The following is a 144,179-nucleotide window of genomic DNA, read 5'->3' as shown; positions in this document are numbered from 1 at the left end:
TTCATATCTCAGTAAAAATATAACGTACAGAAGCGGGAATTGAACCATTTTGCAGGGAAACAAATTGAGTAACATGAACTTGTTTCCTGAATGATTGGACCACAAGTTTACCTTCATTCAGAACGGATCAAAAAGTACTTCAGAACACACACAAGAATGCTCTTAAATTTATGACTGGCGTCTGTTTTCACAGTGAGAGTAGGAGAGAGGAGGAGGTGTCGGGTGTGTTTATGTTGAGATGAGAGAGAGAGGAGAGACAGATAAAACATAGGAAAGGCAACCATTGTTATTCAGAGTCCTTATCAACCAATTCTTGTTGATTCGCCTTTTGGTCGTGTCAGAGGGTACAGTCTTCTCATTAGAATGTTTATGTGTTAATCCATTTGATTGTGAACAAAGACAATTCTACCCAGGCTCGACCAAAGAGGTCTGAGGGTCGTTGTTGATTCACCCCTTTATCTCCTAAAGGGTGGTTTCTTGAAGTGTCCAAGGGCTTGATAGTCCACTGGGAAATGTTACTTTTGTCACCTTTATGACTTTGAGTGTAAAACCACTGAGAAGGTTCCAGGATGTCTGGTAAACATCCTCCCCGGTGTTAATCCAAAGGTCCATTAGTTGGAAAGGAATGCATTTAGAGTTAACACTCACCGATAAATGGTTATCAGTTTTGCCACACTAGTGAGGTCCACCTCTGTCCTCGCTACATATGTAAATCTAAATGTTAAATGTTACAGTGCAGATTAGCTTTGCTCGGTTAGCCTATGTATTGTGTCATTTGTGTTGTATTTGACACTTGTAGTGTTGTGAAGCATATGACAGATAAACTCAAACTTGTTCTCCCGCAAATACGACATAAATGACACAATACATAGGCTAACCCAGCAAAGCTTATAGTGGGTTAACGTTAGCTAGCTTTACATGTTAACATTGGATAGCATGTTAGAAAACGTGCGAGTTTGAAAACAAACTTAGGGAGTTCTGATGCTGTTGCTTTGCTCACGTCTTAATACTCATTTGTAAATGATTACTTAATGAACATCACTAAAAGGGAATATTTGCTAATTGAGTTCATCATTACTAAATCATCCCTTTACACGAGTTCCCCATTACTTCCATGACTTGTGCCCCCCCAAGCAAATTGACGTCGCAATACTCATTTTTAATTGGCCGCAAATCAATCAATGTATGAAGTAACTGTGAGTTAACATCCCTTAATTGATGATCTATTAACTGTAAACTAATGGCGTAAAGTCACAGTGACTTCATAATTTCTTAATGGTGAGCAACAGGAATTCATGATACATCCTGCATTAATTCATGCATTAAATCATCATGAGTCATGCATTAGTCAAGCATTACTTCAGCATTACTTTAGTATATAAATTGCACCCTTAATGTAAAGTGTTACCGAGTTTTTTTTGTGTTTAGGATAAACATAAGCTGTCATTGCAAGCAAGGATTCAGATCTTCTTATAAAGATGGAGGAGAAAATAGAACTGACTTTATTGACAAAAGCACTTCATGTTCCTTGTGAGTTATTAAACTTGGTTTTCCTTTTTTCTGCTTTTGCAAAAACAAAAAGTGTTCTGAGAAACCTAAAATGATCCTCCATCTTTTAGCATTTAAATATTTTACTGACTTAACATGACTTGAGTTTTTTGACACAACACAAAGCCTGAAGCACGAACCAAACCTGCTCCGTCACTAAACTGCACGCACAGGAAGACGCTATATGCAAACAGCAAAGGCCTCTGGGTAATCCATTAGGAAGTGGTCACTAAGTTCAATATCCTCCATTACAAATGCTCCCCACAGCCACTATTGAAATGTGTGCTAACAGATGACCTCTGACCCCTGCTGGGAGGTAAAGACCCGACACAGTGTTTGTAATTTGGTGCTGCAGGACACATAAAGCTTCTTTTGTTGGTCTCAGCTGCTTTATCTGTCTGTTTCCAATCACACTTTATGACCCTGAGCTGACATGAACACACTCCCTCACCAAGTTCACTGCCTTCATGAAACACATTCATTCTGCTGCTTTGATTAGAATCAAGGAAGACATTTCCTTGATTCCTGTTGGCCTGAAATCATTCGATTTGAATCATTATGACAGAATCTGATGCTGTTGGTTTTTGTAGATGTGCTGATTTTGATTCAAAGCATGAAGCTGCAGAATTTAGACTCAGGCTTTTTGGTATCTACTAACATGCATCTGTCTCTGCAGTGTTGTAACACAGTTTACTTTTCATGTCGTCTTTTTCTACGATCGGTTTTTAATCATCTGATCAGCTGCAGCGCCCGATCACTCACCTGAAGTGGTGTCTTCTGGCTGCCTGAGCAGAAATACGAGCATTTTAACTGCATTTACCAATAGAGCCACACTGTAACTAAACAGTACGAATCATAAGAGCATTTTTTCATTGAAAACCACTCGAGTCTCTATCAGCTCACCATTATTGATGACACTGTAGATGTTTGTGAAGACACCAAATAAAGGGGAAGATGGTGTAAAGTTCTGTGAACGTTCTTCTCCTCAGGTGAGACATCAATCAGCTGTTTATTCAGGGTGAATATTTTACTCATATGTGACCAATAACAGGTCCAAACACTATTATTGCATTCTGTTTCAGCTCTTGATCTGCTGCTGCATTAACCACTGAAGTTATTATTATGTGTAATATAAAAGCTGTTAAAGTGAAATCACTTGGAGAAGCTGAACTGTCAAACCCACTTGAGCCTCATTGGAAACAGAAACGAGATGCTGCTGTAGAAACTCAATTGAGCTGTTAAATAAATTTACATCAGTAACAAACTGAAACAATCAACAATTGGTTAATGTGAAGAGGCTGAAGAAAACATCTCCTGTGTGCTGCAGATATTACAGCAGGGAATGGCTCATAATAACATGTGGGCACATGAACAACGAGCTGTCATTGTATGTTTACAGTTCTAATGTAAAAATATATCACAGAGATCTCACTAAAGACACTTCTGTTTAAGCTGCCGACACAAACATGTTAACCCTTCAGACGTAAGAATCACAATATATATCTGCAGGAGAAGCAGAGGACATAGAAACAAACTTTTTTCCTCAACTCAAAACAGATATCACACACTTATTATTATGAATCACTATTATTTATGTCCATTATCAAAGGACTAACTCAGTGTAAAGAGATTGGACTGACAGCAGCAGAGCAGTCGATGACACACTGTGTATGTGAACACTGTGACGCTACGAGCTGCAGCTGTTCAGCGAGGCAGAGTTCACGCTCTGCTCAGGCAGGCTGTGTGTCTCTCCTGTGAGCTGCCTCTCTCTCCTCTCTCCTCCTCTTACTGTTACTCAAACAGTGTTTGAGAACAGGCCGCCGGAAATGATGCACCTGTTCTGGATTCTCAGCCGTACATTGTAATAACAGAGGACAACTTCAGACAGATAGATTTGACCTTTAAAAAGTGAGAAAACATTTAATGTGGAGGATCACAACTTTAGCCAACAAGGATATCTCTCATTAGATGGGACATAAAGCACTTTATGACTCATGATATCTGAGGTAGATAATCTCTGGGAGGCAGCTGAGTGACAGAGATATCTCACAGCTCTCACACTAACAGGCTGTGTCGACCTTTCAGCAATGGTTGCTGCACACTCAGCACAAAACAGACGGCCTTCAGGAGGTGAGGGAGGCTCCTGGTTTACCTGCAGTGTCCTGGCCTGCAGTGATGCAGCACTAACTTAGAGAACACAACACAGTGTTTGTATGTGATGTGCTGACGCTCTCCCTCTGCAGCGTCTCTGAGCTGATACAAACTGATCCTCACAACTTTCCATTATCTACAGAGCAGAGAGGAGGAAATACTGGATATTAAATCTGTGCTCAGATAAAGTCAGACTGTTTGTATAACCATCTCCTCAGCTGTTAATCACTGTCTGTTCTGCTAGTGTGTGTCTCATGATTTTACACACATTCATGATAGTATTGATACGATTTTAGGGCCGTCAGCCTTCAGAGATGTTTTTAGTACCAGTTATATATTAATAAGAAACAGAAATTAAACATAATTCTGCATTTTTCTTCTTCCACATTGTAATTACATGATTGAGAAATCAGTGATTTAGCTCTGTTCTTCACTCACAAAGAACATTTTGTCATTGTTTGCGTTGTGCGCTTGTAGCCAGATTATACTGACAACCATTAAGGTATATTATAACCTTTTTCTCAGCAAGTGCCATTAATTCCATGTAGTGCGACTATTCCTTTGTGTATAACCTATTTTTTATAGGTTTAAAATGTATGTAAAACTTACAAACTAAATAGTGCATTTAAAGAAATCTGTCACCTGTTAGATACTGTGAAAGAAAAAAAAACAGCTATATAATGTATTGTTAAAGTCAGTTAACTGTAAAATACTGTGAAAGTGTTCAAGAAACTGGTTCATACTGTATTTTTCTTTAACAGTACAAAACTGTACATTTTACAGTAACATAATGGCAACCATGCTGCCAGCTGTTTGCTGTTTCTTTACAGGAAAACTTTTAACAGAGAAACCCAAACCATGATCTTTGTCATCAACATAACGAAGTCTTTGTGACGCTTACAGAGAAACAAACTGCCACTTTGTTACAACATGAAGCACATGTCAGTTATTGTTACTGAAACTGGGAAATGTTTTTAACAAGGTTTATTTTGAAAGTCTGACCACATGTTGTTTATTTGTTGCTGACATGACTGATTCACTAAGAACCAGCTGTGGCTGATTTATTACTGCAGGTTTGATTGAGGAGCCAAAAGTGATGCTTGCTTGGTCTCTACATGATCATATAAACTGAGCAAACTGCTGTTTGTGACGAGTTGGGAGTGAGAACGTGTTGCTTCAGCTGTTATACAGCGATCCACCAGAAAGGTGGGAAATAAATGGTAGTCATACTTTTCTTCTGTCAGCCCAAATGACAGGCTGGTGAGTGAATGTGAAAGCATGATTCATGTGATCATGGCTGCTCAGAGCTGACACTCAGTGAAGAGAGTGTGATGTTCTGACAGCTGTACCAGACAGGACATATCAGGGAGTGAAACACTGAATATCTAAGGGAGTCATTTACACTAAATCACCATCTTTAAAAGAAACCTGTCAACATCAGCTTGTTATGGAACAAATGGAGGCCGAGCACAATCAAAGGAGGGCTCGACCCCCCCTGAGGGTTCAGCTCCATGTCAGTCAGGGTCAATCTGCTATAAAGGAAATGTCAGGGTTTGGCATGAAGACAGGCAGGTCCATGCTGCTCCAGATTCTTACCAACGCTGAGAGTCAGCCCATCCAATCCACAATGAGATCCCTCTGGAGTCTGAACTCTGCAGTTCTCCTCAGCTGAGCCTGTAATTGACTTTAGTCAGAGGAAGAGGGTGGTCCATGTCAGCTCCAAAGCTGCTGGGAGATGGAGGAAGGCAGAAGGGCAGCTTGAAGCCTGAGACAGTGGAGGAAAACGCCTGTGAGGCATCACAGGATGAGCTGTTGATAGTTGTAGCTCTCTGTTTCATCACTCGTGTTTTTATTCTGCTGTTTCACACTTTGTGATCAACACTCTGTAAAGCTAGAAGGTTGTGAAACATAAGTAGTTCTTATATGAACTGTACAAATAAGAATAATAGAAACAGCAGTAGCATTTATAGTGGTGTTAAAGTGGTCTAATAAGTAAGTACTTAATTATTAATATTGAAGCATTTCAGCACATGAACACACTGACAGCACCGAAGCTTCAGTATCTGAACAAAGACACAAAATTCTGCTCTTTGTCATGACATGTAAAGTGTCTTTTTAGGTAGTTTGAACAAACAACCAAAGCTTTCATTGTCTGATAACGAGGACAGTTTGCAGAGCTTGTAGTTCATTACAGCTACAGGCCTGGTAACAGCATCATGTGAGAGAGAAGCTGCAGCAGATAGAAAAGCTGTGTTCTCCTCCTCGCTGTTAACAGTCACTGCGGTTTTCAATCGTCTCTACATCCAACTGTTCCATCACAGGCCTGCTTCAAACACTACACTCTCCAGAGGTCACATCTCGTCCCTTTGCCTCCTCCTGTCGTTCTCTATTGAACACTCAGTGATGGACACACTGGTGACTGACAGGCCAGTGGGAAAATGTCTTTGAGAAGACGGCCGGCTGAATGTGGAGCACTCGTTCTGCGTTTTGCTCCGTGTTGCTCGTCCCGGTTATTTCTTTAACTGTTGACCTTGTGAAAATTGCTGGCTGCTCCCCGGGGCCTCGGTGCTCCGGGTCACAGCAGACTGCATGTCATCCTCTGAAAGCTGATTCTCAATGGATGCTACATTAAGTGCTGCTGGTACTCTGCAGAGTGCTCACTACAGGGACCTGAGATCAGTGAGTGCTTCATCGGGCTGTGCTTATACGCATCAGACGAGGAAATGAGGCAGTTTGGCTCGAGTGAGCCACAGAGGTTTCTGTTCTGACACTGAGAGACAGAAAACACTTTCACAGAGCAGCTCAGGATCTTCATCACACTTTGCTGTAGAGATGCTGTCAGAATGATGCTTCATATTCTGTCAGCTTTTACATCCACTTAAGCTTTTGTTCCAGTTTGATAAAGTAGCATCTAAAGTGACTTTTAAACTTTTATTTTTCACCACGTCTCATCTCCAGAACCCTGCACCGCTTGTTTCTGCCCGTAACCCCCAGAGGAAGGTTTACAGGCAGAGATGAGTTGATGTCATAACGGAGGAGGAAACTATCTAAAACAGAGAGATTGTGATCGGCTGGATTATAAATAAGCCCGTCTGTGAGGGAGCCTCCAAGATGGTGGAGGAAAAGCGATCTGCAGAGAAATACACTTATGTCAGCGGCTTGTTGTTGTCCCTGTCATAATGAGAGCAGAGCAGATAGCATCAGAGAAAGGTTGGTGCAGAAAGAGGCTCATCTCTCTATTTTCTCTCATCCTTTATTACTAATGGCTGCCTTTGATACACAATGAAACAAATTACTCACTACTTGAAAACCATTCTGAATAATTCAGTGATATATTCATCCTACAAGGATCACTGGTACTTTCAGTAAGTTCAGTGTTCAGTCTCAGAGGGAACATGAATGAGCCACAGATATTTGGAGTTAACCCTTTAAACTCTGCAACAGAAACGGTCTGCTAATACAGATACTGATATTTTTGCTCGTTGTGGTGTCATTTCTTTGAGTATTTTCAAATGATTCGTATCTCTAATCTCTGTGCAATCTAAAGGCTTTGTTAGTTTGTGTGAATGCTGTAAGCTTTCTCAGCCCTTCAGGGCATTTTACATTAGTGTGTATTGCGTGGAATGTTCAGACTCAGAGTGAATGATGTCATCGTCAGAGTGGAGAGGCTGTTGAAAATATCTTGGACACCTTCTTGAAAAATTGCTTCTGAGCCACAATTTTCACTCCACATACATAATTAAGGCATCAAATCGTAGGTATTATTGTGCTGCTTGTGTTAGATGGGTTATCAAAGCAAAAGAATGTAGATGCCTAACTGAAACAGAAACTTGACCAACTGCTCCATCTACTCCAATGTTAAATGTTGGCAGAAATTTCTGGAGGACACCAAATGTGAGCACTTCTATATTTCGCTGAATCCTCTGGCTGCCTGGATCAGCAGAAGGTAGCAGAGGATGGATGAAGCTCCTGTGTCACTGTTTTACTCTCTGTGGGAACTCTTTGTGTTTGGACCTGACTGTCGCTCAGAGACTCGTTTCACCTCTCTGCTGTTTGAGCTTTTATTGGTGAAAGTGTGGAAACAGTCAGATACATGTGGAGTGCTTTGGCTGTGTGTAGAAACCACATGTGAAAGTATTAAAACTATTCTCAAAGGAATGACAGCCTCATCAGTGTCTGCTGCCTCTGGGCCTCCATGTGTCCCATAACACCACACACATGAACTACAGCAACACATGATGAATGTTGTTCAACCACCAAGAGACCATTGTATTCCTCTGACTCCTTCATTTTGCTGTTGAGGTCATTGTTTATGTTGAATTGTTTCATAGGTGGCTGTATTCAATGTTTTTTACACCTCTTTGTCAGTGTCAGTGAGATTGAACATTATAAATATGAGATGATGGAATATTAGTCAGATCTGTGATATTTAATGACAGAACTTCTTCTGTATTTGTCTTCATGTCTTCATGTCGACAGCTCGTTCAAACCTTTGTCTTGTTGCTCATAAACATTCAGCACAGAGGCTCCATGCAGAGCATCAGGTCAGCAGCATTGTGTCGTATTACAGACATTCATCTCACAGAAGATGATGTATTGATCTCTGGTGCTCCACAGGTGGATCATGAAGAACTAAACCTCAACACAGACACATTTAGCCTGTTAGCATCTATTGCTATTGTAAAAGCTTACCTGTATATCATTCTGCAGGCTTTTCATTCATTAAACTGAAGCTCTAAGAGGAGAGTGAAAAGTGTTTGTCCAAAAACAGCTCAAATGTGCTGGACTCTTCACACCCAGCAGAGCTCGAAGATAAATGAAGATGATGAGTGACCTCTGGAGTCAGTCGCGCGCTGGGGATGTAGGTGAGGACAGCGTGAGTGAAGTGCAGCAGAGGAGCAGCCCCGCCTACTCCCGGAACAAAGTATCCAGAGCCATATAGACAGAGAGTCGCTTCAGTGGAGGTCCAATATGCTCCATGATCCGTCATTGCGATGTTGCAACTCTCTCTTTCTACGTTTTTTAAAGTACCGTCATTCAGTCACTCAGTCACTAACTCACTCAGTCAGTCAGTCACATACAGACCCATGTGTAGGGCTGACCCCGGCAGTCAGCCAAAAAGTAAAGTTACATCAGAGCTCCAGTCATTATTTCAGTGTCAAAGAGAATCCCAGCGAGGACAAAACATCTCATTTCAGCAGGAAAGCAGAGCTCCTGTGAAATCTGCCTCTCCCTTTCAGAAGCTGCTACATTGGGACAGTGAAGAGCAGGTGTCACACGGGGAAAACACTGTGATCTGACTCATTATGATGCAACACCAAACATCAAACACATGAGACTTTTGAGGTTTTTGGTCGATCCATCATTGTGTCTTCTAAAGGCGCCTGTTTATACACAGCATATGACTTTTTCTTATTTAATGTTCTGTGTTGAAACCTGGAGCCACTCTCACATTCAAGATCCTCTGGCCCCGCCCCCTCCCATGTGTACACAGACAATCACAAAGTGTTCATCCTGCTGCCTTCAAAGTAAACCCTGTGTATGAAATCACTGTGAAGGATCTTTGATGATGTGAGAGTTTCACAAACGAGGATCCTGAAACTTTTTTCCCTCCACAGTGTCCATCGGTTCTCTTTCAGCAGAGCTTCAGTGAACACAGAGGACTATAATGGTCTTCCTTGGTGGGATGCTGCAGAGAAGGGCATTGGACTTTAAAATGTGTCTGAGGATTAGAGTGGGATTAACACGAGTACGGCAGATCAAAAGGAGCAGTGTGTGAGCTGAGATGTAAATCACAGATTCATGGATCTGAAACTCTCTGTGTCTCCTGTGAACAGATTTAGAGCCCAACGTTTTATTAATATGCACATTAAAAACATGTTGCTGTGATGATTATGGACTTAAGAGGAGCTCTGTGGTGCAGCTCTGTGGCAGCTTAGTTCTTGTTTGTCTCCATTATTTGTTGCTAAAGTTTTTCAGCATCTTTCTGTATAAATGATTGTACTTCAGGCGTGTCAGTCGGTTTTCACCACCTTGAAAAGCAGTTATGTCTAATGCGAGCTTTGATACACATTACACTCCTTCTCTGCACATTAGCAAATGATTTCAAGGTCTAACTGAGTCATTTTTTATTGTATTATAGGAAGTAAATCAGGGACCATTAGCCTGAAAATAATTATCTGTAAAGCCGTTCTCCTCCCAGGTCAGGAGGACGAGCTGTGTCAGGTAACTCTGCTCTCGTTCACCTTCCCTGCATATCAAACGCCACCTTCAGGCCCTTTCTCCATTATGGAGAGAGTGTAACAGTCCTCAGTGTGGCAGGCAGCACACTCCAGCTACATTAAAATCAGCGCTCCAGGCTGGCTGATGCTCTGCAGTGTTGTCAGTGTAATATTTTTCATTGTCCCTGTGAAGTGTGATGTTTGAAGTGTGTGTGTCGGGCTGTGAGAGCAGCAGTCAGAGGCCCTGCATGTCTGCTCGTTCTGGCAGCTTCAATCTGATTGTTTCTGACATTTAAGGGCCACATGGTTGTTTGAGGCAGCTGCTTTAAACTCTGCAAACTTTACTCTTTATTTCCTCTATTTATTTTGTTATTGGAAAATAGCATTACATTTGAGCTGGCATTTATGTATTATATAAAATATGTGTCCTTGTAGGTTTGATGCAATCTCTCCTGCGTTTGGGAATAACATGCTGCTGCTGCTGTGAGAGATTACACTTCAAACGTTTCCAGCTTTAATATTTGCTGAGAGTTTATTGAAATAGGATATTGAAAGCCTGAGAATCATCTTGAAACTTGATTAAAATCTGAATAAAAATCTGCTCTGAGCTCACAGAAAGAATCATGAAGTGTTAATAAGATATTTGTCAGGCTGAGAACAAAGGCGGCACAGGATGAGGACAGAGATCGTGTAGAGGGGACCACCACTAAACTGTGATCTGGATTAGAAACATATTCCCACAGCACAGATGGTTATCATCACATTATTAACTGACTAATGACTTTTTGTCTCTCTGGCTGTTTGCTTCCTGCAGCTCTGTTTCGGGCTGACACTTCACTGAGCACATACACGTAACTGCATGTCTTCTGCTCTATCCATCGGGCTTTGGCTCAGGAGATGATCTGAGCAGATTGAATTCATAGATCATTGTTGCTGCTGGTGCTTCAGAGTGTCGTTAATATTCTGATTGTGGAGATCTGTGAACGACTTCTCTGTTATTACAGCAGAGTTCACAGGCTGAAAAGTGTCTCTGCTTTTAAATCACTTTGTTGGGCTGACTTTGAAATACGACACAGATAGAAACAGAAAATGTTTCATTCTAAATGAAATACAGTCTTTAGTTTCCTGCTGTATAATCAGTGCATTGATCAGGGCTGTTTAGTGGTCTTGATGCAGAAAGTCAGGTGGACTCAGCAGTAAAGATCGACTTCAGCAGCTTTGAAAGTGAGCTTTGTCAGATCCATGCAGAAAGGATTTACTGCTGTGCTTTACTGGGGATTTGAATCCATTAACAGTTCCAGGTTTCACACTTCATGACTTTTTAAAACTGTTTTCGTGAAGTGAATATTTTTCTCTCCTGTGAAAGGCAAAGTGTGTTTTTAGTTTTAGAGTTCAGAGGTGTGGTTGTTCAGTTTTAAGTCTATTCAAATGTTCTGCTGATGTGAGAGAGTAAGCTAACGGCTAAGACATCAGGCAAAGAGTAGCCCTTAAGCTAACAGTCGGCTCTTTGATGACACGATAGCTGTGTCCCAATCCAGGGGCTGCAGCCAGTCCACGGACGATGCTCCATTCATAGCCTTCATAGACGTTAAAGGCGAACTGAAATGAGATGGTCTGGTCTACCCTTGCGTCACCAAACACTGCTCCTGTCGCCTAGCAACAGGTAGCTAGCAGGCTAACTAGCTAGCATATCTAACATTGTGTTAGTTATGCTAGCTAACTAACACAACGTTAAAGATAATTTGTTTCAAGGGCCCTTTTGTTTTTTGAAACCAAAAACTTTTACATTTTAAAGTGTATTCCTCAGCTGTTTAAAAGTCCGCCATCTCGTTTGAATTGCCGCACAATGCATCTCGGGATACTGTGGGCTGAGAAGGATGCACCCGATGGATCCTTCGCGGCTGGGGTAACAGAGGACGCATTTGTCAGCCACATCTGAAGGAGCCTTTGAATTGGGACAGCCTTCGGCGCGCTTCTGACGTAATCGGCCTTCAAATACGGCCTTCGAAGGCTGCAGCCCCTGGATTGGGACACAGCTGATGCCTCGCCTGCTGTGAATTTGCATTGAATTCATAATGTGATGATGGGATGCTCTAAACACACCTTCACACTTCATACTTATTAAAGAGGACTTCAGGAGTTCTATAAGATCTGAAGGGAGGCGAGATGAAAGGGTTTTGGTCCTGACCACACTGGGAATCAAACCATCCTGTCAAAGAGAAATGAGACAGAAATGAGTGAAAAGAAAGTATTGTGAGAAACGTTCCTTTCAAACTGAATGTAGCTGGGATGAAAGAGGAACATGAGCGTGCGTGAAATTAAAAATTCACTTTGGTTTTTCTTTGTTGAGCTTTTGTCTTGCTTCATAATAGGGCTGGATATTGGCACAGACCTCACTACTCGTTCACGCTCGTTATCGCTTCAACATCACTGTCGTCCTGCTCACACTGTCACTAGTTTTCTAGTATGTAGATGTAGCAGTCCCTGCAGCAAACTAATCAGACGGCTAATCTTAGTGCAGTTAGGACTTCTTGCTCCTCTTTCCCCTCGTTACTTCATCCACAGAGAGGAGGAGAGGAGAGGACAGAGGAGAAGGGATGGAGCCCTGTATGAGACGCGATCGGGCCAGCCTAGAGTCATTATAAAACATGAATCTTTATGTGTCACTCTTTAGCAATGAAACATATAAATATATTTGATCAGCCTCAAAGTGCCCCGGCCCACAGTGAAAAGCTCGATCTGCCAGATGACACAAAAAGTGCTGAGAGCCTGAACGTGACATGACAGGTGTTGATCCAACTGAAATGTTTTCATCCATAAAAAACATCTTCACTGTTCTGCTGAAGATCACGTCTCACTTTGATTCAGTCCATGTCAGAGATGGTTCCTCCTTCTCTTACTCTTCAGATGCTCCATGACACTTCTGATTCACTCTGAAAAGCCTTTAAGATGGATGTGAGCTGTGAATGCTGAGGCTCTTACATTTGGGGAAGGGAGGGGTGGAGCTGAGCAGGACTGGTGGTGGGATTCACTTTCACTTTCATCACACTTTCCTGCTTTGCTTCTTTTCCATTCATCTGTCAAAGGGAGAGAAAAAGACGTTTGTACGAGCAGCGGGCTTCCATCTTTCAGTACGCCGATGATGACTCCCTGTACTCATCACCTGTGCTGTTTTGTTGGAGACGTTGAATTAAGTCAAGTGGCAGCTCACATGGACACTGCTTTGTGTTGCTACTGTACTGATGCTCTTTGACAGAGTCCTCTTCTCTTAGAAGATTCATAATAAAGTGTCTCACTAGCTCCTCGCTCACTAAGAATAGCTCATAAATGTCACTCTTGTCGGGTTCAAAAAACAGGAGTTTGGGGCTGATTTGTACCAAATTCACCCTTCAGGACAAAAGACAATAACACGTCTTGTTCACAAGTGACGGGTTCCTTGCATCAAAAGGAAACTGCTGAGGAGGTTCAGACGTGCTCATGTCATGTGCACTTTCTCCCACTCTCTCTAGACACAGACCGAGAAGTCATGGAGCTACATGCTCTAGTTCAACATCTTTCTGTATATGACAGGATTTCATCTTTATCAATCATTCACACGTTCACTTCCCTCCTTTAGAGATTCCTGTTTTAAGTCCTTTTACGGCCTCTCTAACTAAGTACAAGAAAAACAAAGGTTCACAATGAGGACCGCAACATATTTAAAAAGGACGCCACACAACAGAAGGATGTTTGAAAACCCACAGGGTTTTAATTTGTTTATTTAACAAATAATCAAAATCATCACTACGGAAATAAGTGATAAGGAAAAAAAGGAGCTGGAGACCCCGGTCAAAATGAATAAAAGTGGGCAAGTGCTGGGCCAGCCACGCAATGGACCGTCGCTCCCAGCACCTCCCCCTAAACTACCTAAACTGGAAAACACTATCATAAAACAAAAGATGAAATAACTAGACTACCGGAAATCTCCAGCCCAAACTAAAACAACAAACTAAAACAAAACAAAACCCCAACAATATAATTCAGCTCGAGGGGAAAGGACCTGTGGAAAGAATACACCTAAAGTTAGGAGGAACAAAAGGTTGCTGTCTGCGTGTGTGTCTGCCTTGCCCCACTCTGCTCTCCCTGCACCTCTATATCTCCTCTCCCTCCCTGAGCGCTCATTGCACTCAGGTGCGCAGCAGGCAGAAGGAGGAGGGAGAATCAGAGACACAGAGAGAGAGAGAGAAAGCAGCAACAAAGGGTTAACTTGCCACATGTAACACCCCCACCCTAAGATGCTAAATATGGACACAGTAGACATTTTTCATCAAGCGCGCGACAACGTGTCGGCCAGGACGTTGTCTCGGCCCTTAATATGCCTGACTTACACATTGAAGGACTGCAAGAAAAGAGCCCAGCGCATTAATCGATTATTTGTGTTTCGCATCTGATTTATGAACATGAATGGATTATGGTCAGTGTAGATGATAGTTGGCGTACTGACAGAACCGACATAAACCTCAAAATGCTTCAGTGACAATACGAGAGCAAGCGCCTCTTTTTCAATGGTAGAGTACACGTGTTGGCACCAGTTAAACTTCCTGGAGAAATACGAAACTGGATGCTCTACTCCATCATTCCCCTCTTGAAGGAGCACAGCACCCGCCCCCGCCTCACTCATATCAACAGCAAGTTTAAACGGACGATCGAACGCAGGCGCAGTAAGGACAGGAGCATGAGTCATCAAAGCCTTAACACATTCAAAAGCGCGCTGACAATTGTCTGACCACTGAAACCGAACCTTAGGGCTCAACAGGTCAGTGAACGGAGCCGCAACAGCAGAAAAGTTTTTACAGAAGCTTCTGTAATATCCTGCCATCCCCAAAAAATGGCGTAGCTCACATCGAGAAGTAGGAGCAGGGAAGGACAGGATAGCTTCCACCTTCGAAGTTACCGGCTTGACATGCCCCCGACCAACAACTTTACCCAAGTATGTCACCGTAGCTTGTCCAAATTCGCACTTCGCCAGATTCAGTGTAAGGTTAGCATCACGCAGCCGGCCGAACACTATATGAAGCTGCCAAATATGCTCATCCCACAAACTGGAGTACACAACTATATCATCAAGATATGCATCACAACCTGAAATACCAGACAACACGGTAATAACTAAACGCTGAAACGTAGCAGGAGCATTACGCACGCCAAACGGCATAACAGAATATTGCAGGAAAGCATCAGGGGTCACAAACGCAGAGATCTCCTTTGCCCGAGGAGTCAAGGGCACCTGCCAATACCCTTTTAACAGTAAAAGTTTTGTTACATAATTGGCACTGCCGACATGATCAACGCAGTCCTCAACCCGGGGAAGAGGAAAACAGTCTGGTTTAGTAACCCCATTCACTTTACGAAAATCCGTGCAAAACCGGTCAGAGCCATCAGATTTGCCAGCTAGAAGACACGGTGAACTCCAAGAACTCGAGCTGGGCTCTGCAATGCCATTTTCAAGCATGTAATCAACTTGCTTCTGCAGACGTAGACGCTTATCTGGATTTACTCTATAGGCATGCTGCTTTATCGGAGGAGAATCGCCCACATCAATATCGTGTTGCAGCACATGAGTCTGAGTTGAAACATCTGAAAATAATAGAACTTGACTTTTTATTAAACTGACCACATCCTCACGCTGTAGCTCAGTTAAATGCAGAAAACACTCATCAAGTTTAGACAACATTTCCAAATTTTTTAACCTTCCTTGAACGACACCACAGGATGGACCAGAAACATCCTCATCCGGAATGTCTGAAGCAGTCGGTGTCTCAGCGGGATCAGCACTGGACAGCAACGCTTCTAATTGAGCCTCATCAATAGGTTCAGCACTGGACAGCGCCAAAACTGTTTTGCCCTCTTCAGTGACAGAAGACGAAGGGGCAGAGTCTCTGTCCAGGTACGGCTTCAACATATTTTATACGGCACAATCTGCTTTGCCGTCTCCGCTCCAGAGTGGAAACTATGTAGTCTCGGTCACTCACTTTTTTCTGTACAACGTAAGGGCCCCTGTACACGGCAAAATCAGCAGATTCAAATTAACTCCATGTGAGTTAATTTTAACACTATTCCTGGTGTCCTATACGTTCCACACCAGAAAGTGTGGAACGAAGTGAAATTTAACACTAAGTAAGAGAGTTGGCATTTTAACACCATGTTTGGAGTTAAGTATTGACTATGTGGGGAGTTGGGATTTGACACTTATGGATACTTGCTTTACACCCACCAGGTGTTTCTCAACACCAACGCAGTGTCACTTAATAACTCTCAAGCAGGGGTTAGTCGATGACTCCTGCAGGTGTTGGCTCCATACTAACTAGTACAAAAAAAAATGAAAGCATTTTTAGGTGCACCACAACACATTGAATTTCATTCACCAGCGACTCAAATAGGCTGTACCACACCACCGTCATGCTAGCACAGTCATCAGATGTGGTATCAGACAATAGAGGCAATACTGGCCTCTATAGACAACACTTTGAAGCATATACAAGTATATAAAAACAGTTTGAAGCACATACAACTGCATTACATATCCAAAATAGAACAATATGGTACAAGGTATCTGTGGTCTCTGTTCTCATTTGAATACTGTCCATCAAATGGTTTGAAGTAGGTAAGCTGCTCCATGTGTACAAGAGAGAAGTCCTCTTTCACTACACAATACAATATGCGTACAAATGTTCATCAAAATACAGGGTGTCAACTTTACAATACAACAAAATAGCACTCCCTTCATGTATTACAATATTACAGATCTTTTTGAAGACACGGAATTCACTATGCGTTCCTGTACAAACAAACACATTTATCTGATACTCTGTACCAAAAACTTTGACCCATTTGGTGGTGGAAATACATGATAGTGGTTCTAGATTTAAGTGTCTCCTTAAGAAAATCTCCTCCCTCTAAGTAACAAATAGCTTTTGTTTTTATTGGACCAACTTGTAATCTTTTAAAGTCATAGTTTTCATACTCTAGGGCTAAATGGCGTTGATGCTGTTTGACTAGTGTTTTAGAGATATGTTTGAAATTTTTAATAGATTTTTCTAAAATATCTGTGTTTGGCCTCAAACCTCATGCACCAAACATGCAGAAGAGGACCAATTTTACGAATACATCTCGGATAATGCAACATAAAGTGATGCTGAGGAATACGATTTTTATCTGGAAATAATGATTTAAAAAGAGCGTGATGATCACATATCAAGTGCTTTAAATAACATACCAAACCATCTGACAAAACAGGGGAGAACACTATATTAACAATCTGAAGTGTAGCTTAAATCGGTCAATTAATTATTTAATAATTAATTAGACTCGTCATAGAATGCCTGCACTCTATATTGACAAGAAGTTAACTTTAACGTTAATTAAAAGACTTAACCTATCATAGGTATTTAACGGGGCACCACCCTATTTTGAAAAAACAGGGAAAACATATAATTAGTTACCTAATTATTTTAATTAAGTCTCATAATCTGAAGGTTGCTACAGTCTAGACTTGAGTTCATTTCGCGGTGTACAGAGGCTTAGTACTTCACACACACAAAACACATAATGCAGATCTCTATAAATGAAGTATTTATTGACTTATACTACTAAACATACATGAGATAACTAAATATGGTGATGAACGTCAAACGATTAATAACAGGACGAATATGATGAACGATGGATTGAAACGTGTTCAAAGGAGTGAAGTGTAGCAGCTGAGATATTAGGAGGGATATCGCCCAAAACCTTATACTAACCTTCCTAACAAATCTGTGACTAAAGCATCAACCCCAATATACAGTAAAACCAAAGTTAGACCTACTCGGAGGGTGAGGAGGGTCAACCGCGTTGCACACCCCTGTGGATACCATCTTTAATTTATTGGTCCCCAGAGCAGAGCTAATGGCTTAGCTCTCTTCCTGCTGGGGTCAAATGACCAGTCAGGCCTTGGTCCGGCATCTCCTGGTCACACGCTACAGTAGCAAAATGAGAAGAAGGCTCCAGTGACGGTTACCCCTTTCAATAACATCCCCAAATATGAGAGGGGTGTTGCGCAACACACACCATGACTGGGTGGCATTTAATCCTAAACTTTTGGAGTTCTCATCCATTACTAAACCACTTTTTTCTATTTTTACGGTTTGTATAGCCATAGTTAAAAGTCTGAATTCTGTCAGATAACAAACGCATGGAAACATAACCCTGTTTAACTAGATAAAGGAAAACCAACTTGAGTTCATACTGCACTACACCCTCTAATAAATCATGCATTATGTCAACTGCATAGTTGTCAGTACTGTGGAAATACTGTAGAGAATTGAATACACATGGTTTTTTAACACCATACACTGACTGGAGGATGGGGTTTTCACAAAGTTCCTCACACTGTCCTGTATACAGAGCTTTTGAACGTAAAATTAATTAGATTAGATTCAACGTAACCCAAAGCAGCATGTAGAGCAAGATTATCTCCAGTTATCTGAAAAACAGTACCAAGCAAAGGCTCATCAAAAAAAGGCAGTTGTATTCCTTGAGTTTCTAACATTTTTAAATCTCTAATAAGTATCTCATGAAAACCATAAGTCTTTACATCCGCAGTATGAAAAAGAGAAACAAGATGTACATTCATAAGTACAGAATTGAACTTGGATGGAAGATTTTGTAAAGTAAAATAAAGACAGCCTAATTTGTGAATACCCCGTTTAGAACCCAAAGGGTTAGCAGTTTCGAAATCATCATAGTAGATTAGAAGCTGAAGAGCATGCCGCTGTTGAGCGAATAGTGGGTGGTTTTGAAAATATGAACCATCATGAGTACCTTTGTGAATTCCTTTCTCACTTAGTTTGTCTTGTAAGAAGGCTTCTTTTAAGTCATCATTTTTGAACATAGATTTAAGAGAAGACATAATCGGAACATACAAATATTTGTCCGTTATTGGAACTTCGCAATAGACGCCGGTAATTCTATCTCTACGCACATCTAATCTGACTCCCAGGACATACTCTTCAGGCTCAACTATTTCCCATTTGTCGTCGTAATATTTCTGCCTTTTGGCCTCTGAATTAAACATAGAAAATGGATTGTCCAAACTATTCAAAGAATCCTCTACTATTTGAGTAAGGTCTGAACTCGAGCTAAGAATTACTTTCAGCACAGCCTCTCGTGCTTGATCTTGAACATCATTAACAATTTCCTCCATAGAAATAACAATTGTCTGAACTGTAGTTTCAGAGAGACCTGACCCTTGCAAATGTGCAACAACTGAACCACACATGGTTGTCAATTGTGGTGCAACAGGAATCTGGTTGGAGGCAATAGCACTACCTGGCAAGCCAGTACTATATGATGGCATATCATTTGAGAATTCCACATCAGGCAGGCTTTGCAGGGTGACATCCTGGTCTTGGTCAACTGAATGCTCGGGTTTACTGAGATGTCTTTTAAATCCAGAATAAGTTGAAAAAGATGATACACATCCTGGCTGTCCACATTTTAACCTCAAGTTCTTATACCCAGGGTAGAGTCCATGTTGAAACTTTAAATGTCGACATAAAATATAAATTGTGTTCTGGTAGTCCTTACAAACAAAACATTGGTACATGCTTTACTTAGACAGCTCGGTGGGAAGTTCGTTTTCTCGCTGCAACTCTGTGTCAACTTCGTTTTCCCGCTGCAGCAGGCGCGTACGAAGTTCCTTCACACGCGGGGTCACCTTCGTGGTCTCAGCATCGATGTGGTAGACTGTTGTCTGAAGGAACCTGTAAAAGCCGTGGAGCACATCGTTGTAGTTGAGCCCGAAGACATAATGAGCCTTGAATAACTCATCAAAGGCTGCCACGGTGGTCTGGCCTTTGCAGGGGATCGCCTTTCGATCCCGGACAATGTAGAACCTGTGATAGAAATAACCATTACTAAAAATTGAAGATCTGAAGTCAAGCCATAGTTCTCAGGATTTCATGTGTAAAGTACCCCAGCATGTGAACAGAGGGAATCAATCACTTCAAGGGGGGGGGGGGGGGGGCACCCACAGGCACTTTGCACTAGTAAAACAAAATATATTTTCTCTACACACCACACCTTTGGATCTTTTTTTTTTGCTGTCCAAGAGCAAGGAGGAAGGGTTATCTGGTTTGCGCTCCCATCGCATCAGTCCTCCCAAGGAAGGTTAAAACACTGGCTCCTTCCTGTTGGCAATTGAATGTTATGTTAGTGATTGTTTGTTAAAGGTATTCCTTTTTTTTAACTTTCACAGACTGCAACTTTTTACTGGGAAAGACAAAAGTTATTTTTGTTTATTATAAGGCACCATAGGATAAACATATACCTGAAGATATCACACAACACGATTGGCCACTTGAGCTGAGCTGATTTTGGCGCCCTTCTTCTGGCCTCGTGAGTTTTGGGGGAGGAGGTGCACAGCAACAGAATTGCTGACATATCAGCATCCCATCCTAGAGACAGGATGATATTGCAATGAAAAGTTTTTCAAATTGTTGCAAATTCAGTTCATTGGACATGCACATAATGAAATGTGTGACAGCCAGCATTTTTACGAAACAATACTCTGTTAGCCACAGACAATAGTCAATTTAACTATCACGTATTGGAAGACAGTAACAGTACAATACAACAGAAAAAGCTGCTGTCCATAACAGACATAGGCTTAGCTTCTGACGCCTATCCTCAACATAGCATATTCAGTTTTTTATAAATCTTTTTATTGATTTTCTTCGGCAGACAGTATATATAACAATCAGTACACACATATATACACATATAACCTATAAAAGGTATTTACTATTAAACAGGAGCACAAAAAAGGGTAACACGGCATGTGCATCTTCAAAAAGTGATAAAGTGTCTGTAGCATGACCCCACCTCCCTCTCCCTCTCCCCCCTCCCCACCCGTTGGTCACAACATCACAAAGACAAAAAATAGGTTAAATAAACATATGTGCAAATATCCTGAGAGGTAAACATAAAAATAGAAGACATAATAAATGACATAGAAAATTATTAAAATAATTAAATACATAAATAAAAAATAAATAAGTTAATAAATAAAGGAAGGAGGAAATATCTCAAGGAGCAGTACTATCATCATCAGGTATAAGATCAAGGCTTTCCACATAGCTTACAAAGGGTTTCCAAGTGTCATCAAAAATTGTAAGGGACCCTTTTAAAGAGTGTCGTATCTTGTCAAGTTTAAGACAGCTTAAGATCTCCTGTATCCATTTATTGTGTGTTGGAGGAGAGGCATGCTTCCATTTAAGGAGGATGACTCGTCAGGCCTGAAGTGTCGTGAAGGCAATGACACGTCTGATTGTCGAAGGAGTATTGGGGTTTTGAGGTAAGCCAAAGAGTGCCGTCAGAGGGTCAGGGATGACAGGGGTTTTAAAGACTTTACTGAGGGATTTAAAAATATCTGACCAGAAACCATTAAGCACAGGACATGACCAAAACATATGTAAATGAGTGGCTGGGGCTTGGTGGCATCTGTTACATTCGCTGCTTCTGTCAGGAAATATTTTGGCAAGTGTGGCATTAGTATGATGTGCTCTGAAAAGGACCTTGCATTGTAACAAGCCATGTCTGGCGCATATAGATGAAGAGTGTACCAGGTGTAATATTTTGTCCCACTTTTCAATTGAAATAGCAACACCGAGGTCCTGGGTCTTTGTCTTTTTTAAGAAGTAAGGAGATGGAGGCCAATGAGAGGGTGTCCGGGAGCCTGCCTACAATAAAAGAGTAGTTATACATTTTTACCAGTATTGGGATCAGTTGAGCAGAAAAAGTCTTATAAAATTCGACAGTGAAGCCGTCAGGGCCTGGGGACTTCCTGCTTTGCATTGACTTAATGGCGTCCTGTATCTCTTACGCCGGGAACACACCGGACGCCGAAGCGCCACGAATGAAATTGTTTGTCCTCGGATGACGGCCTTAAGGGCCTCCCAAAGAGTTCCACTTTTGACCTCAGCCGTGTCATTAATTTCAAGATAGGAACTAACTGTTCACTTATGAAATCTTTAAATTTGCTATCAGCCAAATGATGTGAGGGGAATTTCCAAGGTCTTAACGAAATCTTAGCAGCTGGAAAGTGAATGTCAGCGGAAGTGGGTGCGTGGTCAGAGACAGCTATAGTATGGTATTCACAGGAACTAATTTGGTGTTGTAGTTTGTTGTCAATAAGAAAAAAGTCAATTCTTGAAAAGCTATGGTGTACGTGTGAAAAGAAAGAGAAAGCTTTGCTGTCGGGGTTCCTTAATCTCCAGGGGTCAGAAATACCTAACTGGGACGCAAAATCCAATATTGTTTTGGCTGACTTCGAAGGCGGGGCATGACCTCCACGGGATCTGTCTAAGTTAGTATTTAGAACCAAGTTAAAATCCCCACCTATGACTAAATGGTGATCATCAAGATTTGGCAGTTTGGCAAAGAAGTCAAGAAATAATTTTTCATCATCCCAGTTTGGAGCATATAAAGAAGCCAGAACAACAGGAGTGCTCTGTAGAGTACCTGTGACTATAACAAAACGGCCATTTGTATCTAGTATAGTCTGTGATGGTTCGAACATGACATTTTTGGAAATGATGATGGCCGCCCCTCTCGACCTGTCAGTGAATTTTGAATGGAACATATGACTCATCCAAGCTCTTTTAATACGAGAGGTTTCAGATGATCTGAGGTGGGTTTCCTGTAAAAATATGATATCCCCCTTAAGATGTTGTAGACGTGCCATTACCTTACAGATTTTGATGGGTTTGTTCATGCCTTTTGTATTCCAGGAGATCAAGCGTAAATCTTTACCAGATTGAGTCATAGTTATGGGCTTCTAAAGAGTGGTAACGTGATGAAGCCATGTGGATTCCCTGTCCCTGAGATAAAGCAAAATGATGGAGAGAGAAAGAGGAAAAAAGAAAAAACAAACAAACAAAAAAACTACACGACGAACGAACATTCTGACACACAGCAACAAAACAGTCGCGACCAAACCTTAAGTTCAACCTGAATACAACCCGTTCTTGAGCGTCGCAGCTCAAAACTTCCTGGTTATCTAACATCATCTAGGGTCTCGCATCCCATTAGCTATGATAAAGAGCCCCAATGAGTACATAGGGAAATAAGTGGACAGAATCCCAACAGACTAAACAACATTTCAAGAAGAACATGTGTAAACATCGTCTGATCTGAAAGAAACAGAAGTAGGATGCTCCTTTCAGTGAACATGGATCAAAATAGCCATCAACCTGAACATTAAACTTAGCAGCTTCATTGAAGCGCGCCTGTAGCGCCGGGAAACAAGATAGCACCAATAATAAAAGTCACAAAACAAATGTATAAAATAGGATGCACACAAGGTGTAAAACCTGGGAGTGTGGTAAAAGAGTGCGTTTGAACAGTACAGAGTACAAACCATGGAAGTCCAGTGGTGCAGACCAGAGTCCAACATAAAATTAAAAAAATATATATAAATTAGAGTTATGTCAGATCTCTGTAAGATGGCAATAATAAGACTGAGGCCTTGATCCAGGATGAAAAGTCAAAAGTCAAATGAGGTTAAAACACGGTCGGCGATGTACTCCCAGTTTGTATGCTAGGCTATCTCGCTAGCATAATAATAAAGACTGGAGGCTAATTAGCTTGTGAAAGCGTCCGGCCGCTGGTGGCTGGTTATCCTTACTATAAGGCACAAAGAGAGGCGTCCAGAATGAGACTAAGAGGAATCAATGCGGATGGAAGATATGAATTGTTTGGCCTCTGCCACCGAGGAGAATTTCTTCTTACCCCCTTCCTTGGTTGAGATGGTTAGCCTAGCTGGGAATAGCAGGGCTGGTTTGAGGCCAAGATTATAAAGCTCCGATAGCACCTCCCGGTATTTGCTTCGTTGTTCCACTACCTCTGGAGCGTAATCCTCATAAATAGCAATCTTCGACCCACGGTACTGCAGCTTGCCTCTCTTGTATCTGGCCTCCCGTATGATCATCTCCTTTTGCTGGTAGCGGTGTAGCCTGATGATAACAGCCCTTGGTCTCTCCCCTGGCTTAGGCTTGGCAGCTAGCGTTCTGTGTGCTCGATCCAGGTCCGGTGGCGAAGGCAGGATGTCGGTTCCGAAGACCTCGGCCAGCAGCTCTGAAAAAAATGCAGTGGGGCGAGGCCCCTCAATTGCCTCCGGCAGCCCCACGATCCTGATGTTGTTGCGGCGGCTTTTACGGATTCTACTCCCTGCTGCGGATTTTTACAACTTTTGACTGCTTTTACGGACTGCCGAGGATTCTGGACTTTAATCACATTTACTATATTACAGACGGAGGGTTGTGGCTACTGATGGATCTGAGTGCGCCTCCTGCTGCCTTACCGTTTCAATGATGAAGAAAAGCATCGCTTCAATGAAGGCCGAGCTCAGAGAGAAAGATAAGCTCATCTTAGGGTTTTCCACTGTTGCCACGGCCAAGGCGAAACACCTTGCAGTCCTGAGCTCGTCTGGAGATGGCTACCGAAATGGGACCTGCCGTTCTCACTGCTCCGCGCCGAATTCAGAACTGTTCTATAATGATCACACTGTGCCGTAGACGGCTCCACGATCACCGGTACTCCAGAGCCCGAGGCCGCTTCAGTCCTGCAGGAGGATCCGTGGCTTCGTCTGGGAGCGAAGCCCAAAGCAACGGCCGGCTCTACTGACTGCCAGGTACCCATGGAGACACAGGCATGTGTTGGCGGAGCTGACATGGAAGCCCCGGAGCACATTACACCAGTTTTCAAGTCGCTGCATTGCCCCGTGTGTTTCAGGATCGATTTTAAGGTTATTTTATTAGTTTTTAAGTGTCTTAATGGTCTTGCGCCATCTTATCTATCTGAACTGCTTTTATCATATCAACCCTCGCGGACCCTGAGGTCCTCCGGCCTTTTAGTCATTCCTAAAGTTAGAACAAAAACCCATGGTGAGGCAGCATTCAGTTACTGTGGCCCACACTTGTGGAACAGCCTGCCGGAGAGCATCAGGACCGCAGAGACTGTTGATATTTTTAAAAAGAAGCTCAAGACTCACATTTTCAACTTGGCTTTAAACTGATTTATCCTATTCATTTACTATTTCATTCTATTTTTAATATCTAATATTTTTTCTATTTTTATAATTTTATTTCTTACATTTATCCCAGCCTATTGTCTTTTAGCCTTTTAATTTTTAGCTCCAGTGTTTCCTCATGGGAGCCCTCCACACTGGGAGTTGTGTCTTGTCTGCCCGCGGGGACGTCGTCCTGGAGATCCCTCAGGCCCGGAGGACCGTGGGGCTCTGCACCTTGTGCGGAGTCTATCCCGGTCTTTCCGGGTAGGGGTGGTCTCTGTGGGTGGCACTCCCTGCAGGCGTAGACTGTGACCCCTCCCAGTGCGGATGGCTCCCATAGGTGGCGTTTTTCTCACCTGTTCCTCAGTGTCCTGCCATGTCTCTTTACCATGTTTTATTCTGAGTGTGTGCGTGTGTGTGGGTGGGTGTATGTGTGTGAGTGTGTATGTGCATACGTGTACATGTGTGTCTGTCTGTATCTGTGTGTGATAAAGTGTATGTGTGCCTCTGCGGGTGGGTCGGGAGGGGCAAGTTTCCAGTATTTGTATTATTGTGATATGTTCTTAATTCTAGTGATATGATTTTAATTTTTCTGTGAAGCACTTTGTGTTGCATTCTTTTTGCATGAAAAGTGCTATATAAATAAAGTTTGACTTGATTTGATTTGATCTTGTAGGTTGACGTTTGATTCCAATGAGGCAATTTTTTGGACCTGCTCAGTTACTGCAGATTGAATGCAATCAAACTTTGCTTCTAATGCTGTGAATGCCGTCCTGAACTCAGCGAGGATAGCCGTCCGGTGCTCGTCTAGGATGTTAGCTATTGCATCCATGCTGATAGAGCCGCTAGCAGTAGCTTCGTTAGCTTTAGAGTCGCTAGCAATAGCTTCGTTAGCCTTCTCGGTATCTACTTTGGCGTTTGGGTCTTTTCTACCATGTCTGATAGGTTTTGATGTCATGTTCAACTTGTGTAAGGGTACAAGCAATTATGCTGTCCACCAACTTTGCTTTTAACCCTTTCATGCATGAATTATGACAACCTCAGTCAGGATTTTTTTCCTAAGTGTTTTTGTTACTCTTTAGGCATGAAAAAAAAAAATTGAACTTCATTTTTTTTTTACATACATTTTTCAAGGAGTTAATGACATGTCCACTAGGGTGGACAACATGCATTTGAGCTTTCAACTGATCAAATATGTTTTTAACAAAACAATGAATAAAATGACACATTATGTGAACACTATGAAATGCTTCATGTTTTAATGTTGTTAAACTAATGTGTTCACATATTTGAACATATTCTAATACTGTTAATGCAAAAACGTTGAACCTCCTGACTCCTCAGCCTTTCCCCTCTTTCTTTCTAACCCTCCTCCTTCCATCCCTCCCATTCCTCCCTCCATCCCTCATTCAGATCCTTCCTCTTGACTCTTCAGCCCCTCCTACCTCACCCTGTTGAACTGTATATTTTTTCAGTTAACATTTCCTACAAAAATAATAATAATAATAATAAAAAATATTGCCCATGGCTCTCTAAACATTCGACTGGGCCTTTGGTCTGGTCTGATGGATCCAACCCCTCAGTTTCCCTAAACCTAGAAGTAGGAGCCATTCCTGGTAGATCCCTGCTAACTTAGAGACCAATGCGAACTTCAAAAATAACTTCTCTATTAGTCAGTTGACCCGGCAAGCCTGCACAGTACAGTCTGACTGACTCCAACCATAACAATATATCCACCTACTACGACAAACATTCTCTTTCAAATGTACTTTAGTACATCAGTATAGTCTCTTTCTTCTGTTGAAAAAGTCTATCTTTTATGGAAATTGGCAAAGCACCCAGGGCACAAAGCCACAAGACACCGCATGCAGATGTGCTTTGTATTTCGTGTGCACGCAGCATCATGGCATCACGGCAACCTCAGCTCCCTCAGCATCCTCAGCTCCACTGTCACGACTGCTAGCATTTACTGTTCCTCTTTTTTCTGGTAGCCATTCATCATCACTGCCACTAACATCATCCTCACTTGACTCGGAGGGTATTTGCTCAACTATCCTGTAGGCCTTTCTATCACGCTCTGCATCTGACCTCTACAAAACATAAAAACATGAATCGTTACTCTCATGATGGAACTAATTTGCACAAAATATTGGTACATTCTAAAAAAACAAAATTTACATTCTAATAACATAGATTAATTGATTCACAGCCAAAAAAGTTACTGCAGATGAAGTATTTTCAAAAACAACAAAGTCGCAGTAATTGTATGAATTGTAGTTAAAATATAGCCAGCGATGCATGATGTCCAATTTAGTGGACAGATGATTAATTGCAATTTCCTCCCAACACAAAATCAATACTTGGAAATTTCAACAATTATATTACTCCTTAGTTGTTACTTGATGTCCCCATATTTTTTTTACCTGCAAGGTTCTCTTAGAATAGAAGGAATGGACAGATATTCCTTCGGTGCTCTGCACTTCTGGCCTTCCGTCGGCCATCTTGGTTTTGAGAATTTTTTGTTGCACTTACAACGGCTGGCCAGACGGTGGCAGTGTATGGGATGATACACTAGCGTCCACTGTAGTGGCTGATGCGCAACTTTGACGTCAAGACTCATGCATATAGAAGAAAACAGCTTTTGAATAGCTGTCCACTGTAGTGACCACTATGCATGAAAGGGTTAAAATGAGGTTACGGGATTGAAAAGGGTTAAGATGTAAAAAGTTACGGGAGCGAAACTCAGACTGCGTCTATTCCATGCACCCCTCAAACCGGAAGCTCGTAAGCCCATTTTTAAATGCAAGTAAGAAGCAACAGCTTCACTCAAGGTGAACTCACCTTCAGCCGGCAGTGACAATTTCTCTCTTACTAAGTAGAGCAAAAGTCAAAAATAAAGGTTTCAGTAAGGCATTGGTTTGTGAGGGGAGGTTCAGCATGTTAAAGGGGAAGTATGTTTTTTTTGCACCCTGGACCCTATTTTCCCATCTACTTTTATCTAGCTGAGTGGTGGGATTTTGAATATTTCCTGTCTTACATTATTGGACAAACTGATTAATGTGAAATAGCCCTTTAATTAAAAAAGTCTCCTTTAAAACCCACATTACTGACAGGAAATGCAAGAGGGATGTACATTTCAAATATTGACAAGTTAAGGCTACTTACTTGCTTGGAGAAAGTCAAAGAAGACAAACTTCCCATCGGTTTCTGGAACTTTTACATATTTCTGTAGTCCTTCGTTATACACTTTAGCCAGCATTTCCTGTTGAGTAAATTATAAAATTTAAACAGCCCTTCACAGTCTCTCATAGCCCCTCCACCTGCTGCCTCTGTGTGTGTACATGCGGTGCGCGCGCACACACACACAAACACGGGTGCATGGACAGGTCGTGCTTGGGCTCTAATAAACGGTAAACGCGCTAAATCGCCAACACGGCGCCCCCATGACGTGGAGAGCTAAGACTGACGCCAGGGAGATAACCAGCAACAATACAAAACCGAACAAACTGGAGAAAAGACAGTAAAAGCACCGTTAAAATGCTCAGCAACACTAGTCCCACTCTACCGTTAGCTCTCCCCGCCGTGGCGTCGCAAACGCTGTAGGTAACCAGCAGCAATTCAAAACCGACCTACCCGGATAAAAGGTATTAAAAGCACCGTTGAAACACTCACCACCAGCGCCACTTTAACGTTAGCTCTCCCTGCCGCGGTGTCGGGGATAGCTAACGCCATGGACGTAACCAGCAGCCATTCAAAACCAAACTACCCGGAAAAAAAGGTAAAAGCACAGTTAAAACACACACCAACACTAGTCCCATAATAACGTTAGCTCTCCCCGCCACGGTGTCGCACACGCCACCGTTGAAACACACACCACCAGCCCCACTTGCCCGCTGCGGTGTCGGAAATAAGCAGCAGCAATTCAAAACCGAACTACCCAGAGGAAAAGCAGTAAAAGCACCGTTAAAACACATCACCACCAGCCCCACGGAACAAGGCTGACGCCAGGGAGATAACCAGCAACAATACAAAAGGCAGCACCGTTAAAACACTCACCACCAGCAGCCCCACTTTACCCTTACCTCTCCCTGCCGTGGTGTCGGGGAGAACTAACGTTAACTGTAAAGCCAGGGAGGTAACCAGCAGCAATTAAAAACCACACGACCCGGAGAAAAAGCACCGTTAAAACGAACCACCGCCAGCCCGACCTTAAAAGTTAACTCTCCACAGTTCAAAGCAAGCAATTCAAAACCGAAGGAACACACCGACCTGTGCTTGATAGTTAATGGCTCAAAACAGTCTCCTTTCCCAAACTAAACTCAGAGGTGCACCTGCATCAAAATGGCGGTTAATGCTAACAGCTACAAATTCAAATGTGCTAATTACTTGACATTAATGTTAAAATTCACCAGTCTCGTGCCGAGTTTAGACGAGCGACTGTTTCAAGTTACACATTAAATTTTACGTTGTGTTCGGTAATATGGTTTAAAGAAATAAACTTCAAAACTACAGTAGAAGTCTGCCTTTTGCCAGCTAGCTAGCTCACAAGCAGCCCTGCTGAACAAAGCTAAAATTGCCCCCTTCCTGCGCAAGCCTGCCTTGCACAGGTTTACCTGGGCTGAAGCGCAAGGGCAGGGACCTATGCATGTTGGAAAAAGTCATTTTGCTTTCCCTCCATATTAACACTGCCATCCAGAGTTGATTCGCAGAAAATGACACTCACACATTTGACACTCTGTCCACAAAGACAGAGTGTTACAATAAACAGATTAGACACTACATGGAGTTAAATTGACTCCAACGAGTAACACTTTATACTCCCAACACATTGACACCGAGAAATCAACTCTGCCGGACTAAAGCCCAGGGACTCCTGAACCACCTCACGAGCAGCAAAGAGGAGGAGATGGACACCCTCGTCCCAGTCTTTGTTAACCTCCAGGCAATAAGTGCGTAGCATAGATTTTAGAGTCTGGTGGAAACGTTCAATAGCTCCCTGGCTCTCTGGATGATATGCACTTGAACAGCAGTGAGTAATGTCAAGTTGTTTCGTAACTTTGTATTACTTTACGTAACCCAAACAAAGAGAAACATTTTATCAGTGCAAAAGAAACTTATTACCAGCTTTTGTGCATGGAAAAGGACCAACACAGTCTACAAGAACGCGCTCAAACGGCTCACCCACAACTGGAATCGGATAAAGAGGATATGGAGGAATACTCTGATTCGAAACTTGGCAGAAATGACATGTTTTGCAATACTGCCGCACATCCCATTTCAGTCCTGGCAAGAAAACACTGCAAGATTCGGTCATAGGTTTTATTAACCCCTAAATGGCCAGCAAGCGGATTGTTGTGTGCCAATTTGAGGACCTCATGTCTATATGTTTGCGGAATTACAATTTGTGTCACAACACTCCAATCATCCTGTGTGGACACATGCGATGGTGTCCATTTATGGACGAGCACATCGTCTGTCAAAAAATAACGTGGACATTTTCTCAACTTCATCCCCTGGAACAACAGCATCAAAAGAAGAGGTTAGTGACGAATCACGTTTTTTGTTCAACAATAAGCTGCTCCCGTGACATACACATTTCAGAGCTAAGTTTCTCATCGGAAATGGATTCAACGACAGAAGCCGTAGAAGTGATAACGGATGGAGAAGACGGCGCAGGAGGTGAAACAACTGGCAAAGAAGCTAAACATTCAGTGTCATCCTTCATGAATCTATCACCTAATTCTACCTCACTTACTTCATCAGTTGGATCCTGCTTCTGTCTTTTTGACATTGCGCGTGTAACAGCGCAAACAGTAAACACCTCAGGAAACCTCTGCTCCAAATCATCGAGATGCTCAGAAAGAGGAACAGCAGTTACTTCAGGATTTAATAAGACAAATCGTTACCCAGGATGAGAGATACACCATCTATGGGAAACTGTGGACTTACTCCAATCACTACACGCCCTTTAACCAAGTCAGAGTCAAGATAAATATTATGCAAGGGTACCCCCACAAACTGCATCCCAAATCCCCGAACCAAAGCGTTAGTTTTTACGGAGGATTTTTCTGACAACGGCAGCACATCTTTAAGAATGATTGACTGAGAGGCTGCACTGTCCCTCAGGATGGTGACAGGAACTTTGGAGTCCCCCTCTGACAAGGAAACAAAACCTTCATAATAAAAGGAGTGTACACATGAAGATCAGGTTTATCTGTGTGAGTGGACTGACTGGGCAAAGTTTCAGTTTTCAACAAATTAACTGCTTTTGGAGACTTATTTTTTTTTATTCAGAGCGAAACAGTAATTTATGGTGTGAACACGCTTCTTGCAGTAAAAGCATACTGGTTTATCCTTAACAACAATCAATCATTTAAACAGACATCAAACTCTAAAAGATGTGAGTCAGACCCTGGCACACTAAAGCTTCACATCACACACAGGCTGTCTCTGCCCAGTCCTCATGTGAGCACAGACAGGTCACATGACTGCAGCTTGAAGAACAAGCGGACATTAGAATAAACTGATCTTTGAACACATGCTGCGATACAGTCTGATGGAGACTACAGGGAAACATCTCAGATGTAATTACTAGTTCGCCCAATAAATAACACTGTAGCATGAAGTGTTTTGGACGCGACGTCCTTCTTGCTGAACTCAGAGTTTCTTCAGAATAAAGGAAACTTCTCTTAAAGTGCAGTCCAGGCTGTCGACGCAAATTCTTTTAAATATCCACAATTGTAATAATGAAATGAATTTGAAGCTTCAGAGAACAAACGTGTCTGCAGGGAAACATTTCACACTCTGTCCTCACTGTAACTTCACAGACCAACGTGGAGTTAAAATGTTCTTATGGACATGATGAGAAAGCTGTTGTTGAGCACAGAAGAGAGCAGAACTACTTCAGAGTTTAAAGCAGACAAAGATTTTCAGCACTGGTGGATTGTTGTTTTTGTTGTTATCTGTATAATTATAGTGCAGATACAAAGTTACAAGGATGCTTCAGCAGCCTTTACAAAGCTCACTGAGGTTTCTGCTCACAGAACGTAAAGGGATGATTTTAAACTCACGTCACATCACAGCAAACCCAAACAGCAGCAGCCTCACAGTTACACACAGATCAAGTCAAACAGCCTGTGTTTCTTCAGTGTGTAACCATGGTCTGTGTGAATGCTCGGCTCTGATTGGCTGCAGGGTTTCCTTTCATTCCTCACAATGGACACCTTGTGATTGTAAAAAGTGTCTCTTCACTGTTTTAAATATCTGTACGACTCCCCGACACTAACTCTTCACACTGCATGTGTGTCTTCATTGTCACCTTGCTGTTTGTCTCGTCCTGTGCTGAGGTCTCTGTGCACACAGCGTGTGTGTCAGCACAGGTCACTGCTCCTCCAGATGAGCATCAGTTTATCATTTGTTCCAGGAGTAAATATGAGTTATTAACAGCCCTCACATGGAGTTATTTGAGGGAGTCAGTGTGGAGATATCAGGTGTTCTTTATACTCAAACACTGCTTTACTTTCCCGTCACATGTGAGACTTTAATCACTGAATGATTTAAGTGCAGCTCTTGATGATGATTCAGCTGTCTGCACTTAATTAGAACAACAACTAATTAAAACAATTACTTGTTCAGTGAGCTGAAGGAGATTTGGATTATGATACAAATGAAGACTCTTTTTATTCATAGAAGTTATTTTATTTTGAATTGGATCCTCTTCAGCCACAGAACAGGAAGTGATTGTCATTCAAAACCCTGTCAAAATAAAAGCCCTGTGCTGTGTCCCTCTTGATTCACAAACAGACTGAACTCTTCAATATTAAAAACAACATTCATTAATAAACGTCCATGTGAGAGACAGCAGGTTGACTTTGTGAATATTATAGTTGATCATCATGTTGACTGCATCACAGTGCAGCTGGGTGAGCGTGCTGTGTGCACATTGTGATCAGCTGTATTCATATCTCACTGCAGGTCTGTGAGTCTGCAGACTTTTCCTGGAGGTCACTTCAAACTGGGACTGAGAGAAGGAAACAGGGGGACAGATGATGTCATCAGCTTTAAATGTGTTCAATGAACACACAGGAGAGTTCAGGTCAGAGCCTGCTCACCATCTCTCAGCTGATCACTTCTGTAGTCTGACTTGTTTCATTGTATTGATCCAGCCGTCTTTTTCTCCCTGAGAGTCGATTCTTTTGGCTCAACTCGAGACCAAAACAAGAGAAGAGAATTTACAACGAGCTCAGAAAGCATGGAGGATTTTATCAGAAGACTGAAAACACAAAGTGAGCAGAACAAACACATTCAGATTCACTGATTGTTAGTTTAACCAGTTAATGTCCTGATAACATCCAGAAACAGCACAGAGCACTGCATCACTTCTTACACACTGAAACTGTTTCAGACATGTGTGACATTTGTGTAATCTTCATGTGTCAGCGTTTTCCGCTCGCAGTGAGGCTCTTTTTCCAAACCTAACCAAGTCCTTTTAGTGTCTCATGTTTGTGCTGAGAGAAAAGATTTTATAATTTGGTCAAAATAAAATGTAGAAACTAAAAAAAGCAGGAAGTCACTTTACGTACCTGATGTAACTGTGTCATTTATAATAATTCAACTTTGACGTTTGAACTCTGAAGGGACTCAAACTCTGATCTCTGTGCTGTTAGTGTTTCTGTGACCCGTCCATCACCCCATTAAAACATCTTATTTTGAAATTCCTGTTTGACACCAACAATGTGGAATTCTGTGTCCATTTAGAAACTTGTATTTGTTATAACTTTGTGACTCTTTGACAAACTGTGAGCAGACCTGACTGCTTCTCGTCACTGTGAGTGTACAGCCATATCATGATGTTGAATCCTCAAACATTATGTCTGTTGAAAGTCGACATGACTCCTTTATGTCACTTAAAAAGCATCAATCTAAAACTGCAACTTGAGGTCTGTGGTTTCTGACATCTCTCCTTGACTTCTGCTGTCAAATTGAACTTTCTCAGATTTTCTTGCAAATCTTTTGAACGAAAGTTTTTGACAGACAACCTGAAAGTTGAACATTTCTCCCTCTATGTTTAAAGTAACATGTAGTTTTTAATCTCTTCCTCTTGAATTCTGTGGACTCCAAACTGTGAACATACTTTCTGTCAGGATGTTGATATTTGTTGTTCCGGCTCCTCCTCTCTCTTCCTGGCTGCCATTTGTAAAACTGTGATGTAAAATATGTTCCTGTATATAAAAAGTCCTGAACCTCTCGTTCTGTAGCTTTGCTCTCAAAAACCAACGATTAGAGGAAACTGTACATACAAATATTGTGCTTCAGACCCGCCACAAGGGCTCAGAGACTCAGTGGGCCCTATCGTCCACCCAGCGCAAAGTGCGCAGCGTAAGTGTCATCATTGCTATCTTCCTCCCGACACAGTCATCATTTTCATGCCCAGTGCCCACGCTGTGTAAATAACAAATGACCTTGCGCCACCGTTAGCGCCCATGGGCGTGTTAGTTTTGAAAGGAGGTATGGTCAGGCAAACGCGGGGCGCGTTGCTATTTTGAGGACGCAGAAACCTTAGACCAACAAAAACCTGGTCTAAAGTCTATGGTGCAGTCTGTATTTGCTATTTAGAGGGCGCATTGTGGACATACATTGGAGAGTTCACAGCACGAGTCTCTGCTTGTCATTCACATGGGGAAGTACAGCCGCGCTTTGACTCAAAAGGAAAAACGCACGCTCTCTCTAATACACACAGACACACACCCAACTCAGAGGTACATTTATTATAAGCCTCAAACATAGCTACCTGTGACACCGACAATCCTGCCCACAGATATTAAAACACAGTCCAGTCTCCATTATGCACACAGGAGACAACACAGCCATGTGATCCAGCAGCAACAATAAGTAAATAAACATTTAAAGCCTACCTTTCTTTGATGGTCAGCACACAGAACTTTAAGAAACATATGATCCTGTCTGTCTGGATTCATTCATCATTAATGCTGTGCCTCGTGCGTACAATTTTGTTTCTGCTGGGCAGTGGGATCGCTTCAGTGGCTTTAACATTATTTAAATAAGAAGAGTGACTGAAATCCTCCGTGTAGCAGTAGCGGTTGCACCCGGCTCTTATAGGGAATGAGAGCTGACACTCTGATTGATTTTATTCATGTTATGCTGAAAACACGGCTTTTAAAAAAACCAGGGACTTAAGCCAACCTCTTTGCTCACTCAGCGCGCCCCGTGGTCGGGCTTCTGTCCGGTTCCGAACGTAAAAAAAGTAGTTCCGGTGAGATGCCAGGGTCATGAAACCAAAAAGTTTTACCCTAAAAAAACAACACGGAGGCAAAGGTGATCCATTTTCAACACAAAACTACCCTCTGCGGATTTCATATACCGCGCCGTTTTTTTGGCACTATTTTCTCTCTCAAACAATCCAGTATCACTACGCCTGCGGCAGGCCGGTCTCTCAGGTGACGTGATCCATCAGCTGTTTTGGAGAGAACACACTGGAATTGTAACTTGGCAGAGGATGTTTGTTGTCACAGTGGAGATACAAGTCAAAATGGTGCGAATTTGTGATTTTCCAGGCTGCAGTAACAAAAATATTCCACCGCACGTATTTCATCGTTTTCCCGAGGATCGTGCCCTACGAGAACTTTGGCTTGTGGCAGTCGGGTTGAGCATACGTACCAAGGCGATGAGGGTAAAAAAACTTTTTTTTAGAGAAAAAGATTATGTCCCTCCACGCCCAGGACAGAAGAAAATGCATGTCTTGAAGAGCACGGCGGTGCCCACACCCCAGGTAAGAGAAACATGTGTTTGTGCGTGTGTAGAAGTATAAACATATTTGCATATGTGTATAAACAAGTTACATTCTATCTTATAATATTCCGTACAATCATTGTTTTAAAAGGTATGCACTTCGCTGTGATGGATGCAACTGAAGCACAGGCCATAGATAATCCCAACCCTGAAGAATTGGAGCATATGTTTTCTGGAGCCCCACAATCAACCCCTAAGAAATCAGGAGGAGTCCAAGCTGAATGTCATCGGTCCTCTTCCTCAGCAGTCGTTCTTGAAGTTTATTCTCACCAGCCCTGCATAAGCAGTTCAAAGAAAAAAGTCATCAGCATCTGGAGTGTACCTTGCCTTACCTCCCACCTGGACACAGTCACAGCCACAGGTAAGGTGATAGTTAGAGTTTACTGTGCAATTTGTCAATATATACAGCTGATGGTGACATATTCTTTATTAGGTAACATTCTAAAGATAGGGCCCAGTGAATGTATCAACCATAGACATATCACGCATAATGCTCAAAATCTAATTGTTACTTGCTAGGTTCCTTTTGTATTTATTTCTTTACAGTCAGAGATCCAAAGCAGAGCAGCTGCATCTCAGACACTGGACACTAGCATGAGTTCCATTGAAGCACCATGTGAAAAAGATGACAGCTCATTTCTTCCTGAAGTAGGCAGTTTATCTAGTTCCACATCATCCTCAGATGTAAGCATTGCTGCAGGAGAACATAGCACAGAGTGGTCTGGAAGGAAGTGGATTGTAAACAAGTCAGCCCTTATGGAACTGTTTGCAACTTGCCATACATGTGGGCATGTAATTGATGACAACAAAGTAACCAAAAATGGATCCATGATAAAAAATAGAATGGACTTGCATCAATGGGCATAGTGGAGGATGGAAATCTTGGCCATGGATCTTCTAAACTTACAGCTTCCAAAGAAGACCAGTTATTATGCACTGCAGAGAGCCTATCTTATACCTGTTGTTCATGAAGCCTACACTGAAATGCAGGAGGAAAATCTGTCAAATCTCCAGGAAATAACACGTGCAGGGGGACGTATTGATGTTGGCGGTGATGCTAGGTTGGTATTGAAGTTATAGAGCATGCATGTACTAAGTTGTACTTGTTTATTTTACAATGAGGGCTGGGTTTTTTTTTCACAAAACATTATTCCTTGCACTTGGGTTCTGCTGAACTAATATTGAAACTCAATTGATGAAATGTTTTTTTTAACAATGTCGAGTGGTAGCCGCCCTTGAATTGTGACCTTGTGAATCAAAATCAATTCAGGTAATAAGTACCAATATATACAGCCCTACAATTTACTGCTTCTTTTAAATCTACAGATCCGATTCCAGAGGTTACAGTGCTAAGTACACTTCCTACAGCTTTTTAGATGACTCAACCAAGAAGATAATCATGTCTGATTTGATTCAGGTAAAATTTCATGTTATTTTATAGTGTGATTTAGTACGTGTATGTAACTGTGGGCATATTGATGTGCATAAACACTGTCATATGAACATTGTTATATGTTGTGGCAAGGTGTTGCTTTTATGGGTCACTGAATGTATTTGTTATCTCTGTAAAAAAAAAAAAGGTATCTGAGACCACAAGTTCACCGGTGATGGAGTCTGTTGGTTTCCAGAGGGGGTTGGATCGTCTGCTGGACTCTGGAGTTAGGGTTGATGTTGTCACCACAGACCGCCATCCATCCATAAGAAAGATCATGAGGGAGTCCTACCCAGCCCTCAGACATCAGTTTGATCCTTGGCATGTGGCTAAAGGTAATTTTGTGTGTACCTTTGTATAATTTGTGCATAACTCAATTTAATGGTTATTTAAAATTGACTTTTGTATGGGCTATTCTACAGGGTTTGCTTGACCCTTCTCATCTTTTGACATTATTCAGGTGTAAGGAAGAAGGCAACTGCAGCAGCCAGGAAGAAGGAAAGCCAGGAATTGCAGCCATCGATCAAGTCTTTGGGAAATCACTTCTGGTGGTCTTGCAGCTCTTGTGGTGGTGATGAAATGGTAATGCTTTTAATATTTCTTCTTCTTCTTTTTCTGGTCATATAAACCTTATCAAACTTGAAAGCATAAACACTCAAATTAGCCCTGGTTTATTTCCTGTTGCTGGATTTGCTTAGACCCAAGCTATTCTTTTGCTGTAAAACGCCATTTAAAAAAGGTCCATACAAATAACATGGTTCTATGGGTGTTCATAGTATTCAATTGCAGGAATCTTGGTCCTAAAAGGGTGATGGTAATCACATTGCAGGTGATTATCAATAAATGACAACCGTGGTATTGCACCATATTGCAAATCAAAATATGTCATGAGAACACTTTGAGTTAGCAGCCACTTACATTGAGAAATTTGCTAATCACAATCTTAAAAAATCTGTCTCACAAAAGGAATTGAGACGCCGCTGGACCTCTATCCTGTATCATGTTTGTGGCATCCACCGATGGGAAGAGGATGGACATGAGTACAAGTGCTACCATGATGAGCCCGAAGATGAACAACAGAGGAGGAAGAAATGGCTGGAGAAGGGCAGTGCTGCCTACAACGCTCTCAAGGCTGTTGTTCTTGATAAAAATCTTTTGAGCGACCTGAGTCAAACGACTTTATTCAAGCACACTGGTAAGTTGGAATAAGCTTATGAATATTATGTGGACCGTGCCTGACGTATTTATTCCCAAAACGATGAGCTCTCCCAGTGACATCGAGACTAAAAAGCTAACAGCTGGAATCATTTCCAAACATTCCAATGCTTTAATCAGCTCTTTTGAAAGCCTTGTTCTGAGTTTTTCACACCCAGCTTGGAAAACTTTACAGCCTGTTTTATTTGTGATAGTATACCGCCCTCCTGGCGCATACTCTGATTTTCTAACTGAATTCTCAGAGTTTTTATCAGATTTAGTCCTGAGTTCAGATAAAATAAATATCGTAGGGGACTTCAATATTCATGTAGATGTTGATAATGATAGTCTTAGCATGGCATTTATGTCCCTTTTGGACTCTATTGGTTTCACTCAAAGTGTAAACCAGCCTACTCACCACTTTAACCACACCCTCGACCTTGTTCTAGCTTATGGCCTTGAAACCGAAAATTTAATTGTCTTCCCACAAAATCCTCTTTTATCAGATCACTAGTTAGTAACATTCGATGTCCTATTAACCGACTACTCTCCAGTTAAAAATGTTCTCACAAGATGTTTGTCTGATAGGACTGTAGCTAAATTTAAGGAAACAATTCCAGCTGCTTTTAATTCTTTACCACATCTGTTTACTACAGAAAGCTCTTATGCTAATGTTAGTCCCTCTCAGCTTGATCAGTTTGTTGATAGTACTGCAGGTTTGCTGAGAAGTACTCTAGACTCGATTGCCCCCTTAAAAAAGAAGATTATTAAACGACAGAGGCTAGCTCCATGGTATGACTCAGAAACTCGTAACTTGAAGCAAATGTCGCGTAAATTTGAAAGAATGTGGCGATCCACCAAAACAGAAGAGTCTCGTTTACTCTGGCAAAATAGTCTTAATAAATACAGGAAGGCCCTACGGCATGCTCGAGGTGTCTACTACTCCTCCCTCATAGAAGAACATAAAAACAATCCCAGGTACCTTTTCAGCACTGTAGCCAGGCTGACAGAGAGTCACAGCTCCATTGAGCCAAGTATTCCTATAGGCCTCAGCAGTGACGATTTCATGAGCTTCTTTAATGACAAAATCCTAAAGATTAGAGACAAAATTTGTAACCTCCTGCCGTTAACTGGTGCAGATGTATCTTTGGAAACTGCTCAAAAACCTGATGTTTACCTTGACTGTTTTTCTCCAATTGACCTTCCTGAGCTAAATTCTCTGATATCTTCGTCTAAACCATCAACCTGTCTTTTAGACCCGATTCCAACCAAGCTGCTTAAGGAAGTCTTTCCCTCAATTAGCACTTCTTTACTAGATATGATCAATATGTCTTTATCGACTGGCTATGTACCCCAGTCTTTTAAACTAGCTGTAATTAAGCCACTTCTTAAAAAGCCTACCCTAGATTCAGGCACCTTAGCTAACTATAGACCTATATCTAACCTTCCTTTTATCTCAAAGATCCTTGCGAAAGCAGTCGCTAATCAATTATGTGACTTTCTTCATAACAACAGTTTATTTGAGGACTTTCAGTCAGGATTTAGCTTCACACAGAGGACTTCTCTCTGTACTCGTCCTGTTAGATCTTAGTGCCGCTTTCGACACGATAGACCATCACATCCTGTTACAGAGACTAGAACATTTATTTGGCATTACAGGATCTGCATTAAGTTGGTTTAAATCTTATTTATCAGATCGATCTCTGTTTGTTAATGTTCATGAGGTGTCCTCTATGCACACCAAAGTTAGTCATGGAGTTCCACAAGGTTCTGTGCTCGGACCGATTCTTTTTACCTTATATATGCTTCCTCTTGGTAATATCATGAGGAAACACTCCATTCATTTTCATTGTTATGCAGATGATACTCAATTATACTTATCTATGAAGCCAGACGAAACCAATCAGCTATCTAAACTAGAAGCATGCCTTAAGGACATAAAGATCTGGATGACTAGAAACTTTCTGCTACTTAATTCAGACAAAACTGAAGTTATTGTGCTCGGCCCAAAACACCTTAGAGATTCTTTCTCTAATGATATAGCTGCCCTAGATGGCATCAGCCTGGCATCCAGCACTACTGTTAGGAATCTGGGAGTTCTATTTGATCAGGATATGTCCTTCATCTCCCACATAAAACAAATATCAAGGACAGCTTTCTTTCATCTTCGCAACATAGCAAAAATCAGACACATCTTGTCTCAAAACGGTGCAGAAAAACTGGTCCATGCATTCGTTACTTCCAGGTTGGATTATTGTAACTCGTTACTATCAGGCTGCCCTAATAAGTCACTAAAAACTCTGCAGCTGGTACAAAATGCTGCAGCACGTGTGCTGACAAGAACTAGGAAGAGAGATCACATCTCTCCTGTATTAGCCTCTCTGCACTGGCTTCCTGTAAAATCTAGAATAGAATTTAAAATCCTCCTTCTTACTTACAAAGCTCTTAATGGTCAGGCACCATCATATCTTAAAGAGCTCATAGTGCCATATTACCCCTCTAGAACATTGCGCTCCCAGGATGCAGGCCTGCTTGTGGTACCTAAAGTCTCTAAGAGTAGTGTTGGAGGTAGAGCCTTCAATTACCAGGCCCCCCTCCTCTGGAACAATCTACCAGTCAGGGTCCGGGAGGCAGACACCCTCTCTTCTTTTAAGAGTAGACTTAAAACTTTCCTCTTTGATAAAGCTTATAGTTAGGGCTGGCTCAGGCTTGGACCAGACCACAGTTATGCTGCTATAGGTTTAGACTGCCGGGGGGATCTGACACACCAAGCTCCTCTCTCTCTCTCTCTCTCATTCTCTGTGTTTCTCTGTCTCTCTCTCTGTCATATTAATGCAGCTCATTAACTCTGTATCTTCTGGTCCCATTAACATTACTAACCACATATCTTCCCGGGAGTTCTTGTGCTTCCTTGTCTTGTAGGTTCCTGGGGATCGTTGCTGCAGACCACCTGCTGCTGTGGACCTGCTCGACTGCAACAACTACTAACATCAGCCTTCCCCATAGTATCATTATTGTTGCTGCTAATGCTAATAGTAGACCTGTTGACTTCAACTGTTACAATTACGATTACCTCAGCCTTTATCATTACTCTGCTTCTCTCGCTAATTTATTTATTTATTTATTTATTTAGCCAATCTTCACCCTAGTCTACCACTATTATTGGCATTGTAACCATAAGTATGTGTCTGTTGTTGTTCATGTAACAAGGACATATGTTGTTGTGGTAACAAGAACATATGTTGTTGTTGCTCTCTTTGCCTGTCTCTATCCTGCATCTCCTTCTATCCCATTTTCGGCCCATCCAGTCTCTTCAGATGGCTGTTCAACATGAGTCTCGTTCTGCTCGAGGTTTCTGCCTGTTAAAAGGAAGTTTTTCCTTGCCAATGTGCCGAATTGCTAAGTGCTACTCATGGTGATTCATGTTGATTCAAGAGTCGGTCTAGACCTGCTCTTTCTGTAAAGTGTCTCGAGATAACTCTGGTTATGATTTGGCACTATACAAATAAAATTTGATTGATTGATTGATTGAATCAGAGAAGGACATGTCAGAGAAATGTCACATACACTGCAGGAGAAAACACAGATTATGTTGCCTGGTCTTTGAGCCAACAATTGATCAGCAAATGTACTGTATAAAACTAAAAGATTTTGGAGTCTTTGAAATGTTGTGTGTGAGGCTGTTATAGAAATGTGCATGACAAATGTCTAAATAAAATGTGTTGTTTCAGGGGATCTTGAGGTTTTCCACAGCGCTATGCTGAAGTACGCTGAGAAGAGGAGGCACTTTCAATACACCACCATGCAGGCACGAATGCAACTGAGTGTTATTGACCACAACCACAACATTGGCCGTCAGCAGGATACTACTCAGGCTGGTAAGCATGAAAGATGAAGCAAAAAAGGTAGCTTAAATTTGTATGGTTTTTTTTGTATAATGGACTTGGATTACTAGTCAGTTATCAGTTGTACTAACTTCCAACTGATGGTTATTTTTATTTCCCCAGGGAAAGGAAAATACAATGTGTTTCACTCCAAGCAATCAAGTCAATGGGTTGCAAGGAAGCTCTATGTGCCAACCTCTCAGCGTTTCAGGAAAGACTTGGTGCAGCGTGTCATCCAACGGCGACTTGACAAGAACATCAAGCTTGGAGATAAGCAGTTCCACATCCATCCTCCAGTCAACATACCGACCAACAATATAGCTCCAACTCCAAAGCCGGACAAGGATGATCTGGTGGCACAACATGCAACACGATTTAGAGGCAAATAGGGACCTGTTTGAGACTTTTTAGCCCACAGAAAGTTACAGGTTTGGTCCCCCATGTCCACCCAACATAAAGGCGTCAGTGTTTGAGGTGTGGTCACTAAATCTTTACTTCCTGTCCTATAACCCTTAGGCACAAACCAAAGTTTTGCTGCTCTCTTCTGTCAGAGATGTCTCACTTCAGTTGTTTGTGAATAACAAATTGCCCATTTGAATGCTGCTTATTTATATATGTTTATTCATATAAAAATTATATATATTTATATATTTGTTTTTTAATAATTGTGTTCTTTTGTACAGCAGCATGAACTATAGTTATATAGTAATGGGAGAGAATGTTTGAAACTCAGACATGTAAAAAGTTATATTCTTTATTTTCAGAGCTGAATGTACAAACTTTCCTTAAGGAAACTGTTAAATGTTGTTTACAATTGCAACGTCTGCAATTTTATTTACAAACATTTTGTCCAACCATTAGTCTTCCAGGCTTACATTTGGTTCACAATGCCTGAAAATTATTTTGAACAATTGAAAATATATAGGTAGGTGCTTTCTAATTGTGTGTTTCTTAAAAATAAAATAAAATATATTTTAAAGAAAAAGGAAACATGCGTCTTTCAGGGTAACACTCAACTTTTAAAAATGAACTTGCCAAATCAGATTTCAACACAACTAAAACAAACCCAGTGCTTCCTCTGACTCTTTGAAGCCTACATATTGCCCATTTGGTAATGGATATGTCTGTCTTATGGTGTCCACCACACACGAAGGAAGAACTCTCCTATTGCCTTTTCCCAGCTGTTCTCCTTTTAGGATCCATTCAAGCACGACCCGATAGCCAACCAGCCTGTATTGTGTGAAAAATAAAACAACATAACATGTTTAGTCTGAGCATACTGTATGTAAAATGCTAAATGGTCAGTTACAAGCATATGTAAGACGTATTTATGGTTGACAGGTTGAGTTGAGTTGTAGTATAGATGGATTGTGTGTGTGTGTGAGAACAGAACAATAAGTTACATTATAATATTATATTATATTATATCATAATCACAAAGACAAACAAGCCAACACAACTGTATAATATTCTATATCAGTATTCAATAACACCTAAGACTCAGCCTCCACGAATACCCTCATGGATGCTAATGAATTCCATAATTGTTGTCATAAGAGACGATCATAACAACACTTACTCTAAAGACAGCTGTCCGTCGGGTCCAGCTGGCCTGGGACGCCTCTTCCAGTTAATTTTGGGTATGTGGAAAAAGGTCTGCAAAACGTCAGTCTTCAGGAACGCCAGATAGACCTTGTGGTTTGTGATACAGGAGCGGATGCACTGGCTTCCTCTGAGATTGAGAGATCTTGCAACTGCAGCATGACCAGCTACCATTCCCGACAGCACTCGGTGGGCATTGGCTGGCACTTCCCACAGGTGCACCACCAGTTTTCATGCAGTTTATCTCTCGTTTTAGCGGGCCCCTCATCTGCTTGCACAGCTTCTGTCTCTCTCCTTTCTCTCTCTGCCCGTTCTATGTCCATCTGACGAAGTTCAGCATCCGTATATTCAGGTTCATACAGATATCCCTTTGGATCCCTAGTAAAAGGTAAATCTTCTTCATCACTTTCATAGTCCGACATGTTTACTACTTACGTGAATGGGTCAGAATCAACGTGAAACAGCTGCTAGGTCGGCTTACCTGAGAGACTGGCCTGCCGCAGGCGTAGTGATACATCAAAGTTTTGATTGGTTGTCATGACGACCTCTGTTGATAGGGCATTCAGTCTACTTTAATACTAAAACAAGAACTTTTGTTTCTATCCTAATGGCCCTGCATGAGCATAACTGATGCGAGAGAGGTACCTACAGTGTATTTGATGAGATGTGAGTGAGAACGTGTTGTTTATGCAGAAAAAGTTTATATCAAGTAAAAACATGGCAGAAACAAACTGCGCCCTTGACACAGGTTGATCTCTGCTCTCTTCTGAACTGTCAGGAGTTCTAGTGACGACTCGTTCACCACTTTCTTCCCTGCAGGCTTGTTCTCCTCCCCTCCCTCAGCTTTGTGCTGTGGCATTGATTCAAATCTTCCCAAACTCATAACAGAGTTAAATACATGCGTCTGAGCTGAGATTATGAGCATTAAATGAGAGGCAGAGACTGAGGCAGCAGCTGCTCACAGAGTGTGAAATGCTGTGTTTCTTCAGAGCAGCTGGATTTCTTCTCCAGGGTTTGTTGAGGTGAAGTTTCCTCTGCCTGAGAACCTCTCTGTGCTTTTTACACTCTGTGTCTGCACGAGTGGCTTTGCCTCAGAGGCTGCTGTTCCCTGTACAAACTACTGCTACTACTAAGTAAAGTCAAAGTGAAGCTGTTCAAATATATTGTACAAGTTATTTGTTGTTCCAGTTTTAAGAGAACAATAAAAACTAACCATGAAACTTTAATGATCACATGAGGAAGCTGGATGAGCGTTACAGAGGATGTTTCCATCCATCGACCTGAGGGTTATGGGACCAGCATGCACCTCTGCTCCATCGCACAGCAACATTATTCTTTATTGTATTTTTCTTTTCATAATATTGAAAATAATATATTTAATATATTATATTTCTGTGTGTATATATATTTAAACATTTCCTGCTCACAGTAACCAATGATGCAGCTGAAAATACTCCAATAAATGACTTTAAAAGGAGGCCACACCTGAGAGAGAGTCTTCATCACAAACACTTTGCAGATGTTAAAATGGTTCTTCAGCAGTAGCACACGTTTCAGTTCTCATTAAAGGGTGAATGTTGTAGCCCGACTTTGCCAGGTTATCTCCGGTCTGCCTCTTCTGCCTCTGCAGTCATTTCACACTAATGTCTCCTACCTGTGCCTCAGAGGATTCACTGGCAGGCCCCCCACCCTCCACTGTAAAACAAGCAGCACTCATAACGGGGCCTTTGCATCAAATCACTACAGCGTCCTGACACCTACGATCTGGGGAAATCTCTGCAGAACACGGCTGCTAGATGAATTTAAATGCAAATGGCAACTTGAGCGAGGAAACAAATTACAGCATCACTTTGCTAAATTGCTCCAAAGTGAAGACGAGTCCCCAAACCTGAGCACATTGCACCAGAGCTTTATGAAAACAGAGAATATGGAAGACGAGGTCATTACTAATTGACCTCCTCCAGTTCCCACGGCCTGGGGAAATCAAAGAAAGACTCTGATTGTGATGTGCAGATGTTTGAAATGTTTCTCTGCTTGTTGTAACATGAGAAGCAGAAAGTCTGTTTCCTGTTTGTCAGATCAGGGGATCCTACATTTGTGGTGCTCTTTGTCTGAGTGGATAACAACAGGAAATGCATTTACAGGCTCTCGTCAGCACTGTTTCTCCTGTTAAACATGGCGGCCTCTCAAAGTGCCTCAGCAGAGTGATGTGGACTCATGCTTCATGTTTATAGTCACCTTCCTTCTCTCTGTATGAATCCAGCAGCTGTTGTAATGTGGGACTGAACGAGTGTGTTGGCTTTGCCTGACAGATCGACTGTGTGACATGTTCACCTTTCTTCATCCCATTCAGCTGCACACATTTATTTCCTGTGAACCTCCAACACGACTTAATGTGCGCTTCATTGAGAAGAGCTAACATGGGAGGGAATATTAGCACAGAGGATAAAGACTCCTCCTCCTCCTCCTCCTCCCCCCTTCCTCCCCCTCTCACTGCGTGTTCTCCTCAGAGCGGGGAATGCAGGGAGACTTTGAGCTCAGCGGAGGAGTCGGGAGCAGAATACAGATCAGCAGCAGGAGAACTGATGCTCACACTGTTTAGCTTCGCTAATTGACCTCTAGCTCAAAACCCCTGTGCTGTTACTAACCCCGCCCCCTGCCCCCCGTCACCCCTGACCCCCATGTGCCATGATATTATTCTGTGCCTCAGTGCTTACAGCCGTGTTCAGTGATGAGTGAGTTCATCACGGTTCAACCATCAGTATGTTTGTCTGCTGCTTTGCTGCTCAATGAAACCTGTGAGAGTCTCTGGTGTGTTTGTTCTCTCCCCTCCCTCCCCTCACACCTCCTGCTGTCAAAGAGTGAAAATAATAAAGTTCAGAGACTTGAGAGGCAGAAACTTAGTTCACTTTAAATGTTTCAAAGCTGCACTTTGTCTAAACTGATCCACAGTAAGAACTAAATCACACCGAGCAGCAGAGTATCAGCTGTTATTAATCCTTTCAAAGCACAAGCTGCTTGTCTGTGTTCATGTTTCAGCCTGTATCACATTTAAAGTCAAACTCTACAGTGAGAGGAGTTAGTTTGATACTTCATGAGGAGATTAAAGACTGAGCAGTGTTTCAACAGAGTTATCAGCGTCAGTCTCAAACAGTCCCGACAGCGCAGTGGGATATCCCAGGAGGCCTCTAAAAATATGCAGTAATTAAGTGCTCACCTTGTTCTAACGGGATTATCACCATAAAACATCCTCACACGTCTTTTTTAGAAGGAGAGAAGCTGCACCAGATTTTTCACTAAAGAGGACACACACACATGTTTCCACCAGTGCTGAATGTCGTGTTTTATAATGATATGATGAGGTGAAATACAGCCACAGCACAGGAGGAGTCTGAGCCTCTGACAGAAGGACAACATCAGCCTCAGTGATGTTAGTGTGATGGGATTACTGGTGTCGGGGAACTGGAGCTGCATGCCGTCACAATGAGCAGAAATATCAGTGTTTGCACTGGTAAACCAAATCTACTGCAGTGATCTAATGATTCACTTCTATTAAATAAACCACTTCATCTTTTACATGATGCTCAGAGATGAATGAAACATCTATCCAGCTGCATATATATACATATATATAATATACAAACATATGGAGCTGGAAAGTGTTTTTCCATGTTGGTGAAAACTTCTCGTCTCTGTAGATCTCAAACTCAAACACTGTCTGTGATGTGTTGTTCTGTGGTCTGGTGTCTCAAACACTGAGACACACAAAGTGTCAGAAACAGGAATGTTTACAGATGTTTCCCCGACACGATGAGAGGATCATAAATCAGAGCAGAGAATAGAGACACACCCAGAAAACATGAGCAGCTCTCCCTTTATCACGAGTAAAGCTCCAAGAAGAGGAGGACAGTCGATGCACAGCAGCTCGCTCCAGACACAGTTTGGTTTCTACGTCTGTAACAGATTCTGTATCACCATGACACAGTGTCAAAAAGATGATGTAGCACACACACACACACACACACACACACGCACACACACACACACACACACACACTTTGGCTGCAGTCAGCGTGCAGATCAGTCAGCTGCAGGTCAGGTGTTGAGGAGTAGAGCAGGGATGATAAGTGGTGAAGGCTGGCAGTGTGTCTGGTGATTAGCCTGGCATGGTTAGCACCGCACCGTCACAGGCTTTTCTCCCATGTCAAAGCGAGCATCACACACATGATGAGCGAGCGAGGGGAGCTGGAGACAGCAGCGACTGGGAGATGAGACTCTGCAGAGAGACACAGACACAACAGCAACACAGACAGAGGCCAGGAGGCCACCTGTCAATCAAAGCTGAGTCATGAACGGGACAGGCTGAAGTGTCACACAGCTGAATATGAACTCACAGCTGTGTGTGTGTTTAATATGTGTGTGTGTTTCTGCAAAGCTGCACGCTGCCTGTCGCTGTTGAGATTGATTACATCATAATCGACATGTGAGAGATGAAAAATGACCTCATGTGATACAAGTGATGAGTGCTGCCAGCGTCAAGGCGTCATCGACCCGACTCTCTCCTCGTCACTACCTGCTGCTCACCTTCATTCAGCTCCAGTGAGGTGTGTGAATAAAACAGCTTGTGATACTTATCAGACGTCCCTCTGACCTTATCAATGAGTCAGATCCTTTCTGAGAACACGTCTGTAACAAGGTGTTCAATCAGTCTTTAAGATCTTAATGAGGCCAACACCTGGTCACATTCAGGATCACCTCCACCCTGTAGAGAGTTTCACACGTCTCCACTTTAAGTGATCCGCTCTGAAGATGTGTCAACCAGCACAGTGATGATGTACGGCAGCCAGCACAGGACAAATGCTGACACCACTGCCAGGATGACGCACATGGCCTCATGCTTCTGTTGATTTGGTGCATGATACAGTGTCACATAGTCCAGCCGTAGCAGAAGGCCATCACCATCAGTAGCAGGAAAGAGCCCACTGCATGGCGCAGAACACGGATGCTAACAGGCCAGTTGTCGCTGCTTTCACCAGTTAGGTTTTCATAGCAAATGTTATGGCCCAGCTCTTCAGCATGCAAGCTCTCCCTCTGAATAACGACAGGTAAGGACAGCAATCCAGCCACCAGCCACACCGCACAGCAAACCACTTTCACAAGTCAGAGTGAAGAGAAGGTCTGCGGTCGCTAGGTGCATCAGGCAGATATCTGTGCTTGCTCTACTTTTCTTCATACGGCAAACAACATAGAAAACTACACTGTTGCCCAACAAACTGCAGACAGGATGAAGCAGGAGATGGTAATGCCCACGCTGCAAAATCTGGGCACAGTCACGCTGCAGGGAGTTGATGTTTCATCCTCATACACAGGAAAGGTACAACTGAGAAGAGAAGTGAAGTAACTCTCATTGAAGACGAATCCCTCCACCGAGACAAAAACAGAATCATTACAGTTTTTAAAAGTTGTAATTTAGTGGCAGAATAGCTTTCAGTGAAATTAGACAAATACTGTTAAAGCTGCACAAGGCACGGTGTAGTGAATTTTATAACCTTAATCACAGAGATGAACTTAATATCAGTCTTTGTCCTGTACAGGAGACTGTCCCTGGACCTCATGAAGAGCTCTGCACCCTCCACCCACCTGCTGTTCATGAGCCCACCATGTTCCCTTCTGCTCCATTCAGCTGCAGTTTGTCCTTGATGACGACATTCAGAGAACTAATAATGGTGATAATTCACTGCTGAGTGATAAGAATGAAATAGTGTTTCATGTGAACATTGGACCAAAGCATGCCAGGCTGTATGAAATGATTCAGAGCGACATTAATCATGATTAATAACTACATCTGTCAGAGTGTTTGAGCTGTTTCTCTGCTTTGTTTGAGAATCACAGCAAATGAATTCAGCCTGAGCAAAAAGAAAATGTGAAACTGGTAAATGACACTGAGTCATGTGATCACACAGAGACGCTGAAACGGCCTCCATGTGGAGCCAATAACAGCCCAGGTGATGTGTCATTATGAGGAGCAGCCCTCCAGGTATCTGCAGCATTTATTGGAGTAGAGGAAGCAGGAGGAGAAACACTTACCTTCTCCAGCCGACACCATCAGTCTTCTTTAACACAGTTTATTACACAGACTGAACCATCCATCATCACATCCCTACGCTGTCCTCATAAACTCAATGAATATGAGCCTTTTTATTCTAAAGGGGAGTTTTTTTATCTCCACATCTCTTCCACAGTTCTTGTTGGATCTGCTCTGGTACAATGTTGTATCTGTCTTTGTGTTTCACATGTTCCTGTTGTTCACAGTAGAGAGGTGTGATGGATCATATGGATCAGTGTTTATCTGTGGGTCAGTCAGTCGGGTTATTTTTAAAGTATTGAATAAGCTCAGACAAAACCTGGATAAATAAGAGGTTCTTTTTAAATAACATGATGAACATCAGTGATATAACTTATTTACTAACTGAACCCAAACTCTGATCTTTTGTCTGAACTGAACCGAGTCGATTTGGTTCCTAAACAAACCAAACTGTGACAGGTGTTAATTATTGTTGCAGATCAAAACTCATAAAATGTGAAATGTTTCTAAGCCAGCTTTATTTTGAAAGTCTAACCAGACGTTGCTTCTTTATTAGAGCTAACTCATCAGCTGAGCCCTGCACTTGTAAAACTGATGCAAGAGGCACATAGATCATCATATCTGAAGCGCAGAGCCTCTGACCGAGCTGCTGTATCTGATGAGTTGGCTGTGAGAACATGTTGCAGTGATGTTCAGTGACGACAGAGGAGGCCCATCATCCTGATCTGACCTTAGACAGGAGGGGAGAGGACGTCCTGCATGTGTCCCTACTGCTCTACTGTTTTCATAAAGGACCAGAGGGACAGAAGTGCAGCCCGAACTATGTTTCAAATATTTCACTTCATTGAAGAGAAGTTTAAATATATTCAGCAGGTCAGACGGCGGAAGGTGCACAGTCTAAAGCGCATGGCGCTAAGGGATTTAGCTTTTGCTCGTTACACAGGGCACAATCTGGGCACAAACCGAGGTGCAAGGCACAAAGAGGTTGGATTATATCCCTGGATTATTCAATGGTGGGTTTTCGGCATAACATGAATCAAACCAATCAGAGTGACAGCTGTCATTCCCTTTAAGAGCTGGCGGATTTCAGTCTTTCTTCTTACACGCGGCATATTCAACTTATGTCTTTTCACTGTGTCCTCTAACACGCAGGAAAAAAACACAGGTTACTGTACGATACATGTGGAAGCACTGATTGATGTCAAAGCCACTGAAGCGATCCCACTGCCAAACAGAAACGAACATGAAAGAGGCATGCTGTGAACATTTATGCACGAGGCACAGCATTAATGATTTAAATCTCCAGACGGACAGGATCTTATGTTTATTAAAGTTCTGTGTGCTGACCATCAAAGAAAGTTAAATGTTTATTTGCTTATTGTTGCTGCTGGATCACATGGCTGTGTTGTCTCCTGCATGTGTAATGGAGACTGGACTGTGTTTTAATATCTGTGGGCACGATTGTCCTGGCCACAGGGAGTTATGTTTGAGTACGGTAATTAATTTACCGCTTAGTTGTGTGTGTGTGTGTGTGTCTGTTTCTGGGTGTGTTAGAGAGAGCGTGCGTCTGAATGAGCGCGCAGTATGGAGAGCTTTGTGTCTGTAGTTTTTGGCCCGTGCGTGGCTCAAGCAGGAATCTCCCTGAGGTGAAGCAGGTGTGTTTGGAGGCAGTGGTGAGCTTGTCCACATCTTCCTGCACTTCTCAGCAGATTGGTAACAAACCGAAAGCAGTATCATGATTTAAGGAGACGAGGGAAACAAAAGCTTGCAGTCTGTCCCTTAAACAACGTTTTTCACTGTGTCTGCAAACACACTGCTTTTTCCTTACGAGTCAAAGCGCTGCTGTGCGTCCTCGTATGAGTGACTGGAAGATAGCAATGGTACTTGTGCTGCGTGCTTTGGTGCTTTGTGCCGGTTGGACAGATTTTATGTGTTTTTATCTGAATAGTATCGTTTCTGATTCTGCAGCCTGTTTGACTTTCAGCCACCGTACAATCAGAATACATAAGCTCCATATAAACACTCATCAGAATAAACAGGAACACACAGATTGAACATTTCATCAGTTAAGGAGCAACAACTGAAACCTTTTCATACACTGATCAAAAGAATCATGTAAATAACTAACCTGATCTCTTCCTGTCTGTTCTTTCTCCACATGCTCTCCGTCTGATGGAAACGTGTAGGTAAGTCATCTGTTCTTCTTCTTCTTTGAGTTTTTAATGGCTGTTTGCAAACCTGTTTATAGATGCATTACTGCCACCTGCTGGACTGGAGACACATGTTGTTGAAGATGTGTTGTTGTCAGCTGTTGGTGTAGAGCACCACAATGACAGCGCTGAACTGATGATAGATATTCATCTTCAGGGATGTTGCTGAATGAGTCGGTGCTGAAAGGTGGAAGGAGGAAGAAACATGAATGATGTGTTCAACACATGTGCTCATGTCTCACAGCTGTTACAGAATGAATGCACTGAGGCCTGGAAACAACAGACAGTGTTAGATCACATCTCATGTAAACAGACAGTGTTAGATCACATCTCATGTAAACAGACAGTGTTAGATCACATCTCATGTAAACAGCTGATCAGAAATTTTCACTCAGAGTTGTTAAATTGATCTTTGCTCATGTTGATATTTTATTGATTTTCTGTGGTCGGTGTTCACTGATCATCAGGACCTGATGCCGGCACATTTAATGCTTGTAGAGCTGCAACACTCTCAGAGACATGACAAACCATCCATGCTCACATCCAGTGTTAGAGAAACACTATGTTTCTTGGTTAGTGTTAGTCAGCTCATAAACACAGCAGATGTTTTTTCATTAATAAAATGAAAACAAACATCAGTGTGAAATGTCGGGACTTTGACAGCGATGCTGCTCGTGTGTTTTTCTCTCCTGCACTCAAACTTTGACAACATGTGGCAGAGACCTGCTGAATATGATGATCAGGTTTGGAGCTAAATCTCAGCAGGACGGCTTCGGGCGAGCAGACAGTAAATAAATGAATAATATGAAGACAATAGACGATGTTGCTGTTTATTCTTTACTTGATATGCTTCTCTTATTCTTTATATCCTTGTGGACATTTAACTCAGAGAGTCTTATTGTGAAAGGGCCTTGTCTCTGCTTGTTCATTCTGTGTTCATGGAAGGAAAGTTTTATACAGCCAGATGAAAATATGATCTGAGTCAGTGTGAGGGGGTCAGCTCTGAGGGGGGAGAACTCAGGTGTTTGGGTGGGCTGGTTGGTCTCTGCAGGGGGTCTCCAGATCAAAGCAAACAGTCTGACTGGCTGAATGAGCAGAAGGAAGAGACAAATACAAGAACCATACTAGAATCCTGAAGCAGGTATTACTGTGTCTCCTGTTGCTGGGCTGCAGGGTGGTCAGAGCTGAGGGTGGTCTCTCTCTCTCTCTGCTCATACTGTGTTACATGTGTCCCACACACACAAAGCACACAGTCTATAGGGCACATCTGTACAGAGGCAGCTGTGGCCTCTTCAGGCCTGCTGGCTACAGAAGCTGAAAGTTGTCCATCAGAGCAGCTCTACAATAATCTAAAGATCACTGAGACACTCTGAGGACGTCTACGTTTCATCTGCTGCTCTGATTACATTAAAGATTACAATGCAAACCTGGTGCACGTCCCCGCCCACGTCAGGCCGTCCTCTGTGGAGCTACATCGGCCTGTCTGTTAGAGCAGCTCCTGGATGTATCACTCCCCCTCTGCCACTCCCCCTCCTCCACTTTCCTTCCATCTACATGCACTTGTTCTGGAGACAAAAGGAACAATGTCACAGACTGACTCCCTCCCTCCCCAGGATTATGTCACCTGCCATGAGAGAGTAAAGGCCTTAAAACACCTTCATATGCTCAGCAAAACACGTACCCTGTGTGTGTGTGTGTGTGTGTGTGTGTTTGTGTGTGTGTGTGTGTGTGTGTGTGCGTGTGCGTGTGCGTGTGCGTGTGTGTGTGTGTGTGTGTGTGTGTTTATTATCAATAAGTAGATCAATCACAGAGATGATTGATTGTCTTTATTAAATATTTCTGCCTTCAGTGTAAAAATGATTTCAGGTTATTTTTGGAGGATGACACAAAAACTGTCTGCCCACCAACATCAGTGACTTTAGTCTTTGATCTCTTCTTCATGTTGAGGCCGACCAACACGACTCGTGTTCATATGAAAAGCTGTTGTTGAGCAGCAGAAGTGTGTGTTGTCATGAAGCTGCCTCACCTTGCTGAGAGTTGTGCTGCAGTGCTGAAGAAGTACAAATGTGTGTCCCAGGCTGCTCCCTGAAGGCATCACATCAATGTCAACACACCCACTGGGGGGTTTCAGCCCCACCGACCACTCGTTTAACACAACACACTGTTATTTGTCCAGCTGGGACTCTCTCACACACACTTTATATGTCCCTGCTGCGTTTCACACACACTGCTGCCCTGCTCTCAGAGACACGGTGCGCTTATTTCCCTTCTCAGGACACAATGGAGGATCATTGCATTTTCCCAGCATTCCATGGGAGGACCTTGTTTGACTGCTGAAATGTTAGACATACCTCTCCTGAGGTCCTGGTGATGTTGCTCTTCTCTTAGCAACACTGCTGTGTCACACACGCTGACAAATAAGGAGTGAATTTGACTTCAAGTTCTCAGCATGTGGAGGCTTTAACACAGTTATCAATACAATGTAAAGGATGAAGAGAAAAGTGTCGCTGCGTTCACAAGTCTCATGATCAATAATTCATGCAGCATGTTTTCATGTAGCTTCGTGTTCTCACGATGCAAACATGTAAATATTTGATCCACATGCAAACTGCTCAGTGATGGATTGAGGTGAGCAGAGAGAAGAAGGCGTCTCTACACGTGGAGAAAAGACAGCTTGTTGTGGCAGCTGTTATATAAAGCCTGAACTCATCCACACTCATCACAGGCAGAGAACAGGAGAGAAGAATGGGGACATGTTTAACATGATGGTTGCATACATACAGTAGTGTTACAGGCGAGGTAGCTCACCTGACTGGGAGCATTTTTTTTTGTAGTTTCGTCATGCCTTCTCTTCTCTTCCTGCGAGGTCGCTGACATCCACTTCATGAAACTGTCACTGATGAATCTTGCGCATCTTTTCCATCTGCCCTTCATGTTTCCTTCTCCTTCACCGTGTTTGTTCTTCTACAGCACGTTCATGTGTTCAGAGATGGATCTGACGAGGGAGGGGGCTGTGGGGGGGCTGACGGGGGGGAGGGTGAAGAGAGGGGCAGGTTGCTGAAGGCTCTGCTCTGTGGCTGGCCTTGTCAAATTGATTGATGAGAGAGGTGAGCTTGTGTTGTTGGCAGACTGAGGTTCGTCCTCCTGGCTGTGCTGATACACTTATCTAAGTTTAAAGTGTCGGCGGCGGCGGGAGGGGCTGCATCTCACTGCGAGGGCGTTAAGAAGGAGATCAGGCTGCTGCACATCATGCCCAATGAGATCGAGCACCTGCTGATGCACATGATGTAATGTGATCACTCTCCCTGCTTCTCTTGAAAACACACCCAATGAAACGTCCTGGCTGAGTGATGAGAGCCTGAAGGACAGAGGAGGAAGCTCATGTTGAAGTCCATGTTTTCTGTCTCTCTGACAGCAGAGTCTGAAAGGAACACGGCATCACAGGCTAAATGGTAGGAAACATAAATGAGGGAGAAACAAACGGGACAGAAAGGCTCTTGTTGTGACCAATGATGTTCCACCTCAGAGGCTTCATAGAGCTCCAGGTCCCCTTCAGGTTCATGTCTCTGCTCCATTCTGCAGAATGAGCTGGAGTTCTCTCAGTATCAAAGCCTGAGTCACTAAACAGTGGAAACCTTTCTCTCCTGTCTGTGCTGTTGACTCATGCAGCATGAGATCTGTGGGACACATCAGAAACTCAATGCAGTGAATTTATGGAATCACTCTGTGCTGAGAATAAACCGAGCTTATTCAAAGTACCTGAAGCCGAACCTCTCGATGTGAAGAGCACAGAGAGACAACAACATGTCACTCTGTAGATACAGACATCCTTTATTATATGGACATGAGATTTCTCTTTGTGTCTGCTTGTTTTCATGGTTTCTCATGGAGTCTCTGCTGCTCCCTCATTTCTCTGTTCCACAGTGGCTGCCCTTAAAAACACAACCAGCTCGTATCACACTGAGAAGGCTTTGATATCCTGCCTGCAAACAGAGGACATGTGGAAGTCCTGAGTATACATGATCACAGAGAGTCTGCTTAATGAGACTAACACACAAACATGTATCCGTGTTCAGGTCATGAATCATGAGGGTTATGTTGAAATAACATCCTTCTTCATTCAATGTGAGATGATATAAACAGTCATATTCTGGAGGCAGAGAGCAGTAAATATCAGGAGAAGCTTCTTGTGTTCTTTAAAAAGTCCATTTTGTAAATGAAGACGTCGACTTTCATCTGTGCATGGACAGCTGCTCCCTCACCAGAACAGCACTGGAGGGAGGAGAAAATGTTCTTTGGATTCTTCCACCATGAAACAAAGTCCAAACTGCATTGATACGCTGCAGCACTGCTGGAAGGGATTTGTCTTATAGATGTGACGTTATCTTAATCCTCTGTCCAGATCCACAGAGCAGGAAAACATGCTGCTTATATTTTCATTCTGCCCATATTCTTATATTCTTCCACAACATGCAGAGCTCTAAAAGGACTGTCTGAGAGGGTTTGAGGAGCAGCGGCTGCAGAGTGAGCTGCATCATGCTGAACAAACAGGCCCTCACTACCTGAAACACAACTTCTCTGTGCAGACAGTCTTTCTGCTGCTAGAGATGCTGATGCAGCTGCTTTATGAGAGTTTGGGTTAAAGGTAAAACCAGAAACTGAAGCTCTGAATGAAATCTGCAGCAGAGCTTCTGTTTGACTCGGTCCACACTGAGCCAGCAATGAAAGGCACCGAGGTCCATCCTCCCTCCAGGGATGAATGTATGACCAGATCTTTACTGCTTCCCATCACGTCTGACCCTGTGAGAACAGCAAATACATGCAAACTTTTCTTCTTCACTTGTTATTTATTCAGGAAACACTAGTACAGAGTACAGAGTCTTGTCCAGACTAGGCCAATTTTTAATCTCGCCCTGCTTCACTGTTTAATATTTCAAGAAATGTTGCAAGAATTTCAAGCTTGTACGTTTTTTTAAAGCTGTGAACATTTATAAAACATAATTTTAATTGACTGTGTAATGATTTATAATTCATTATTCCTGTCTATCTAAAACAGTACTGCCAGATGTACAAAAACATTGTATTTGTGCGATAATTTTGCCCTCTGTACGATCAATAATGCCAAAAAATAAACTTTCAAAGAAATCCACAATAACAGTTCAACGATGCATCTGTCACTCATTGCATCTCTGCACGAGCGCGGCTTGCAAGCAGCTTCACTGAATGTGTGAGTATTTATGCAGGGATGTGTATGGCCATTTCAAAAACAGCACCGAGCGTGTGGCACAACTAAAAGAGTTCTGTCCTGTTGAGCCTCATAAACTTCCATCACAGATCCGCTGGCTCTCTCTGCACCAAGTTGTCAAGCGAATGTGCACACAGTGGGACACTGTACACTGTACTACCAACCAGTGTAGATATGGTGCTTTTATTTTGAAGGGTAATAGCGGAAGGAATGATTGTGGGCTGCAGTTGACTCTGTTGTGTAAAGCACCTGGTTGGCGTCTTGCACAAAAGATGGGACCGTGTTCCTACATTAATATGGTCTGCAGGACATAGTTTTGCAATTCAGTGTGGTATTTTGACCCTTTATTGTTTTTTTTATATGTACGATAGTTTTTGGTAAAATACAATCATTTTAAAACTGCAGTACAATATTACTGTATTTTCAGTCTGGCAACACTGATCTAAACCTTGTTTCCTCTTATTTGCAGGAAGCGATAGTCTTATCAAAGTGTGGATATCCTGAAGTGTTTTTCCAATGATCTCATGATGATGCAGCTTTTTACAGTGAACAAGAGCGATGAATCTTCTCTCTCTAACAGCTAATCAGTCATTATTACTGTTATGGTTATTATTTCTCTTCTCATGTGTCTTTCCCTCTCTCACTAGAGCTGCTTTAGTAAAATAGCACATCTGCTATAGGCCATGTTTTTATCATCTTTTCACTTCTTATGTGGTGAATCAAATTGCTGTAACTTCAGGCTAATCTGCTGAACATTATAAAACCAAATGTGATGTAAATCCAATGAGGAGAGTCCACAGCAAAGATTTGCTTTGAGTTGTTTGACTCATAAAGTGATTGATCCTGGGCAGAGCTTCCCTTGTGGCACAAATAATCTGATTGGTTGAGTTAAACACCAGTTGGCAGAGCCTCAGAAACACAGGACACATATGAATTCATAGATTGCTGTTTAAAGATCAGCTGTGTGTTTGCAGCAACATGTGTTCAATAAAGACTCACAGCTGCGTTTGTCCCTGTCTGCTCTGTGTCCCATCCTGTTTGTCTGTGATGTATTTCTCCTGAGTGAATGTCAGGGCTGATTTATCTGCAGGAAAGCCCTCTGATTTATTATCTCTTCTTCTTCTTTGTGTTCTTTTCTTTCTGCTTCTCAACTATTGTTTTAATGAAGACACAAAAGTGTTTGTAGTAAAAGAAGAAACTGTTTTTCATGCTTGGGTAGATCTTTAATCTTTCTTGTTGAAGGGGCCAATGAAAATCACATTAACATAATAATTCATTAATATGCAAATGAGTCCAGATGTTCAATAAGCAACAGATGTGCAGCTCTTGTACACAACAGCTCGAAGTGAGAAAGTGCACAGGGACGACGACACAGAATAGAAACAGCAGCATGGATCATTTATCACAATACATTTAATCTGCACTTATTATTTATTCACAGGAGCTTTAATGTTGGAGATCCAGACTGAACACAATTCTCTCTCAGCACCAGCTTTAACACATGTTAGGAACAACTTAGGATCAGAGATCTCTGTAATGACCCTGACTAAGGTTTGGTCTGATCCGCCCAGCAGTTCATGACGAGCTGTTGAAAAAAGGATTTTGAGAATATTGAGGAACAATTCACAAAATGTAACATTTTTGGAGCAGAAGACACAGAAGACTTTAGAGACTAAAGTAATGAAAGGTTTCGACTCCTGGCCAAACTGTGTTTGAGGGAATTGTGAGAAAATGAACGTTATTATTAAAGTGTCACCTTGAGTCAAATGAGCATCATTATATGTGCCTGAGTAATGGGTGTAATTTACACCCCCTCCAGTTGTGGTGTTTCTAGGTCTCAGTTTTTACAGCACAAAACACTTTTTGCAGAGAAAACAAGAAAGAAGAAGAATGAGAACAACAACAGTGAGTGTCAGTGTTTGAACCTCTTATAAAACAATGTTGGCCCAAACATCAGCTGGTTCTCGTTCAGCAGGACAGAGGCACAGACAGAGCAGCTCACAGCATCTGTTCACAGCCGGGCTGAGCCTCCAACACATGAAGCACTCCTCCTGTTTCCTCCTCTTTCTCTGTCAAAGTGAAGTTCATATGCATTGTGTGGGGCTGCTGGGGTGTTGCAGGTCATAACAAACACTGTGACTTCCCCTCATCTGCACAGAATAGAACTCACTGTAACACCACTGTTCCTGTTACACTCACTCTCTGTCTCCTCTCCCTCCCCTCTTCAGCTCAAGCACCACCAATTATCTGAGTGGCGTCGAGCAAACTGCTCTGTGAGCCTCCTGCTCGTTATTCATTGCTACCCCGAGCATCCCGAGAGTGCCTGCTCCCCATGAAGACTTTCCAAGACCTCAGTCTCACTCACTGAGCTTTAGTGGTGAGAGGATGCATCAAAAACAACAGAGCTCACTTATTTCACAAGTAAACAGAGCCTGCATGAAAGGATCCCCGCTGCCTGAATCATTTGCATGAGATAAGAAAACAGACAAAGTAGAAATCTCAGTTGAAACTCAGTCTGACATGTGAGGATTTTCTACAGCTGAAAAATATTCAGCTGATATCTGAACGACAGGAGACAAAGCACTTTTTAAAAGAACTCTCTCAGCCTCACACATTTGCATTAGAGAGTGAGAGCTGGATTATTAGTCTTAATCCACATGGTAGATATCGCTCCCTGCATGTGTTCATGTGCTCACATACTGACAGAGGTGATTCCTGTGGTGTGTGATCACACCTCTTAATGGATGTCAGGTGGGCTCTGAGTCTCTAAGTGGATTAAACTCTCACTGCCTTTATATATCAGCTAAAAATGAATGTCGTCTACAGTCATCTATTCCGGCAAATGATGTGACACATAAATCAATATGAGGAGAAATATTGGCCAATCTTTATCTCATCTCAATCTATACGTAGTTGCTAAGTCACTGTGTAGCCAAAATAAACTCCTGTGGAATGATAGAGGACCAGAAGTTAGCATCTTTCTCATGCACAGTCTGTTTATTGTCTGAACACAACAATTTACAACATCCCAGCATTTCAGAAATAAATATACACCACAATCAAATAGACAATACATAATATAAAACATGACTTAAAAATTATAGAATATGACATATAAACAAAAATCAACTTAATAAACAAAAGTTAATTGGCTTAAATTATTTTTACTCAACTCAAGATACAAATATGTAACAAAATGATTTAACACCAGACACATTTAAATCACTTTCACTTCTCTTCCATTGTCACAGTTACCTAAACACTACACATACAGTTCAGCTTACACTAAATCAGCTACAGATAAATCACAATGAACAACATGGCGCGGCCACGAGATGACACAGGTAACCATGAATGTGAACCCAGCTGGCTTGTTATCATTCATTCATCACCATTCACTCGCAGCTTACTTGCTAATACTTTAAACAATATTTAGGACAAACGTCCTTATTTCACAGAGCGTTTACCATAGCTCTTTAAACGGACCAAACTACTATTCTCACTGAAGCTCATGACACAGGGTTAGCATAACGATGACGACACGTGTCATGACAAAACGCGACAAAATGAAGCTTAAAACACTTAAAACATGACATGTTAACCGTCTCAAACATTACGATAGATTTTAGCTGCATGTCCTTATATCTTGAACTGGTTTACAGTTAATTTAGGAAAGTTTTACAGTAGCTTACCTGTGGAATGATAGAGGACCAGAAGTTAGCATCTTTCTCATGCACAGTCTGTTTATTGTCTGAACTGCGTATGAGCTGAGCCTGTAGCTACGCACTCTCTAAATGATCCACAGTGGCGTCCGAGCGCCCTCTACTGGCTTTAAAGCATATTGCCTTGTGAAGACTGTCTAAATGAAGTTAGAGTTGTTCATACATTATTTTAAAAAATAAGGGGGTGTCATGTAGCCTTTTCAACCTACTACGTAAACAAGTTAAATGTTTTTTAACGTTTTAATATTACAATTGACATGAACACATCTTACAGCACTGCTGGCCTGTCTTGTAGCACTCAGGGTGCTTTGGCAGCTACAGACTGAAATTACCCAACATTATTTAATATGTTAAATTGACCTTCACCAGCTACAGCAATAAAATGGTGCTTATATATTGAAACATCAGTAAACCTTACATGGCTCTATATTTAGTTTGAATGACTCACATGCTCATTAGGTTTAGAAAAAGCACCTGCTGAGACTGCAGAGCTGAAACGTCACAGCTTCGACTCGATCAGAGAAGTCCAGACAGCAGATTTAGGTTTTTCTAAACAGAGATGAAGGATCATCCAGGTTTCTGATACCAAGACACCAAGTTAATTATATAACTAGAAAATGCAACTTCTGAAGAGATTGCGGTATGAATGCTGTATGCTGAAAGGTTACTTCCAATGCTGTGCTTGAAAGTGAAATGAATATAAATGATGACTGAAAGATGTTGAATATCTTGAGGATTGTTGAACAGCTGAGGCTAAACTGAATTGACATGTTTGACGTGTGAAGAAGCAGCTGAAGGATGAAATGATGATGTTGGAGGAGTTGACCATCTTAGGGCCGGTTTCACACAGATGTTGTAGTCTGGTCTATAGTGTTAGGCCAGCCTTAATTTTGCTCATAGATTAGTCTAATGCAAGTTGGACCGTTTCACAAGAACAAAGACTGACTAATTTTATGCCAAAAATAATTAGACACATCACCCCCAGGCTAACTCAGCTCTAAGACCCATGTTACCATGGTAACAATCAGTGACACCTGCTGATGGGTAGCACCAAATTTTGACCATCTTTGATGGTCCTTTCAACGGTCGGATAACACTGTTAACTGCTGCTGCAATTTTTATTTCCATATCAGGTTGTCTTTTGTTTGTTGTTACACTCTTGGCTGAATTTTCCAAGTAAAATGCCCTTAAAACTGTTGAATTCCTCCAATAGGCAAACATGTTCTGCTGGGCTAAACAGACTTGAGAGTTAAGATGCGGTTACTCGATCAGCCATTTCTTTTGTTTTGATAAAAAGTCTTAATTTACCCAGAATTCAATGCACCATAGTCCTGCCTGAGATAGTCAAGAACTAAACTGAACTGTGTGTGTGTGTGTGTGTGTGTGTGTGTGTGTGTGTGTGTGTGTTTGCATTTATATATATACTGCATATATATTATATTATATATCATATTATATGTTTGTCAACAGCTGTTTGACTCCTTGGTGGGACAGTTGATTTCATTGAGATTTCAGGTGAAAGCAGCATCTCAAACTTCTGTCAGTAAGTCAAGCTCGTAACTGCTATGGCAAAAGTGTCCATTCTTTTGCTTGGATAACCCATCTAACACAAGCAGCACAAGAATACCTACGATTCGATGCCTTAATTATGTATGTGGAGTGAAATTTTGGCTCAGTCACAATTTTTCAAGAAGGTGTCCAAGATATTTTCAACAGCCTCTCCACTCTGACGATGACATCACTCAGTCTGAGTCTGAACATTTCAAGCAAACCTCTTGAACTTTGAAAGGTCACTGTGAAATAAGTATAAAAGTAAAACGTTGAATTAACCTGAAAAAGCCAAAAGAGTTGTGTATATTTTAAAAGTTGAATGGAGTGTCTAAGTGAATGTATGAATGAGTTGTGAAGTCTTGAAAAAAGTGTGAAACGTGGTCATTTTGAACATTTCGCTCGTTCATTTAGATGGATTTCTTTCCCTTTGAAAACCTGGAATATCTTGGAAAGAGATTCTGCAACAGAGCTCTTTTGTTCTTACTCTCTAATACGACCCACAGCAGTGTTTCCTTAACACATGTCTGTACTGGACAAAAATGTGGACAACTTTGTGTAATGGACGCTCTGGTTTGGTTCTGACATTGAGACTACCAAAGTTCTGTGCGTGGGTCATACTGCACTAATTAACTAATTTCAGCTGTGTTTTTCCCAACTGCAATTAAAGGTTGCTATGGTGACGGTAATGTGATGCAAGTGACATAATGCACGTCACTTAAAAGCAGTTCACTTTGAAATGTGCTTTCACATGGAAGTTGATGGAAGTTTTGTGTTGTTTTCCATAGCCCCCCCGACCCACACTGACTTTATTGTTCTTTATGCTAAATCACTTTTTCTGCTGTTTCAATATATAAACATAAATATAGGTTGTGATAAACTATTGATCAGATGAAACATACTGTGTCATTTTTGGTGCAGACTGTTTTTTTCATTGTGGTCATTGTGGCATTGTGCTCTTGTTTAAGTAAAGGACAAAATGTTTCTTCCACCACCGGTCTTTAGGTTTCAGTGAACTCACTTACACAGTAGCATTGGGCGTCTATAGTATGAAAGAAGTGTTGATTTCAGAGTGTCAATGAGCCCGTTGAACTCATTGTGTGAAACATATTAAGACTGTGTGTTTGTGTCTGTGAGGCAGCTCTGAAAGGAAAAGACAGAAAGCACGCTGACCAAGAATGAGAATCACATAGCTCTCATTTTCTCTTGTGTGTAGCTGTGGAGGAAGGCAGAGGAAGAGGAAGGACTGAAGCGTGACCAGCAGTGGATCTATCAGGACACTGTTTGTAAAATTAGCTTGACCTTTTCACATGTGAGGACGATGCTGGTGTTCATGCAGGCGAGCACACACAACACAAAAAGCTTCCTGACAAGCAGCCATTGTGAACAGCAGGAGGAGACTCACTTCCATGTCTCTGCCTCGCAGTGTGTGGAGGGCAGACATCTTTATTGTTTCATTATCATCTCGTACACTTCGAGTCAGGCTGGCCTCATTTCTCAATAAGGTTTCTCTGCATCATTAAAGCTTCTTTAGACCTTCACTTGGAACATATTGTAGCAGATAGATCCCTCTCTGTCTCTGTCTTCATGATTGAATTGCCATTAGTGTTGTGCAGATGACTTTGCCTTTCCATCTTAATGATCTAACTGAGAATTGAGCTGCTGGAATGAATTAGGGGAGCACAGCAATGAACTACAGTAACACCACAGCAAACTGTTTCAATGCTGCTTTCAGCTCCTGATGAAGATGCAACAAACCTGAAGAGCCTCTTTAATGAGACTTTATACCTGATGCAAACAGTGTGTGACGTCCTTTATAGTCAGGATTATACAGGAACAAGTGTGAACAGACATTTAGACAGAGAAGAAGAAAGCAAAGTAGACATGAAAATCTCCACCACAGTAAAAAGTATTACTCTTCCAGGTCTCTCTAACACGGCACATCACATATTGTGCTTGTTAGGTTATCAGGATGAGCAGGTCACTTGGGTAATGCCACAGATGATCATGTTTAATAAATCCTTCCTGTGTTTGAAATTCACACTGGAGAGATTTGAAGCTTAGTGAGCCGAACATCAGCAGACTGCTCCGTCTGTAACCGGCTGATCATAAGAAGATGAATATATTTCAAGGGTCTTAGCTAAAGTTTTTGCTCTTTGAAACTTTTTCCAGGTAAAATACAATTATAAGCTAATCGTTACTCATTTACCAGCTGATAGCAGGGACCTGATTCCCTTTGTCAATGAGCCTCAGGCCTTATTATTATGCTGCACATGTTACATTCCCTGTTTGATGTGGAGCGGCTGTTTGCCGTCCTGAGGACTCTCCAAGTAAATGAGGTCAGCGCTCGGTCCTCACCTGGAAATGGATTAAACTGCAGCTATATATTACAAGTGACTTGCTGGCTGTCTTGTAGCGTCTGACCCTGTGAGACACAGCTCTGCTCCCTGGTCAATAACACCTGAAGAAGCTCGAGGATTGTTGTCACCTGCTGAAATGTAGAGGTTAGCTCCCAGAATAACAGAGAAAAGCACTGACAGTGTTGATCAGATCACAGCATCTCAGCTATGAAGCTGTGGTGAGGTGCAGCGTGGAGCTCTGTTGTATCAGTTTGTCAGTGCAGTAGATGTTCTTTAATGGCAGGTGTGACCCTGAGGTGAGCTCTGGAGAACATTTGATTGAGTTTCACTCACTTTAGAAGCCTGTACTGCATTTAGACGAGCTTTGTTGATGCTTAATAGGAAGGATGTCCCTGACAGAAGAAACTTTACTTTCTCACTCCCAACTTGAAGAACACAGCAGTTTAGTTAGCGGCCTTCAGCCTCAAAACATGCAGGGCTCCATGGTCATATAAGCTATGATAAATGAGTTGACAATGGGACGGGCTGAAGATAAACATTGAATCCTGGAACCCATCGGCTGTTGTCTGACAACGATAGCCTCTGGGAGCTAAAGACATTTTCGGGGGCTAACTGTTTAGCCAGCTGTTCTTCAAATAAATGACATCCAGTCCAAAACTTCTTTTTCTGTCCGTGTTTGCTGTTTACAGTCTGACTTGTAACTAAAGATGTGAGAATGAAGTTGAAGTGGAGATATGACATCTAAGACTGGATTGTGATCTGCTCTGATATGCAGGTTTCTGTTTAGAAAGATAATTAAAGTTAAATTGTCATCAGACTAAGCTGATGGGTGTCTGCATTGTATTACAGCTGAAGTGTTGCACCAGTTTTGCTCCTCGACTGTTTTCCTGCTAACAGCCAAAGCTCTCTTTTTTACTATTATAAACTATGTAAAGAGATGGAATTGGCGAGAGCACGCTCATGTGGAGTTATTTGTATTTATTTACTTTGTTCTTATGCAGCTGAGACAAACACAACTGTCTTTGCTTGTTGTGACATGTTTCCCATCTGAGCACATTTTAATAAACAAGCTGTCCAGATCACTACAAAGCCTGAACAGCAAACATGGTGACCAGATACAACTGCTGCTAACCAGGCTGACAAACACATGCACACAGAACAAGATGTCACATTTCCAACTGTTGAGAAGAAAAACACATTGAAATAATTTCAGAAAACACACAGAGAGCACTACGGTAGCTTTCCGTCCTCAGGAGAAGCACTAACACCAGGTACGACGAGCCTCTCCAGTAACACAGGATCCTAAATAAAACCTGCAGAAAGACAAAAGCTGCTGTGCCAGCAAACAGGGAGCATTCAGTTTGTCAAACATTTCCACAGCAGTTTGGACTGAACATAAATGTGAAATGTAAAACTCAGTCTTACAGTGGGATGGCTCTGATAGCTGCTGCAGGAGCACTAACTTATGGACCATCAGCTGGAATATAAAGGTGACACCACAGAGGCTCACACACCTCAGCTCACACATGATGGTTCATGCTGTCACTAAATGATACCACTGTCATGTTCATGATTTATCAGCTGAGGATGGAGAAACATCCAACAGTTACTTTTCACCTGCAGGACACAACGTTAATATTGTTGTGAGGACAGGGAGTTATTTGGGTTTATAAAAAAAGGAACCCCCCTCTTCTACATATCGTTATTTCTGTTGTTTCATTTTCATATACTGTGTTCTTGAATACATTTGCACTGTTAAAGTCAAGTATGTGTAATTACCCTCTTTCACCACAAGATGGGTCCTTCTGCCGGACGTAAACAGTATTGCAACATTGTAGCTCATTGCCGTCATATGAAGCCGTGCAGAAGCGGTTCTCAGCAATGTGCTGTTCTGTTTGTGTATATTTTGCAGGAAAGCAGACATAAACTACTTCAGTGGTAGTAGAGGCAGTTGGTCACGGGTAGAGTGGGAAAGTTGGCCGTATATTTCCACGAGGCATGTTATAACAGAAGTTGAGACGTTATTAGCTATGCTAACTTTAATTTAAGCTAACTTCTGTCTGTGATATTGAGATCCAGTGACTGTATATGTAAGGGGTTTGTGTCTGAAATATTTGCTGAATTACTGAAAATGTGCAGTTTTGTAAACAGGAGTCACAATAATATTTTTGTATGATTTAAACCAGATTTATGTTATAATTTCTCTTGTTCTGTTTCTGTATATTTTGAAGTTTTGAATCCTGCATTAAACTTATATAAGACACACTGAGAGTCCTTCTTCAAGTGTGCAACATTGTCGTCAGATGACGTATCACACACACCTACACACACACACACACACACACACACACACACTCACAAGCCCCTTTTACACGAGCTGTTCAAGGCTGAAATGTGGCAACGTTATCCCCCCTCTCTGCTCTGCAATGGAAGTTTAACTCAGCAGCTCGTCTGTGTGAATGAGGGAGGCAGAAGGAGGGAACAGGGGTGTGATGAGGTTGTGTTATGTGTGTAACCAACCAGCAGGTAGCAACTAACTTATAGACAAAGAAGAGGAAGATACCTGCTAACAAAGAATAACTGAGCGTGTCCCTTAATTAGGGTACAACGAGGCCAGGATGCTCCTCACCCTCTTTAAAAATCTCCAAACTAATGGAGCTTGTGTTTGACAACAACTCCCCCTGTGTTCTGTGAGGTTAAATTACTGTTTTTGTTAATGAAGTCTGGTGGCTTTGAAGAGAGCGATGTAACGGCTGTTTCTGGTTTCTAAAAGCTTCTTACTCTGTAACAAAAAGTCTTTCTCTGTCGGGATCCTTTCTGTGATCATTTCAGACACTTAAAAAATACCAACCAGAGCCTTTTCAGGCAAAAGCTATTTTAGTGGATGTCATTTGATCTGGTGCATTTGCCCCAAGGATTACATTGCAGCCATTACTGTGAAACAACATGAACATCTGAGCAACACTCACCTCAGAAAACAACATGTTGTCAAATGATATAAAAATGTTGTTACAATGAAACGGTCTTCACCTGGTCTCTCTGTGGAAATAACATATAATTGGTTTGACGGCACGTCAACAAAGATGTAATAAAGCTTTATAGTCCTGCTGTGACAATAATACATGTAGATTATTACCCATATGGCAAATAAAAACACACTGTGCAGCCTGTGACTGTTTATTTGTTCAATTTACAATCCAATTATTTCTCTGACTTTCAAACTAAACCGGTTTGGAGTCTTGGCTCCACAAAAACCTGTTTCCTACATGACAGTAAACACAGCAGCTTCTCTCACACTGACAGTGTGATGCTGTGCTGATCCAACATGTTAGAGGAGACGATACAGTGTCTCATTATGGGACTGAGTCGCCTCCAACATGTCTGGAATCAGTTTTTAATTCTTTTAAATGAACTCATCTCTGTCTCAGGAGTCTCAGGTTCACATGTATTTGTAGTCTGAGATTGTCAGAGGAAATCTCCCAACACTCAGCTGTCACAGTTTTCCCAATGACTGATGAACTCATGTGAACCACAGCGAGCTCACAGGCCTCATGTGCTCCGTCATCAAGTTTCATTTGAGGTTTTGGCAGAATTTCATGAGCAGACATGTCTGATGTTTCCTTTTTTATTGTCTTCTGCTTTGTGTTTGTTCTGCTGGGAGCCTGAAATGGTCACATGATGATCACAGAGTCCTGACTGACTGACAGGTGAGAACAGGGAGTGTACATCCTCAGAGTCTCTGGAAAAGATCTTTTCTCAGGCTTTAAAATGCAACACGTAGAGCTGTGTGTGAAGGAGAAGATCTGCTGTGATTTCCATCCTGTATTTTCTGTCAGTCCTCTCTAAGTTTTCTTACACTGAGGTGAATCTGGGCTGATTTGGAAGGTTTCAGTGAGATTTCACAGCTTTACATTTTGCTCAGAGGATAAAACCCTCTCTCTACATCGCTTCGTCTGGATTCTTCACACTGCTGAAGACTATTTATGTGTGACTCTGTCTCTAACTGCCCTGTGCAGCTGCTGAGTCCTCTTTACTTCCTGTCTGTCCCTCGTCTCCTCCGGTCTTGATCGTATTTAGCCTCACTTTGCACTTTGCCGTGTGAGTTTCCAGATGTACAGCTCCACACTCCTTCATTTCCCAGCAGCCATGATTCTGCTCACACTGAAGTCAGAGCAGTCTGGGTTGGTTACAGGTGAAGCACCTGAGAGTTTGCCTTCCTCACCTCGAGGCTTTTCATGCTCTGCTTTTTAAAGATTCCACACGAGTGAATCAGCTTTTTAGTGAGCAAAGAGCATAAACATGATTTAAGTCAGCAGTTATTTTCTCTTTTTCCTCCCTGCTTATCTTTCAGCCTGTTCACAGTTCAAGTCTCTCTTCACCTTGTTTCTGCTCTTTCACTGTTTTCTGTGTGACTGACCGTTAAAGAAACACCATGTAGAGTTTACACAGAGTGCGAGTTCCTGCAGAGCTGGATATCAGACAGCCATCATGAGGTGTCATGATTACAGTCAGTTCAGAAGAGACGGCAAAGGAATTCAACAAAGTGTGTGTTTCAATCTGTTTGATGGATAACTGAACATGTGGTCATGTGTGCTGCGTCTCAGCATGTGTTGGTACAATGTGTCACAGAAATGAAAGTCCAAACTCTCCTTGTGTGTTCAGGGTCAGTGAGACACGTTCAAAGATCGACGCCAGTCTCAGTTTAGCCGAGGTTTATCGACGCTGCCAAGAGGCTTCACTGTTCAAACCCCCTCTGAGAGATGCTTTAAGTGACGACCAGGAGGAGGAAGACTCTCTCACAGAAAAGGCTGAAAAGATGGAATCAAAAAAGCTCTGCAGACCTCCAGAAACAGGCTCCTTCACCTCCTCCTCCTCCTCCTCCTTCAGTCTCGGCAGTGTAGTTGGCTTTATTATGACATTCAAGGAAAATCACTAAATCATTGTTAACAAAAATGTCTTGACCTCTTTGAGCAAAAGTTGTAATAAAACACAGCAAAGTGTTCCTCTGAAGATGAACATTAAATATTCACTCTCTTTAAAATACTACACATGCAGCTCAGTCAGCGAGTCTTCATGGTTTGAGTAGTTGTGATCATCATTCTCATATAGTTCAGGCCTGTTGCAGAATTTATTTGACCTGATGTGTTAAACGGTCAGAAATCTTTGATGTTCACTAACAATCAGCACGAGGTACAAAATCCGTCTCATTATTCCACCGTCAGATCCCAAAGCTGAAGGGCAGAAGGTTGTTTTCTCTGTGACTCTGTGGATCATTTTCATGTTTTAATAACACATATTCTGCTTTTATTCAGAGGAAATGATGTTAAACTGATGATTTTTGACACTTTAAATTCTTTTAAATGTGTGATTTAATCGTCCCTCAGGCATCAACAATCTACATGGAACATTTATTCATCTCATCTTCTGCCAGTCTTCTGTGTGAGCGTTCAAAGAGGCCCTTTTTACAGGCTTTAGTCACAAGTGTCTCAGTACTCACAGTTACATAAACTCATTCAGGTGTTCTGGACAACAGCTGAAGTCCAAGTGGGCCAAAGTTCCCTGCAGAGTGCACGAGTCGTATCGTGCTACAGCAGCGTCAGCTCCACATATAGAGCTGACAGCACATTGAAAAGCTCTCTGTGAGGAACAATGCATCTGTCTCATCATTTCCTCTGGGCTACACCGGCCTCCACATTCAGGCAGAAGCAGCTCTTAAAGGGATCTCTCTCAAAGGGTTCAGTGTCTGCAGGCTGCTTTTCAAATGTAACCGACTGTGCTCGCCCGAGTGTTTATGATGGGAACTACATTTAAGGACCAACTCATGGAGACAGAGCTCATGCTGTGAAGGCTGAACTGGGTCAGGGGAAACGTACAATCCCATGGCTTCTATTAAAGGGAGAATTATTACAGGGGACTGATGGGATGAGAAGAACATCTTTTCATTTCAGTTGTAGAAAAAAAGGATGCTGATTGGATGTTCCTGTCCACGTCTCTGTGACACCACAGACCAGACCAGACTGGCTTCACTCTACAAGATGAACTGATGCACACATTCCCCTCGAAGCTCACATTAATATTAAACACATGAACAAAGACGAGCAGCACAGAGCTCCAAAGTGTGAGACACTCTCGGGGATCTCTTACCTTCTCTGTGTTGTTCTTTCCTTTGTAAATCTTTGGTTTGAAGGCCACCGTGGGCTCCTCTGTGCGGCTGAATAAAGGGGAATCACTTGTCCTGTCATCTGGATTCACCTTGCAGCCCGGCAGCAGGGAATAAAGCCACAGTGTGTGTGTGTGTGTGTGTGTGTGCTGTGTGTGTGTTTATCTTCCACTGCATCGCCACAAGCCGGAGAGAAATCCAGTCATTAAAGCTCCGACACTTAAATAGTGAAAGAGGAGAGCCACATGTTGTGACCTCTTCAGACAGAGAGTCTGCAGCTTGTAGTTTCTGTTCATTCATTCTGGGCCTGGGCGTGAACATTATCTCAAAGGTGATTGTGATAGTATTTATGTCAATAGAAATGATCAAGTGTGCTCGTTATTACTGGAAATAGAGCAGACTGAGAGGACTGACTTGTTGGATCTAGTTGATGGGGAGTATTGTAACAAGGTTCTCCTCAGTGTGTGATCAGCGGCTCGGGCAAAGTGAGGCTGCTTATAAACTCTGTCCGAGCAGCATGATGGAAAACTGTGAAGAACGAGCGTCTTATAGATCAAACAGGAGACTCATATATGCTGATACAGCAGTTTGATGGTGCTGAAACAAACAGCCCCAGACTGTGCATCCCTAGTTTCTGGTTTCTATCACACTCTCAGTTTGACACAGGCTGTCACAGCTTCATACATCTTTATAGAACACGTGTGTGTCATACATACATAACATTTAGGTATTCATATGATGATGTGTGAGTGTCAGAGGGAGTGCATGTGCACATGTGAGCGTGCAGTCTCAGCTCTGACAGGTACATGTGCAGACATGAGTCATGTGACTGCATTGGGGCTGTTCAGCAGTGTTAGAGTGAGGATGTGAAATCTTTGGATGAATCAAACAATAAGTTGATAAAAGGGGCTTCAATAAGATCAGCTAGCGAGCACTAACAGCAGAAAGAGGAAAAGGATCTGATGGAGAAAATGTTCAAGAGCAAAGTGTGATGAAGATTTGAAGAGGTGTTTGAAACATTCAGCATCATCTCACCGGCTGGAAGGTCTCATCCCTGTCGCCATGTTTGACGCTTCAGACAGGAAGTTGAGTCATCATTCATTGCTTTGCTTACTAATATCTGCAGTCATTGCTGATCAGACAATACCTCGGCCTGTACTGAAGGAGGACCAGAGCTCAGTGACCTTCAACAACACAGAGAGCTCTGTGTTCATCTGACCTTTACTGGAAACGTTCAGCCTCATGACCTTTGCAGACACAGACTCTGTTTAACAGCATACAACAGGAACAAATGTAACAGAAGTGTATTTCCAATTTTTCCAGAATATAATACTTTAAGATATTTTGTATGGACCCTCAATGTATAAGTGATAATTAGACTGCAGCTTGTCATGGGCTAAAGGGAGAATCCAGATGTTATAATGTCTGGTTTCACTAAGCCCCTTGGTTACTGTTGCTACGCCTGTCAAGCTTTCACACCGGCATGTAAATATTATGACGTTTTCAACTATAACAGTGAGAGATGTTTCGAGGGAAATAATAGCAAATCTCTCGAAAAATAGTTCCCAAATATCAAAGAGAAGTCGACAGAAAGGACAACATGCATTTGAAAGCTACATCAATGATATAATCTGTCGTTGTTGAGAATGAAGAGGACATAAAAATCGAGGAAGACGCTCAGTGGTCCCAAAGCAAGCGTCAGACACCCCACGACAATTCATGTGAAGGACGAGCATATAAAGAACAACAATGTTCTTGCACAGAAGGGTGAGTCAACATATCGTTTTATTTTAATATTTATGTTATGTTATGACTCCCTATAACTTTCATTATCTAACCTGTTTTAGCCCATTGCTAGCAAAACTAAATGATCCCACTTTTTTATTTTGTTTAAAGCAGTCAGGATATATCGCTCGCATATCGTGGGCTTGATCCAAACACTGGATGTCCTAAAGGCACAACAGGAAAGCCCAACAAAATCCTCTACAAGTTTGCCACATCAATGGCACAAACCATGGGGTGGTCAAATAAAGGCTGTGCCGATATCATCGGTGGTGGGAGCGAAGGCCAGACAGGATCGAAAGCAGAGATCAGTTGACTGTCTTCCACAATTTTTAATCGATGTCCAGCATCTCTCCTCTCGAGGTTTTGACTTAAAAAATAATATGAACCCCCGTCTAAACTTTGAGGATATCTGCTGTCGGACTCAGATTCAATAGGCACACCGTTTCAGCATTTCTCCTTGTTCTGAAAGCTTGACAGGCCTCCCGCGCCTAGTTACGGTTGCTAACGTAGGATTGAACAGTGGCTGTTCAAGGGAGGAGCTTAGCGAAGGGTCAATTCAGAGAAGGGTTGCTTCCAAATAGTCGATCAAACATTTCTTCATGACAAGAGTCTTTACTGACCAACTTTAAATTGGTCAGTTAATTTAACGCGGCCCAGGAGCTTCAACTTGTCTGTTGTTTGTGCTTCTGTTGGCTCTATCTCTTGTTACCTGCTGACACATACCCTTTAAAGGGATAGTTTGTTTTTTTTGAAGTGGAGTTGTATGAGGTACTTATCAATAGTAAGAGTAGATAGCAGTCAAATGGCCCCTGTGAGGAGAAGCAGGCCTGAGTTCCTACACAGAAGCTAAGCTAAGCACCGCTGCAGACGGGGTCAGGAGTACCACATACTTTAGCCACCTCAAAGAGTCCCACATATAAACAAACATTTCAGTCAAGTGTACACTGTATTTGTTTTTTGGTCACAACTTACATCAACATCACCACCACTTCTTATGACCTCACTTGTAAGTTAGTTAGATACTTATGCTAGCTAGCTACCATGCTATCAAGGCACAATCTGTCTAAGGAAACTTCTGGTCTGGTACCTGTAGGAGGACCGAGCAGATGAGGGACAAAGTTATACCTTGTTGAAATAAATATTAAAAAATGTTATTTTCCAACACATTCATAATCCTCACTCTTCTGCCGCAAGCATTGTAATTAAAAGGTGGATCAGTTTGTGTGTTCTCGTTAAATTTATAGTTTAGAGACTCATTTTTATGGGTCTGTGTTTCACTGTCCTGTCACCCTGGAATTCAAAACGTTTTCTGAAGCTCCTTATTCTATTAAGATAATTAAATTAATGTCATAAATGTATCACAACTAGTCGACTAATGGCTTGACCGAAGGACTAATTGAGTAAAAAAATCACTGTAGCACGTCTCATGCCACCGTGAGTTCCCCCAGCGCGCACACAAACACAGCAGGCAGATCATTTGCAGTTTGTACTTCTTTTATCAACTTCTGGCTCCACACATGATAAATAGTGTTAATAATAAATAACCACCTCCACAATCACACACTGGGATAAAGTCTCTCAATCAGGGATTTTAAAACGATGTGATAAATGTAAAATCTGTTCTCAGCTGCTCGTTAAGCCTGTTGAATTATGAATTCATGCTTTTCATCATTTCAGCACCAATCTCCAGTCTGGCAAATATCTCACAAGACAATTACCAGGTTTGGAACATGATCAATAAAATCCAATCAGTGAGGGATTTTAGATCAGTTTAATTATTGATCTCTCTCTTCAGAGTCGGGATTTAGAGCCACACATTACAAAGAGAGTTTAGTTCTCCAAACATCGTCACACAGAGCTCAGGTTCTTCACACATCATTTGATGTGGTCGTGCTCATGCTCCTCTCTGAGCCTCTGTTTAATTGAACCATCAGTGTTATATTCAGCCGGCCTTCAGACCAGGTGTGCTGTTAAAATCAGTGAAGTTAGAATAAGGAGGCTGTCTGCAGGAGACGAGCACGGGTCAAAGCTGCAATCATCATGAAGGAGAAGAGAAGCGGCTCACGCTCTGATGTGTAGAGGCTTTTCATCCTGCTGCTGCTTTTACATTTGTTCTAGAAGAAGAGGTGTGATATTTTACAGGCAGGGACGCAGGGGATGGAAAACAACTTCAAACTGTCATTTATATATAGTTTCTTTTATCATGGCAGCACAGAGCCTGAGGAGTGAGGATTAATCGCACTCCCTCTCTGTGCATTATTTCTTTAAAGCCTGCTGCAGACTGTGGAGCTTTTTAAAGGCCTCTCTTGCTCCACTAACTCTGATTGCTTTCTTTGGCCGGCTGTTATGGTCACTCTGTATCAGTTTTAATGATGAGGAGACAAAGCTGGGACATGAATGGAGTTTGACCTCACTGCAGAGTCAGTCGACCCAAAACTAGAACACTATTAAAGACTGAATTTAATACCAAGAGATGTTTTCAAAGCCTTCAGCCCACAGCACCGATCCTCAGCCTGCACACAAGTGATCCATTTCTGTGTCGTGTCCAGCTCGGCCTCTTATGGGAACAATCTGGTCCAAAACATAAACAGAGTTCTTTAAAAGCACAAGAATCCCGTCAGAGTCATCTGAACAACAATCCAAGAGAAGGTATACTGGATCACTGCTCAGTACAGTCAGTAGGTTTGTCAGTGTTAGACACAAACAGGACAAATTTAGAGGTCATTTATCTGTTGAGCAAACGGCTGAATACTAATGAAACAGAGCCGAGTACTCAGCTCATTCACACACATACATGTCAAGTAGTTTTAACATGCTGACTAATAACAGATCGACCTCCCCACCGCCTGCTGATGCTCACTTATATTTTATAAGTCACTTTACAAACAGCAAACAAAGCTAAATGCTCGCAGGGCTCAGAAAGTGTTGAGTTGTGACATGTTACATGTTAACTGAAGAGGAAGCTCATTCAGTCTCTGTCATTGATCTGTCAGTGATATCAGTCCTCTCAGTGTGTGGAGACAGAGGAGCAGCAGCTCTCTGCTCCCTGGGGTTTGGATTCACGATGCTGAAGACAGATTACTACAGCAGCGTCTGAAAAAGAGCCGTCATTTTGTTTGCCTGGGTCGATGTCACCTTTCTGTTTGCTGTTAGCCTGCGGTGGCTGAACAGCAAGTCTTATTTAGTGTGAGGCAGGAGGTGAGGATCCTCTGGGGTTTGTAGTTAAGGTGCTCTGAATGAATGCAGCCACCCAGGAGCCAGCTGGGCTACAACTGCTGTCAGGCATTAGAGCAGAAGCATTTCATCTTTTTGTTTTCAGCCCAGCAACCAGAAAGCTCTAATTTAGCTCCACCCTGGGATCCAGGCTCATTAAGACCAGCAGATACTTTTGATTCTGCGTGGGTGAACAGTGAGCAGGTCACAGGCTCTGTTTTCAGACCTAAAGATGAAGAGATGCAGACCATGAAGACTTGTTTAAAGTACAGACACAGCTCTATCATGTGGGCTACAAAGGATGGAAACAGAAACCCTGTAAATAATTCTTCCTTTGAGCCAAACTCAGTGTTACATGTTGTTGTGACTGTGTAAGAAAGGTGCTGATTGTGCTCGTTGTTAAGCTCTGCTGTGAATCACAACAAGCTGTAACTGAAGAAACACCAATGTTTGAGAGCGTTTATTTGACCGCTGCTTTCCTGCTGTTTGTCTGTGTTGACTTGGGAAACAGTTTGGAGTTTTGTTGTGGAGCTGAGGGAAAACAAACTGTGTCCATTTGAGCTGTGCTTTTCTGAAGAGCTCAACATCTTTGCTCATAAAACCAAACTCTGTTGTGTCGGCCAATATTCATTGAACAGCAGCGTGGGGCTCTTTCTGGTTAACATTGATCTTAACATTAATGTTAATGTTCTTTCTGTGATGTTGGCAGACACTTTTGATAACAATCTCAGCTGTCAGTGGCTGAAACGAGCTCTGTTAGTGGATGCACTTTGATTGGCACATTTACTCTCATCATGATGCAGCCACTGAAGCCTGTTTGCAGCAGAAGCTATCTACAGCACACAGGAGAGGTTTACCGCTGCCTCCACCTGTTAGTGTGTTTAGTAACTTAGGTGTTCGTGTTTAACACAACAATAAGACCTAACCAGTCCTGTCCTGTAACGTTCACCATGTTTGTGTCTGTCCTGTAGTTAGAGCAAAGACTGCACCTTTAATTTAATGACGTGGTTTTGTCTCGGATGCTTTTTGTTCAAACATCTTCTAAGTGTTTTAACGTCATCAGCCTGATCACCTCTTTTCAGTTAGTGTAACTTGTTCTGCACTCAGGGGACATGTAAAACAGTGAGCTCATTATCACAGCATGAAGACAATAAAAACATGTTTGTGTGCAGCTTCATCCAGTCTGTGAGTCGCAGCAGAAACAGGACAGTGAAGTGAGGAAGCTCCTCAGCTCTGTTTACTGGCCTTCAGATGAAAGTCAGCAGGGAGACATTTGGGCTCAAAGTGACTGAAATGCAGACAGAATGAAACATGCTGCATGCAGCTGGGTGACATGAACAAACCTGCTGCAGTGATGAGCTGCAGAGAGCAGCTGTCAGAGGCACACAGTTTACTGACACACAGTTTATCATACAGCTGCTGTGAGTGACAGCAGATCAGGAGACAGTCCAAGCAGTCAGAGAGCAGGGAGGTTACTTTACTGTCTCTACTGACTTATTGAAGCAGGTCAGTGAAAATGAGCTTTTTATCTTCATTATAATGTTGGGTAAAAGAAAGGTGATGATAGGGTGCTGTTATTACAGGGCAGGCAGCTTCTATATTTACTTGTGTCAGCTGGTTTGTCAAAATGTTCTGAAGAAGGAAAATGTGGCTTAAATGCAGGGAAACATGTGGAGTTGTTTTGTAGTCTTTTTGTTGTGTGAATAAATGTGTTCATCAGATAATATGAGACTCATTAGAGCAGAATTCACTTTGGAATGAAAACATAAAGATTCATGTTTTGTAAGATAATTATTTAAAAGCTCAAATGTGGGACAAATAACACGAATGAGCCTGATTTTACACAAGCTGCTACTTTAATTCTCTTTCATTGCTCAACATAAATGTGCAATGCTCAGGTGAGTCTCTAATGATAAAGTGTTAGAAGAAAAACGTGTTCACTCAGACTGTATACTGATCAATAACAGCAGCACACACAGTAACCTGACAGTGTGAAGCTCTGACAGAAGATAAACTTGCTCCAGAAAAGAGGAAGAAGACAAATCCATCCTGCTCACCTTTGCTCTACCTGTGTTACACACTTCTATTTCAATCAGGAGAGATTTAATACGTTTGAACAATTATTTATTTACAGGTTGAAATGAAATGTGCAAGGTCTTTGGCGATTAGACTCCATCGTGATGTCATCGTGAGCTGGAGGGGTGTAGAGGCTGAGAGCAGGATAGGATACCCCCCGATGGAGTCTAGACACTGGTGGTGATGATGGTGAAGAGAGGATGCAGGATGAGCTGAGCTGACTGGACACTGATGAAAAGGATGGAGGTGACTGGGGTGGAGGAGGGTCGCAATAATCGTCTGAAACGATGAGCAGACTGCGGAAGGGAGAGGAGCAGATTTAAAGTTTGACAGCAGTAAGATGATTGGTTCACAGACATCGTGTCTAACTCTGGTTGGTTAATGCTTAAATGGGAACGCCCATAATCAGCTGATCGCGAAACAGGAACAGAGGGGGGAAAGAGAGAGAGTGTAGTATAAATGAAGTTAATGATGAATGAATGAATGAGAACAGTCTTCCTGCTTGAACTTTCGCTAAGCTACATTAGACTGAGCTCACTTCCACAGCCACTCCTGCTCTTCATGCCCTTTATGTTATATTTTTATTTCACTTTATTTATGTTTACAATGACTGTAAGTTGTTTGTGTACATGAGCTCTGACAACATCGTATCGTATACAGTCATTCCAATAAAGCTCCTTTAATTGAAATCTGCTCTTAATTGTTCTTTAACAGACTCTGTCACACGAGTCCTGCTGGATTCCCTCTCTGGGAATCAGGATGAATAGTTGATATTAAACCGTGAGCTGCTGGTGGAGTCGTTCATTCACAGATAAACAGAGATCTCACTGAGCTCTGTGACCTCGTTGTAAAGGTTCAGTCCAAAGATGGATTCAGCTGCTGGGCTCTGACTCTGTCATGGTGAAACACGGAGCACTTAGAGCTCTTCATGCACTGAGCCACAGACTGCAGGCATGTTGCTCTGTGTCAAACTGACTGTAATTCATAATGAATGTTGCACATTAAAGCACTAACAGCCTCTAATGGAGGTCAGTGTTGTTCCCCTCAGGACATGATGTTAAACAGCTTCACATGTTGGTGAACAGGATTGAAAGGACGATATCAAAGATTCTTTAAAGTCAGAATTGTTTCAAATAATCTGAGGTTGAGATGCTTCTGACGCAAAGGATTATGGGTAACTGTGACTTCACTTTGAGAGCCCACAGAGGACAGCTGAAGACGATTCACTGCAGGATCTGAGAGGCTGTGTGAGGTCACATTCAGACTGCTAGCATGTAGGCTAACTGAATGCACTGAAGTAACAAGAGTAGTTTAATGACTGAATTAAAGTTCAGTCGATCCAGCATGAATAAAATATAAGCAGAGGGAAATGCATCTGAGTGAAAGGAAGATGATCTTCAGCAGTCTGTGCAGAGTCTCATTCAGTCTGTAGATCTCAGTAAACACAGACGAGGCCGTTACATCCAAACTGTTCAGGCATCATTTTGTCGTTTCTCACTGTTTGTGTTTTTCTCTCAAATATGACGACAGGCTAGTTATTGGTTACTCATACAGGTTCCTCAACCTGCACAACAAACTATCAAATACCTTTGTGCTCCATGAAAACACATCACTTCCTCACACATAACACAGGAAATTAAGAAGTTTCCTCCCATGAGTCTTTGTGGCTCAGCAGCACGGGGCTCATGCAGCACTCATTAATATGTAGCATTAGTTGAATGGACTCATCCTTCATGTTAAAGCTTCATATTATTTCTTGACGGGCTAATAAGTTAGCTTGACATTTATTCCAGGCATTAATCATCTGCAGAGGCTGTTCATTCAGTGTGACCTTGTGAGCAGAGCAGAGGAAACTCTTGTGTGTAGTTCACTTGTGTCCAAACAGGTGATGTAAAAAAGCCCGCTCACTTCTTCTGCTAGACTGAAGGTGGATGAATACATCCTGAACAGTGCTGTTTGTTTTATCTTTAACATGTAGTGATTTAAAATACGGCCGACACAAAGAGTGGTGATGCTGCGAGAAACAAAAGTTACATTTCAGGAAAATCTGAAGAAACATTTTTTGATGCCCACAAACATAAAATCATTTTCATTTTCATGTTCTTCCTGGTGAGACGGAGCGAGATGAAGTGTTTCTGATGTCGATGATATCAGCCAAAGGTGCATTCAGGCGCCAACGTGTAACTTAATCAATCTGTGTGATAAAGCTGATACCCATTGTAGTCCTGATCTGTCACCTGCAGCGGGGATCTGTCTCTGGATTTGTCTTTCACAATCAGCAGGTGTTGTTGTTCATCTTCATCACAGAGCTGATGCTTCTGATGCACACGTGTCATTGTAATAATGAGGTAGACTCCCTCTTTCTGCTCTGTGTGTGAGTTGTGCCACATGTCGGCTGGATTGTTACAGAGCTTTGAATCAGTATCTACACTCAGCACTTCTCCTTTGCAGGTGTGGCATATCAAGAGGCTGATTAGACAGCATGATTATTGCACAGGTGTGTCTTAAGCTGGCCACAATAAAAGGCCACTCTAAAATGTTGGGGGGTCAGAAAACCAGTCAGTGCCTCACGCAGTGCAACACATCTCCTTCGCATAGAGTTGATCAGGTTGTTGATTGTGGCCTGTGGAATGTTGGTCGACTCCTCTTCAATGGCGGTGCGAATATCACCATCTTGATATGTCACACCTGTGAGGTGGATGGATTATAATAATAGGCCTTTTGTGTACATAGAAAAAGTCTTAGATCTTTGAGTTCAGCTCATGAAGAATGGGAGCAAAAACAAAAGTGTTGCGTTAATATTTTTCTCCTTCAGGCCGAAAAGCAGCCTTGAAGCGAGCAGGCTGAGCTGAAGGCCGTAGGTTAGTAGGCTGAGAGGCAGGATGAAGGATAGCAGGCTGCTAATAAAGTAACCTGTGGATCCAGGTCTTTAACCAAGGCACTGAAGCCTCTTTAAGTTCAAGCCATCTTACTCTCTGTCCCAAATGCCCGGACAGGAATTGGGAAAAGGGCTTTTGGATATTCTGCACCCTCAGCGTGGAATTTGTTGCAGAATGACTTGAAACTGAAGGAACTACTCTCGCTAAATGCCTTCAAATCTAAAATGAAAGACTTCGATGCAGATTCCATAAGATGTCGATGTCTTTAAATTGCCTGCTTGTACAACTTTCTTTTCTTTTTTTAATTTGTCCGTTTGTGCGTCTGTCTGCAACTTTGTGTTTTTTGCTGCTGTCTTGGCCAGGTCTCCCTTGAAAATGAGATTCTTAATCTCAATGGGACTACCTGGTTAAGTAAAGGTTAAATAAAAAATAATAATAAAAAGCCACTGAGTTGAGTAGCCGTCGCACCTGAAGGTAATAATTTATTTTTCATTGTTCCTTGGCTAGCACCAAAGATTACGTAGCGACTTTCACCAATACTTAGCCGACTATTAGCTTCCAGCTTCAGTCCTCCTAACGTAGTTGGGAGACCTCAGGTTTCTTTATGATGATTCAGTTGCCTTTAGCTTACACAGCCTGAACAAGTCAAAGTGTTTTAAAGCAGTGTTGGTTAAATCAGCCGCCTGTGCAGTACGAGCATGAAAACCTGCTGACTGCAGCAAACTGAAGCAGCTCCACTGTGCAGTGCTGGAATCTGAACAAAGCAGGTGTCAGGTGCCATGGTTTAACTACAATCACACTGATATTGAACTTTCTCTAAACACACAAAACATTTCTCCGTTCCTCTGTGCTTTGCTTTATTTGACAACAGCTCGTGTAGTGTGTCTTCACTGCATCAACACAATCATCTGTCAGTGGATGTAGCAGTCACTGGCTCTGAGGTGAAGTCTGCGTTTCTCTTTGACTCCTTCTCTCTGTGTGTCATGCAGCCTCATTGAGTTCAAATTGAATATGAGCTTCTAATCAGTGTCATTAATGGAGGATTGGATTGTGTCTTGTGAGGGCACGAGGTAGAATAATCTCTCCAGTCCTCAGACATTATTACCTGAGCACCAATATACACACAGTGACTCTCCTCTGATTGGTCAGGATCACGGCTGACCGAGGATTCGCTCGCTGTAGGTCTCCTCGTTATCTTCCACCAGATTGATTTCAGTCAATGTGCCTCCTGTTGTTTCATTTATTTATTGAGCAAACTGAGATTTTATAAGAGGTCATGAGAAGTAGATATTTGCATTACAAAATGTTTTATATAACTAGATGTGCAGATAACAGGAAGCAGATGATTTTAAGGGGGAGTTCTGGTAAACATGGGCTCTATTTCTACGTGTTGCTGTGAGGGCTTTGATGGTATCAGTGAAATCGTTCCTCATCAAAGTACTTCCACTGAGAGTGCTGATTTGTTTCCACTGACAGTCTCTGACTGTTATTAAAACTGTGTGACATCAATACAGCAATGATCCCTACAGAGAGACATTTGTATCGAGGTAAGATCCTTTTATTAACCAGAAGCAGCTGTTGGATCCATCGCTCTTTTCAAAGCCACCAAACTTATTGACAAAAACATTTGACCCTGAAGAAAGCTGGAGCTGCTGCCTGACTTCACTTGTTTGTATAATGTTGTTCTTGTCGATGTCATGTAAAGGCTGTGTCTGGTTCAATATAATCATCTTACCTATAAAAAGGTTCCCTTTAGAGATCAAACAAACACAATTGAAATAATAAGAGTTCTGCAGGCTTGAAACGACTGTTTTGGCTGCTGGCTGCAGAATTTGGCAGCGACACTGTCGATCAGAGATTTCTTCATTTGAGCCTGTTTCTGAAACGCTTTGAACTCAAGCAAGGTCATTGATATTAGCTTTTATTGTGTTTTTATTGATTATAACTCATATTGGTGTCACTAATACAAAATGCTCAGAGTGAGGAGAATTTAGAAAACTGGTTAAAACATCAGGAGAAGATATTTTAATTCTTTTCAGGCTCAGGCTGTTCAAGTCACTGTGGATTTTGCCCTACTATTTTTTTTCATTGGTACCATTATACTAAATTGCATAGGTTTATGATGAAGTGTTGATGAAGACTTAGGTGATAAAATTGGTCTTTTCACGATGATAAACTAATCAAACACTTCAGCTTCATCATCACATCTTATGAGACAAACTGGCAGTGAGTCAACCTCAGACACTGCTCAGTTTTACCACTGCTTTGTACAAGCTGATTGTAACTAGAACATCTACAGCAGTGTTGTCAGGTGGAAAATCTTAAAATATCTACAAGAAAACATAAAACAGCTGAACAATACAAACACAGCTAGCTCAGAGTACGTCTGCATGTCCGTCTTTCTCTCAGCTCCTTCCTGTTTATTGCTCCTCTGTTTTTTCTCTCAGGCTTTATGACCTCCTCCGTCTAAGAGGCTGCTATAACTCGGCTTCTGGCCGTATAATAAAGCCTCTTTGTTTTTCTTTATAGCAGCATCAGAATCTGACTGAGCCGTGAGTCAGACGCCTCTGCTGCCCAGCACACAGGAAGCTTTGTAACCCTCGCTCTGTTGTTCTTAGCAGAGCGCTAAATATTGTGTCTGGAGGTCTCAGGCTGAAATACTTACATGCTGATTCAATGTGGATTCAAATGAGAAGAGATGATGAGAAACAACACTGCAGACAAGAAGAGGCAGGTATCTGAGTACACAGAGAGCTTCTATTATAACACTGTACGCTCCATTGGTGATGCTATTATGCTAATGTGCCAGGAGATGCTGTTGAGATGATTCGTTAGCATAATTGTAAAAAGCTAATTGAGTGCATTCTTGCTCAGCGTTGTTAATCATCCACCATCAGCCTGAGTCAGACGTGAACACACACATGCAGGTACAAATGTTGTCACAAAAACACATCCTGCACAAACACAACAAAGGTGTCTGCAAGAAGGGCGACTGGTCTTCAGCCATGACAGGACTCCATTTAGAGGCGGTGTGCTGCACAGGTGCTCACTGCTCTGAGACAGACGAGACCTGAGAGCTGAACTGACTTCAACATGACAAACAGAGAGCGACATGAATACTGAGCAGCTCTCTCAGCAGCAACAGTCACATCCTGGTGTCAGCCGAGTCACTCACACAGAAAGCAGCAGATCCTTCATGAAAACTATCCGAGCTGATGGTGTTTATGAAGACGGTAGACGAGAGACGATTCAGATGTTTGTTGCTTTAAGAACGTTCGTGCAGCGCGTCGAGCAGACGCCTCAGACTTTACCAAAATAACTGGCTCATGTACACAAGAGGCTTTGAGTCTTGTTGATTAATCAGTGACAGTTTAGTGTGTGTGTGTGTTTGTGTGTTTGTGTGTGTGTGTGTGTGTGTGTGTGTGTGTGTGTGTGTGTGTGTGCGCGCGCAGAGAGAGAGTACACCCTGGATAATGTCACATTAGCATACTTCCATCCCCGCGCTGTCTCTCAGTGTAAAACAGAAGACATACCTGTAGAGTCAGCCGTATACTGGCTCCACTAATATGTCTCTGATGTTCTCAGGAGTCAGCCGTGTGTTTCACCGCAGCAGCTCACATAACAGCCTCGTGTAACTCACCAGGGGAATGGATGCATCAGCTCTAATGGAACACAATATGTATGTTTCAGACAGGTGAAACACAAAGAGGTGAAAGTTCACATGTTCTGCTGACTTCAGACTAAATGTTGTGAATGAAAAGTGTGAATGCAGTGATATCAAAGTGTGACAGCTGGAGGACTGCTGCTGTAACCAAACAAACAAGTGAAAGCTGCTCTGAAATGTTTCAGTCAGTCACACAGCAGCCAGACTCCACACTGAAGGACTGGAGTGCTGAGACAGCGCTCGTGTAGCCGCCCCTGACACAAGACACACAAAGTGGACTGACAGTGTGAAACAACAATGTGTGTATTACAAGTGTAAAGGTACAATTAGAGTGACAGCGTGTGCTGTTATTCAGGGAGTCCATGTTAAAGCTTGAAATGACACAGATTAGTGAGACACACCTGGCCTGTTATTGAGCACATTCACCTGTTTGCTGCAGGAAAGCTTTCTAATGACGAGGACGGCACTTGATTGTGTCAAACACTAATTGAGGGATTAAATGGTTCCGGCTGACTAAAGGATGTCGAGACATTTTCTCCAGATACCCTGTTAACCAGCACTGAGTGAGAGAGCCCAGCAGCCTGACAGGAGCAGCAGAGGATCAGCACAGGCTGCTTATTCTGTGACAGCAGAGCTGAGCGCTTTCATCTGTGAGGACTCCAGTGTTAAATCATCTTTTCATCCGTCTCTATTCAAACATGTATTTCAGTGATCAGCTGAGAGGGCAGAGGTCATAGAACATCTGATTAGAAAGAGGGGAAAGAAAAGATCCTCTTGAGACGTGTGTTTACCTGAGAATAAAGAAAACCACCAGTCACCAGAGCTGCTAATCGACCCTCATCAGGGGATTTTAGACCCATCAGGCTGCCAGCATGCTCTGAATATTAAAGAGTATTTTCTTAACCTGGGCCCTATGTGAGACCAACATAACTGATGGGTACAAACAGTTTTGGAATAGCTTCAGCTGGCAGTCAGGAGACAGGCTGTAATACCCGTAACATAATCTGTAAGAGCTAAAACGTCTGATCAAAGTTTGTCCACTAAAAGTTCTTGTTTTTGTCACTGACAGGTTCAGATTGATGTTTGAAGTCTCTGAACAAGTTCAGTTCCGGTGGTCTCGGGCTGCTTCGTTATGTTGCTTTGTTAGTGTTTATGTTTTATCGATCTGCCGGGGCAAGTTCAAACTTTGTGTACCTGTAAGTTACCAACTATGTCCCTACATGAGCCCATATTTAAAGTGAGGCCTGGTAGAATGACGTTATGAGGCAGTTGTTTTGGCTGAACCTGTAATTTTAAGTGAATTCATCACTCAGCTACCTGCTGACCTGTGTGTCAGGCTGCTGTTTACTGTTCAAGATATTTACAAATGTCTCAAAGGTTGTATCACTTTAAATCAGAGCAACAACTTTTACATCGCTCTAAACACAGACATTATTTTATTAAGACAGTGAAATCATCCTCATGCACATCTTTAAGAGCACACTAACTACTGTAATAGTCCTTGTGTTCCTTCCCAGAATGCATTTGGGTGATGTTGATGTGCAGCAGGAGGCAGAAAGTTCAACCTGAACAAATGCTTCTCCGTGATTTTAGTAACTTTTAGTAAATCATTATTTTCACAGCTTTTCTCTCTTCAAACTCTTGATGGACTCATGACATGATCACATGATCAGTTCATCTCTCAGCACCATGCAGCTGCATCTGTGCTGTAATGAAAGCTGTCACAATCCACAGCTATTATCAAAGGCAGCACAGAATCAGGTTCATATTGTGTCTGTGTGTAAATGTGTCTTTATTCTGCAGGATCAGATGTGGGCAGAGACACTTCATCTCAGAGTCTGTTGTAGTTTGATCATAAATTCATCTTCAGAGTTTGTAGATATTTTTAATACACCTCACTTCACACGTCACCGACTTTTTCACTGATCTTCTCTGTTTCTATAACTTATTATTCCACGCCTTTATCACACCACACTGTTGTCATGGTGAGGGAGTTATCAAGCTTTAACTGAAAGATGTGGCCTTCATCTTCTGCAGTTAAGTCGCCCTGTCGACTCTTCCTCACTGATGTGTTGTTCTGGATATTTGGCTAATATCCTGCATCGCCACATTAAAGTGTTCTGTAGCTCACAGGAACAGATTCAAGGTAATGTGCCTTCAGTTCTGAGCGGATACACTCGACAGGATTTGTTGCAGTTTGAACGTTTCTACGTGAGAGAAAACACAAGATGTCAGAGTGAGTGAGCGTGCTCCTCAGAGTGTGGACTGATGCTGCTTTCTTTGCTTCTTCCACTGCTTGAAACAGTGACTGCTGCAGACCAGAGACATGAACGAGTGCACTCTCCCAACAATCGCTTTCACTAATGGATCCATTTAGCTCCGAAGTGAAAAGCAAACCACAGCTGATACAGGTTTACTGCAGAAGTGCTGACCATCTCTGAGGTGATCGCAGGACCACAAGAATAAACTTCTGTGGAGAAGCACAGAGGGGAGTCTCCACTGAGGCAGAGATCAGCACAAACAAGAGTTAAGCTCTGTCTGAGCTGCAGGACCTCCTGTCATTTGGGATTTTATTCCCATAACAACTAATCAGAGGATTAATGAAGTATGTTTTTCACTCAGAGATATCACGTGTGAGTTGGAGGCAGATCTGCGGCTCAGTGGTTTTAACTTTTACTTCCTGTAACTGTGTCTGTAGTTCCCTCTGTGTCTCAGTGAGTTGTGTCAATAAAGTTGTAAAATGTCTGTTTTACAAATAGACTGAGGGCGGGATCCATAAATTGCGCATCATTTGCCCCTGCTATCTGCCCCGTCTCAGGGTCCGATTCACAAAGCAAATTGCACTGATGATATTGAAGCCCAAACACGGCCATAAAGTTTCACAGATCCGTGCAGTTGGCTCTTGTTTTGTGTCTGATTGTTAAGAGAAGCTGTCTGCACCTCCACTCTCTGCTGCGCGGTGCTGCGCTCTCAGGCATCAGTTGAGCTCCACACTGACTGCTCATTTACATAGAAAGAGGCCAAATTTGCCCTGAATGTCTGCATAATGACTCATTTAAATACACACAAACAGCACCAGAGCATAGAGACGCTGTTTGCTCTGCAGCACACTTTGAGGTGCATTCAACCCTCTGCGTGTGCTTGGAGAATGAGGCGGAGTCTTTTTGTGTCATTTGCAGGTTTAGTGGCACAAAAGCTGCACAATCCTTTAGTGAAATCCTCCCTCAGTGTTAATAACAGAGTGTCAGCTTGTTCTCCAGCCCGCCATCATGTCAAACACTCATACCAACACAAATGTCAACCACCATAGTTTGGTGGGAGTGATGCTGCTCAGTAACAAGCTGTGTGTGTGTTTGCCTCTGGCCCATGTGAGGCTCTGAATCAGCCCTTTGAGCTCCAACAACAGAGCTCACTGTACCGGAGGAATGCTGCTGATGTCTGTAATAATGTAAAGTCACACAAAGGTCCACATACAGGACTGCACATGTTGGTTTGTGCATCCACGAGGAACTCTAAACTATGAGTGGATAACTCTGCTCAGGAAACAAAGTTACATTCCAAAAATGTGTCTGGTCTTTGCAGAGTGACTGACTGAGCACAGGTGGGACACACCTGACAGACTGTAGGAGGAAACTCCAACAGATTTAACAACTCAACACAAAGAGGTCTGACATGTTGAGATTTTGAGCTTCAAAGTTTATTCAAAATGCAGTAAAACCAAATTCATTAATGGATAGCTGATGTCAGTTAGGACCACTTCTCACAACATTATATTCTATATTCTAATATTTTACTTTTTACAGCTTAATATCAGATTATAATCTAATACGATTATGTTTTATATCATTACTAACTTAATATAGCATCCAGTTCTTTTCATAATCTAATCATTTAATTCTACTGAAACATACCTGTACTAATCTAATTCAGTGAGAAATGACAGACTTTCTCTGCCTCTGATAATTCTTCTTCTGCATCAGTTGTGCTTCAGACACAGTGAGGATAAATAACCATCCGACACAAACACAAAATATTTTTGGGTTATTTTTAGTCAGATTCATTAATGTCAAAATTCAGTTTGCCGACTATACCAAAAAACATTCAAACTCTGTGAACCTGTGAGGGTTTCATTTTTTGGACTCACTTTGTGGCCTTCAGAGTCAGCACACTCTAACACTGCTAATAGTTAATTTTCTTCCAAATTGTTCATTTCCTGTTTATCACACTATTACATGTAAATTCTGCTGGAGGACAGAACGGCTCTGAAATGAAAGATTTATTTAAGGGGTGAATCTTTGCAGCAGCGATCAGTCAGAGTGGAAACATGGTGAAACTACAAGAGGAGAAAGGTACATAAACCGCACCAATCAACACCAATCAGTGACAGCTCATGAAACGGGGAGACGGGGTAAACAGCATATGGACACACCTTTAATGTCAGCACACACACACGTTAGCGTCCTGGCTGCTGGTTGTAAATAAAGACTCACAGACACTTCAGCAAAGCTTCACCTCCAAACAACGTCAGGAGACTGAGCTTATTGTTGACCTGATTATAATTCTTATCTTGAGTCTGAGAAAAGAAGAAAATAAAGTCAGTATGTTTTTAAACTGAACTGAATTGTGAGTTTGCTCAGCATGAAGGGTAAACTCTGCTTTCAGCAGCTCATCTATACGGTCTGATGGCACTGCAGTCTGTTTGAAAGGAAGAGCATCCGGGCTGATGTTGGGCTCCATGAGAACATTTTCTAACACCTTATAGTCTCCTGAATGTTACAGCACTAACTCTCTACATAGAAGACAATCATCCCAACAGGAACACATGTATGCTAATGGGTCCCTGAATGCAGCACAATGATCTGAGTGTGATGATAATAGCAGCTAATTAGCAGGAAACAGTTTCACAGATAGCATCTCACCTCCTGTCAATAGCTTGTTAGCATTTCACACATTAATGAACGTGTTCACCTGAACAAACACAGGTGATGTCACTCATTATGTGGGTTAAAGCTTCATTAAACATCATCTCCTGTGTTTCTACTTTAAGTTGAACTTTATATTGTAATTTTTTATTGTCTTCATTTGACTTTAAACGTGTTTGGAGGCTTCACTCTGCAGCTGCTCTCCTCCACAGCAGCTCTAAAGCACAGTTTCCTAATGACTGCGTTCAAGATGAGTCTTCCTCTTATCAGAGTGCAGCTCAGAGTTTTCCTCGTGTGCTGGAGTGAAACTGTGGAGAAGATAACTCACCGGGTTGATGACACAATGACAGCGAGTCCCTCAGGAAGCTGCTCTGATGAAGCATCAACATCACTTGGTTTGGACTCACTGCTGCAGAGTGTAATGAAGTCTGGGAATACACAACCAGCAAATGACATGTGATGATGTGATATCGACGTTTTAGTTCATCAGCTGAAGCTTCATTCATTTTTCATCATGCTTTTATTTTGGCGATCATACGGGGGAAATGAAAGACAACAGCAGCAGTTCTTTTATGAAGTTTGCTATAAGCTCTGACAAAAGTGAATTGTTAAGAGGAAAGAGTGAAAGAAACTCTGATATTGAAACATTTACTCTCTCTGAGGATCATCTGAGGGCTGAGCATCGAGACATGTCACACATCAATAATACACTTTGCTTGTTCCCCCTCTGGTTCATAAATTGGCTCTTTTGGAGTCTCATTATTGAGAACAAGCTGCAACATGTGATTAATTACCGTCTTCTAATTAGACCTGCAGTGTTGGAAGCTTCACATGATTTCATCTGCAGGAACATTTATCACATTTACACACTGAGATCATTCTGTCTCCACATCTGCTGCGTGCAGGAAAACACACGATTATTATGCATGAATTCATTTTACAATATTAATAAAATCACATGAACATTTATTATTATTATTATTATTATTAATATTAACAATAATAATAATAAATGAATTGCAATGTATTAAATCCCATAGTATAGGCTAGATATAGGCTGGTGCTGGAAGCTGATGTTAGTGATGATGTCATGTTAGTGTTTCACACCAGCTGTCTTGAGTAAGTCTCTGGTCCTTCTTGGTGAACCTGAAATGCCCCCACACGGCCGACTGAACTCGTTTTTTCTGTGGATGCAAAGCTTCGCTGCTCCGTCTCTCTGCCATAGTAAAGCTAATGTAGCGTAGCCTCTTTCTTGATTAGCATGTCATATTAAGCTTGTGCGCCACAGGTGTCACTTGTTCTCGTTCCGTGCAGGTTGCGCCAAAAACAATGTACCCTTTATTTAAGAGTCAGAGTGGGAAAACTGGTGTAGCAGAGCCTTCACGATTAAATTAGCGTGACGCTTATATATAGTGAAACAGGTTAATCATCCCTAACACACACATACACACACACAAACACACACAAAGAGGCAGATCCTACTGTCATGAAGTGGGTTCATACGTCTGCGATGAGTCAGTAACCTCACCAAAGCTGTGAAGGGGCTGAAGGTCATAAATGTTCACAAATAAATGTTCCATAAAAATAAGGTGAGCCCCTTTAGGCTCCTACATGTGCCACTTTGAAGTGAACACATGGAGCAGGAGGCGTTGCATCCTCAGCAGGTGTGTCCTTCACTGAGCTCTGTGTCGACCTTGCTGCTTTATTGGAGGAGATGGAGTGATTGTCGAGTGGAGCACGCTGCCAGTTTATGATCTCACTCCAGCAAACATTATTTCCATTCCAGTCTTGTGATCTGATTTGGTCTGTGAGCGAAGCCTCCACTACTGTGAGGACTTCTGCATCCATTTGTGAACACATTTCAGCTGCTTGTAATAATATTATAAATACTTTTACAGCGCTCAGATCAGCAGAGATATCACAGCTTCCTGTCTCAAAGCTCACAGCTTTAGGGGATGTTTTTGTTACAGTGCAGAAATGTGTTTGATTTTCAGCTTGTATCAGATCATGAGGAGAGGAAGACGTGACGTTCATGGTGTCAGACTTTAGCACAGTATGCTACATGTTAGCATCCAGAGCTGAAGCTAGAGGGGAACCTACAATGTTGGGCAGCTCAACAACCTGCCATATTTGAAGAGCTGTGAGTGAGAACGGGCTGAATGTGCAGATGAGATGTGAGAGACAGTGTGTTAACAGCACATCAACACTCACACACAAACCTGCCTCACGTGACCCCTGTGAGTGTTTGTACTCTGTGACCTCCTAATGCATCTCCTTCTCTCATGTTCACTCTGTACAATGACAGTAAATGGTGTGTGCACAGACAGCTGCTAATTAAAGGTGCTGCAGTTTGTTGTGACTCTAAATTCAGTGGATACATGCGAGCTATAGTTTGTCTCTGAGTGATTGGCTCTCAGCTGTAATGCTGGGATGTTGCAGGGTTATGTGCAGCAGGTATGACAGGAAGTCTTTGTGAAGTGACACAAACCAGCCTCATTGTAAATGTGCTGTGTAGCTGATAAGGGATTAAAGGGTGTGAAAAGTAGCACAGAGCAGCAGGAGGACGAAACAACAGAGCTGAGAGCGAGAGACAAAAGGTTTACGTTTGTTTTCTGTCAGTCACCAAAGAGACAAACATCCTCAGTGATCCCTCAGAGCTCACGTTTCATGTCATCATCCTCTACATCATGTGTTCATAACTCAAATATATTAATTGTACTATAGTGAGATTTATAGAGTTCTTTCTGCAGTGAGCCCTGCAGGAGAGCTGACTCACATGATAGGGCCTGACATTAAAGGACCTGTGTTTGACTGTAACCCAGGCTGCTGAGATAAGGACTCTGCTCTGATTGGTGCTCTCTCTACCTGGTGAGCTACAGAGAGCACTGCACTGAGTTCAGTGACATCACATTCATTGTGTGACATCACTTCCTTCTTTATAGTTTCCTTAAATCAAAACTGTATTTCTTTTTATTAAACTTAACCAGATAGTTTTCAAAATAAATCAAACAACAACAATTTTAAAACATTGTTACCATGGCGACAAAGCTCTTGTTACATTCCACTTGACCAGACCATTTATTGGTTCAACAGCCGAAGCAGGAGAATCGTCCTCATGAGACTGAAGAGACGTGGATGTGGGGGCTTGGACTCAGGCTGGGACACCTTTACTGGATTAATTATAGTTTAAGGACGCTCATCAAGTGTTTGTGCTTCAGCAGAAATCAGACGACAAGCTTCCACTGGGAGAGATCAGAAGCACAAGAGCTAGAGTGCGTGTGTGTGTGTTTGCGTGTGTGTGTGTGTGTGTGTGTGTTTGCGTGTGTGTGTGTGTGAGTGTGTGATTTAATTTCCCCCATAAGAGCTGAGACAAAGATGAAGAGAGCCCCTCCCATGATGCACCAGGAGTACCTGCCTCTGTTGTTATCAGTGATTGGAAAGGAGGCTCACACGGCGTTAGACGATAGATTGCTCTGATAGAGTCGTGGTGGCAGCCGTGCCGGTTGTTTAAAGGGCCATTCGGATGCAATCTGAGAGATTTCAGCCTGGATTTATGCCTCCCTTATTGCCGGGGCTCCTCACTCCTCAGCTACTGTAAACCAGGATGAATTATTGTGTGGGTAAGCAGACTTCCCCCTCTCCCTCCCAGCAGACAGGACCCTGAGCTGAGCAGGCTGGCTGTGCTGTGTGTTTCATGAACAACTGATGGATGAGGCTCCACCCTCTCTAATGAGCTTTAGACCTCGCCTCGTGGTCTTGGTTTGGAAAGACTGAAGAAGTAAGAAGTTTGCTATAGTTCTGATTTGGAGCTTTGAAGTGTATAAAGTGTTACTGTTGAGCCCTTGACAGGCTGAAGACATGGGGAGCTTTTAAAATGTTCAGGGCGTGGCTACCTGTGATTGACAAGTTGCTACCATGGCGACCTATCAACCAGCACAGAGCCGTAGCGATGTGTATCCACCCTCTCTTCAGAATATGGTCGCCTATGGCCCCAAAAAAACAAGATAGTGACGACCAACAAGCCAAACTTTAGTCTTCAAACACTCGTCCACAAACCAGTGAGTGATGTGACCGTGGCTACGTCCACTTCTTAAACACAGTCTATAAATCCAACACCTGACCCGTCTGTCCAGTAATCATTCGGATGGACAGGCTCATGGTATCCCATGATTCCACACAGCACGGACCAAATACAGCTTTTTATCTCTGAAGTTCAAAGCACTAACTCTAAAGTGATCAGTATCATGTCTGAAACATGATAACAGCAACATGTGCTCTCAGCTGGGCTCTCTGCTCTGTCACCTTCTTTATCATTGGCTGGAGAAAGATATTTAACAGTGACACACGTACATGAGGAAAGTCCTGCTGAGTCCTTTGTCACACTCCTTCTTCTGTCTGATGGCTGCAGGATGCTGTTGTAGTCTTTAGTGGGAGATTAGATTCTGTTAGTCTTTATGTTTTATCTAGATGAGCTCAGCATGCATCAACCAGCTTGATATGTGTCCACCTGAATAAAGCACAAACAGCCAACATTACAGTTCAATCAGGAGAGACTTAATACGTTTGAACAATTATTTATTTACAGGTTGAAATGAAATGTGCAAAGTCTTTGGCGATTAGACTCCATCGTGATGTCATCGTGAGCTGGAGGGGTGTAGAGGCTGAGAGCAGGATAGGATACCCCCCGATGGAGTCTAGACACTGGTGGTGATGATGGTGAAGGGAGGATGCCGGATGAGCTGAGCTGACTGAACACTGATGAAAAGGATGGAGGTGACTGGGGTGGAGGAGGGTCGCAATAATCGTCTGAAACGATGAGCAGACTGCGGAAGGGAGAGGAGCAGATTTAAAGTTTGACAGCAGTAAGATGATTGGTTCACAGACATCGTGTCTAACTCTGGTTGGTTAATGCTTAAATGGGAACGCCCATAATCAGCTGATCGCGAAACAGGAACAGAGGGGGGAAAGAGAGAGAGTGTAGTATGAATGAAGTTAATGATGAATGAATGAATGAGAACAGTCTTCCTGCTTGAACTTTCGCTAAGCTACATTTCAATCAGGAGAGACTTAATACGTTTGAACAATTATTTATTTACAGGTTGAAATGAAATGTGCAAAGTCTTTGGCGATTAGACTCCATCGTGATGTCATCGTGAGCTGGAGGGGTGTAGAGGCTGAGAGCAGGATAGGATACCCCCCAAAACAATGAGAAGAAATAACGGGAAGCATATACTCACTTTTGATGAAGCAGGCCTTACCTTACCGGGTTTTAACAGGATTCTAAGAAGAGTTAAAGAATTAAGCACAGAGAGCGTGAATAATTGATATGCATTATGAAACAATAATTAGACATTTACATTCACATTAATAGCCAGTAATTGGCCGTGCAAGAGTGAGATCACAAGACATGAAGCCAGCGATTGGCCGTGCAAGAGTGAGGTCATGAGACCTTGGCCAGCAATTGACCATGCATGAGGGGGTCACGATAGACCTTGACCAGCGATTGGCCGTGCATGAGGGGGTCACGATAGACCTTGACCAGCGATTGGCCGTGCATGAGGGGGTCACGATAGACCTTGGCCAGCAATTGACCATGCATGAGGGGGTCACGATAGACCTTGACCAGCGATTGGCCGTGCATGAGGGGGTCACGATAGACCTGGACCAGCGATTGGCCGTGCATGAGGGGGTCACGGTAGACCTGGACCAGCGATTGGCCGTGCATGATGAGGTCACGATAGACCTATGTGAGGTGTATGCTGGTCCGATGACCTGATCGAGCCGCTAAGGCTGAGTGTTAAAGGTCATATGACCCTAAGCTGACGGTGGCCGCATAGCTCTTACGTGAGGTGCGTGATGAAACCTATATGATCTACGTGTTTTAACCAAGTGTATGATGCGTGTACGTGCCCTCCCCTGCCATGAGACCTTGTGACAGGACGCAACGGTGAACCTCAATCCATAGCAACACCGCACGTACCATCACCACCAGTTATATGAAAAGCTTACCAGAATTCAGGGTTTCAGAGATCTTTGATTTGCAAGAACGGTGCCGACATCAGGGCGAGTATAAGAAGTGTAGGCCGAGGAAGACCACCGCCCGAGTTGTTGCAGAGAGGATGATGAGATGCCTTGATTGGCAGCAGTAGTGGCAGCACCTATTCTAAAAGAATGCCCTGAATAATGCTGGGGGGATAAATTGATTTTGAGGAGCACTTGTTTTAGATGAGAATTAAACCAAGATTTTGAAAGAGGGGAGTTCCCAGATGTTAGAAATAGAGGAGACTTGGCGTTAGTAGGGGGTCTGACTGAAAGGAATTTGATCATGGATTTAAAGGGGCAAAAGAGTGTTCCTGTGCGAGCCACAATGACTGAACAGGACCCATTACATTTAGTATCCTTAAGATCTACACAATAGTGACTAGAATGAAAGGCTAAATCAGAGAAAGAAATATTCTTATTGGGATTGAAAGATTGAGAGGAAGTTGTAGTGAATTCACCAGCTCTGAGAAATGCATAAAAAGCCATGGAAAATACTGCCTCGAGCAGAGCGTCAACATAAGGAGATAAAAACCCTTTTCTAAGCACAGATAACATGCTGTGAAGAACGGACAAAGTAATAGGCCTCCTGCGGTCTGCAACAGGAGGGGAGACTTTAGCAATGCCCTTTAACAAAAGTTTAATAGCAGGATTCGAAAATAGACTAGGAAAAGAGGGATCATAACATCTGACGTTAAACTGGATTCCTGCAAGTAATCCTCTAATATACTGGGGTTTAAAATGTCTAACATCCATACAATAGCCTATGAAAGCACAAATGGTGTTAATGTGAACAGGTTTGAGAGGCATACATATTGAAACACAAAACAAGGCAAAAGTACTCCATGCAAAATCATATGTTTTTAAAGTGGAGGGGGCTAAACCTTTCCTCATATAATATTTGGATGACTCTAAATAGCTGATCATGGGGCCATGATTTAGAAGAGAGTTAGCAGTTGAAGGGGCGGAACTTGAATAGGGACTGGGCTGGCTTCGGGGCAGATGCTCCGGAAGATCTGAAAGTTAAAGCGTGAGAGAGAGTCAGCAAGTTTATTGTAATGCCCGGGCACGTGACGGGCCGTGATTATGAAGTTGTGAGTTATGGACGACCATGTGATGCTTTGAAGGAATGGCATGATATCTTTAGAAGAGGAGCGCCCTCTGTTGATCATGCTGACGACGCTTGATTATCACAAAGCACTGAGATACGTTTGCGTTTCCAATGCTGACCCCACACGTGACATGCAACTGCAACGGGGTAAATTTCGTACAGCGCTGAGGACTGATCGAAACCGGAGAAAGCGGGAGGCCAGTGATCAGCGAACCACTGGCCTTGAAAGAACCCCCCAAAACCCATGGATGGAGCGGCATCCGTGAAAAACTTCAAGGAGTCAGAAGAATGTACCAAGTCATCATAGAAGAAGGTTATGCCATTCCAGTGCTCGAGCAGCAGGGACCAAAAACTCAGGTCGGAGCGGCACCCTTCATCTAATGATATGACGTCATGTAAATTATGCACTGATGACGACATCTCTAGTAAACGAGATATGAAAGACCGCCCTTGAGGGATAACGCGCATGGCAAAGTTAAGATGCCCTAGAAGGGAAAGTAACTGCTGCTTTGTGATGTACTCAGCTGCGCAGTACGATTTTGAAATATCACGAATGCGCTGCAGTTTTTCGGCTGGGAGCGACGCTTTCATTTCTTTAGTATCCAGCGTGATACCAAGGAACTCTAGACGTGTGTCGGGACCTACAGTTTTCCCTTCTGAGAGAGGAACGCCAAGAACCTGGAAGCAATGTTTTAGTTTTCCTAAAGAGGAGCCTGAGCCATCGTGAGGAGGATCTATCAGGAGGAAGTCATCAAGCAGATGAAGAACGGAGGGAACCCTGAATTGGTTTAACAGGATCCAGCAAAGCGCCTCAGAAACAAGGTTGAATATGCACGGGCTACTTCTACACCCGAATGTCAGGCGCACGGCGAAGTAGTACTTTGAATCCCACCTGATGCCGAAAAGAGGCCATTGAGACGGATGAATGGGGACAATTTTGAATGCGTCGGTGATATCTGCTTTGGAGAGCCACGCGCCTTGCCCTGCTAACTTTATCAATTTGATGGCGTTATCGACTGATGCGTAGTGAAGAGAAAAAGGTTCAGGCGGAATAAGACTGTTAACGCTCGCAACGGGGCCGGAGCGCGGCGCGGACAGGTCGAAAATTAACCTTTTCTTCCCTGAATATTTCCTTGTAGCTACACCTATGGGGCTAGTGCGAAATACTGAAAAGGGAGAAGACTTGAATGGACCTATGACATACCCTTTATTAACCTCTTTCTCTAATAGTTGCGAGACTATTTCTGGTTCTTTCGCTGCAGACTGGAGATTTTTTGTTACGTACGTAACTGAGGGAGAAGCCAAAACTCCGACCCGAAAACCCTGAGAGAGCCCTGTAAGAAGGTGATCCACGAACACTGAATCAGGATGAGATGACAGTTCTGCTGCTAAATATTTAACATTTATTGGTGTAGAAGGGTGAAAGTTCAGAATGTCTTTGAACCACGTCGGTTCTCTTGGCGTGCAAAATTCCGAGACGGAACGATGCGCCGTGGGCAGACGGACCGGGGATGTGCATCCCTGCAACTGCTGCAAACGTGAAGAAAATGGCAATTGGGAAATGAGCAGACATTTTCATTGAAATTGTTGCAGATCGGCGTGCTATTAAAGAGATGCACCTGACGGCCACGTTTGTCGGTGAGAGGTAGAGGCGTGGGTGGAGGTGGGGGCTTGAAGAGAGACTGCTGAAACGGCACTGAGGGGCACAGGGAGGCGGAATGACCTGATTGCCCACATGAGCTGCAGGTGATGATTTGATTTCCTCCGGCGAACATCACTAGGAGCTCGGTGTCCAGAATGGACCAGTCCAGGCGGATGTTATATTGTGAAATGTTCAGAGCGGCTTTTCTTGAGAAAGCTTTGTGGTACTGAAAGAATATGTTTTTTCCATACTTGAGATTGAGATCACTGATGAGAGACAAATAAGCATCGAGTTCTTGTCTTCTCTCGGGGAAAGCAGAGCATATAACATCACGGAATATGCCGAAAGCTGCTACGAACTGCCCGAAACTCAAATCATTATTAAGCCGGGGATCGGCGGACTTAAAGACGGCAGTTAAATTTTCGCCTGTGGCGACGCTATTAGCGCACTCTGGTGAAGGCAGGATAAGGCTGACTAGATTAATGTCTTTGCCATCTAAGATTTTAGACCTTAATCGGGGAGATATGTACGCTGATTGAGGAATGTAAGGCCTACCTAAAATAGGAGCTGGAACAGCCGTGGCAAGTGAATGTGCTGAAGCTTCAATCCGAGTGATAATGGATGGCTGACTTGTCGTAGTGACATCCAGCATTGAAGTGCCCGAATTTGCAGAAGTTGTAGCAGAGGAAGAAGTGGCAGATGAAGCGTTCTCCAGAGCACGAAGGCGTGCGTCGATATTACCCATAGATTTATTCAGAGCCTGTAAGGTGGAGACTAAGAAACTATCAGAGGATGAGTGTCTTGGATTAGTCGGTTCTGCGTGAGAGGGGGACCGGCAAGAGACAATTCTCCTCTTGGGCTGAGGAGCTTGCGAGGGACCTGATTTCCTCGTTCTTTTCCGACCGCGAGTTGGTACAGGAGAGGAGATGATGGAAGCAGCCGGTTGCTCGGCGCGATATGAGCATTCTCCCTGTTCGTAATTTGATAATTCCGCCAACTCGCGGACCTGGGAGAGAGAAATACCTGGTGCTGGAGTGATGCCACGACCATGAAGCTGAGACATGAGGAATCCTGCCTCGCCTTTTGATGGACTGTCACGAACTGCAAGGCGAGCGCTCCTGCGCAGGCTGTCCGGGGAGATGGAAGCTATCTCCGGCAACACATCGCCTCCTAGATCAGGATCTTCCGCGAGTTGATCGAGGTCAGAGTCGGACATTGGAGGAAAATGAGACAACGAGATGCAACAAAGGGTGAGTAGGAAATGTTCCATTCGCAATAATCGTCTGAAACGATGAGCAGACTGCGGAAGGGAGAGGAGCAGATTTAAAGTTTGACAGCAGTAAGGTGATTGGTTCACAGACATCGTGTCTAACTCTGGTTGGTTAATGCTTAAATGGGAACGCCCATAATCAGCTGATCGCGAAACAGGAACAGAGGGGGGAAAGAGAGAGAGTGTAGTATGAATGAAGTTAATGATGAATGAATGAATGAGAACAGTCTTCCTGCTTGAACTTTCGCTAAGCTACATAAAACCTCCTTTACTAATGTTTCTTTTAATGCCCTGTTTTAATGATCAGGCCGAAGTGTTATACTGAATATATGTGTGCTGATGATGTGGGGGCGTGCATGAGATCATGTCTTCTCACTGTCTCTTACCTTGGGTGGATTCTTCGATAGCTTTCATTAGAGAAAATAATATTTCTCTACTGATGCTCCAATTTGATCTGCCAACAAGGACATATTGATCTGTGTTTGCTTCTCAGTCCAAGCAGCACAACAAAGGTGTTACAGGTGAACATATTCAGCTGCCACGTAACAGCACAGTGTTCCCAGTAGGCAGCTGTTAAAGCAGAGTCGTCATTTTGTGAGAAACTGCTGGAAATGTTTCAGACAGAAGAAGAAACTGTCTGTCTTCATCACTTTGACATTTTAATGTGGCAGAAACTGAAATCAAATAAAGAAGAAACCTGACAAAAAGGTGATTTGAAAATGTCTCCCCATTTCCTTCTGCTGCTCAGACTGCCCCTCTGTTACCTGAGGGTGCTAGTTAAAGCTCTGCTCATGACAGGTTGTGGATAAAGTGGCTCTGTGGGCCTTTTACTGCTGTGCACCCTGTTTGTGTGTTATTTAACAGAAGCTCTCCGGTCAGCCAGAGTCTCCTTCTGTCTCCATCGGGTTCAACAGAGTCATCAGCTGTACTCTGCTCATCGCCTCCCAAGGAGAGGAGCGGAGCGTATTTGTTGGCCATGTAACACTGACTGCTGTGCAAATGTGTGAGGACAAACCTGTTTCAGGCATTTACAAATATGCTGGGCGGCTCAGTCGGTCGTCTTTAAATCGGAAGGTTGGTGGTTCGATTCCCAGCTCCCAGTCTACATGTCGGAGTTTACTTGGGTAAGACACTGAACCCAAATTGCTCCCAGTGGCACAGCCATCAGTGTGTGATAACTGATTGACAGTTGGGCACTTTACGTAGCAGCCTCTGCCATCAGTGTGTGAATGTGTGTGTGACATGGTGAATGTGACATGTAGTGTAAAAGCAGCTTTGAGTGGTCGCAAGACTAGAAAAGTGCTTTATAAGTAGAGTCCATTTACCATTTACACATTTAGATACCTGCATGCTCATTTTTTTCACATGCACACAAAACCAAACCTTTTTGACCTTTATTTGACTCCATAGCTTTGCCTCCTGGGGCCTTGAATCCTGCACATAAAGAAGCTGTTCCTCACAGTGAAATGTTCTTTACTTATCAAAGGAGTTCATTTCACTGATCTGTTCTCCTCACTAAGCATTTCTAGCTTCCTGTACTTAAAGACTTCCTCAGAAGTGAAAAATTAAACATTCCCCTGAAATGTTCGCTGACTAACTTCCTCGCCTGCAGACTATCAAGATGGAAAAGAGTAAAAAAGGAGGAGAAAACCTTAAATCATTCATGTTTAACACACCTCGCTGATGTCTGTGGTTTAAATGGTAGCAGCATCACTGGGGACATCCTGCTCGCTGCAGACAGGTGTGACCACATCAGCAGCTCTGTTGGAGGTGACTCCGTTCATCACAAGAGGAACAACACAGACTCATAGATGTCCCCTCTCGCTCTCACGCCGGGTTCCCAGAGCTCGCTCGGCCGGAGCCGAGGTGTTCCCTGTCATGCTCTGACAGATTTCCACAGCTGACATCACCAATCTGTCTCCCCCTGATCTGGACTGATGGAATTCCCTCTCAGCTTCCTTACAGGAGGAGGATGCAGCTCTGAGTTAGATCATTTGCTGTGTAATGAGTGGGTGTGAAACAACTCTTATCTTTCCTCCACGACAACACATACTGTTGTAGAGGAGTCTGGATAATTTCCCACATGTTTATTTCACTGGCAGCTCCTCGACGGATTGATGAAGAGGTCTCGACCTCTCTGCAGCGTTTCATTCAGACGTACACTTTAACATCAGCATTTTCTTCCTTCCTTTGTTTCTTGATATAAAGTTTAATATCTATCGACATCCAGTCCCTTCAGAAGAGCCAAATGTTTGTCCTCCTGCTCTCAGGGCCTCACTTCTCTCACAGAGCTGGAATCAGTTCAAATCTGCATTTCAGTTTATCACTGAGAAGAAGTCAGAGTCGTGTCTGTTGTGTGACACATCTGGAGTGCTCTTCTATAAAATGTGTTTCTGTTAAACTGATGGAGGGAAGTTTATTTACATCTCTTCCTGGAAGCTGGAGCTGTTAGACAGCTGCTGAGTCACTTTGGATGTGTGTTAAATAAAGACACAAATGAATGCAGGAGATATTTAATGAGATGTAAAAAGAGTAAACTTTATGTGACAGAGTAATCTCAGAGTCTACCAGTGCTGCCATGATGACAGCCTGACTCTGAGATATAAATATACACTGTATTAATGGCTGACTTTGTCCTCTGATGATCTGACTCTCTCAGTGTGAACAAGAGAGCAGATATCTTCAGTCACTCAGGATGATGATTGTTCTGCTGCCTGTGCACATCACTGTCACGTCTTTCAGCTGCACATACAGCTGCTGCACACACTGGCCCTCATTTATCAAACGAACGTACGGCAGAAAACCGTGCGTACGACCATTTCCACGCAAGTTACGGTATTCATCAATTTGGACGTGAACGGAAGCTACGATCAGATCTGACGTCAGGTCTGAGCTCGTGTACGCAAATCTGAGTCTGTGAATTTGTGGTGCAGCACAGCAAAATCTGGCTGAGTCTGAAAGTAATTATTAAACAAACCTCAGCTGTCATCTAAGCATAAGAAGCCACATATTCAGAACAGATCAAACAGATTCTTAAAACGAATAAAACAAAATGATTTTTTGTTTTTACGTTTCACGTTTTTACTGATAACACTTTTTTTGTTTAATAAAAAAAATATGATAGATTAAATGGCCTAAACAACTAATTATTGCACATTAAAATTTGAAATAATAATAAGTACAAGCAGAAATCTGTGTTTGCAAATGAACTCAAAATAGCCTATGGTAAAATTGTGCAATTGTTTTTGAGCGCAGGTTAAACAGTGCGTGCACACGCACACGGGTCACAGTGGAGCGTTGCTTCGAGTTGCTCAAGGGCAGGTGGCTCTGTCTTGGACCAGTGGGGGGAACGCTGCTGTGTACCCCAGAGAAAGTGTGCGACATTATTTTGGCCTGTTCAGTTTTGCCCAACATTGCATTAGTAAATGAAGTGCCTTTTGATGTGCCGGCGCAGCCAGAGGAGCCAATGCCCAGGGAACCGTGGCCAGCACAGCCTCCACTGGGGGCTATACGGAGGAGACAGGACCTCATCAATCGCTTTTAAAATGTAAAGTATACCTTAAACTTTTGCAAACGCGCTGCAGTATTTAATCAGTAATGTGATGAAGTATCCTAGGTGAAATTGGCTAAAGGCATACTAAACACAGACAATGGACAACATTTAGTCATTTAAACATTTTATTAAGGCTTTCGTTAATTTCTTTTAATGTGTTATTTATTGCCTCAAGTGTGCCGACAGCTGAGGCAGCGCAGCACGGGGGGCGGAGGGCACGCGCTCGTTCTCTGCAGCCTGGCTCAGTGGGACCGCTCTGGGGAGGAAAGCTGGCCGACATAATGCTGGTGCCTGGCTCTGAAACATTTAAACATACAATAAAAATGTATACGCATGTAACATGTGTAAGCCTAATTATTTGTAAGAAATGTGTAAGTTATTGAGAATTTTAATCAAACCCCAACCAGAGTCCGTTCCTGTACGGCAACGCTGTTGACTGCCTCCGTTATCCTCTTCCACACAGCGTTTTATGAGCTCCTTTAATTCCAGTTTTCAGACTGCCAAAAAGCACAGCTTTGTTTTGCTCCACCTCAGATGTGAGGATGCCGATTAACATCTCGGAAAAGTTTCTTTTCTTGCCAGTGTTTCTTCTATCCATGTTTGACCTCAGTGCACTGTTAACCCGAAAGTTCATTCTATGCAAACAGTTTGAGTAAATACCACTTTCAAAGATTAGTTTTATTGCATTACTTAAACAGTATGAGTATATGAAGAGTGTATTGGGTGTACTCATTTTTGTAAGTTTAACAAACTTAAACTATCAAGTTTTACCTCAGGCCGCAGTGCTGCCCTGTTGTGATTGGCTCAAAACTCAAGACAAATCTGTGCTTGTCCGTTGGCAGCTACAGAGAAAGTTGCGCCATTTTCTAATTTACACAGAGCAATTTAAGGTCTTTGCACTTTGCATGCTCCTTGGACAATACATGCCTGCATTTTTCTGTTTTTAGCAAGTTTGGACGCTTTTAAAGGACATTTGCCTGCCGTAAAGAGGACACCATTTCTGCCTGAATGAGGTGAGTTGTTTTCTCTATTCAAGTATTAGACACTGCTGGAACATTTCTAGTTTGAAACGTGTGCATTTGAATGTGTGTAAATTTGAGGTTGACTTAGGTAAATTCTGAGCGTTGGACAATTGCAATTGTCACAATTGTGATTTTTGAGTAGCTCTCTCTACTTGTGTGTTTTCTACATACAGTTTTGCAACAGTAGTGTAAAATTCAAATTATTTGATGTAGTTTTGAAATAATTTCAATGCCCACTTTTAACATTAGCCTCATTTGCTCTACTATTTTTGTTTAAAGCCATATTAAAATGCCTTGGAAATGCAAGTACTGCCCTGCCATCTGTGAGAAGAGAGCACAGCTTTTCAAACATTATAGGCTAAAACATGGGACTTATGCAAGAACTGAGCCCTTTCCTTGCTTGCATCAGGAATGTATGTGTACATTCAAGTCTCTCAATGCGCTCCATAGCCATTTATCTCGCTTTCACACCAGAAGTGTGGATGAACCGCAAACTGTAGACTCTCAAATGAAGCTTCGCTGTTTGTCATGCAAATTTTTTGAACCCTGCACTGAAACTGAATACTTTGCTCATCTGCGGAGTACTCACTTAAAAGTAAATCACAAAGTTGATTGTCCTTATAAAGACTGTACATTTCAGAGCAGTGTATACTCCACTTTCAATGCACACAAAAGTAAAACACATAGAGAGCATACTTGGAAGAATTTCAAATCAGAAATAATTGTCAGTATAACCAATGATGCTTGTGATGAAGCAGCCCATGAAAGTCAGGGTGAGCTAGAGCAACTGGCAACTTCTGACACAGAAGACCTAGAGGTCATGGAAGAAGCCTCCGATGATCTTTGTGGTTTAGGAAAACAGCTTGAACATAATCTAGCATCTGTTATTGAAAATGCAAACTATTCTTCATATCCCAGAGAGTGCTGTACAAGAAGTGATACAACACCTTTGCCAAATACATGACCTGTCACAACCATTACTGTACAGTAATGTCAAGGCAGTACTTAAGAAACATTATCCAGATGTGGATGAATCAGTCATAAAAGAAATTGTCTGTGCTGTTTCAGAAAGTAATGTGACGGCATCATTGTGTGGCAAACAACAAATTGCTGTTAACATGAATATCCTCCTTTGTCTTGTTTCTCGCACTATAGAATCTTAATGAGGGAGACTCTGTGGACATTCCTGTGGGAATCCTCTGCTATGAGGACACCAGCGCTGCAAGCCCAGCAAGCCCAGCATCGCCACAACTAAACCCATCAAGAGTGGGGATCATCCTAGAGGGCAGCCTTGTAATGGAAGCACTCACCAACCTACCCCAGGCAATGTGCCTCTTGTTTGGCTTTACCTACGCACTCCACCTGCAGTACCCGAAGTGCTTAAAAAAACACATTTGCCTTCATTCAGCAGGTAATGCTAAATTTGGGTCGAAGTGAGCTACCTCCCAAGGTTCAAAAGCTGAAGAATGATCTTGCAGTGTAAGACACATTTATGCTCATGGCACAATTCTCCATGTTCGTGTCTGGATTCTTGCACAAATACATTGCACTCAATGGGGCAAATATTCTTGCAGTTGCTCATTTTGTATGTGATACTTCTTGTACTGCATGTGTCTAGTGTTGTTCATTTTACTGAAATAATTCTACAGAGGACACATGTTAGAAAGTTGCAGTTTTTTTTTAACAACTCTGGTCCTCACTGCACAGTTGTTCTTAATGCCTGCTTTTTTGTGTGGCACACATAGTATACAGTTTTTCCTTTTGCACTCGCAGTATGCTGCTACATGGTCAGTGTTGTTATTTTTCATACTTGAAAATTGTTCACAGAGCAAAAAAATTAAAAAACTATGCTGTGATTGTATTTGGAAGGAAATCGTTTCCTAATTCAATACACATGTTCTGTTTGCTGCACCATAGAAAGGTACTGTAAGGTAATATCTGCAGCAAAAAGTAAGAATATACTGTTGTAATTGTTGGCAAAGATCCATTTTGATAAATCTTACTGTTATTTTGGATTTGCATCTGGTATTTCACACAGCATCATTGTTAATACATATTTGTTGCTTTGTTGTGTGTCTAAATAAAATAAATAAAATGTACTGCATTGTGTGGTCATTGACAAAATAATTATTTAATTGCAATTTTCTTATTCCAAATATAATGTTTTAAAATGTAATATATTCATATTTTTAATAAAAGTAGAATTTTAAGTTTATTTGACTTATAATATTAAGTTTTGACTATTGTACTTTTAAGTAGACTCCACTATACTTTTCTATTGTGATTACTTAAACCATTTAAGTGTATGTTACTTAAAAATGTTAAATTCTGACTATTGTACATTTAAGTTGACTATACTTAAACAAATTAATTTTCTCTACTGTCAATAACTTAAACCACTTGAGGCAATCACTTGACACAAATGGTTTAAGTACAATCAACTTATCCGGGTTTACAGTGTGGGCGAGGCCTCCGAACCAGGAATATTTAAGGGCGTAACATGTTAATGACGGTCGAATTCAGCCGCCGCATTTATCAAGACCGGATCAATCGTACGCTGGGATTGGTCAGATACGAACGTTTCATAAATCACACGTGTGTCCTGTTGTAAGACCAATTCTGCGCTCAGATCTGCACCTGTTTTCACGCAAGATTGATAAATGAGGGCCACTGTCTTTATCTGTCACGTGACCATCGCTGCACTGTGGCTGTAGTGATCTTTAGATGTCAGTGTGTGTCCATCAATGTGCTGTAACCAGTGATGGTGCAGTAAAGACACTTTTAGACTCCAGCTCTTCTTTTACGCAGCTTTCTTAGTTTTTACTGATAATAAGAAGCTATTATTTCCACTGTGACAGTGTTGTAGTACTCCAGTCCAGGACTCGGACTTAAGTCCGACTTGAGTCCTGATTTTTAGGACTCAGGACTCGACATTGACTCTAGCACTGATGACTTGGACTCGGAATCTGACTCGCGCATTGGAGGCATTCAGACTGGGAAGATGGAGAGGAGGACTCTGACTTATTTATTGATAAGGACTGTTTCATTGTTTTTAATAATAATTTATTCCTTTTCAAGCGAGAGCTGACGCGTGTTCAGTTGCATGCGCGTTCACTTTGCTTTCAAAGATTTTACAGCAAATGTCAGAAAGCTACCGGGATATTTTTTGAGTGCAAATGCACAAAAACAATATCCACTTACTTAAACCAAAATTCAATGTACCGCTACGTTACTGTGACTCTGTACATTTGTTGATGCGTGTATGCAGCATTGGGTGTGTCGCGGTGATGAGCAGATTGCAGTCATGTGGATTGGGCTAACAGGCTCTTAAAAAGTACAACTTTTGTTAATCAGAGGTGGGCTGCAGGCATTTTAGAGTTTATTAGGCACCTGCAGTGATCGCGCCACAGCAGGAACGACGAGTGCGTCTCCCCGGCGCAGTGCGCATTCACGCACGATACCCAGCGCTGTAACTTCATTCATAATTTAAACCTCCAGACACACCGACAGGATCAGTCCAAATCTAATGCTTAGAAATGCAATGTGTTTTCTACACATACAACAGGTCCCACACAGCCAGTCAAGGTTCACACAGTGAAATAGTTTGAAGTGAAACTCATAAATCCTGAGCTCCATCAGAGCTGTCTCAAAGTTTTATTTTAGAAGTTTATTCAGTTCTCTCTGGAGTTTCCTCTGTCCTGTCAATTTATAAAAGTTCAAAACAGTTTGAAGTTTTGCTGCTTAAATAAACGATATTTGCTGCAGTGACATCACTGCACACGTGGAAACATTTACTGTAAGCAGCTTCTCTTTTAAAGTAAATAGTTGAAGAAGAGATTCATACATCAATACAACGCAATAAAGACATCACATGTAAAGGTGCTCAACATCATTCATAATCATTTATTGATCATTTGGCTTTAACAAAATCCCACCCTCTAAGACCTGAGTATAAACATGAGGGTCACAGATGGAGAGTTAAAGTTCAGCTGAGTTTTATCATAATTAAACCTTGAAGACTCGGACTTGGACTCTGACTCAGGTAATGGGGACTTGTATTCTGCTTTGGTGACTCGACTCGGACTTGAACACTGGGGACTCGAGACTCGAATCGGACTCGAGGTTTGGTGACTCGACTACAACAGGGCTGCTAGCATACAGGCTGGCTTTGGCTTTACTTGGACGAGAACCCAAAACCTCAAACTGCTGCAGACTGCACAGCCATCTGTGTACATGAGGTTTATATTAGATCCTGATGAGAAGACACCTTCATGACAGCCTCTGTCATCAGTGTGTGAATGTGTGTGAATGGGTGAATGTTGGCATGTGTTGTGACGAGCTTTGAGTGGTTGGGTGCTGTATAAATGCAGTCCATGTGTCGTTACATTGTGGTATAAAGTGGGGCTCACCATGGTTAGACTTGTATTCTGTGATCACTAATATGTGTTGAGATCAATGAGCTCCATTGACTCTCTGTGATTCAAACTAAACGTTCAGATGAGAAATAACTTCCATCTCAGTGAGTCGATGTTTGCAGCTCGACCTCAGGATGACGTGTTTCGCTCTGCAGCCTCCGCTCACTTCCTGTACTTGAAATCCAACAAGTGTTTACAGCCGACACTGCGCTTCAGCTGCACAGAGCTTAGCATAAGAGGCTAATAATAAGAGCTTCACTCATGATGAAACATTTTAAATGAAGCACAATCAAATATACTGCAGTCAATCTTCTTTATAGACTCTCATTATATTTATAACTTGCTGGTTGCTGACATAAACTGTGATCACTTCAGCTCCATTATATTAATCAGGCTGCAGTACACAGGGTCTGTGTTAGAGAGCTGCATTTCTGATACACACAACAGCCTCAGTGGGATTCATCTGTCACACAGACATTTACACAGAAAACATTGTGCATGTGCTCAATCAGACATGTTTCAACAGTAATCTATCTACATGTTGACTGAATACATGTTTGGTAATGACACCGTGTCCTGACCTGCTTTGACTGATGATTCATTGTCTTTATATTCAAGGACAGGTTTTAAAGTAGCACTGATGTTTTGTCATGAGAAACTATATCTGATGAAACTCTGGACACACAATTCCTCTGTGTTAATGATGGAAACTGTTTTATTGTCAGACTCTCTTTGAGACTTTGATCAGTCTGTCGTCGTCTCTTCAGGTTGCTTTGCAGTGTAAACAGTTGTCGATGCTGGAAGAGCAACTTTTTCTGCAGGATTTTCCTCCACTGAATCAGTCTTTCACTTTCACAATCTGACGCGACATGCAGCTGCATCAGCATCTCCTGTCACAGGTTAGATGTTCTAAAGCCTGAAATCAGAGCCAAGAAGAGGCACAGAAGTCGAGTCTGATGATGGAGCCAGAATAAAGTGCAGCCCAGCTTTAAGTCAGATTTCTTACTTTATATATAAAGAGAGTGTTTGTGAGACAACACTGCAGCTCTGCTGCTGCAGAAGTCTCTTTGATTTAGTGGATCTCACATTGAGCAACACGAGCCTCTAAATGATCACTTTGTATGACAGGAGACACATGTAGGCTGACATGCTGCTTTCAGTGTGTCTTTAGTCGTGTTACTGATGAGACTCATTAAAGACACTTCACTGGAGGAGTGTGACGTGGTTAACCTCTCCATTACATCACTCATCAAATGAATTCATAAGCTACAGTTTAATGGATAGAGTCCAGGTGACAGGGCGGCATCACACTATACTTTCAAACTCATATAACAAAAACAAGATGAAGCAAATTAAGTTTTATCCAAGAAAATGATGAACAATTAGATGAATCAGTCTCACACAGAAGTAGTGAAGTTGTCAGTCAGTGACCTCTGTCTGCTGCTTTAAAGAACACACAGAAAACTTGCTGATAACTGAAGACACATATTTATACCTAAATACCTAAACTGACTGATTATAGAGTAAATGAGGATTAATAAGGATTATATATGATGAAGAGAGGGCCTCACAGCAGGAAGCTTTTTGATCATCCAGCTGCTGTTCCTGTGTGGACTTCATGTTCTCTCTGTCTCTACTCCGGCTTCCTCTCACAAAAAAACATGCAGGTTAGGTTCACTGGAGACTCTAAATTCCCTGTAGGTGTGAATGTGAGTCGAACGGTTGTCTGTCTCTATGTGTCAGCCCTGTGATTGACTGGTGACCAAACAGGATGTACTCAGCCTCTCACCTGATGTCAGCTGGGACCAGCTGCAGCCCCCTGCCTCCTCTTAGGATGAGCGCTGTAGATAATGGATGGATGTTTGGATGATGAAGCAAAATAACTAAATGAAGGAGAAAAACTATCAAAGACATTTTATAAAGAAAACGTCTGAAGCTGTTACTCAGTCATGTATCTAGTGATGTAAACATACTTTTAAGATGACAGTGCAGGTTAGCGTCAGCCTGCAGCTGCACTTCAGGAGACACCACGGTCACTGCTGGAAACAACAGAAACAAGTTCAACAGAAAATCCTGCTTCTCTGAGGTCAGCGGTTTGTCAGCATTTTACCTTCCCTGTGAACTATGCATGAAACAAATACCCGATTAAGTGTTGCAGTTTGTTGGCTAAGCTACATGCAGTACTAACGAATAACCATCAGTGCTGAAAAGATATGTTTAAATTGAGTTCATCTGTGACCTGAATATAAAAATCCAATCCAATCATGGATTGAGAAAGTGAAGACGACTCTAATGAGCTGAACTCAGAGAGGAAACCTGCAGGCCTGATGTATGTGAGGAGAGCAAAGGGACGATGCTGCAGGTCAGCTGTCTGAGGATTTATAGAAATGTGGATATTAGATGTGGAGGGACTGAAAGAGCTGAAAGGTGTCTGATTCTCCTTCTGGCTACGTCCAGCAGAAATGAAGCCCTGCTTATGTCATCTGCTCCTCTGCTTCTGGGGAATATCCAAAGTGAAGCTGCAGCGTCTCTTCCATCGAGCCCTCTTTCAGATGCTTCAATTCAGCTGTTCCACCTTCACTGTGAAAGTCTGTGTGCCTTCAGCTGAGGACACCACACGAGCCCTCAGGGGAGGACACTGATCCTCCTGCTTGTAGCGTCTTCTTGTCTTTCTCTGCTGGAACTGAACACAAAGGCTTCTTATGAGCTCTTTGAGCTTTCTCATTTTCTTGTGCTGAGAAAGAATCAAAGTGACTGACAGACGTCTTGTTTCCCTGTAGTCACCTTTCTGCGGCTCGCTGTTGGACGATCTTGACCGAGCTCACTGCAGCGACCACACGACCACACACTTTAGATTGATGTGCTCCATTCATCTGTATGTGAGCGAGTCTGTATGTTCAGGCTTTGTCACATTAATAGTGGAGTTAATGCTCTGTTTGCTGTCAGTGCTGTGACCTCTGGCCCATTTAAACACATAAAGAACTGATTTAATTCATATAATTCACTTATTCTGACCGTGAGATTCACAAAGACACAGAAATTACTAAACATATTAGATCAGTTTATCCAGGCTCAAATATCTGTGTGTCACATACGATCACTTCCTGTTTGATTCTTCAGTTTAATCCTTTTGTCCAGTCAGTGATGAAGCAGTTCACAGTGAGTGAATGAATGAATCCACTCCTCCTGCTAACGCAGCGTTCACTCTGAATGAATAATCTAATGGATTGTTTCCTCTCTTCTCTCCCTCTCTCTCTAGGTAAGTGAAACAAACTGCTCAGTCTGATTGAAAGTGGACTGCCTCGAGGCATCACATTCACCAGCAGACCCAGCTCTGGTACAGTAGCAGCCTTCACACTGCAGAGCCTTTGCTTCTCTCTGTTAACACACTGACTGAAGATCACATGATGATTGTTGCACACACTCTTTTGTGTCCCTCATGTTGACAACAACAGTTTGGTGTCTGTGGAAGAACTCTAGAAGTTTGAAGGAGTTTTCTGATGGTGGTTGAAGTGCATTAATGTCGTCCTCAGAAGTACTGAGGCTCAAAGTGTTTGCAGTAGATGACGAACCTCATCTGCAGTGATGTTGTGATTCTGTGAAGAGCTGGAGCTGAAAGAAGAGAGGTGCAATTATTGTGAAGCAGCAGCTTCAGGGCGTCTTGTGCTTGTAGCATGGTATCACTGCTTTATCAACTTGTGTATTAACATAAATGAATTCATGAGGAGAATATAACAATCCAGGTCATGAGCACATGTTAGATTGTCCGGTAACAGCTGTTTGATAGATGGAGAGAAGGAGCTGAGAGATGTGATGTTCTTAGTTCTGTGGGTTTAGTGCTGCAGGTTTGAGCTGCTTGATAAAAGAAGGCTGACTGCACAAAGGTTCTTCTGTATCATAAGTTACAATCCTCTCTGCTAGTAGCTCTGTAGATGACTTTGCCCCTGTATAGCCCTGTGTCAACATGTGTGTAGCTGCCATGTATGCTGTCATCATGACTTTAACATGCAGGACTGTGGCTCTGTTTTTATAAAGGAACTTTAGCTGCTGCTAACTTTAGCTCACTAGCTTAATAAATCCTTCATTTGCTAAATAATATAGTTAAAATCGACTTGTAATTTGTGACTTGAAACAATAAGAAAGTTGTTGGCTGGAACAGTTTTAATGTCCGACCAACAGCTGGTGCTTCATGAAACATCTGTTAAAGTTTGATCTTCCAGGTAAAACCTGAGACTCGTGCAGGCTGATGAAGTTGGGTGTGTAAGTCGAGGCAGCTGAAACAAAGAGTTCCTCCTGCTTCTCTGCAGCTGGTCAGACTGTGAACATGCAGGAATGTTTCCTGACACCAGGAAGGGTCCGAACCCCAACAGTTGATCATCCTCCATGAGAACTAGAAGAACAGACTCCAACATGTGAAGAGCAGGTGGGACACAGTCACACGCTGACATCAGTGGGTGTTCATATAAAACTCATCCCTGTATCAAAGTGCCCTGAAAGAAGAAGCACATGTTTTCTTCCTCACAGAGAAGAGAGCAGCGTTTTGGAGTATTAATCCAGCTTAAGACAAACACGGGTAATGAGGCAGCCTCATTGTCTAAGCGGGCTGCCTCCCTCCCTCTCTCTCTGTATGTGGCTGGGAGAACACAGTGCGTGCTGTGTTGCCAGGATACAACACTAACTCTTGTGGTTTTGTTGGACCGGACCCTTGCAGGCCTGTGTATTGTGCCCTTGTCCTTCCTCCATCAGCCCGTGTCAGCCAAAGACGAGAATTATAGGCGGTTAGATGGAAATGTGGAGCAGCAGCTGTTATTGGATCAGCAGCTAGGAGAGCGGAGATGGATAGGGCTGGTGGTGGAGGAGCCGTGGTGTGCTGGTTGTATGCAGCCTTTTGTTAAAGACATTGAGATCACTGTTGATGTGTAGAGTGTGTTCTCTTCTTATCGTAGAGCTGCAGAAACTCAGGAGGGATCTCAAGGAAAAAGAGGCAGAGCTGTGGCTGTAAAAAATGTCTTTGTCCGTCTCCCGCTGAGCAGAAAGCCTGGGAGCAGAATGTAGCATTCTGCATAGACTGTACAAATAATGGACGTAGTCTCAGTGACGTCACCCATTGGTTTCTGAAGAAGCGTTTTGAAGCCCGAATTGTGCCGGCGCTGGGGGTCGCCATATTGGAAATACCAGAGCCGGCTAATCCGGAGACGGGCAAAGAGGCGGAGTGTGAACGAGCTGAAGTTTATGGCTGAGCTCTATGGGCAGGCTGACGATGAAATAAATGTTTGATAACCGCTGAACAGGCTAACAAGTAGCTATAGCTACTGAAAATATTTTAATAAAATAACACTAGCATTTAACTCACTGAAAAGCTGGAGCTCAGACTTCTTGCACGGCCAGAAAGTTCCATTAATCCCACAGAGAGATTATTTGTCCAAACTTTGAATGAAAAAATCCCTAAAAGTCTCCAACAACACAAACAGGTGAAGTTCAGCTCAGTGTCTGTGTGTCTGTGTTGACGTCTAGCAGACAGCCAGCAGGATCCACCTGTCAATCAAGTGATCCGGCCCCTATGATTTAAGGCTTAATATAATTAAACCGGGTGTGTTATAAAAAATGTCCCCCCTTTACAGTTATCTTGAACAATAAAATTAGCTATTTATAACAAAACGTTTTTTGTACCAGGCTGTAAACATGTTTATTTCTGCTGTAAAAATGGGCATTTTCCCACCTGCTGTAATGTTATTTCTTGTTTTCTGGAGCCTCAAGTGGCCACTCGAGGAACTGCAGTTTTTTGCACTTCCGCAGTGGATTCATTTTTCAACACCGGAGGTTGCCACTTGGAACGGAGTCGGATCGATCTGATGCATTCGAGGAAGTCGGGAAATCATGTCACAGCATCAACGGAATTCATCTCAAGTTAAACTTTAGATCTAGAGCAGATTTTTAGCTGTTAGCATGCAGATGTCTATTTATAGAGATTAATAAGAAGCTAAATCATCGTCAGATGACGCTGATGGGAGCCGGGATGTCATTATGGTGGATTACGTCCCGTCTGCTTTTCCTCTCCTCACAGAGGAGCCGCAGCCTGCTGATACGTGATCGGTCAATGTTACTTGGACTACAAGCGTAGTTCAAATAGAACACTTACCTTCCCAGAAATCCTCGTCCCTGCCTACAGATTCTACATTTCTATGTAGAATTAGTAAATAGAGATTAGACTCTCAGTGACGCCTGTATGAGCTGATGATGCTTTGTCGCTGAATGGACGACACTTATATCGAGCTTTGATCGTCTTTGACTTAAAGCGCTTCACACCACGTGTCAGTGTTCACCCTTTCACACACTGATGCCTTCAGGAGCAAGTTGGGGTTCAGTGTCTCATCTTGACATGTTGATTGCAGGGGCCGGGGATCAAACCATCAGTCCTCTGATCCACAGCTGCCCGCTGTCGATGGTTGTTCATATTGATAGTTAGAAAATAGTGTTGAGGCCACAGTGAGGCCAGAGTGACAGAGCACTTAACCAGAGCGTCCCACAGCAGCAGGAGGTCGAGCCTGTTGCTTCTATACTGAGTGTTTCCATGAAATAAGAAAAACAAAGAGCGATCACATGGAGCCACAAATGAGAGATCGATCACCAAGAGCTGTCTTTATGTTTGAAACTGTTTTCTTCCTGTTGTTCAGTTTTTATCAGGTGGATACAAACCTTTTCTTTCATTAAACTTGATGTTACAACATAATATGAAGCACATGAGACTCACTGAGACGGTTAGTGTCTATAAATCATCTTTGTTGCTCCACAGATGTGAAATTGTCTCTTTGCCTGTTTCAGGGAAACAACAAGAGCTCCTGTTTGTTTGTGAAAAGGCAGAAAACTGGAAGTGATTGTTGTCCAGTTGGAAGCCGATTGATTTCCTCACATTTAGTTTGTGTCCACATCAATTCTCACAAGTGTAATTTCCCTGAAGCCGTTCAGCTCTGAAGCTGTGTCGTGTGTGATGTTGACAATTCAGCAGACAAAGAAGGAAAACAACAAATCGATCGATATGATCAGTAAAAACATATTTCTGAAATATAATTACATTCTTGTCATTTTCTCTTCCTGTCGTTCCTCATGTGTCCTAAAACGGTGGGACACTCACTCGACCCACAGCATGATTTTAGAGGAGAACAATTCATCTGTTCCACGTGAAGGCTGAGCTCTCTGAGGAGGTTTTCCTCTCACACACAGTTTGCCAAGTCCCAGTGAACCCAGTGAAGTGGTCATGTGACTTGGGGGCCAGAAGGGACGTTGCCAGGGAGGGCTGATTAGTAATCGACAGGGAGAGTGACTTCAGACTGCGTTCATTCAGCAGGTGGTCGTGTGTGAGGAACGCTGCCTCCCTGAGAAACTCACATCTCCACTCTGCTGTTTGTTTGTGTGGGAGCGAGCAGCTTTATAGAAACACTGCTGGATGGATAAACTACATGTGTCCTTTGGGCTGAGGGAAACCAGAGAGTCACATGAAGCACTCAGAGATCAAACTGTTTGTGACTCTTGACACAAAGGAACAAAATGTCAGGAGAGTTTAGATGAGCTGCAGTAAAAGAGGAAATCACTGAGAGGCAAAGATTCAGAGTTTTCAGGCGTTTCACAAGTTATTCTTGTTTGTTAGGAGCTTTATTTATGAGGCAGTTACAACAGCATGCAGCCGCAGGTTATGGCTCATATTGCTGCAACTTTCTGCATCTTATTTACATCATCTAACATAACATCTGTTACTGTAAATAATTATTTTGGTGAAGTTAAAATGAGATGAAAATGTTTCACACTGACAAAGTAACAGGTCGTTTAAAGGAGAAGAAAACTTTTATTGTGACGTCTAAAAGTATTTAAATAAAGTGAATTATTCTCATCTTTAAACATCTGAAGAATCTTCAAAAGGAGATTTATTTTATTTAAGTTGAGCTTCATGCGTTTACTCAAGTATGATCTTACTTCAAGTATGAAGTATCATCTGCCCAGATCCTCCACATGGACTCTGATAAGGAGGCCTCTGGAGACTCGCCCCCCCCCCCGTGCATTAGCAACGGGGGAGGTGTCTCACAGTCGGGGAGTTGCTGTGTACAGCTCACTAATGCAGCGCTTTGGTTGTAGTTTTGGAGCGGATGGCAGAGTTAGTGGTTAGAAAGGACATGATGTGTGGAATAAACTGTGTGTGATTATTGGGGGCTTGCCTGGACATGTGTGTGAAGCACAGAGATAATATTTCTGTTAGAGCTTCACTGATGGTGCTGGAAGCCGCTCGGCAAAGGCCTTTGTGATGGAGTCTGACGGAGTTCATAGAAACAGTTGAGCCTCCTGAGAGCACGAGTCTTCATTCAACATGGAGTTGTTTTTTTTCTCCTCTTTAAAAACCTCACAGTTAAAGTCCCGCTGCAGCCACTGTTGGTTTCTGTCCTTTTTCAAACATGGTTACCATGGCGACCAGAATGCTGCTTTACAACACAGTCATTTAATATCACAGGAGAGGGAGTGATGTTGTTCTGAATATCAGCACTCATGTGATTCGGTCGTAGGCTTGAGGCTGCAGGTGATAACAAGGTAATCACTCCCTCTCATGTCACATTGATTTTATACAACAGTTACACAAGCAGAGAATAGTAGGAAACATTAATCATCAACAACACATTATTTTTTGCTCCAACAACTCAACTAGTTCACAACTTAACTGAAACTGAACTTTTGTTGCCGAGCAACACAAACATCCTCCTGCTCTCTGTGTCTCCAGGTTACCACAGATCAGCTGTTTTTAACATGTACATTTATCTGTTTGTTTTAATTGATCATCAGCCAGTGAAATAAGAGTCAGCTGTGTGATTCAGAGGTACCAGCTTGATCAATGTAGACATACACGCTCTGCTGTGATGTTCATTCACAGTATTCACAACACCTGGCTGAGGCAGAGTGATACACAGAGTGAAAAGTCCCAGTGATTTTGTTCTCTATATCAGCTCTCATAGAGTGCCTCTTGTCCAATCAGATCACTTGGTCTGAAACAAACTGTTTAATCAAATGTAAAAGTTCAGGGGTCGATTGTTTGCTGTGTTTGGCTCCTGGCAGCCCGGGGTTCACCTGCAGTCTTCATCCTCCTCTTGTATCAGAGTCCAGGTCAGAGCAGCTGTAAATCACATCTGTAATTTACTCCCTGTTCTTAAACTGGGGTCTGTCAGTCGCAGGCAGCCTTGAGGCTGCTGGGTTCACTTTCCTGTCTCGCCTGCTCTGGTTCTGGTGCTCAATCTGTGGCCGCTCTGGTCAGCATTCCTTGCTGGGTCCTCCACTGCCCCGGGCCTGAAACCTTCTCCTCCTGCTGTCCAAAGCTCCTTAGCTAGCCGTGTAAACTCTCTGTTGGTGGTCTTGGCTCCAGTCCAGTCCCTAACTGAGCTAACAGCTACAAGTAATCAATCTGTCTAACAGGAAACTCTGTAAATCACTGAGAGTTCAGGCAGAGCAGCCGGAGGACATAATAGGGAACACCACAAAGTAATGTATCCATCAAATATGATCCAGTTTCATCACAATCAGTGAATACGGATATGAAGATGTTTTTGTACAGTAATCAATGAGGCTTGACCCCCAGATGAACTCTGATGAAGTTCATGAACATTGACCTTGACCCAACTGCGAATAAGGCCATGACAAGTTTGAAGGATGAAGTTTGACTTGCAGCTTCTTCCAAAGTCAAACATCATAATTCTGCTTTAGCAGCAGCTTCAATTTGTGACAATAAGCACATATAAGAACATATATTTACCCTGGAGTGGGGCTTTAAGCAGGGACGTTTCTTTACCATCTCCAAACCTCTGAGCAGCTCATCCTTCCTTTATCTCACTGTAGTTTCTGTGTGAGCTGAGATGATTTTCTCTGTGATTGGGGTTTATTTAAAACTCTGCGTCTCACAGGTAAAACATGAGACTCATTCATCAGACTGCCGAGGATTCTGGACTTTTATCACATTTACTATATTATGGATGGAGGGTTGTGGCTACTGATGGATCTGAGTACGCCTCCTGCTGCCTTACCGTTTCAATGATGAAGAAAAGCATCGCTTCAATGAAGGCCGAGCTCAGAGAGAAAGATAAGCTCATCTTAGGGTTTTCCACTGTTGCCACGGCCAAGGCGAAACACCTTGCAGTCCTGAGCTCGTCTGGAGATGGCTACCGAAATGGTACCTGCTGTTCTCACTGCTCCGCGCCGAATTCAGAACTGTTCTATAATGATCACACTGTGCCGTGGTCCGGCTCCACGATCACCGGTACTCCAGAGCCCGAGGCCGCTTCAGTCCTGCAGGAGGATCTGTGGCTTCGTCTGGGAGCGAAACCCAAAGCTACAGCCGGCTCTACTGACTGCCAGGTACCCGTGGAGACACAGGCATGTGTCGGCGGAGCTGACGTGGAAGCCCCGGTGAGTTCGACTCCACGTCAACCGGAGCCCTGGTCGGTGGCATGTAGGGATAAACACCGTGCAAAGCTTCCCGCCCCTTTCTCTCCACCTCTGGACCTCCCGCTGGCCAACAGGTTCGGCATTCTGAGCATGCAGGACTTCCCTCCTCTGGTTGGACCCTCTTCTCAGCTTCCATCGCAGGCGGTCAAGTCCGCCTCCTCCACCGCCCGCCGCAGGTTGCTAAAGGAGGCCGTGAGGAAGAGAAACTCCGGAGGACTCATCCATCCGAAGGCAGCAGGGGTCCCCTCTGCTAGGAAAGGAACCATCACTTCGCCGCAGAGGTCCCCGGTCACGACCAGCCAGCCACACCCTGCGGCTTCCCAATCCGTAGGCTCAGCATCCGTGGACACGGCGGTGGCTGGCTCGCCACACTCGTCTGCCCGGCCACGCACTGTGGGGGGTGCACCGTCCTCACGTAGGTCCTCCCACCTGTCTCCTCTTTGTCCCCTTCTCCGCCCGACAACTTTGATAGTGGGGGACAGCATCACCAGGAACATTCGCTTTTTTAATGCCACTACACACTGTTTTCCTGGAGCCACAGTCCAGGGCATCCGGGAGAAACTACCGGAGTTGCTGCACTCACTTCCATCCTCCATAAAACGGGTGATAATCCATGTGGGCTGCAATGACATGGATCGTCAGCAATCGGAGTTGACAAAAAGGGATTTCAATGACCTTTTTAGCCTTTTAAAAAACTGTGGGAAGGCTGTTTTTATCAGTGGTCCCCTGCCAACGCTGTCCCGCGGGGATGAGCGTTTTAGCAGGCTCCGCTATCTCAACACCTGGCTCCGGTTCGCCTGCGGAGCTCACAACTTTGTTTTTATGGACAACTTTAATCTGTTTTGGAACCGTCCCTCCTTTTACAGGAATGACGGCGTCCACCCTAACAGTCTGGGCAGCTCGATGTTAAGGGCTAACATGCAGTATGTTGTCCGATACACTCCACGTGATTGACTATTTACATTACACACCCCTGTACCTGAGCCTCCTCCTTCTTCTCTGCCTGTAGTGGCTCCGTCCACAACACCAGCTGCTCACAGTACCTCCACACTCACTAGCTCCCCCTACAGGTCCCAGTTACCTCTACCACCCCCACCGGACATTTTTCCCATTCAGACCACTACAGGCAGACTTTTTCCCTGGGCACACACACAGAGTGGTTTTAACAGAGACAATCTTGCATATGTAGACATTTCACCTCCCTGTGGTCATGAGCGTACGTTCAGCACGAACATTAACCTGGCCGTGCTGAACGTGCGCTCTCTTTTAAACAGAACTTTTATTATAAATGACCTGATTTTAGACAGCAAGTTAGATGGGATTCTTTTAACAGAGACATGGCTTGGCACAGAGGCATCAGTTGTTCTCACCGAGGCTTGCCCACCAAATTTTAACTTTTATTTTCTATCAGGGGAGTTAAGAGAGGAGGGGGAACTGCATCCATTTTTAAAAACACATTAATATCAAAGGAAGTTTCTTTTAACAGTTACTCGTCATTTGAGTATCACGCCTTTGTTTTTAGCAGTCCTCCTATTCTCTGCATCACTGTTTATAGACCACCCCATCAGTGAATTTTCAGAGCTTTTATCGATCTTACACACCACCTACAATAGAATTTTAATAACTGGCGATTTTAACTTACACGTCGACAACATCTCGGACCCACTGTCCAGAGAATTTTTAAACATTTTAAATTGTATGGATTTTAACCAGCACGTGACACAGCCGACTCACAACAGAGGACACACCCTGGACCTGGCCATAACCTATGGCCTCTCCACTGGTGTGTCCTCTGTTGTTGACCTGGCTGTGTCCGACCACTACTGTGTGTATTTTAACATCGCCAGTTTTAACCACCAGGAGGCCCCGGTGAGAACAGTGAGGAAACGCTACCTAACTTCTGAGGTGGCTGCAAATTTTATCGAGATTTTACAGAGCACTCCTGCTGAAATCTTACCTGCACCCTGTGATTTTATTGCTGACAATTTTAACAGGAAATTAAAATCAGCTCTGGACTCTGTGGCTCCACTTTTAACAAAAACAATAAAAACAAAACCTTTACCCCCGTGGAGAAATGAAGAAATTAAAAAATCGAAAAGACAATGCAGGAGTGCGGAGAGAAGGTGGAGAAAAAATAAACTCACAGTCCATTATCAGATATTTCGTGAACATCTCAAATCGTACAATAAAACAGTCAAACAGGCAAGAATATCCCACTTCTCAAAACTCATCACAGACAACAAAAATAACCCCAAATTTCTTTTCTCCACCTTCGATCTTTTAACCAACACCAATTTTAAAAAATCCTCAGAGTCACCAACAGACGCCCTATGCGAGGACTTTGCAGACCACTTCAGAAGTAAAATCGACGACATCAGATCCAGGCTTTTAGCACATTAGAATGTAACTTTTATCACACCTGGACAGTCGCTTTTATCCGAGGAAACACTGGAGAGTTTTGTCCTGGTTGATGCAAGGACACTTGGTCGAGTTTTCTCCCAGGTAAACCCAACAACCTGCCTTTTAGATCCAATTCCCACATCACTTTTAAAGACATTTTATGGATTCTTCGAGGAACAGATTTTAAATATAGTAAATTGCTCTCTTTAGACGGGTGTCTTCCCCGCTGCCTTCAAAACGGCAGTGGTGAAGCCCCTTCTGAAGAAGAGCAATTTAGATCCCAACATTTTTAATAATTACCAACCTGTATCCAACTTAACATTTTTAAGTAAAATTTTAGAAAAACTGTTTTTTAAGCAACTAAATGACTTTTTAAATAGAAACAATATTTTAGAGAAGCATCAATCTGGTTTTAGGATGAACCACAGTACCGAGACAGCCCTTTTAAAGATTTTAAATGACATCAGGTGTGACGCAGACTCACAGAAACTCACAGTCGGTTCTACTGGATCTAAGCGCCGCCTTTGACACAGTAGACCATCACATTTTATTAAAAAGACTCAGGAACCTGGTCGGCCTCTCCGGTACTGTTTTTAATTGGTTCAGTTCTTATCTCACAGATCGATCGTTCTCTGTAAGTATGGATACATGTTCCTCAGGAACACATGAAATTAGGTGTGGGGTGCCCCAAGGGTCAATTTTAGGTCCAATTCTTTTTAATCTTTATATGCTTCCACTTGGGGACATCATCAGTAGGCACGGCTTCAATTTTCACAGCTACGCTGATGACACGCAGCTGTACATTGCCGTGTCTCCTGATGACACAGGGCCTATTGATACCCTTTTAAACTGTATTAGATATTAAGTCATGGATGGCAGAGAATTTCCTACAGCTCAACCAGGACAAAACAGAAGTTTTAATCATTGGTCCTGAAGGCAAGAGAGAGAGAAACTTTTACCAAAACTGCAGGATTTTAAACCATCACAACACGTAAAGAATCTGGGCGTCATTTTTGACTCTGAGCTCACTTTTATCCCACACATTAAAAACGTAACAAAAACAGGTTTTTATCATCTTAAGAATATTGCCAGAGTCCGCCCGTTTCTCTCTCAGGCCAACACGGAGGTGCTGATGCATGCTTTTATCTCTTGTCGTTTAGACTATTGTAATGCCCTGCTCTCTGGTCTTCCCAAAAAGACTATCTCTAACTTACAATTGCTACAAAACTCAGCCGCACGTGTGCTGACGAAGACCAGAGTACACCAGTTTTAAAGTCGCTGCATTGGCTCCCCGTGTGTTTCAGGATCGATTTTAAGGTTATTTTATTAGTTTTTAAGTGTCTTAATGGTCTTGCGCCATCTTATCTATCTGAACTGCTTTTATCATATCAACCCTCGCGGACCCTGAGGTCCTCCGGCACCGGCCTTTTAGTCATTCCTAAAGTTAGAACAAAAACCCACGGTGAGGCAGCATTCAGTTACTGTGGCCCACGCTTGTGGAACAGCCTGCCGGAGAGCATCAGGACCGCAGAGACTGTTCAAGACTCACTTTTTCAACTTGGCTTTTAACTGATTTATCCTGTTCCTTTTAACTATTTTATTCTATTTTTAATATCTAATATTTTTTTTGATTTATTCTTAATTCTTTTTGCACTTTATTGCTTTTATCTTATTTTTTCTATTTTTATCATTTTATGTCTTACATTTATCCCAGCCTATTGTCTTTTAGCCTTTTACTTTTTAGCTCCAGTGTTTCCTCATGGGAGCCCTCCACACTGGGAGTTGTGTCTTGTCTGCCCACGGGGACGTCGTCCTGGAGATCCCTCAGGCCCGGAGGACCGTGTGGTTCCGCACCTTCTGCAGAGTCTATCCCGGTCTTTCCGGGTAGGGGTGGTCTCTGTGGGTGGCACTCCCTGCAGGCATAGTCTGTGACCCCTCCCGATGCGGATGGCTCCCATAGGTGGCGTTTTCCTCACCTGTTCCTCAGTGTCCTGCCATGTCTCTCTACCATGTTTTATCCTGAGTGCGTGCGTGTGTGTGGGTGGGTGTATGTGTGTGAGTGTGTATGTGCATACGTGTACATGTGTGTCTGTCTGTATCTGTGTGTGATAAAGTGTATGTGTGCCTCTGCGGGTGGGTCGGGAGGGGCAAGTTTCGTGTATTTGTATTATTGTGATATGTTCTTAATTCTAGTGATATGATTTTAATTTTTCTGTGAAGCACTTTGTGTTGCATTCTTTTTGCATGAAAAGTGCTATATAAATAAAGTTTGATTTGATTTGATGAGTTTGATAATTCAAACCTTATTCTGTGATTGACACACAGATGAAAAACTGTTTACTGGCTTTGAAGGATTTCTTTGCCTATTGTAAAACAAAACTCATCATAACTGACTCCTCTCAGAGACTCATGAAGGACGTTCCTCCCTCAAACTGAGAGCCTCCTCCACACGCAGCTGTTTGCAGTCTGTATGCTAAGCTAAGCTAGCAGCCTCCTGGCTGTTGCTTCATATTAACCTGTCAACATTGAATGGTGATGTTGTTATCAGCATCAACGCGACACAGTCCTCTTTCTTTTGTGTTCATCATCATAACAAAGTCATGAGCTGAGATGCTACGTCTGGTTAGCATCTCTCTGCTGTCTGACCTCTTTGTTCCTGATTGGTTCTCATCGATCACTTAATCAGTGTTGCATTCATGGACACACTGTTGAAACTGTTCCTCACTGGTTTTGTTAACGGTGCATAACAAATATCATGTTCATAGCTGCTTAACGCTGTAACAGGCTGATTGTTGACTGTAGTTAGTGAAGGTTAATGTAGCTTTACAAATGAAGCTTCATAGTGAGAGCTGCACATTGTTTACAGAGCCAGCTCCCTCTGAAGAGAGAGAGAGAGAGAGAGAGAGAGAGAGAGAGGTAAGGAGAGAGAGAGGGAGAGAGGAGCAGCTAAAGGACGTCTGCTTTCAAAGTCTCAGCTGAACAGTATTTGTTGAGTATTTTTGTATCTTGTTAAAGTTGTCGGTACAAAAGTTATAATGGAGGTCAAATGAAAATGTTTCCGTTCGTCTGATCGACATTTAGCTTGTAAATTAGACACAATAATATGTTAATGTTGGAGGCAAACAGCACTTTATCTTTGTGTGTTGCATGCTTCTATTCCTCGCAGGTAAAGGACGAGTGTGTGTGTGTGTGTGTGTTTGTGTGTGTGTGTGTGTGTGCACTTGTACAGACTGTTCTCTGTAATGTAATGAACCACAGTCAGAGTCAGTTGTGGGGAACAGTTCAGTGGAGACGAGGCCTTTCTTCATTGATCCTCTGCCTCGTACATTTTATGATCATCAAAAACACAGAATAAAACAGTTTGAAGTTTCTGTCCAACATCAGGACGTCACAAGACCAGCTGATGCTAACGTTAGCTTAGCTTCAATGAGTCCTTCAGTGTTCTGAGTCAGACAGTCCAACAATGATAGCAGTCATCAGGTCCATGCAGGGTTAGAAGTATATCTGCATTTTATTATCATTATTTTAAACACTCTGGGACTGGAGATGTACTCTGTATCGACCAACACTCAACTTTATGGTTCAGAATCGTTATCAGGAAGGAAAAAACTGCTATCAGAGAAAACTCCTCTGAGTTACCAACCGACAGCAGCCTGTGTGTGCTGCATCCTAACACCACACCATGTAGTTGTTATCATTGTAGGTGGATCATGTAATCTCCTCTCCGTCTCCCCTCTCTGCTGCAGCTGCTGCTTTCTTTCTGTGTTGTAGTCAACTTTAAATAGTTTGAGGGACGTTTAGTCATTAACCCCAGTGTGAGTGCTGGTTGACTGCAGGAGAGTCTCTTTCCTCATCATCCGTCTGCGCTCTGACTGGATTGTTTCAGCAGAGAAACATCTGAGCAGAGTTTCAGACCAACAGCACGGAGCAATTTTACACTTCTACTGACAAATACAAACATCTCAAAATACTAGAAATCACTTTCAGAGCCTGAGTTAAATCATTGTGAGCATTGTGGGAATATTTCAGAGATGTACAATAAAGGAAGTGATGGATACTCAGCACAGATGAGGTGAAAGCTCTGCTCTGTTTCCTCAATAGTCTCATGAGGAATCTCTGAATTCTTTCCTAAAGTGAAAAAAGATTAAGCTAATCACATGATTGATTCACAAGAACATTTAAACTAACTCACAGAGATGTCTGATGCAGTGAACGATGCGAAGTGTCTCAGATTGGGACGGTCGTGTCCTCCAGGCTGCCTGCAGCTATTCAGCAGGCCACGCATTGCTAATGTCCTCTGGGAAGGTGGACACCAGCTTTCTGCTGCGTGTCCCAGACAGCTCTCGCCTTCTGTGTTCATCTGACTCAATGTTGGAGCCTGACTGAGGCCTTGTTGCTCTCATGGTCATAGTTGTTGCTGTATTAAGGCTGATTGTCTGAAGGTTTCAGCGTGTCTGATTTCCTCCCACAACATGTTGCACTCCTGTCAGCTGAAACCCGTTCAGAGAGGCTCATGGTCTTATCATAAGTGCTGTAATGCATCCTCATGGTGCATGCTGTTTGTGCTGTCTCTGTACACTCTCCCACACACAGCAGATACATTGGACAGGTCCATTGGTGTGTACACAGAGCTCTAAAATAAGGCGAGCCCACACTGGGATCATCTACAGGCTGACAGCAGGTTGTGCTGGTGGAGCAGAGAGGTTCAAATGAATCTAAATCAGGAGAATTCTGGGAAGTGTGAGACTGAAATCAATCACTCCTGTCTCACAGCATTTTCTGCTGCACCTCTTTGAAAGTCCTGACACGCTGTATCTCTCCTGCCAGATGATGGGCCTCTCACAGGTTGTTTTCACAGCGGCTCTTTTTGCTCTACAACCAGGAACCACGAGCAGCAGGAAATAATATCTCCATCAGTATGCAAAAGGATGCTAAGGCTTCTTTTCTCATAAACCTCGGGCTCGTTGGCTCTGACTCATTGTCAGATTTCTGCATGAACAAAGTGAGTGATTCAAAAGACGCCTTCCTACGGGGCAAAAGATGCAATATTAAAATCAATACTGTATAATATCTGGAGTCATTGTGGCCCCAGTGTTTGTGCTGTTCCTGTCAGCAGGAGGATTATACATTCAGAGTGAAACATGCAGAACATGACGGTGTGATCAATAACAGATACTGGAATTATCAGTTTTGATTACATCGTGTGAGGAAATGTATTTATCCTACAGAAAGAGTTTTTCTGAGTAAGAAAAAAAAAACCTCTTTTTAACCTTATTTTTTGTAATAACACGCCTCACTGTCAGAATACATGGTTACACAAGAAGAGAGAAGGAAGCAGACAAAAGCAAAGCTGAATTATAACAAGCAAACCAACATCATGGTGAACAAACATGAAGCCATTATGTGGAGGTCTGTCATGATGATATTGTCATGGTTGAGGTCGTCTCTGCCCCTCAGAGGAAAGACAACAACAACAAATGTTAGACAGCTTTTATGAGTGAACGCCTTCATCTTAAAGTGACACATTTATTTTCCAGCTTGCTGCTGTACAGGGAAAATAGTTGAAGCACACAGTGTAACCACAGTGTCCCTGGTCCGACTGTCTTCCCCCGTGTTTCCCGTCACAGTCGGCTGTCAGATATCAAATAAAGACTAAATCACCATAAAAATGTTCAAATGCGTCACAGGCCGTCATGTTAGTGTTTGTGTGACAGGGACGAGCAGGAAGTGACAGAACAAAGAGACGCTGCAGGACTCCTTGACAAGTGACGACAGAGAACAGAGTGACTTTTTCAGCTGTTTCATCAAACTCCCACATCTCAGCACGCACTCTATGTATACTGAACATTATTGTGCTGCTCATAAACACCCCAACACTTCCTGGACAACAGTGCAGTGTGTTTAGAGATCAGATCAATGAGTACCTGCAGGTGTGAATATAACTACAGTTTGTTTAGCTGCACCTGCTGTGATCAAATCTTCCCTTCAGCCTTTAACCCTCTGAACTCTGTGATAGAAATTGTCCTCTGGTGCCTAAAATGGTGTTATTGCTCATGTTGATGTCATTTCTTGGAGGATATCCGACTAAATAGTTAGAACTAATCATCGTCAGCGCCCTCGGCCAGAGGAGACAGGAGCAGAGCTGGAGGATCCTCAGACAGGCTTATTATCAGGCCCACACTCAGACATGTTTGACCTTTTATATCCTCCAACCTGAACAAAGAGAGGACGTCATTAAGAGCTCAAGGTCAGAGCAGAAAGACTGCAATCAGGTAATGATAGGGAGGCCTCCACGCTCGTCTTCTGAAGAGTTGTTCTTGAAAAGTGTGTGATGGTGTTCTGTTTATTGAGAAGACTTTTCCCTGTGCTGCTGCTTCAGTGTTCACACAGCTGCTGTTATACTACAGCCCTTAATGTTTGCTCTGTTCAGTAGAAGTGAGTTCTGCTGCTGCTGTCGACTGCACTTGTCCTTTGTAACGGCTTCATACAACCAGCGACAGTTAATAAGCACTCCTGGCTGCTCTCTGTGTCACATGTTCTGTTGTCATTGTAAACATTGACGGGGCACCTCTGGACATTATGAACTGTGATACTTTGGTTTTGTGGTGTTTTTATGTGGGCTACTAGCAGGTTTTGTGTGTTAGCATGTGCTAAGCTAAGCTAACGAGTTACTTGTAAAGTTAATGAGCAGTAACTCCTGAGTGGTTGTGATTTTAAATCCCCCACAAACCCCCCGCAGGCCGGAGGGGAGGCTTGTGATCAGGATTTCTCTTCAGTGTCTCTCCCGCCTTCGTGCTCACATGAATCACTGCATCATTTTGGCTTCGCATCAGATCGTACACAGACTAAACTGTGCTGGGCTAATCTACATGACTAAAAATCACATCTGAAGCTGTGGAAAGTCACATCCTGCTCCTGTGATGATGATATCCTCCAGCACAGCCAGTGCTCGCATGTTTGTGGTGATGCTAGAGCCTTTCACAGTGAATATGTAACATCAGGTCAAAGGCTTCCATCAGGAGGAGAAAGTAGAAGTGGCTTTAGTGTCGTGCTCAGCAATCACTCCTCTTGTCTGTTTCCTGACTCGAGTCAGAGGTGGAGGCTCGGCCATCAATATTCTCTCTCTCCCTCTGTGCCTCTCTCTCTTTCAGTCTCGTCCCAGACAGACACTTTCTTTATTAGATCAGGAGCAGCAGAGCAGCAGATCTAATGCTGCTCCTTGTTCAGAGAGCGAAATCACATGTTCCCACCTCTACAGTTTCAGGTCATCAAGCTGCAGAAACCTGTGAAAAACCAGGTTTCTTCTGACCAAACCAAACATGTAACAGCATGTGGCAACATGAGCTTGTTATATGTAGAGTTAGTCCAGCAGAGCAGAGTGGACCACATGCAGCAGAGAGATCCAGATCTCCAAAGCAAACAGAGCCTGTAAAGAAAAGTCAAAACACTGATTGAAGCATTTTCATGTTCAAAATAAGTTTCTCTTCAACGCTTGTGAGCAGGATTCTTTGAGCTGCTGCTAACTTTAGCTCAGCGAGTTTTTCCTGCTCTTGATGCTAATCCAGTGTTTCCACTTTGAACAACACAAAGCAGCTTCACAAAGTGTGCAGCACTCTGAGGATGAAGGAGCAGACTGTCAGACGTGCAGATTGGTGAACACAGTCCTCATCAGGCTGGATGCTGAAGGTTGGTACTCTTTAGCTGCAGAAGGTACCAGATCGATATCAGCAATTATCAGAACATGTTGAGGTGAACGGCTCCGACAACATTCCCCAGTTTCTCCATTTCAGCAGCAGCTCAGAGCGACTCAGTGAGCACTCGTTCTTCAGGAGAGGTTTTCTGTCATTAAGCCGAGGTGTCGACTCCAGACTGCCCCATCTGTTCTCTCTCACAGTGCTGCCTCTTTGTGAAGGTGCTGTTCAAATAAGGACTTTCTTTCATTCTCTCCTGAAGTCACCTGTGATTACCTGGAATTACTTTGCTAACACCTTAAAAGAGAGAACAAATGAGACATTTAAAATGACTACAACTTGTCCTGACATGCAGACAAGACGCAGACAATAGCTCTGCTGAATTCTGAATGTTAACTCAAAAATCTGCTCATGGGAGTTGTTTTAATGACCATATAGTTTATATCAATTTAGGCCAATAGTAAATATTTTCATTCATAAACAGTTTGTCCAGCAGAGGGCACTCTTACTTTATAGTATACAATCCTCTCAGCACTGTCTGCAGCACGTTTAGCAGAGTCACAGCTGAGCAGATGGTGGTCTGCACGAGAAGGTGTCAATAATGGAACATGTTTTTTTAATAATGTGACTTATTCAAGAAATCTTCCTTTAGCACAGACATTGTACCGTCATGTTGGTGTGAACAAGTTGCACAATCCACATAAAGGGTCTTTTCATTCTCGTGTCTTTATCTTGGAAAGCTCTTAGAATACAGTTGTTGCTCTGAAGGTTGGCGAGCGGCTCGCTGCACAGTGGAATAAAGCAGGATCAGCTGGACTCATTGAAAATGGGGTTGTGTGATTTCATCCCTGAAAGACAGAGAGGAGACAGGAATATAGAAGAAGAAGATCATCAGGATGTCTTCTTATAAGAATGATCTTTTACTTCCCCTGTTCTTGTTGTTGTTGTTGTTGTTGTTGTTGTTGTTGTTGTCTTTGCAGCTGCATAAAAACATGTTGTTTGGAGCCTAATGAACACAGTGTTTGTGGTTTCCCTCTCAGGCTTAAGGAACTGGATTACTGGCGTCAGACTGAGGTCATCTGTATGCAACAAGCAGACACAGAGCACACAGCAACAGAAGCTCTACCAGCGAGTCCTTAAATTATCCCTGCTGACGCACACACACAAACCCACAAACAAACACATATCCACCGAGTTCATCAGGAGAGTTCAGGTCATGGATCTGTGTGTGCTCTCCTGGTGCCTGTCAGAGTAAAGAAACATTAAAGCTGTTCAATGAAAGCTGCAGAGAGGAGTTTACTGCATCATGCTGATAACGTCCTCTCACACAGAGCTACCTGCTCCCTCCCAACGCTCCTGTTTGACACTTTTAGGATGATACTTGTTGGCTTGGAGGGCGACACGTCAGCGACACGGGTTCTGTCTCCTGTTTACATGTTTATACATGCTGATATTATGTGTCAGATTGTATTAGGCCTTGTTATGATTCATACTTACATACATACATAAGTTTAAACATTCTAAGTTGCTAGGCAACGGCATGCATTAGAGTGTGTGATGTGAAAGCTCACAGTGTGTAAGAGACCAGAGAATAATACTAATGGGAACCACCATCTGCTCAGCTGTGATGCTCTGCTACATGTGCTGCAGACAGTGTTGAGAGGATTGTAAACTGTGGAGTACAAAGGAGTTTCAAATGAACGCTTCAAACATTGGTAACAATATATCCATGATATATATAGATCGATATAGCCTTCAGGTTCTGGTTTATAGCATCTGTCCTCTGTTTGATAGCAAGTTGCTTTTTATCATGACAAACAGCTTCTTTCTGCCCTCACTCCTCTTGTACTCACCTCATCACATATGATCACCAATATCCAATCAGCAGCAGCAGTATAGCTTTGATTACAGACAGATAGCAGCACACTGTGTCACAGAGGCTCCACACTCATGTATTAGTGCTGTGATATAACTCACAGGACATAAAATACAGAACGCTAATGAGTCAAAGGTCAGAGGCAGAAGTCCTGCTGGAGGTGCTGTTTGTATCTTAATACCAGAGAAACTCCAACGTGATTGATCTCCCACACCGCATGACTTTGAAAAGTAATTATAGGTTATATATGATGAGATTTCACCCCCAGGGGACGACTTTATTACTACAATATAACATCCCCCCTCCACCTTTAGAGAAACACAAGGTAGTCAATACAGCATGCAGGCTGTTTGCATAGAGAGAGGATGGACAGTATCAATGACACGACCAATTTATTGTTCACAGCTCCAGAAGAAAGACACTGAAGGTAAAAAGGGAGTGTTGTTTTTACATTACAAGTGTTATTTTGGATCATTCAGGGCCCATCTGTGTTTCCTGCTGATTTGTTTGTGTCTCAACCTGTTTATTCCTGACAAATATAAAACTACTTCTTTTTTATGGCTGCTTTGAGAGGGAAGATGAAAAGAGCAGCTTGCTAGCTGCTTCAGGACGACTAGAGGGAGGCTGATGAGAGTCAAAGGCAAAACAGAAGAAAAGGAGCGAAAGGACGAGATAGATGTGTGAGAGGAGGAGAAAGGAGAAATAAGTGAGGGAGCCCTGAGAGAATGAAAAGGTAAAATGAGATGCAGTAAGGTAGGAGAGAGCAGAGAGGTATGATTACTATGCTCCATGCTGCTTCTCATGGCTCCTCTTCCCAACAGCCTGACGCGAGCAGAGCTCAGATTTGGACGTCCAACCAAAAGGTGGATATCAGCTTCCTGTGAGCCTCCTGCCTCCTCCCCTCTAACCAGACTTCACACACGCTGCTTCTATCTACTCAGTCTGTGTGTGCTGCTCTTTGAAGTGTGCGCTGTGTGACTCTGTCATACAGTTTAGATGACCTTCTGCAGGTTATGACAGAGGTATTATTGCCAGCTAGTACAAGGTGCTGCAAAGACACTTGAGCACATGTGGCTTCACAATCATTGCCTTGAGTCGGGCATGCTCAGTATGAAAACTGAATATAAAAGTTTAATGACATTTAATTATCTCCCAAAGGCATTCTGATTTACAGCACTGAACAGGAAGTGGCAAAGTTTATTCATGTAAACTTTTGTGGTTAAACTTTAAAAATAAGTGTGGTAATCATTCATTGACTGTTATTCTGATAGATTTTAGTTTTCTTCTTCAGTTTAGTTGTGTATCTCTGCAGTTAACTTCCTTGTGAGGAATTACCCACATTCACCATCCACACACACAGTTTGTATAAACAGTCATGTTGAGCTGTGTGTCGTTCTGCCTCATAAAACCTCAGCACTGCTTTGCTTTCCTACACACTGCTCTCTCTGTGCTCACATTATGGACTCACATCTCCAGAGAATTCCAGTTTTCCAAAAAAATACTTTGTTCTTCATCGTTAATTAACAAGGACATATGTTGTTGTGGTAACAAGAACATATGTTGTTGTTGCTCTCTTTGCCTGTCTCTATCCTGCATCTCCTTCCATCCCATTTTCGGCCCATCCAGTCGAGGCAGATGGCTGTTCAACATGAGTCTGGTTCTGCTCGAGGTTTCTGCCTGTTAAAAGGAAGTTTTTCTGCCAATGTGCCGAATTGCTAAGTGCTACTCATGGTGGATTCATGTTGGGCCTCTCTTTAAATAACTTAACAAAGAGTTGGTCTAGACCTGTTCTTTCTGTAAAGTGTCTCGAGATAACCCTGGTTATGATTTGGCGCTATACAAATAAAATTTGATTTGATTGATTGATTAATTACAGGGGGCCAATGTTTCCTCTCACCCTATAATTACAATTCAGAAAACAATTACATATCATTCAGGCAGCATGATCACCTCCTGTCACTCCAGCCTTCTGTGGCACCATTTAATATTTAGCTCAATGATCCCTCAGAGAATTCATAAAGGCAGAAGAGGCTCCACTTACAGTTCGTCTCCTCGTCATCAGCCTCTCTGCGTGTTCGTCTGATAAATGCTGGAACAGGGAGGCGCTCTGCTTTGATATTGAGACGATCTGATCTGTTTACTCTGTATTGCAGTGAAGACATCAGTGGAATAAGTGCTGACACAAACAGAGCAAGGTTCCTCACAGCGTGTCACACCTGGGTCTGCAGAGGTTAATATCATGCATAGTGCAGGTGCAAATTTACATTTCATACACAGAATAGCTTCTATTGTGAGAAGTCAGGGAACAAGGTTTAACATGCTGTGACATTTATGGTTTCTACCTCCATCATTTTTCTATGTTGGCAGCACCTTGACGCTGCTGTCAGGATGTTGGTGGATGCAGCGTGTGTTGAATGTCATGTCACGCAGAAAACTGGATTACATTTGTGCAGCAGGAGCAGGTTACATATTAAAGTTCCACTGCTCAAAAGGAGAAAACCCTATATGATAAACAAGACCTCTGTTGTTCTGCAGCAGTGTTTTATCAGAGCTCTGTGGATGTTCGGTTCTGTGACCTGAGGTTTATCAAGCGTCCTTTTTCACACTCACAACCTTTAATGTGGAAAACAAACTGAAAGTTTTTATGAGCAAAGAAACAAAACTTGTTTTCAATGTTGAGTAAAAAATATGGAAACAAGAGCTGAACTTTAGAGCAACATTATTTCTGTTGTAAATAAGTTGTACTTGTATTTCCTTTAGTAAATGTGAACTATATGATTCTGCATTCATGTGCAGATATCTGTTTGTAGAGATTATGTTGGAGCCTGCCGTATATTTCAATCAGACATGGTGTGTAAAGCTTTTAACTTGTCACGGTACACATTTCACAGTTTGCTCTAAAAAGTGGTGAAAAAATGTCCCTCTCTGTGCAGCAGCCAGACTCTGTCGGCTTTTCCAGCCAGAAAGACATCAAGCCACTACTCAGATCAGTGAGACTGAATACATCACAGAGACAGCTATTTCAACCACTCTAAATGTGTCAATGTGTGTGTCGTAACGTCTCACACTCAATCGTGCAGAGGACACACGATGAAATTACAATCTGCTACAATCAGCCTCAGGTGTCGGCTCTAACCAAACCTCCAAAGTGTTTCAGTGAATGTGACCCATTCAGAGCTGCAGAACCTCCATTCTTACTCCACTGTCTGTCCCATCTCATGTTCTAGTGCTCCTCACTCACCTCGAACTATAATGTCTGTGTTCACTGTTGCTGGGCTTTGGGGGACAGAGCAAGAAGAAGCTCATTTTCATGTTGGCCAAAGCTCTTTGCTGTGCACCGTTTGGAGGAGCCTCCAGATCGGGCAGTGTGAGCTCTGACTGAAAGCCTGGTATTAATGAAAGGTCAAAGCAGGGTGGGTGGTTAGATAGAGAGGAGATACTGTCACCTCTCTGCCTTTGCTGTGTGAGGCCGAGCGACTGAGAGAATAAAGGAGCACGCTCATAGATGTATTATAGCAGAGTTTATTCTTCGCTGTGTGTGATGTTGCACATCATTGTGCTTCAAGGACTCGAGTTTACAGACATGCTGCTTTGTCTAAACACTCTTCAGCTGCCAATCATTGTGATGGACGTCCTTCATCAGTCCTGTTAGTTGATAGTGTCCATGTGATGAATGCTTCTCATTTTCTTCAACAACAAAGACATTTGTTGTTTTTAAGAGTCTCTCAGATGTTGTTCATCAACATTCAGCTGCCTCTGAAGCTCATAATCACTTCCTGTGTTTCAATATAAGAATGTTCTCACTAATAATCTGCTTGTGGACCCTTTAACAAGCTCATTATTATCTCCAATAATCAGAGTACAGATTGAAGTCAGCATGCTTGGTCTGTGACCCGACCCTTCAAATATGACAATCCATGAACCCGTCTATCATCAGTGTTGCACCTGCAGGGCTCCACATGAAGTGAGCAAACTGAATATACAACGTTCAGATGGACTGTTCAAATAAAGAGCTCGAGTTGGCAATAATATAAATGCAATGTCAGGTATAACCTTCAAAATAAAGCAGGGAGATAAATAATAAGCAGCATCCTTTTTGACTTTCAAATTAAAAGCTTCTGAGGAACATTTTCAGAGTTTGTTGCAGCAACAATAATGAAACATGTGGTTAGCAGCCTGTAAAGATTAGAAACCATGAGTGTGATGATTTCTGTGTCGTTCATTAGTTTGACTCAAACTCAAGGAGGAACTCGAATGATTCACTGATTGTTTCACCAAGAAGTCACGTTGACATTCACAGGAAATGAGAGCACGAGATGATGGTTGTTTTGGGAAACACTGTTGCCATGGAAACCAGGAACTATAACTGCACTAAACAATAAGCTGTCTCATATGAACCAGTGGATATTATAGCATGTGTACTTTTAACAGGCTGAGGAACAGTGTCAGTCGTCTCTCATCATCACTGGATGTGACCTGAACACTTTTCTGAATGTCGTCTAAACTTCCTGAATCTTTCTCTTCCCTCTGTAAACATCCAGCTGCCTGCACACATTGATCTTTGTTTGTGGAGCATCTTTCCTCACTGCCCCGCTCCTTTCACACATTTCAGGGATCCTCCTCATTTTATTTTCCTCCATCTATTTTAACTGTCTTGACAAGGTTAATGGTCTCATAAATGTGTGTGTGTGTGTGTGTGTGTGTGTGTGTGGGTGTGAGAAACCCGGTGGGTTAGATTTCCTCACTGGAGGAGTTTTCAGCTTAGTTTGGCTCTGACTGCTGCACGAGGGTCTCCTGCTTTGATCTCAGTGCTTCAGTTAAGTGGATGCTGAAGGCCTGACACAGGGGATGGCAGCACTCTGCTCCAGTCAGTCAGTGCTGTTAGTGTCAAGGTGTTTGAGTCACAGTGCATCATGGGAACACTTGCTGTCCCCTCTCAGTTGACGTGAACATCGTCTGGATTGAGCAGCAGCTTCAGGAACGCTGTCTTTGACAGAAATCTATTGAGCAGGTGGATCTGCATGAAGTGCATGAAGGATGAAGTGTTCTGTCAGTATGTTTGTGCTTTTCACCCTCTGAGCTCTGGGGAAGAAGTGGATTATACAAACAGGACGCACTGCAGTAAATCTCTCTGTCATTGTTTCTGTCATTGAACAATCAATACATGGATATGAACAGGTTCACACTGTGTTGGTGCATTAATCGTGTTAGAGATGCAGATTACATCTTTGTGTATTTGTTTCAATTATTCATGACTTTTTAATGCACGCTGCATATTTCAAATAAAACCATGGTACTGAAACATAAAGTTATGAGGACACAAAGGTTTTCATAAAGAGGAAAATAAATGTGTGAATATATGGAACGTCTTTCTGTATTAACCTGTATGAAACAGCACACTGCTGTAACCCTGCACCTTCAGGTGCTGCAGAGTTCTGGTTTGGTGACGATGATAAAGAACGCCCTGCAGCTTTCACATGTTTCCTTTCATCAGGAGTTCCAGTAAAGAAAGTGTCGTGTGCCTGTTCAGAAAGTTCCTCTTCTGTTATATATATATATATATATATATTAAAATGTGTCTTGAGGCAGGCCATCGCTGGGCAGATAAGGACAGTCAGGATGCTGGTGATGTTTGTATCTGGCACACTGAGCTTCCAGACTCCCTCCGGCACTCTCACTCCGTGAATTGTTTCACCTTCGAGCCGCTTTGAGGGAGAATGACCAGAGTACAGGGAACACAGATGCAGCTCTTCATGAAGGATCACCTTGGATTCAACCTTGTAGCTGCTGTTGGATAAATGTATTATCAGGCGACAAAACAGGAAAAAGTTTTTGGGGAATAATCGTAGGCTGTCTTTGAAAGGAAGGATCCAGATCATGTGACCTTCTTGTAAAGATTGATGAGAAAATACAGCTGACCTTAAAGACAAAAGCACTTCATGTTCCCGGTGAGATATTAAACTCAACAAAACAAAAGTGTTCTGAAAAACCTAAAATGAACCCCTGTCTCTTGTCATTTATTTATTTCACTGACTTAACATGACTTGAGATTTTAGACGCAACACAAACCAAACCTCCGTCACTCAACTGCTCTCTTTTGTGCGTGCAGTGTTTTGTTGTATTTGTTCTGTCATGGAGGAAATTACTTTAAAGAGTAAAATATCTGTTGTCTCTGTTTGCAGCCAGTAGTGATGAATCTTTGATATTTCAACAATAGCACAAGAATAAATCTTAATATGTTCATTCGCTCCGAACCAGGAAGAAGGATGAAAAGTGAAAAACATGTAGCAGTTACATTTAAAAACCTATCTGGGGTCGAGGTTCAGGTTCTGTCTGTGAACCTTAGGCCAGGGGCCTCAAACTCAGAGAGGGGGCCGAAATTAAAAACTGGGTCTGAGACGAGGGCCGAACGGGGTCAACATTTTCAGAACAGACTTAAATAAACCTCGTTTTATCAGAGGTATTATAACAAATTAGTCATACAGAAATATGAACTTTACTGCTCCAAAGACGTCTTATGGAATTCAGAAAAAACAAGGGTATAGGAAATGTGATCAATCATTTCAAATGTGATCAATCTGGTGAAAATCTGCAAGTATTTCATCCATGAGCAGTCTACCTGTGATTACAGGGAAAAGTGCTCAAAGTAAACATATATTTAAGTGCACTCTGCTCTTATGCCCGTTTGCCTGAGCCAGATGCTTGGCATCTTTTCTGGGCTGCAGGTTCATTCATGTTTGGGGTCTGGTTCTGAGCTGTGGACACTCTCACGAAGGAGTGAAGGTGTGCATCAGTTGCTTACAGAGGTATGTGCTTCCAAACATGCAGAGCATTCGAGCAGCTTGTAGGCGGAGCTTGGGGCATCGTTTCAGAGTTCTATCAGCTCTATTTGGATGTTTACAGGTGCTCTTTCCACGTCAACTACAAACAGATTACAGAGCAGTTCAAATTTAGATTTCTGATCTCCAAAGTTGGCAAATCAGCGTGTGAACTCTGCCAAGTCCGCTCAGTTTATCAGCAAAACGTGCAGTTGGGAACACAGCGGTGAAGACCTGGTTTGTCTGGCAACATGAAAAGTGACCCAAGTTCCCTCGCTGCATCTGAGTCTCCCACAGGGAGATCCGTCCCTGAAGCTCGGGGTTTAGCGGAGTGTAAAGCTTCGTCACGTCGCACAGAAATGCCAACTCACACAGCCGGTGCTCACAGGTCTGCAGGCTGTTGCAGTGCATTCTGGGATTTGTAGCATCAGCAGTGTGCGTGCTGTATACCCGCGGGCCAGTTATGATAGACATGATATTATTATACACCGGATATAATTGTGGCCTTGAGTTTGAGACCCCCTGCCTTAGGCAGATCTGGAGTGTCAGTCAGTTATAACAACCAGCGGCTGTGAATTAAGTTGATTAATAAAGAGACAAACAACCCTTGTGTGTATGTTGTGTGTGTGTGCACATGAGCATTGATCTCCACTTTAATGAGAGTGTGACTCCTGCGACTGAGGCCAGGATGTTGTTGATAGGATGAGCTTGAAATGAAGTGACAAAAACAAAGGACACAATAAGAGTTATAAACCTTTAAAGACGAGTTAAATAAACACAATTACAGCAGACAGATCCCATTCAGAGACTCAGCACATGAACTGATTATTTGACTCCACAGGTAGCACTCTGGATGTTGTGTGAGAGCTTTAAACCCTTTGGAAAAGAATATGTTAAAAAGAGCAAACTGTGATTCAACTCTGGATGGTTGTTCAGGTGTCAATCAATCAATCACATTTTATTTGTATAGCGCCAAATCATAACCAAAGTTATCTCAAGACTCTTTGTTATATTATTTAAAGCATTAGCAGCAACAATAATGATACTATGGGGAAGGCTGATGTTAGTAGTTGTTGCAGTCGAGCAGGTCCACAGCAGCAGGTGGTCTGCAGCAACGATCCCCAGGAACCTACAAGACAAGGGAGCACACGAACTCCCGGGAAGATGTGTGGTTAGTAATGTTAATGGGACCAGAAGATACAGAGTTAATGAGCTGCATTAATATAAGAGAGAGAGAGAGAGAGACAGACAGAGAGACAGTGAAGCATGCTCTAAAAAAGGGACGCCCTCAGAAGCGTCACAAAACTGAGGCTTTCCCGTCGGCGACGACACGTTCATTAATCTGTCGCCGTAGTGCTCACGGATCACTACTGGGACTATGCTAGCGGGCCCTTAGCCCTCAGGGAAAAATACGGCTAGTTTCTCTGTCCCTTGGTCCAGCATTACCGTGAAACCCCTACATGTCCTTTTCCCACCATAAGGCCTTGTCCCTGACTTAAGGCTAAAATACAAAAGGGAGAGACGCGGGAAGGGGAGGGGGCTGAAGGAAAAAAGCCCCCTTATCTGACTTTATTCACTGGCCTAAACACCCGTATGATTTTATCTTCCTCCGTATGAGAGCCCTGTTAGTGGGACCCCTGTATGATTTAAATCCTAACAGCTATGAAGGCCTCAATAAACATAGATGCCTAACATTGCTCAGGAAGGGGCTTTCTAAAGGTGCTCTCTGCCCTGTTTGTGTGTGTGCGTGTGTGTGTGGCTATAAATCAGTAATGTCGCCATAGTGTGAATCTCATGAGCTTACCTCGGGGGCGTAACGGAACTTTGAAGAAAACCTTTCTCACTTTTGATTTAATACCACTCACTCCGGAACAAAAACTCCCTCCAAAGGATTTCTTAAAGTTTTAGATGCCTTTAATTTGTTCACTCAGTTATAAATGACACAAAATATAAAAATTAAAAAGAAAAGAAAAAAGTTAAAAACTTTGTCAGAACTGGTCTGGTTCTGTTTTCAGATGCCTTTAAATAAGGCTGATAATTTAGGAGTTGGACAATTTGGATGCAATTTAAGAAACCTTAAATTACATTCTATCTATCTGTCAGCTAAATTTGGGGGTCTCTGGCGGGCATCGATTATTCACAAAACCTCGAGTCCTGTTTAGGTTTAGGTCTACCAAGAGATACCACGCAAACCCTCAATAAACGTATTGTCGCCAGGAGCTTACGAGCATCCCCATTATGGCAGGCCCAACAGTTTTCGAAGTCTTGCTTCAAAAATTGCTAAATGCTCAATTACGCCAGAAGTTCAAGTCACAAACGGACAAGATTCAGATTTAAAGTTTTTCAGGCTATTTGCTTTACCTCTTTCTGCGAATGGAGAATCTCTGAGAGACGGGAAGGCATGTACTGAGGAGAGTGGAGCGGAGAGTGAGCCCCGATCTCCGGACATTTGCCTTTATATAGGCCTCTGCGCAAAAGCTGGAATTTCCCAGCTCCTGCACCTGCAAGTTCACGAGGCTCGTCCACATGAGGTGGGGTGCACGTGGCCCGTCCACGTGAGGTAAGGGACCCATGTCCAGCCGACCCATGACTATTGGCCAACCAGAGCCCTACCCCACGTGGGCCAGCTGCAGCCAGGGAGCCAATCATAAATCTTTACACAGACAAGACCAGTTTCAACAACTCTCTGACCCACAAATAAGGACTCAAAGTTCTCTAACAACTTAATAAATGTAATTATAAATGATAAATGTTTAACAATACATAGTCAAAAGTCCAATAAATGGATATATGACATGGTTACATGAGTACATAAAAGCACATTGACAGAAAAATCAACCATGCAGATCGATGAAAAGACCAAAGTAACTACGAGAAGGAGAATAGAAGCACAAATCATTGATTAAAAGTCAAGGTTAAAATAATTCCTTGCAATTCACAATTCACCAATAAATTGAGTTAATAAAAAGTCAACATAATTGAGAAATACTCCAAAATAATATGTAATCAAACATCTTTCTATTTTCTCTAGTTAAGAAATCAGATAATAATCCATTAATTAATAAACTCCTATTATAAATTGTGAGCTATAAGCTACACAGTGAGTTTGCAATGTTGAAACTTAAACGCAAATATATAATAAATCAAAAGAAAAAGAGCAAGAGAGCAAAGGCTACAGTACATAAAGCTTGCTGGCTATAATGTTAAAGGCTGACATACAGTCAGTGTAAATGAGGGAAAACAGGTCATAAATCAAGAATAGGATCTTTAAAGACTCAACTGCAGTAATTCTCAAGACACTCAACCAAGAGCATCAGAGGCCAACATGGCAGTAAAACTTAAATTATACATGTTAGACTCTGACACCACAAGAGGAGTACAAGAGGAGTAGATTTAAGATAATGCAGAGAACATAAAAGTGATACATTCTCAAGACTCAAACGTGCACAAGTTATTCATAACAAGTGTTCTGGCTACTCTTTCATGCCAGTGTAAGCTTATGGAGATTTCCTCCTTATCATTTGTTTTTATTATTTTTAACTTGTTATTTATATAGTCCTATAAGGGACATGGGCGAAATGCAGGAGTCCAAAGACATGTAACCCATTACATCCTACATAAACGCTCATTTAAAAAATATTTAATTATCGTAGTCAAATATTAACAACAATTGCATGTCTGTCTGTTGTTAGACAGAGAGAGAGAGAGATAGGGAGACAGACAGACAGACAGAGAGTGAGAGACAGACAGACAGAGAGTGAGAGACAGACAGACAGAGAGAGAGAGAGAGAGGGAGACAGACAGACAGACAGAGAGTGAGAGACAGACAGACAGAGAGAGAGAGAGAGAGGGAGACAGACAGACAGACAGAGAGTGAGAGACAGACAGACAGAGAGAGAGGGAGACAGACAGACAGACAGAGAGTGAGAGACAGACAGACAGAGAGAGAGAGAGAGAGGGAGACAGACAGACAGGAGGAGCTTGGTGTGTCAGATCCCCCCGGCAGTCTAAACCTACAGCAGCATAACTATGGTCTGGTCCAAGCCTGAGCCAGCCCTAACTATAAGCTTTATCAAAGAGGAAAGTTTTAAGTCTATCTTAAAAGAGAGAGGGGAGCTGGGAGACTTCCGGTTTAGCGCATATGGAGTAGAGACGCACTCGCCTTGAGCTCCCGCAACATCTATTTTAAAGTTTATCCCACCTGTATTTAACTACCTAACAAACCTCGGCGGTGTTTCCTTATTATTCTAGCAGTTAATTATGATACTTTTTTACGACTGATGATGCCTCCTAAATTGGCCAAATCGAGCGAGAAAACAGAAGACAGCGGTGGCGTTAGCACAACTGATTTAGAAACTGTGTTAGCTGAACACAGGACAGCGCTTCTTTCGGAGCTTAAATCATCGTTTAAGGAACTGAATGAAAAAATTGACGGGCTCCAAACAACTATCACCGGTCATCACAACAGACTGACATCTTTGGAGGAAAACGCAGAGACTATCCATCAGTGGCTGGAGAAGGTGGAGGCTTCATGCAACCTGTTGCAGACCGACAATCGGAGGCTACAAGCTAAGCTAACTGACCTGGAGGGCAGGAGCAGAAGTAACGTCAGATTGGTCGGCCTTCCAGAGGGGATCGAGGGTGCACAGCCCTCCAAGTTCTTCTCTCAGTTAATCAAAGAAGCCCTTGATGAGGAGGTTTTTCCCGATGCACCAGAGCTGGATCGGGCGCACCGTAGCTTGGCCCCTAAACCAGGCCCCTGGGGCAGGCCTCGACCTGTCCTACTCTGTTTCCACCGTTTCCAAGCCAAAGAGCTGCTTCTCTCCTCTACCCCGCCAAACTCCGCATCACACGGGCCGACGGCTCCCGCATTTGGCTCGGATCAGTTGCAGAGGTGGAAAAGTTCATCCAAGCCTTTAATGACTCGTGATAACCCAAGTTTCGACGGTGTTCAATACCTACAAATTACAGGTCGGCTTAAGTTTAATATACTTGACTAAGTATGTGTTATCTCAAATCTTGACGTTGCTGTTTATTTATTTATTTAATTTTTAATATTTTTTTTTTGTTCATTGCACCTGCTCCTTTTTTTCTTTCTATATGACCATACTAAGCCTTCTCCCCAGGTGGGATGTCATAAGTGAATATGTTGGAGCAGAGGTTAAAATATTAAGCAACAAGTTGGAAGTGTTTAGGTTAGTAATGGAAGGTGTGTTGTTAGTTCTAACAGCTGGTTTCACCTTAAAAGTGCGATTTGGGGTTTTTTGTTTTGCTGTCACTCTCAGTCTAATTGGTTTTTCTGTTGTGTATTTGATTATCTGGCATAAACGTTACTGGCACAACATTATTTATCTGATGTATAGCAGCTTACCCATACAACTCTATTCCCAGAGACATTATGAACAGGGATCTTAACCTCATCACTTGGAATGTCAAGGGTCTTAATCACCCAGTTAAGAGAAAAAAAGTTCTAGCACACTTGAAACATTTAAAGGCAGGAATTGCCTTTTTGCAGGAGACCCATCTTCACAGATTGGATCATCTCCGCCTAAAATGTGGGTGGATGGGGCAGCTTTTTCATACTACTTTTCGGGCAAAGGCGAGAGGGGTGGCTATACTGGTGGACAAGCAGGTGGCTTTTACCCCTTCTGACTCCTTAATAGATCCTAATCGACGCTATATTATAATTTTTTCATCACCTTATTAAACATGTTCCAGATTTAAATTCACACCTCCTCGTTATGGGAGGAGATTTTAATCTATGTATGGACCCTGTGTTGGACCGGTCATCTGTCAGGGTTGGATATGCTGTATCCAAATCGGCCTCTTGCATACAATCATTTCTCTCAGAATTTGGCATGTCGGATGTTTGTCGTTCTCTACATCCAAATAGTAAAGAATACTCCTTCTTTTCCCACGTCCATCATTCATATAGCCGTATTGACTACTTTTTCATAGACAATAAATTGACTTCCAACATTTCCTCGTGTGAATATCAAACCGTAATAATATCTGATCACGCCCCGCTCGTAATGAAACTGAGTTTACCAGGAACAACGGCAAACAGTAGA

General features: G+C 42.7%; 1 pseudogene; it reads right to left on the bottom strand.

Moving 5' to 3' along the window:
* Window positions 1-48,145: 48,145 nt before the first annotated feature.
* On the bottom strand, window positions 48,146-95,523 carry LOC138594376 (C-X-C chemokine receptor type 2-like; annotated as a pseudogene).
* Between the last annotated feature and the right edge of the window lie 48,656 nt (window positions 95,524-144,179).

Source organism: Semicossyphus pulcher, unplaced genomic scaffold (genome assembly GCF_022749685.1).
Source record: "Semicossyphus pulcher isolate SPU_LCO1_2020_fin unplaced genomic scaffold, fSemPul1.0.p SCAF_10, whole genome shotgun sequence".
Classification (NCBI taxonomy): domain Eukaryota; kingdom Metazoa; phylum Chordata; class Actinopteri; order Labriformes; family Labridae; genus Semicossyphus; species Semicossyphus pulcher.
This window is presented reverse-complemented; position numbering and strand designations above follow the sequence as displayed.